The sequence below is a fragment of the Cryptomeria japonica genome, chromosome 2, assembly GCF_030272615.1.
Source record: "Cryptomeria japonica chromosome 2, Sugi_1.0, whole genome shotgun sequence".
Classification (NCBI taxonomy): Eukaryota; Viridiplantae; Streptophyta; class Pinopsida; order Cupressales; family Cupressaceae; genus Cryptomeria; species Cryptomeria japonica.
In genome coordinates, this window is record NC_081406.1 from 304,139,715 (window position 1) to 304,283,893 (window position 144,179).

Below are 144,179 nucleotides of genomic sequence, written 5' to 3' on the forward strand. Positions count from 1 at the left end.
CTTCAACTCCAAATGTCATTTATGATGGGATTTTTGTACAGTCATCTATTTCCCTTGCAGATGAAACAAAAGAGGAGGCTATTCTCAAATGGATTTTCAAAGAAGATAGTGAGAACAAAGAAGTGCAACACTATGAGATTTCCCCTGAACAATATGGTCCAGGCTATAAGATGATTCAACGTATGGGATATTCAGGTATCGGTCCTTTGGGCAAGTGTCAAGAAGGTATTGTTGAACCTATTTAGCTATAAACTAAGTCTACAAATGATAAAGCTGGACTTGGATACCATTTAGAGGAGTCATCAAATCAAAAACACACTTCTCATCATCAGTCTAAGTGGAGGAAAAAGATACTACCTTCAACATCACAGGAAGTAAATACTCAGCAAACTCAAGAAGAGTATGAAAATGAACAAGAAGAATTGGTAATCAAGAGAGAAGAAGTAGTTGGTAATCAAGTTCCAATTGTATTAGCAGTGACAATACAAGGAATAGAAATCCCAGAAGATATGAGAGAAGAAATTGAAAGAATTAAAGAGTTGTTTGCACCACTGAACATTCCGGTCACATACACAGGTAGAATGCAAATAGATAATTCAGAAATTGACTCGAATGAATATGAATGGGGTCCATATCCTCTCTCAGATACATCTACTAAAGAAACTCTTGAAGAACCTAGTTATATCATAGATGAAGCACAAGAGATAATAAGTTTGAAGCTGCAAAAGGAAATAGAGGAAATCAGACTAAAAAGACAAGAAGACTATGAACAACAACTGAAAGAAGAAAGAGCACAAGAAAATTCTTCACCTACTATATCTCCCTCTAATGAGATAGAGAAAATTAGGTATGGGACTACAAATGAAGAATTGGAGGCTATAGAAGCAAGGTTGGTCATTAGTCCAGAGGAAGCTGAATGGAAAAGATGATAAAGATTAACAGAGTCATCAAGGTTATGTCAATAGGTATGTCAAATACAAGTGATCATTGAACCAAATCACGAAGGAACTTGTAGCATCAAAGATGTAGATATTGATACTATACATACTTTCACTAAGTCACTTGAAGAAGAGTCAGAGACTTCATCTTATGACTCTGATCACTCTAAAATAAGATCTATTTATGACATTACCTATTCAACACCAAACTATGACCACTCTGTCATGAATGTTGAGATTTTGTCTGCTAACCCTGTTACTGTCAAAGCATGATATGTAGTCTAGTCCGAAGTAGAAGACAATTCTAGTGGTAGGTCTGTTGGGTTAGGTCCTCTAAATACTAACATAAACTTCGATAATCATGTTCTAACTCTTCTTGGTCGAGACACTTACGCAAGGTAGTCTTCTAGAACTTGACTTGTCGATCCGAGGTTGTGATGATAATATCGTGAATTCCCTTGAACCTGTTAAATCTTTATCACTAGTACATCCTGAGCTTATTGATTGTACTCTCCAAGATCAACCTTTGAATATACCTACATTTGCCAATGACTATACATTAGCTTGTTATCTTAATGCAGTTGAACCAATGGACTCTTCCACCGGTGAACAAAGTGAGAACATGACAGTAGCAAATGTCAAGCATCTTAGTCGCAAAAAATCAAAAAAATTTAAAAAAATTAAAAAAAAAAGCCTTGGTGAAAACCTGGTAAATAGGCACCTTGGTAAAAAAAAAAAAAGAATTGTGCCAAGCAAGAGAAAACTTGGTAAACAGGGGCCTCTTGTACTCAAGCACTCCATCTATCAACACAAAGCTAGCATTTATTCATTTTCATTCCCGCTTTCATGCATCTTTGCTTTTGCTTGTACATATCTTTTAGTTGCTTTTGTGACATCTGGTTCTTTTGGAACCCAAGCTTGAAACTAATCAATGTTCTAGTCTTAGGGTAATCAACTGATCAATTTATATGTCCTAAGTAATTCAACCAAGTCATCTTTCTGTCGGTAGTACCAAGTCATCCACTCTGAGTTAGTCACCTATCTCCTAACTACTAAAGAGTTTTATCAGTGAGTAAACAAGCAAAACAAGACTATTGAAAACAATCACTAAACTGTTTGAGATATGATTGAAATTTTTCTTTGTGTGTTATTTTTTAATTGGCTTTCGATCATTATTCCCTCTTAGTAACTTGAGGAAGTCTATCTTGACTAAGAGGAGCAAGGATTGGGGCATAATACTTTTCTTTTTTTTTTGCTTGTAAGAATGATTCCGATGATCTGGAAACATCTAATCAGCTGGGTGTCTGTGATAAGTGCCTTCACATCAAGGTGAAATCACCACACATACCTTGACTCTGCTTATTTGTATGCTACAAGGAGGTTGGAGTTATTTCTTTGTCTATTTTGAGGGAATTTCTTTAATGTGTAATATGGATGCATGCGTAATATGTCCAAGGATATAAATGAAAAAAGGGTCATTGCGAACAAGATAATTAATATTGCATATGAAAAGAAAGGAACTCTATTTTGTCTGTTGTATTTGTAAAAAGCTCAGTGGTGAAAAATTAAACATAACAAATCTAGTGACTAGGTTTAGGTTGCATTCATTCTAAATTTTATGCATTTTAATTGATTTCGGCATGATAACAATGATCTCTTTATCTTTTGAATGAGAGTTTGAAACAATCATCATTTCTCAACTAAGTGGTATCTTTTTCATCATCATTTCTCCAATTGAGTACTTGTGTATTAAGATGTTAGCTGCATACATGAGCATCTTATATAGATCCATGCATTTCATTAGATACTTATTTGTAATCATATTATTGCATGAAAAACAAACATTTATATTACTAGTTACTCATTTTCATCATTTATTGCATATGAAAAAGAAAAAGAAATAACATCCATATTCATATCCATTGCATACATCTATATTGAAAAGATATGCATACATATAGAACAAAGCATATAGAAAGACATATCATAATCAATCAACACAAGTACGATGAAATCAAATAAAGAGCTCGTATATCTCATCATAATCTCAGTGTCCAAGCGTACAAATGATATCAACTATCAAATACAATGTCTCATCAGAGCAAGAATCGTACAGGCTACAAAAATGGGGTATATAACAAAATCTAGGAGATATAACAAATCTAACTCTCTGCCTCTCCCTCATCGTTGGGTGGAGGATGTGGTGCCTACTGACCGATGTCCTGTCTAGGTGCCCTATCTCCCTCAAATCGAGCCATATACTAAGAATACAGGACAACCTATTGTGCTACTAGGACCGCTATACTATAAGTTATGACGTAATAAGCTACATGACTCGTCTGATGCAAAACCTCTCACTGAAGAGCATCTTGCTCTGCTCTCACCTCTGCAAGTTGTCGATTGCGCTCAGCTCTGATCTCAACAAGTTGTCAGTCTCACTCTGCAAGCTACGTTTTCGCCACTATCAACTGTGACTACAACCCTGTCAACCTAGTCCTCAAAGACCATACTACATCTGGTACTCCATGCTCTCTCCCAACATCCCCCTCTCTGCCTCCCTTCTCATCTCTTCGTTGCCTAACCTGCCTAGGAGCTACTCTCTCCTCCTCACCTCCAACCTCTGCTGCCCTATCACTACCAGCCTCAACCCCAACAGCTCCTAAGGATCTACCCTTCCCTCTCTGTCATTGTCTACCTCCCACTGGTACTACTAGCACCAGGATCACCTCTTGTCCGCCTAGGTACATCCGCTCTCTATCCCTATACCTTCCCTCATCCTTGTAGCTGACCTCGTACCTGTGCCTGTACTGGTGCATCATCCTCAATCTCCTCTATAAGAGGTGCATGCTCTCCCAGATCTGTAAATTGAGGGAATGGATATCTCGGAAACCAATATCTATATTAGGGAAATGCTCTCGAGTTTGCTACATCCTCTAGATAGGTTGTAAACCCGCTAACTCCTGCATGCTCAGCGCATATGACAGTCTTGGTGCCCATCCTCATCTCTCCTCCTCCCCATATCGAGCATAGGTTGTGAACTCCTAGGATATACTCTGTGGTCTCTTATGCTGCCTCATCACCCTAGATACTACAAATCGCTCAATGATAGACACTAATCTGCCAATGAGAGGTCAAGTCATGAACATTTCCTTCCTATGCGCTCTCCAATCATCCCATAGCTCTAGACCCCTATACAGTCTCCATACTACCGCAATCTAATCATCCAACTACCTCCTCCAGTAGTCAATCTTTCCCAAGTGGGGCTGTGTAACATAACCTGAATAATGACATACAATAGGCTAGTGGGCCTCCCGCAAATCATCTACAATAGGTCTACATACCGGGATGCGTTCCCATGCCCATATCTGTAAAACTAAAACACCTATTGCCATGATCTTCCCCTCCCGATACACAATCTTGTGCATCTCATAATACATATGAGCAAGTAAGCATGATCCCCACCTTAGTCTCATGGGATGAGTCAACAACCTCTCAAGCATTCTTCCCCAACCATATAAAAATCCTTATTGTCCTCTATCAGACATCACAAAACAACCAATCATACTTGCCAAAATGCAAGCCAGAGGGTACTGTGCGCCATATATGCTCATCAAATCATCCCATGTAATAGCGTGTTCAAGAATAGTCTCATCATGGAATATCCATCTCAATGCCAAAACACCTGGTCATTGAGTAGAATCATAATCAACCTTGTCTCTAGCGAACGAAATCCTCAAAATCTTGTATAGCTCCCTTGGCGTGATGGCCATCTCTCCAACCGGTAAATGAAAGGTGTTATCCTCAGAATGAAAATGATCGACTAAAGAAGTCAACATACCGTGATTCACATGGATATCAGGCATCTACAATAGGTATCTGAATCCACACAAACTGATATGCCCTCTCTCTGCGTTTGATAACTCGTGAACTAGCCTAATCATCAACGAAAATGTACACTGAAACTGAATATTCGGCAACCAAATCTCCAAAATCGAACATACAAATCATCAGCATGTGATCAAATTTCTGCTAAAAATGTGTTAAACATGCTCACGAATCCAAATATACAATATTCAAAATAAAAAATTGTTGTTCACTCTAAAAAATGCTTGTTGTTTTTTATACGAGTTTCCACAGACAAGCAGAAACTTGTACGAGAAAACATTACACCTCGCACGAGTAAACATTCTGATACTACAAACGATATCCTCTTGCACAACTAAATGGTTTTATAAGAACACTATCGTATGAAGCAAGGGTATACACCAAGCGAAAAACCCTACTTGCTTAAACGATAAAACAAAAAAGGACGAATACTCATACAAGAAATGGTCATGAACTGCATGATAAAACAATGACAACGACTTTAAATGAAATTAAACATGCAAAAATTCAATAAAAATTCAAAAATTAAGAAATACAAAAGCTAAAGATTGATCACTTATTGTTGGGTCGTAGTTCCGCGGTCGATTATGTCGTCTCTGATGCTCGAATCGATGCTCTTGAATCAAAATTGCCATTTTTTCTTTGCAGAAGGTTTTTCAAATTTTTAAACTTTGAGAGGTAACAATGAATTGACAATGACACATTGAACCCCTTATATAGCCCAACCCCTAATTTTTAAACTTGCTCTGATGGACATAAAAAACGTACCCTAAACTAAATCGACTATCCTAAGTCCATTTTCAGGATCAAAATCAAAATCTGATGTCAATTTTTGAATCATTTTACACTCACTTCAATTCTAGATCTCAATTTAATTCTCAAATCAACTCTGATTTTAATTCTTCAAACATCAATCTTCATGCTCAAATGACTATCATCTCTCAAAATTGCCTAAAATCGTTGTACCCTCGCTATCTTTCGATTTCGCTCCTGAGGGGCATACTCATTACATGTTTTCAGTGATTATCATCATCAAAAGTTGAGAAATTTTTTGAATCTTCATCTAAAGTCAAGTAAAATTCTTTTCAAACAAAGAAAATCAATTAAACCTTGTTACTAGGGGTATCTTAACTAAATCACATTGTATCAGGTTGAGATTATTCAATGTCAAATAAAGAAATCTCTAGGGGCATATCAATATTTGTCCTTATCTGAATCAAACTTCAAAATCAGTGTTCAGTTTCATCACATCAAATCAAGATGGATATTCTCTCTTGCTAGTCGATTCTTATTCTATCAAGTTCGGAATCGGTTTTATCTCTCGCTCAGTCGATTCTTGTTCAATCAAGTTCGGAATTGATTTTGTTTCTCTCGCTCAATCTAGTTCAATCAAGTTCTAGATCGATGCTCGTTTCTTGATCAATCAAGTTCAATAACGGTATCACGCTCTTTGTCGATTCTTGTTCAATCAGGGTTAAGATCGGTATCGCTTTAATCAAATCTATTCAGTTTCATCGCTTCAAATCAAGTTGAACATCTTGCTCTTCATCAATTTGTGATCCATCAAGTTCAGAACTGATATCTATTTGACATCAACTATTCTTTGAACCAACATGTTGCTCGCACATTAATTCAAAGAGGGACAAATGTAATACCCTAAAAATGGTCACCTAAACCATGGACCCCTAATCTTGACAACATCACCAAGGTCCTAACCAAAGGCAATTAAATCAACCTTAAGCACCTAATTATTTAATTCTTCAATCATTAATGTTACATGGCAAGTTAATCACTCTATATTAATTAAATATTTATTTAATTAATTAAATCATTCCAAGTAAATCATTTTGATCAATTATCTTATTTATTTAATTAAATATCCTAGCATATTTAATTAATAAATAAATTTGCCATTTAATCATTAAAAAAAAGGAATTAATTTACAAAAGGAGATTAATCACAAAAAAAAGAATTAATTTACAAAAAGAGATTTATCACAAATAGAGGAATTAATCTGCAAAAGAAAGAGTTAAATTGAAAACAAAAGAAAAGAATTAAATTGAGAGAAGAAATCAAACTTAAGATATTTCTTTTTCTAAAATTGAGATAACTTGGAAAATCAGAAAAGCAATTAAATTGAATTAATAATTTTCTCTAAAATTAAAACTAAAAGCTTTTGAAGAAAGAAGTTTGGTTGCATTGAAAAGGCTTTTTCTAAATAAAAATCTTAATATTCATTCATCTAGCTTGCATACATTTAGCTTATTCTTGTGCTCGTATAGATTAAATCCTTCATCTTGGTGTAGTCTAGTCACTGGTATTGCTTATATAAATCTGAGAGCAAGTCTATTCTATCTTTTAGAAGGCAATAGGTCAATTTGTTATGGTTTTTTATATTCATGATTATATCTATCTAACCATGCATGCAATGACTTAATTGAAGTGTTATGTATTATAGCTTATAGACTTATTCCACTTTTCACACACACACTACCAATTTGCTAGACTCCTTAGAGATGTCTTCATCAACCTTCACATTTACACTTTCAACGATCTTGTTTAGCATTTTGCTATAACACTGGTATGCCTTGCTCCTTGTAGAATATCCTAGAAATATGCTTTCATCTGCTCTACTATCAAATTTTCCAAGATTATCTACATCTCTCTAGATATAACACTTGCTTCCAAATACCTTGAAATATTTCACTATTGGAGTTCTACCATGCCATGGCTCATATGATGTCTTTCCATGTCTTTTCCAATATATAATTTTGTTAAGAGTGTAGACCGATGTGTAAATAGCTTCTCTCCAATAGAATTTTGGGAGTTTTGGTCCTTTGAGCATTATTCTGGCTACCTCTTGAATAGTTTGATTCATCCTTTCCATTACACCATTCTATTGTGGTGTCCTAGGGGTAGACAATTGTCTTCTTATACCATGTTTCTCACAAAAGTTGTTAAACTCATAAAAAATAAATTCTCCTCCTCCGTCAGACCTCCAACACTTAATTTTTTTGTCAACTTCATTTTATACTTTAGCCTTGAATATCTTGAATTTTTCTAATGCTTCTAACTTCTCTCTCAACCCATGATATTCTAGAATAATCATGAATCAACAACACAAAATACTTCTCACCTTGTATACTCCTTGTTCTGGTAGGACAGCATAGGTCTGTGTGCACTAAATCCAACAATCCAGTGGACAAATGCTCCTTTCCTCTATAAGTTCCTTTTGTCTTCTTTCCAACTTGACATTATTTGCAAATGTTGTTATCTGGTTTGGTTAGCCTAGAAAAATCTATCACTGCATTTGATGAACTAGTCTTCACCAAGTTGTCAAAGTTGATATGAAACATCCTTTGATGCCAAATCCAACTACTATTGATCTAAGATAACAAACAATTCTTTGTAGCTCCTTCTATAAAATACATATTTCGACCAATCCTTTTTCCTGTTGCAATAACAATTTTGGATCCCTTTCGGGTGTCACAACCATCATCTTGAAAAATAAAATAATAACCATTTTCACACATCTATTCAACACTTAAAGGATTATGATCTGCAAACCCTTCACATAGTAAACATTTTTAGTATTATGTTTTCCATCAAAAGAAATAGAACCAATTCCTACAAGTTGTGTTGTCTGATCATCTCTGAACCTAACAAAACCACTATCATACTTTTCAAGTTTTACAAACTCTTTAATCACCAGTCATATGATTTGAACATCCACTATCAATTATCCATTCATTTCCATCTCTTCTAACATGTAAGGCATTACCAACAGTCTTAGGAATATCAATCTTAGGTACATCTCTTTCTACCAAAAACAAACAATCACCATCCTCGTTATCTGATTCATCATTTGAAATACTAGCATCATCTTTGACATGATAGGCTCTCTTATTAAATTTCCCTTTACCTTCTCTAAACTTTTGTCTTGAACATTTTTTTGGACACCTAGTAGCAATATGACCAATCTTTCCACATCTAAAGTATTTAAGAGGTAACATACCTTTGTATTTGTCTTCAGTTTTCTCACAAAGTTTGCTTCCATCTCATCTAAACTATCATCTTCTGGATCTTCCTCTGAGGCTTTAAAGGCAAACTCAAATTTAGCTTTGTCTTTTCTAAACTTCCTTATCTCAAATGTTGATAAAGTGTCATAGAGCTACTCCCTAGTAAACTTCTTCTGATCATAGGTTTCTTCAATAGCAGATATATTGTCACTATAGCTTTCCGATAGGGACATCAAAATCTTCTCAACTATGTCTTCAGTCAAGGTACCACCAAGTTCTCTGATTTCATTTACTACATTATCAACTTTCTGAAAATATCTTGTTATATCTTGCCCTTCTTCCATTTTCAAGTTCTCATATCTACGCTTACCTGTTAGCTTCTTTGATAATTTAACTCTGTTATTTCCTTCATAGATATCTCTCAACTTTTCCGAAACTTCATAAGTAGTATTCAATGAAATAACTTTTGTCAATTCAGTCTTTGATAAAGCACTAAAGATAGCATACCTTGCCTTTTCATTCTCTTCATAAGTTTGAATCTCATTTGGAGTGGTAAGACACTTTTTCCACACTAACTCATTCAGATCATCCTCATATATATATTGTCTTCGAGAAACATAATATTCTAAGTCAGCCAAGATACAGATATAAAATAAGTCAACACTAAACATTCCAGTGGTGGGAAGGAATGAGAAGTAGACCATACCACAATACACATCATCAGTCAGGTCAACACATTACATCCATCACAACTTCTAGACCCAAATCAGGACTCACATGTTGCACCAATGCTGATACTCATCATCGAATTTCGGACCTAATATGAATCCAAAAATCATTACCAATATAACAAAAATAAGAATAGAACCAAGATACTCATGAATACAAACGATCAACACCATATCCAAATTTGGACCACCATCAACTCAATTAATCCACGCTGAATATCAACTAGAGCACATCTTTTGGAGCACCAAGGATCCCGAGAACACATCTACTGAATTACCAACACCAAAACTATGTCCTGACATTAATGACAACCATTATGTTGGCATCAATGACAACCAGCACAATCATCAATATCACATTTGCAACAAAACATGCTATTATGGACATTTCGCAAAGTTTCGACCCTTGATAAGATGAACATGGGTATGTTAGGATGAAAATTTTCCAATTGAACAAGGACTTAGAGCTTTGGATTGTCAAAAAGGAGCCATTAAGAAAGATTTCAATAGGTTGCATGAAACAATAGAGATTCATATCTAACGATTTTTGAAAGTGTTAAAGAATATGAAGAAATTGTTTGATATTGTGTCCTCTGCATTGGGCTACGAAGATGATGAGAAGTGTTTTTTAGAGTGGTAAAGTCAAATTAGATTTCTTGACTATGTGGATATAGATTGGAATGTTGTTTTGCAATAGTTGCAGGTAGTGCATGGTGGAGCTATTGCTTTGGTGCTTCAAGGTGCTTTATTTCTTTTGTTTTTACATTCTTCGTATGTATATGAGTCATTTTTCTCAGGGGGAGATCTTTGCATCCTTTATCTTTGATAGAAAAGGGGGAGATAAAGATGTATAAGATGATATATAGGATGAATTTTTTATAATCAATCTGGCAAGTCTTCTTTGGCAGGTGTTGCCATCAATGACAAAGGGGGAGATTGTTGCACATATGCCTTTATCTTTTCATTGATGTCAACCCCTTTTGTTTTGGAAGTAGTCTAGAATTCAGAAGTTTACCAAATGCAGTATTTTGGGTGAAGCGATGATATGGGTCTGCAAGTTGTGTATAGAATGCTTGTGTGATGTTCCAAAAGTACTTGATGTTTTGTTTACATTGTTAATGTTTACTAGAATGCTTTTTCATGTATTATTCATTGGTCTTGTTTTCTACTTTTGGTCTGGAGCCCTTATTTGGATTGGACTAATTCTAACAAGTTTCATATTTTGGGATCAGTTGTTCATTTGGGATCAGGAGCATGTATAGTTGATGTAGTCTTCCTATGGCTAACATGTTGTGATGTTTTTATTTCGGTTCGGTATATATAATGATTTATTGAAAGGAATACATATACGTGTGTGATAGCGATTTGATGATAAGGTGATTATGAATAAGAGTGTGGTAAGTCTATGAGAAGAGATTGTAGTGCAGAAGTTCCAGTGGATGAAGAAGCAAAATCTAGAAATTTATGTAGATCTGGATATCTCAGTAAGATTGGAGTTTTTGTGATTTAATAGTGACTGTAATCAACATTGTAATATGCTTCTATATGCAATTCCTTTTCTAATATCGTAATTATGTATCTTCCCTTGAGTGCAATTACCTTCAAGTTTGCAAGTCCCTTTTTGTATCTTGACCCATGAGCAATTAGCCTTGGTGTGCAAGTTTGGAGAAGTTAGCTCCCTTTTGTAATCATTTCATATATAGTGGATTATCTTGTGAGTTAACTCCCACCATGGATTTTCCCAGTTTGAGTTTTCAACGTATAAAATCTTTGGTGTTCCTACATAAATGGTTTATGATGTTCTTATTCATATGCTCATCTAAATTTATGTGTTATCTAGAATTTTTAATTCATGCTGATTCACCGCCCCCCCCCCACCTCTCAACATCTAGAGTGTGTTCAACAAAAGATCATCAACATAGTCCTCCATGGTAACACACATGATGTCATGAAATATTATTTTCATGGCTCTCTGATATGTGACACCTACATTTTTCAATCCAAAGGGCATGACTTTCCAACACAAGGTACCCCAAGGATATGTGAATGTTGTCTTGTGTTCAAGTGTTATCTTGATTTGATTGTATCTGAAGAATCCATCCATAAGTGAAAACATTGCATGGCTTGTTATAAGATCGATGATCAAATCAATCTTTGGTAATGAGAAGTCATCATTCAGATAGGCTTTGTTTATGTATTTGAAATCGGTACATATCCAACAATTGAGTTGTTGAACGAAAAAAACAGTCCTTAAAAGAAATGGCCAACTATACAATACACTAAAAATCTTTGGCACCATTATATTGGGTAGAAGCCATTAACTACGTGTGTTATATCCAAAACCAAGTCCCTCACAAATTTGTAGAGTGGGTAACTCCCTCTGAAGCTTGGACTAGTCAAAAACCCTCAGTTAAGCACTTTTGAGTGTTTGGTTCTCATGCGCGAGCCCACATTCTCCCAAAAGAATGCAGGGCCATGGATCTACAAAGTAAGCCTTGCATGTTTGTTGGATATATAGATGATGTCAAAGGCTACATGCTTCTTGGTCCTACAACTCATGAGTTGTTACTTGAGAAGAGTATTCATTTCGAGGAGAGTCATGCTAGCTCTTCTTCTACCACTTCTTCATCCACTATCACATTGGAGATATTACATGATCATGACGATAGTTCTTCAAAGGATCTTAATCTTTCTACTTTTGATGAGGAGTCTTTTTTCTCCACTTAAGATGACAACTTTGATGAGAAGTCTTCTTTCTCCAATTAAGATGGCAATAGTGATGATGAGGATTCGCATTCCTCCCACATTCATCATTTAGACGATGTTGATTCTCCTCTAAATTCTCTATTCTCGGGACCTCTTTGGTCTCATCAGACACTAGAAACAACAGGTGATTGGGTTGGTGATCCTTCAGATACTAGATGAACAAGGTCACACTTTCAACATGCTCCACATCTCTTTATTTCTTTAGCTTTTGATCCACGGTCCTTTCAGGAAGTTTTAGTTATCTTTAAGTGGGATGTAGCTATGCAAGAAGAGTTTAGTTCCTTGGAGAGGAACCACACTTGGGATCTAGTCCCTCTTCCTAATGGAATAAAACTTATTTGATAGAAGTGGATCTATCATATAAAATTTTCTTCATATGGGTTGGTTGCTAAAGGATTCTCTCAGGTTCTCGTGATTGACTACTCTAAGACTTATCTATTGTTGCTTCTGGATTTGATTTTGTTACTTTTTTTGCATCAACGTTTTGGATCACACTCTGTGATCAATCATCGAGATGAAAGAGAATGCTAGGATATGAAAGAAGTATAATTGAATTCCACTAGACTTTTGCACCAGACGCCAAAATGAATTCCATCTGACTTGTCCTTTCTATTGTTGCAACTCGCAGATGGTAAGTTCATCAAATGGGTGTAAAGAGTGCTTTTCTTCACGACAACCTTCAAGATGAGATATATATGGAGTAGCCATAGGGGTTCATTTAGGACCATTCACTTTTTTTTCATCTTCAGAAGTCTCTCCATGACCTCAAACAAGCTCCTGGAGCTTGGTATGCTAAGACATGCTCCTTCCTTTTGACAATTGGATTTACTCATTGCCATTCTAATTTGGATGTCTACATTTTGTAGTAGGATGACACTCTCACCTTTTTGGTTCTCTATGTTGATGACTTGATCATAGTGAGTCACTCATCCACCATTCAAGTAGTGAAACTGCCCTTCATGGTCATTTCTTGATGTCAAACTTGGGCTTTTTACACTACTTCTTAGGGATTGAGATCACTCAGTCTTCTTTAGGCATATTCCTTACACAACTTAAATACGCTCTTCATATGCTCTCTAGATTTCACATGGCTGACTATAAGTCTGATCCAACTCTATTTTTATTTAGGGTCAAACTTGAGGCTAGGTGTTCTTCACCTTTGGTGGATGGCACTTTATATCAACAACTTGTTGGTAGTCTAATATACTTGACTCACATGAGACTTGACATTTCATATATTGTAGGCATGGTCTCTCGATTCATGCAAGGACCCCATAAGCTACATTGGAAAGTAGCTAAGAGGATTCTTCACTACATTTAGGGTACTCACGGTTATGAGACTCACTATGCAACAAGCGTGGATTTTGACTTGGTGGGATACACAAATTCATATTGGGCAGTTGATTCTCATAATCACAAGTCTACTTAAGGATATTGCTTCTCTCTTGGTTCTAGTCCAGTTTGTTGGTTGAGCAAGAAGCTGTTTGCAATTTCTCTTTCATCAATAAAGGTTGAGTATCGAGGAGCAGTTAATGATACTACTAAGGCTATTTGGCTTCAGAACGTTCTCATTGAGTTCGACATTGCCTTTTAGAAGTCTACAATCATTTTTTTATGACAACTAGAGTGCCATACAAATATCTCACAATTTGGTCCATCACCAGAGGACCAAACACATTGAGATCCACATGCACTATATTTGGGAGTTGATTCATGAGAAGATCATTGATCTTAGGTATTGTCTAACGTTAGATCAGCTAGCAAACATCTTCAACAAACCCTTCATTGAGAACAATTTCCTTCATTTGCGAGCTTTGTTGGGGGTGTGGTAGGTGTCCACTTTGGAAGGGCTTCTTAGTCCCCCCTCCTCTTCTCTCTCTTTGCAGTAGGGGGTGGGTGGGGGTGAGGAGCGAGCGGTGATTTCTCTCTATTTATGAGAGGGGGGGGCGCTTCTTCTTCTCTTTGCAGAGGAATTCTTTGTACATGGGTACTTAATCTAGCCTCACTTGCCAAGATCCATCATCTTTTCACCCGCCTAAGCTATGTTTAAGGAGGGGTGTTAGTGTAGGTTTTTTATTTTCTAGTTGGTTATTTATTTTCCTATTCCTAGTTTTTTTCTACACTTTTAATTAAGCTTTCTTAGGATTAACAAAGTGAGTATTAGTGTGAGTGGGTGCAAGGTGTCGACATCTTCCATGGGAGTTACACTTGATTTTTTAGGCTATTGTGGTGGTCTCTTCCCATTGGCCATATTTACCACCTCTCCCCTCTCTCATTTCCTATATATACTCACTCCTAGCTAGTGTTTGTATTCCATTTTATTGCATTCTGCAAATTTTGCTCTTGCATTCTCTTAAGTACTGCTATTTTGCTTCTTCAGCATTTGTAGTTCTTTTTGGTAGGCTAACTTTGTGTTGTTATTTTGATCTTGTATCATTTACATTCATAGTTTTGTTTCTAATCATTTGCACTAGGTATTCTAGGTTATTCATCTTTTCAAATTCTCTCAATTCTCCCTTCCTCAATTAATATTCCTCTACCTTGGGCATAAATGTGATGCTATCGAACGTCCTTTTTGCCAATTCGAACATTTCGTTGGATAGGTTTGCCAAATCTAATCCATCGACGTTGGCCTTCATGTCCATTGTCACTTTTGACAACTTGTTTACCTCCATGTTTCTCTCGCAGTAGGTGTGGGAGATTTCAAAATTCTTCAAGATGGCCAACTTGAGCTGAGTACGTGGGAGAAGCTTATACAAATTCTAATTCACCTAGAATGACATTGAATTACATTTATTGTAATAAGAGAATCTCCTTTTAGGTGCAATTTCAAAAATCCAAGTCTATTACACAATTGAGTCTCAAACCAGACCACCAACAACTTTGCTTCATTGTTTGTTTCTGTTGGCAACTTCCTAGCTTCAGTTGCCAAAATATTGCCATCATGAACTCTGAGTATACATCCAACCTTGATTGGTCCAAGGTTGCCCGTAGCCACCCCATCAAAGTTAATTGTCAAGTATTGTCCATTGAACATTTGTGTGTAGGTTGAGCAATGAACCAACTTGTGAAGTCCCATAAATGAGAAATATATTTACTAATATTTAAACAAATATATAAATTGTTATATATTACCTCATCTATCAACTAGACAACAAACATCATAAAGACAAATATTGACTACTAGAGACTTATTTTTATTTAAATTTTTACATTTAATTATTAAAAGTAACCGTAACCCATTAACCTATAAAATATTTACATGTTTCTTAATTTCTCAATTTCAGGAAAGGCCAATAGGTAATATCTGACCACCTCACCAGCGAGAAGAATCCTCACTCATTCAGAAAAAAGGAAACCAAGGCGAGGAAGAGAGATAAACCAGCATCATCTTTCAAAACAATATCATTTATACTTCTGAAATAAATCAAGAAGGATTTCAAATACTCAAGGAAGAGGAGGCTCTCAGGCCTGATTTTTTGGGTTCCATCTTAGATTTGCAGCTGGATCACTCAATTGGGGTAAGTGGGCCGGCGATTGAATGGCTATAGGTCACAGTGTTGATCGCGGGGCTAAATTGTTGTGCAGAATGTCCTGCATTGTGCATGGTACATCACTGTCAGTATTGAAGAGGAGATACAGTAATATTCCCTTGGTTAATACAAGCGAAGCCAGGCTGGGTGTTTTCTGGGACGTACAGAGCTGTGGCGTTCCGGATGGACTTTCCGTTCGAGACGTTGCACTTAACATCACAAAATTTCTGCGTAAAGGTGGACATAATGAACCCATCACCACTTTCAGAGCCTATGAAGATGCAGCCTCTACTGTTATTCTCAATCTTCAGGAGCAATGGAACAGATTCAGTGTCATTGATGGAGATAATTCAGTTGAGGTATCAGTTGTGAAACCCCCTTGGATTGGCAAAGCGATTGTCACGGATATCTTTGGGTTTGCCCTTAACAATTCGCCCCCCTCCAAGATTCTTTTATGCTCTACGAAAACAGATGTTGCTGCTGCCATGCTGGAGTTCAAGAAACGAGGCTATGTTATTCTGCTTGGCCATCCCACTGCCAAAGTGGAAAAAAACCCAACCCTGTCTTTAGTTGGCGGACGATAGAGGTATGTGTCCCCATTTGTTGAAATGTTATTAATGTTTCCGACTTCCATTCTCGATAAGCTTGTTAAAGCTAGTAGAAGGACCTGTGATACAGAAAAATTGAAATCATTTACGTTAATGTTCACCCTGCAAGATTTGAAGTATTGAAAAGTTATTTGACATTACAGTTTGCTTCAGTTCAATTTTAAAATAATATATTTTTGTAGAAACCCTTCATTAATAGGAAAAACCCAATAAAAACCTGTAGCACACCTCAGGTCAAGGGGACAAATCTTCTATGGCTTAAAACTTAAATATATGAAAATCTATTTTGTAAAAGATTGGATGCGCAAAAACTTCGTGAAGCCTCGCGTTGCTGTTTTTTGAAATTTTAGAGTTTGTCATGTATTTTTCATTGCACGTCTACTTTATGCTCTTCGTTGACAAAACATGAGACACAATACCGTGCAGCCGAGTCTCAATTTCAACGTACAAACATATCAAGAAAGGCTTTGATTTGGTTGAACGGTATTCACTGTTTTTTGAGGCACTGTTTTCTGCATTTGCATTCTCACAGCATGAAGAACTCCAAGTATACTGTTAGAATTCTCTTCTCTGTAATACATCAATCTCTAAACATATGATAAGCTGTTACTGCAGCATTTTGGAATATGGCAGATCTGGCTCTGGGTTTTTGTTTTGATTAAATGAATGATTTCTTTGTAAACTGTTGCTGTGAGGACTTTCTTTGTTTAATAACTCCTCTTAAGTTTTTTGGGCAAACTCGTAATCCCAGTTTTTAGGTCTTAGAATTTCAAATGATACTTCTTGCTCGTTTTACTGTTGAGACTTTGATGGTCAACTGTTACTTGTAGAGACTTTGACTGTTGAATTACTTCTTTTGTGCAATTTTATAGTCCATTTAAGTTTGAATCTGATCAGTAATGTTATTGAAGATTTTGATTGTTTCTCATACGAGAATCTTTGGAGCTTAGTGTCAAGGCATACCTCATGAAAACAATGTTAGTCATCGTATTTATATGTAATAGGCTTAAGAAATGAAAGTTTCCATAGCAAAACATGTTGAATGGGAAGAGGAAGGGACATTGCAACCATTGGTATTAAAACATCGGATTCATTATACAAATATCCAGAGAGGAGGAAAAAGGACATTGGAGAGGTATTCCATGGCAAAAGTATCTGAGGAGGCATTATACAATAAATGTATAATGGGGATCTAATCTTGGAAAAGCTACACAATATTGTAGGAAGAGATAAGGACTACTACTACATTGAAGTTCAAACAAAATTGTAGGAAGAGATAAGAACTACTACGACATTGAAGTTCACTTTCATTTATCCTCTATCCACCTTGTACTTGAGAGTTAAATAATCAAGCGTCCTCAGACCACATTCCATGTTGGTTTTCACCAGATTGGGGTTTCCAAGGTAAACAATTATGTTGTGGGTTTTGTTTGAGTTTTCATGTGAGTTTATTTCATTATGTTGCCATGGTTAATTGCATTGAATGCATGGATAATTAAGGTCTGAGTTTCACTTTGAGCATAGCACTTGAAGTATAAGCTGTAAATTGAATCTTATTATTGCCAAAGATATGTAATACAGGTACACATTCTAATTCAGCAAGAAGAATATATGCAACAACTGCTAGTTGCATCTAATATCTTCCACAATAAGGCTTTATACATTGATTTAGTAGCTTTTCACCAAATCTTGACATGGTAACATCTTGTAGTTTCGTATGAGCATAATCCCATTAATTTTATGATCATATTGGTATCAAAGCAAGGTCTATGTCTTTATGGGGAGCAGCAACAAGTTCTTTTGGAAGTAAGGTGCATATGCTTTAGTTATACATTGGGATTTTTTGTGTATGGCAAGATTGTTTGCAAATTGCTTGACAAAATCTGGAGAATTTGTGGTTTGAAGAGTGCAGCCATGACCAAATCCTTGAAGAGGAAGCTTGAAGAGCTCCAAGATTGTCATTTGCAAGTGCAAGAGGAGAGCAAAGAACTAAGGAAGCTGGTTCAGCGCTGGAAGTTGAGAATGAAGCATTCCAAGGTAAAATATTTTCTCTTGAATCTACTTTTGTTAGTTTGAAAAGGGTATAGAACATTATCTGAATAAAATGATTGACACACTGAAAGTATAGCTTACTAAGATAGCTGAAATAGGGGTAAGAAATTCCAAGTTCTGGCAAGAAGTGCTTTAAAAAGTGGATATCAAGGAGGCAGATACAATAAGTGTTAAGAGAAGAAGAAGAGGTAGAATAGCTCTACTCCAAGGAACATTTCTACACGACAAGTTCGGGGTAAGAAATTCCAAGTTCTGGCAAGAAGTGCTTTAAAAAGTGGATATCAAGGAGGCAGATACAATAAGTGTTAAGAGAAGAAGAAGAGGTAGAATAGCTCTACTCCAAGGAACATTTCTACACGACAAGTTCCGTCAAAGAGTGAGGAAATCAAGTTCAGCATCTCACCACAGTACAAATTCTCCTTTTTAAAGTGTAATGAGTCCCTTGGGGAATTTGAGAAACACACTAAAGGAATTGGCTCTAAATTTGTGATGGACATAGGATATGAGAACAAAGGACTTGGCAAGGATGTCCAGGGAACCCTTACACTCTGCAAGTTGTGAAAATACCATCATTTGCTGGCCTAGGGTTTGATAATAGCAAGAATGAAGTTGGAGAATGCTCCCAAATAGTCGAGCAAAGGCAAATTTGTAAAGATAAAGACTCCAAACCACTTTCATATCAAATCTAGGCCACAGAAGGTAATATCACTGCTCACTCAAGATTTGTAAAGCACTAAATTCATTGCATTGTTTCCACAAAGAGTGGACAGCAAGCTCAAGAAGGAGAGGAGGATATGGCTTTACTTGAAGAAGGCAAAAAATCACTTTCAAAGAAAGGCCAGACTTTACCATATGGTCTTCAAGCAAAGAGGAAGTGGGGAGATATCATTCCAACTTCACAATTGGTAGTCCAAGAAAGGAACAAGTATTAAGGTACGAAGGAGAGGGATCTGCAACACAAGTCCTCTATCATTTCTATGTACTGTAGTAAGATTAATTATGGTGTGAGCATTTACAAGCAGAAGCAAACCATAGCTAAAGGTCCCAAGATCTTTATGAAAGATGGATAAAGAAGGAATTATTCTTCTAGCGAGCAAGAACAGAAAGGTCCACTAAATACACCCCAAGAAGGTGAGAAATCACTTAATTTGAGCAGGCTGTTAACCATTGCTGCCATACAAATCTAGTGGACATTGGGATAACAAGTGTTGGAAACTTCATTCACATCTTCACCGTAAGAATGGCCAGGTCAAGTGAGGTTAGCCTCAAGTTAGGAGAAAAGAGGAATAGCATCCAAGGACACAATGATAAAGAAGGAAGGGACATCTGTTGCATGTATCCTTACAACCATTGATATGTGGTAATAATAAGGGCATATCCTTTGATTCTGTTGTGACCAAATCACACATCGCCCCATTAAAGTGGGGACCCCTCTCTTTTGCTTTAGTAGTTGTAGAATAAAATGTCATAGTTTAGCATAGTATAGAGTAAGAGTCATTTTAAATAAAAAACTCTGAAAAATTTAAATTTTTTCAAAATTAAAAATTACAAAAATCCAAAAAAATTAAGAATTTCAAAAGTTCAAATTTTTTTTTCAAAAACTGAAAAATAATTTTTTTTGGCTTAGGCATGGGAAAAGTTGAGGCATTCTAGCTAAGAACCCCGTTCTTTGAACAGAAGCCTTGTCCTTTGAATGAAAGCCTTGTCCCTTGAACATGACCCTCATCCCTTGAACGGAAGCCTCATCCTTTGAACGAAAGCTTCGTCCCTTGAACATGAGCTTCGTCCTTTGAACGAGAGCTCTGTCCTTTGACCAAGAGGCTTGTCCTTTAAGTTTGATGCTGTTACTGACCGATTTTCATAAGCAAGTACAAGTTTGAATTGATGAGTAGAAGGTGGCTGTGCTTTGATCAACATGATGAGTGCCATTCAATGAACGTGGGAAATGAGGAACAAAGCACGTGCAATACTAGACAATCAATGATGTTGTCTCACGACTTAGAATTTTCCACGATGCAACTTTAAAATGCATTCAATGACAAATTTTAAAAACTCAAAGAGGATCACAATGTGAGTGCAAATAGCATTTGAAATGGTTTTAATTTCGAAGTCAAGTGATTGCAATACATTTAATGCTGACCTTTGTGAGATAATTGCAAGTGGACGGTTATTAGCAAAGTTTGATCCAATTCATGAGTGACTAAAAAACATTAAATGATTGGATCACATTTAATATATGATGCTCTGCGATTCAAATTCAATTGATCTATTTTAAAAAAAGCGTCATAATTTAATCAAATGGCATTAAATACAAGAACTTAGCGATTTAAAATATCAATAATGTCATTTAAATTTGGTGAATGGATATTTAATGAAGGTGGATGACTTGCTTATTATCCCGATTGAAATTCATTTAATGGAAATCGCTCAAGATGTGAAGGTCTATCGATTCATATAAGCTTCAAATTGATCACTATGTTTGATCAATTTGAAATTGACTTGCCTCTGTCTGCCCATGATCAAATTACCCACAGCGAATATATACATCAGCGATTTTGATTTTGATTTTGATATAGGCAAGTTTACCTTTGGACATCAGCAATTGGAATCTGATTAAGTGTGGGAGCGAATCCATATCAGACATCAGCGAGCCCATCTTAGACATCAGCGATTTCATCTCAGAAAGATAGCGATTTCATTCAAAGATGGTGATTTCATTCCAAGATGAGTTGATATTTTGCAACACGATCACCATCAATCAAGTAATTTGCACTCACCTTGTCTCCATAGCGATCAGATTTTGATTTCCAACAGCCAACTATACTCAGCAATACATGTTCAAGGAGGCTTCAGAGTATACAAGTCACACAGTGAATTCAACTTTGAAAGGCCACAATTCTGAGTTTTGATCAAAGGTTCATATTTCAACAGTCATTTTGGAAGGAGTGGCAATCACCATATAGCGAATTTGACCTCAAGTGGCCACGATTCCAAGTTTTGATTTGAGACTCAGAATTGTCACATTATTCATAGGGTGTGATCAAGTGTTCCCTTCTGAAGCGATTTTGTTCATTTCTGAAAGTGAAGTTGTCACTGGTAAATATCAGCGACATACAATGATTTTGTTTTGAATGTCAATCAGAGGTGACATTACCTATGGCTGATAATAATAGATTAAACTGATTTTGACAGTGACATATAGGGGTTGAAATCATCATAAGCCCAGTTGATCAGCAAAGCTTCGAAGAAATCAGTGTCTCCATACTGAAAGTTTGAATGTGATCAGCGAATCAGTCATTCTCTCTGAGATAGCATAACTGATCTGAGACAAGTTTCTTGTATTGTGAAGAATCGAACCTCATGATTAGGACTGATTTAGTTTTCATTATGAGGGTTTTATTGTCGTCACTTTGTTTTATTGGGGTGTTTTTGTTAAAAATGATCAGATTTACTATTAAGGGTTTTAGTTTAGCTTAAGTAATTGATCACTTATTTGCAGTCAACTATCATTACATGGAACTAACTTAGCCAACTCTTACAGGTGCAGGATGGCAGCAGTGAGGCTGTCTCTCATCAAGGAGGATTCCAAGAACATCATTGTGGAGTCCAAGATCACGTTGTATTGGGGCAATGTAGGCGATCCCAATCTAGGTCAGTGCAACATGAACAAGTTTCAAGGCCCTTTATACTCCACTTAACCATCAGATGTCTCCAAGATGATGATTGAGAGCGGTATCGTCAAGGCAGTAGGCTTCCCTTTAGCCGTACAGTGCTATGAACTCATTGTGGAGTGCGCTAAGCATTATGATCCAAATAGGAGGATGATCGTGGCACCTGATGGAAGAGAGCTCGCCTACCTTTCTGAGGATGCAATCAGTGAAGCTTTCCAAATACCTCAACTCAACCATATGATAACAAAGAGCAAGGATGCTGCCAAGGCAATATATGGGGATGATCCCTACCGATGCCAAGACATAATTAACAAGTATTGGATGGTGAAGAGTAGAGCTCGTCAATCCAAGCTTCCCAGCCGGCTTCACAGAATTGACTTCAAAGAGGAGTTTGGAGATTTGATCGCACTTCTTGGCCGAGTCTTTGGGATCCTGCAGGCATTTCAGTTTGAACATTGGATGTTCTACTTCATGGACATAGTGTCATTAGGAAAAGAAAGATTCCATTGGGCAAGGATCATTAGCAACAACATTGATGTGCAATTCAGAAGAATGGAGGGGACAAAAACATTCTGCATGGGATCATATATCATATACTCTCTCACTTGGGCATATGAGTATACAGGTTTGATGTACAGGGGACCAGTTGGTACAAGATCAAGACAATTGAGAGCATGCGAGGCTTATCCACAGTTACATTAACTTAACATGCTTCACTATAGAAGGGCAAATGATGCTTTCACTATGCACATCACAAGAACATTACAAGGTGGCATTCACAAGAGCCTATCTCCAAAAGCAAAAGAATTGATAGATAAATATGGTGCATGGTTCATTCAGTTTCCGAAGTTCACTTATATAAGAGTTCAAGGATGTTCTTGCCCACCGCTTATACTACCACGATATCCCATCGACAAGCTAATATTGCTTGAAATAGTAAGACAGATGATGACATACAACAAAGTCCAGAAAAACAAAACAAAGATGAAGATTTATTTTCCTATTTCATTGGGAAAGTCTTTAGAGGTATGCTCATCTCTTCAAGCAGCAGAGAATATAGGTGAAGAATTCAAGTCTTTCCTCGTCCAACCATACGTTTCTAGAGACAACTTTGATCCTTATGGCATCGTCAAAAAGACCAGTGGAAGGAAACACAAACATAAGCTACACCTAGAGGATCACTTCATGAACGTATCAGATTTGGGAATAAGGAAGAAGATGTGTTCCATGCTACCTGTTGATATATTATCAAAGCAATTAAGATATTCAATGTTCCTGATCAGACACAAGACAATGGCAAGAGTCTCCTACCGATATATGAGAAGGAAAAGAATAAGCAAGTGAAGGTCAACTAGAATGATATTGCAATCACAGATTTGAAGGAGCTGATGGAGCCTATCATTGCAAACACAAAATGATGGGCGGAGGCACAACTCCATATATTGAGTGATTGAGGCATTCGGGTGACATTTCAAAAGATGGAAAATCAGGAGTCATCTGATGAAGAAATGGAAAATGAGAGTCATAATGAGAGTGCAGTTCAATCATCTCATTCCAAGGGATCCTAGCAAAAAGATTTTAACGAGGAAGAACCCAAGAAGAAGATCAAATCAAGTCAGGCACCTCATCGTTCTTCTAGTACTTCATCTATACATCAAGAGGATGCAAATCAAGCAGTTGAAACAGGTATTGATCATGGAACGAGTAGCAAAGGAAAGCAACAAGTGGTCTATGACAGGGTAGCTTCACCCAAGCTAGTCAATGAAGATGATGAACAGGAAGTCACATTGCCTCCACGAGAGCAACAAGTGAAAGAGGTACAGATTGAAGAGGAGAGATCAGTTATACTTGCCTGGCTAAAAGAAAGATTGTCAAAGAAGGTGGTTGTAGAAGAAGAACAAGATCCATTCGATCTAGGTAGCTACCTAGATGCAAATCATGAACATGAGAAGAAGGCAGCCACTAGGATGTCCAAGATGACGAGAGATGAAGATGGATACAAGATCATACAGGTTGCCATTCCTAGAGTAGACAAGCTAGAGGAAGAGATTGCAGCAGAAGAGTTTGATTTGGAGACCATCAATCTAGGTCCTCCCACCATCGATCAAGCATTAGAGGATATGAATGATTCAGTGAAAACTGTCAATGACATGCTCAAGCAGGAAGTTGAGAAGAATAGCAAGTTAGAGAAAGAGATCAACATGTTAAGAGGCTACCTCCAACAACTCAAGGTTCCTTTAAGGCAACGTGATCCGTCAACTTCATCTCTACCTCCAGATACATTGACGATTTTGAAAAGATGAAGGCCTCAACACAATTATTGGATGCTTGGATCACCAAGACATTTAAAAAGGCAAAAGCATTCATAAGGGAGTTAGCAAGGATATCTGATAAGGCTATGATGATTCTTGAGAGGACTCAAAGACTCAAGGTAGCATATGATGATTCTGTCCACACAAGAGACTTCACCATCCCTATATTGCAAGTAATGAAGACTACATCGAGACAAACATTGATAAGTGAAGGGATATTGAAAGATGAGCAATTGCCTAATCTCTAGCCATGGGATAACTTGCTTCGCATGAGGAGACTCATATTTGAAGACATCAATCTTGGATGCACTCAAGTTGATCAAGCAATCACAACAATGCATGATAAGATTTTGGAGGTAGCTGAAATTGTTCTTGAGAAGAACAAGGATGAAGGAGTTGACATTGTTGTGGAAGATTTGATAGATAAAGTGAAGATTCTCTTCTTTGAACCAAATGGAATGCCTTCCGAGAGACAGTTGGACGCTATCCATTCATTCACCATACTTGCCAACAAGACTAAAGACTTTGGGCTGGATTGGGATAAGTCCTTCTCTACCAGCTTGGATGAAATCAATTACCCGGAAGCGCAATTGAAGAATCTACTTGTAGTTCCAATAACTGAGAGAGAATCTATGACATCCAGATTCATTGAATTTGCAAAAGGAGAAAAGGATAAGGGCAACAAGATTCTAGAAGAAAGTTTGTTATGATCCTACATGGCATCATTTTTTTCTATTGGAAGATTTTTCCTCTATTTTGTGCCAAATGGATGTCTTATCCCCATTGGCTAGCATTTAATGTTCTGCAATAAGTTAGGTATTTTGTAATAACAAACCCTAATTAGGGTTTAGGTGGCAAAATCTGGGCCCTTGATTCTAGTGTAATCTTGGCTATCCATTGTAAAAAGGAGCTCTATATAAGCTCAACTCATTTCATTTTGTATCTAGTTAGATTGAAGATTAGATTTGTTGTAGAAATTCAGCATTAGGAGATCAATCAAAAGACTTTGAAGAATTGTTGCTTGATGTTTCGGAAATTAATAAAATCATTGAAGTGTTGGTGACTTATTGAGTTTTGAAGCATTTGCTTGTTTCTTCATACCTTTTGTGGGAGCTTATATTCAAAAAAGACAAAAAAAATTACAATAGAATTTGCTTTTAAGTTTTAGATGAGTGAAAGATACATGTGCATGATTGAAAGTGAAGCTCCATTATCCATACTACTAGCGGTTTGTTGGTTGCAAACTTGCTTTGCATGGTCAACTGGAATTAATCAGCCAAAGCATAACTTTAATTACTATTTCATCATTGATATGCTTCATTTTGAATGTGTCTATGTTTGAGTTGGTGATTTGAAAATTATTGATCTACCCCTTAGAAGATTGCACTAGCATTGTGCAGATATTCACAAGATGTCAAAGCAAAACTTAATTGAGCTAACTTGAAATCACTCATTGTCTTACACTCTTAGTTTAGAATAGCTTCCCTAAACCCTGATCCTTTTTCACTTTTTTTAATCAACAATCAGTAGAGATAGGAAAAGGAGCAATATTGCAATATCATTTGAAGAACATCATAACCATTGAGATTGAAGCAAGAAAGTACGTAAGTCCCTTGTAGGTACAACAAATCACATCAATATCATTGAAGCTATCCAACACATTAAGACTTAACATTAGAGAACCTTGGAGTCATCTCAAGTGATCCTTTGCAAATCTTCAGCATTTGAGAGTCTTTTTATCAAGAGAGGCTAGAGTGCCTTTGGTATTTTATTCTGAGTGGTATAGTGCATCAAAACACCATCAATAGATTCTCAAATTGACTATTTACATAGATATCAAAGTAGAAATTTGTTAAGCATTTCAGTCATGTAAATGAGCTCTCACCTCTTGCTTGAAGAATGGTCAAGAAAGGAGGTGGAATAAGGGTCACTTTAATACAGTAAAACACTAAACTAGAAGCAACTCCAAGAGAGTAAAGAGCATCATAAAGAAGCACTTGTAGCATGTATTCATTCATCGTAACATGAAATTTGAGCATTTGGGCAGAAAGAAGACTTCATTAATGTCCAGAAGTCACAGGAGCAGAAACCCAAAGTCTTGGCTTTCTTTTGGAGATAGGATACATCATCAATAAGGACAAAAGTTAAAACACCACTCTAGGAATGGAGTAGCGTGTAAGTTCCTTTCATGAAACAACTTCATCCTTTTTTTATGGACTTAAGCAATTGATGATAGGGCAGCTGATTTGTGGTCATGTGGACATCATTGTTGGGACTTGTTGATGTGTTTTTTATGCACATGCGAACACAGAATAAAATACCTAAAGGTACCTTATCCTCTCTTGAATAAAGTCTCCGAATGCTGAAGATGTCGCGAAAAGGATCAATCGGGATGACTTCAAGGTTCTTTGTATGTAGGATCTCTACGTGTGGATAAGCTCTTTGTGGTATGATGTGATTTTGCTGGAATCACAAGGGGACTTACACTCAATGACCTGAACGTCTGATTTGCTTTGAATATTGCTGGAACACAGGATTTCACTGCCTTAGATTCGAAAAAAAAGGAAAAAAGGACGAGGGCGAGGAAAGGATCTAATCCTAACACTAAGAATGTAAGAGCAATGAATGATCTTTGATGAAATTCTAACTAAGTCTTGTTTTGACATCCTGGGACCATCTCCACAAGGTTAGTGCGATCTTTGAAGGAAAGTTTTATGATGTTCAAATCATCACTGCAGGCATAGACACCATCAGGCTGATGCATATCAATGAAGAAGTGATAACTAAAGTTAAGCTTAAGCTGAATGATTCCAATCGACTACACAAGGCAAGTCTGCAATCAACAACAGCTAATAGTATGGACATACGAATTTCACCATCAATCAAACACATTTCTTCCACTCATCTAATAACTTGAAATCAAATATAAGAAGTATAGAGACCATGCAAATTGTTGAATCGACCCATAAATTTCACCAGTTCTTCAATGAAGTTTTACAAGTCTTTTACAACAACACCTTGGCAACAATCTTTGCCTTCTCTCTCTACTCTACTCTAATTGCTATTCTATCAACTGACTAATTCACTATTCTAACTATTCACTCTCTACCTTCTAACTGCTTCCAACTACCTTTACAAAATGAAGAGTCGGGGCTTATATAGTGCCCACAATACAATTCGATGGCTCAAATGAATTTGAGATCAATGGCCAAGATTTAATAATGAAAACCCTAATTAGGGTTTGTTACAACCATTACATAACATTTAATGCTTGACCAATGATAAAATCACATCCTTAGGACACATGTCTTCTCTGGAAAATTCGACCAATGGATAGTTGGGGTAGGTACATCGAAGTTTGTGCCACCTTCCATGAGTTAGGTACATTGAGTCTGGACATGCTGAGGTGGACCAATCCGACTGGAGGAGTGATGACTGGGATGCCAACTCATCTGACACTTGGTTGATGCCAATTTGATGTTGCTGAGAAGCTAGCTTTAATTAACTCTTCTGAAACTATCTGCTTCTTGAACGAACCCTTGCTCTAACTTCTTTTGTTTTTGATGTGCAGGATGATAATGTACCTCGCCTTGGAATGCTGGATTGGAAGAAGTCATTTCTGATGATGCTTGACCGAAGAAGGCCGTCCTTGTCGATGCTAGACTGGAGGAGGTCGCCCTTATCCTTGCTTGATCTTCTTTGATGATACTGAGCTGGAGGAGATCATCTTTGTCCTGGACCGGATCTTCTTTGATGAGAACCTGCCGACTTGTAGATCCTCCGGGCTTTGGAGTTGCCATCTTGATACCTACACAACATTTCAAAATTAGTAATATATCTTGAAGTCTAGAAATTAAACTTAAAAGGAAGATTTAAGATTTTAATTAGGAAACTTCATGATAAATCTTGAGTTATCATTTCCTAATTAACCATGCAATACTTAGATTTTTCCAAAACAAATTTTTAAAAATCAAACCTTAAACAAGGGTGTCAAGATGATTTTGCCATACCTCCTCTTGAGTATTAAACTCTAAGAAATGATGCAAAAAATGGATTTTGCTAGGCAAAATTTAAATCAAAATTCTCCCTTGGATGAATTGCGCCTCCTCTAGCTTAGAAAAGAATAGTCTCCACCCTCTTTAACCTTCAACACTTAGAAGAAATTTGCTCCAAGCAAGCCAGATTTCGCTCCTCCAATTAGCCCTCCAATTTCGCACTTAAGGAAATGATTGAATGATTTGAAATGTGAAACAAAACCCCTCTCTTATAGAGCGCTCACCTTGATTCCTGTTGAGGCCGACTTGCCAAAAGGGAAATGAAAATGAAATAAAATCCCCCTCAAAAGAAGGCCGACTTGCTTGTAAAAGCAAATAAATGTATTTGAGCGCTCACCTTCATTTAAAATTTGAAAATTAATTTTAATGCCTCCAAAGTGGATTTTTGATTATTTCAAGGCCTAAAAATTTATTTATTTAATTAAAATGCCTTTAATTTAATGCGAATTTGATTTAGCCTTTCCAAAGGCCTCAAAGTTAGCAACTTGGTGAATTTTAAGGAATATCAACGCTCAATAATGTAAAAATGAAGGATATCACCAATTTCGCCCTGGACCTTTAGTGAAGGTCAGGAGCGATTTTTCAATCTTGCTCTTAATCCTTCATCTTTTGGATTCCAAATTGCTTCCAAGACATAAAATATCATCTCTTCTTCCTATCCACGCAAGATCTGGTCTCAATTCCTCAAACAAAGGAGAGGATCCTGAAAAATCGCCATGGGCCCTCTCTGAGGGTCCGTAGCGATTTTTTGATTTTAGGCTTGATTCTTCATCATTTTTCATTGAAACTTCATTCGTCATTAAGCAACATCCTTCCTTTATCCATCTCATCCAAACTTGCTTTGTTGTTGCAAGGTAAAATGAGGATTTTCAACAATATCACTATGGGCCCTCTCTGAGGGTCAGGAGCGATTTTTCATTTTTTGACCAAAATCATCAAGTTTCAAAGGCAAAATAATATTCATCATGTTCTTGAAGGTCTCTTCTCCTTGTCCTAACCTTGCCTTAGCACCATTTTAAAGAAAACATGCATTTTTTGAAAATCTCGCTCTGGACCTTCAGTGAGGGTCAGGAGCAACTTTTTGGTTTTAGGCAAATTTCTCCATCCTTTGGACTCCAAATCACCTCCAAGGCATAACACATCATGTTCTCCTCCTGTCCAAGCAAGATTTTATCTCAATTCTTCAAACCAAGGAGAGAAAACTGGAAAATCGCTATGGGCCCTCTCTGAGGGTCCGTAGCGATTTTTGTAATTGCCTTCAAAATTTTGATTCTCAACGATTTCTTTTCACTTCAAGGCTTTTCAAACATCGTTTCAAACCCATGCCTAGCCTTAGCCTTCCTCAAACTTGGATGAAAAATCCCCATTTTAGGTTTCTCACTGTGGGCCCTCTCTGAGGGTCCGGAGCGATTTTTCACTGTGGGCCTTCTCTGAGGGTCCGGAGCGATTTTTCGCTGTGGGCCTTCAATGAGGGTCAGGAGCGATTTTTTTCATTTTGGGTTGATTTCTTCTTGTGTTGATCCTCCAAATTATATTCAACGGATAGAACGTGCTTTCCTTCATCCCTTCCAATCATAAAATCACTTTGATCTTGTAAGAATAATGCATATTTGAAAATCTCGCTGTGGACCCTCTCTGAGGATCAGGAGCGATTTTTGCTACCTGGACCAAAATGTTTCACTTTTCATCTAAAAATCACTTTGCCAACGGAGATATCGTCTTGTTCTTTGCTATGAATAAAAATTCATGTCCAAGAAAGGTCCAAAAATGTGCACACAAAGAAAATCGTTGTGGGCCCTCTCTGAGGGTCAGGAGCGATTTTTCCTTTCCTGGGCAAAACTCCTTCAATTTATCATCTTTGATCAAGTCTAGATACCTCATTATGTTCATTCTATCCTTCATCATGCTGTTGACCTCTCAAATCGACCAAATAAGGCTAGCAATGATCCTTATAAGATTTCTTGCTGTGGGCCCTCTCTGAGGGTCAGGAGCGATTTTTCATTTTTCAACAAGGTCCTTCATCATTTCTAACCAAAACTTCTTCAGGTGGGTGGAGAAAGTCATTCATTTCCCCTTCATGATCAAAACTTGGTCTCTTTTCATTGCAAAAAGAAGGAAATCAAAATCTCGTTGTGGGCCCTCTCTGAGGGTTGGGAGCGATTTTTCGTTGTGGGCCCTCTCTGAGGGTCAGGAGCAATTTTTCATGTTTTGCTCAAATTTAGCATTTTTCAACCTCCAAAATCTCTTCAAGACATTTCAACTAGGCCCCCTCACTAACTTGCAAACTTAGCTTTGTCAAATTTTAGGGAAAAGGTGTGTTTTGGGTGTTTTTCGCTCTGGACCCTCAGCAAGGGTCAGGAGCGAGATTCGCTTTGGACCTCTAGCAAGGGTCAGGAGTGAAATTTGACTTTTTGAACTCTCTGTCAGGATAATTTTATGGAATATAACATTCAAGTATAAGTGACTTATACTTTAAGTTATATTCCATATATACTTTTAGGATGTTTGAGAGTGGTTTCAAACCTCCAGGAGTTATATTGCAAAATCTAGTTTTTGGAGGATTTTCAGTTTCTAGACTTAGTCAAATTTCAGGATCAGGACTTTCAGACTTAGCCAAATTTTAGGATCAGGACTTTCAGACTTAGCCAAATTTCAGGACCAGGACATTCTAGACTTCATCACTTATCAACTTGACCTCACTCAAGCAGAACCTGCTATCCAGGTGATCCCCTCAGTGACACTCAAAATGCAAAGGCTAACAGACAAAACCCTAAAAGACCTAAAAAAACAAACCCTAGAAAGCAAAAAGCAGGGGTCCCCATTTGCAATGGGGCGATGTGTGAAATGGTCACAATAGGACCATTAACAGTGAACGTTCGCTTTTCACAAACAAGGAAACTGGAGTGTTTTTCATTAGGAAGTTGTGAAGAACAATATAATTGTATTCTCCATGTATCTTGTGCCTTCTAAATCATGTCTTTGTAGGATGGACAAAACTCATCACCAAGGAAGTATGATCAATAATTTTAGGGAACATTTTGGTTATTTCTTACGTGAGCATCTTTGGGCCTTAGTACTCAAGGTGTTTCTCATTAAAAATATGCTAGAAATTGTATTTATATAATTGATACGAAATGAAAGTTTCCATAGCAGAACATGTAGAATGGGAAGAGAGAGACACCATGAGCTTTTGTATTACAACTTCCTATTCCTTACATATCTATATATTCAAAGAGAAACGAGCTCTACCAGCACATTGCAGTTCACGTTCATATCCCCTTTATCGACCTCCTACTTGGAGTCCTTTGAGACCACAGTTCATCCTAGTTTTATCACATTGGGGTTCCTAGGGTAAACAATTGTGTTGTAAGTTTTTGTGTGTGTTTTCACTTGAGCTTATTTCATTATATTGACATGCTTAATTGCATTGAATCTATGGATAATTAGGATTAGAGTAAGGGTTTGAGTAGTGGTTTGAGCATATTACTTGAAGTATAAGCTGTTACTTGAATCTAATGAATGCAATAGAATATAATCACATTCTAATTCTGCAAGAATAACATATGAAACAGAAACAACTGCTGTTACATCTACATCGGCATGGTAGTGTCTTTTGGGTTTATATGAGCATAATCTCCTAAATTTACATGATCAGAATCGGGCTCTTATTTCAAGATTTTTAGTTTTTATTTTCCTTTTAAGTTTGAGTTTACTGTGGAGGAAGACTCTCAGAAAAAGAGTTTATGAGTTTGGTCTAATCGCTCTCTTGATGTGCAGACCATAGTAGCATTCCATTTATGCAGCGTTGACACATGAGACAGAAAATGTAAATGGAATTCAATTACATGGGTTCAAAACAGGAAAAACTTAAAAACACTAAAATACTCAAAAACACAGAAAGAAAACAGAAATTGTTATTTCATGTCAAATATAGTTCATAGAAAGAGAAACAAAGTTCAAATTTCAAACGTAAGACATAATGACAATTACTCGCAAATTCTTGACAAATATCAAATTCTCATTCAAAGTATGGTGTACCCATTACAACTGAAGTCTTAAGAGTACAAAACAAAAGTTGAAAAGACAATTAGCCTTTAAGGCACCTAAACTACAGAATTTTAAGTGGAAGTCAATGCCCCATGTATTTTTATTCTCCTCTCTATGATTATGTTTACAATCATCAAAAGTCTCATTCAAGGTAGCCAAGTTATTTAATGTCTCCAATCAAACAATCTTAGGAAATATGCAAATCTCACAAAGTGTGCAAGCTGGAATGACGAGCAAGTGCCAAATGTAAATGTCAAATGCTCCTGAAATAAATGGTGATCAGCAATATGATAATCTTGCAATCTCTTATCAATTAAAATGCACAACCAGCACCCCACAAGCTGATATGATATTGAAAACCCTCAAATGCAAAACTACCAACTTTAACAGGGAATCTGAGTTTTTCATGTGCTGTTAGAAAGTCGAAACCCCTGTACAACTTCATTCAATCATAGATCTGATTATTATGACAGCTCAGAATAAATGGAACAAGATGAAACAATAAACCACTGAAATCACTTATAATATCAGCAATTAAAAAATATATGCAATCAGATACAAGTGCTGTTATAACAAGAGGGTTTGTATGAAACCCGAATGCCAATTCTGACTTCTTCAATACGCTGCTGCAGAGATGTGTCTGATGCAAACAGCATTATCACTTATTTACAGCCAATTATCAAAACTGAAACAATGTTATTCAAGACCCTCAATATTGCATGGGAACATCACTATCAATTACTCTGATTTGCCCCTTGCACTGCTGCTATTACTACTGAAATAGATATGCTATCAAACTCTATCACTGCTTGTGAATATAACATGCAATTGAATGAACTGATATCAAACCCTACCTCCATTGAATAATGATGAAGATAAACAGCAATGAAACAAAAACAGTACAATCTGGTAGACGACAAAGATGACTAGGCCAGTAACTGTAATCAATAATCTAATATTCAGGAAATACTCAGTACTCTTCTGCTAGCAACTCCATATATGTCTGATATCTAGGACTCTGTATGACCAGTGGCAAGGTAAGAAACCACTATACACAGCGGTAATTATCTTGATAATGATTTGGTTGCTGTCAACAGGTACAAAAACTTTCTGTTGAGGGTACAAGGGTCTTAGTATGACCACTCAGGAAAACCTTAATATGGCCGGTGGGAAAAAAATGTAGATGCTGTGCAGCAGCTATAATGGAAAATACCACTTATAGGTATAGAAATATATACATGTGTGTGTGTATTGTAGCAAATTTTAAGGACAACAATATTAATATTAAACACATAATGAATGGGTAAATACTGGAATTTCAGTAGTGCTACATATGTTTATATGGAAATATCAAATTTGTTATAAAAGGTGGCTGCGCCCCTAACTAAAATACAATTTTGAATGTAAAAAAACTGAAAGTTTCACATTAAACTGCAAACTTGAAACACACTTAAAATTAGCAAATTTAACCCTTTCACACTGTAGTGGCATTGTGGCAACCAAAAATAACCCTTCATCCATCTTCAATAAATCAGCACAATTGTGACCCCCAGATGGAATCACCTTTAATGGATAAGAGGTTTTCATCGTCAAATCCAAGAATGGGACAAAGAGAGTTTTTGTCCGCTGGATCTCCTAGATCAAGGGTTTTCGTCCTTGAATGTTTCAATCTCCTATTGGAAGAAATAACAAAATGACAAAATCAGATGATCTGCTTTGAACAATACTTTTTTTAATAGTTACCTTTTGGGGGCCCTGTTTGAATTTACTTATTAACTATAAGTATTTAAAAATATATCTTAATTACCAAAGCACTTTTTAAATTACATTTAATTTTTAAATATTACATAGGATTTATAATAATATTTAAGCTGCTCATTTGAAGATGAAGAGATTGGCCCACTTAAAATATTATTATATTTCCTTTATTTCATCCCTTACCCTATGGGATAAAGAATAGGCTATGGATTCTTGATTAATTCCTTTGTCCTTAAAAGGGGACACGACAAGATAATCAGTAAATTCATAGAGTTTTAGTAGTATTTAGAGTTTCTAACCTTGATTTTTGTTAAGTTAAAGGCAAATGCTGTGGTGGAGGAAAACCAAACCATTTTTTTTTTTGTTGTTGGCTTCAACAATTGTGTTTCTTAGAATGTATGTGTTTAAATACGTTCCAAGAATGCTTACAAGTAGAAGAACTACATGATTGGCTTAAAATATGCATTGCCATCCACCAAAGCAATTTGGTATTTTTGTCAAAGTAGTCACAACATTGCATTAGTCACAAAAGAAAAGTTCAATAATAAATCCATTACTAATTTTAATTTTCAATAAGCAAAAAGTTATAGATGACAAGTATTGTAAATCATTAATTTAAAATAATACTTGGTCTTACCATCTTCCTTGACTCTATGAAACATATGTTGGACACGAAGCTGTTTGCTTGTTACTATGGTGGCAGCTCCATATGTTGGCTGCTTGTTGATCTTGTGCATCAAGAGAAAATGTTGTAATGTACTTGAATAGCTCTTCCGACAACTCCTCATTTTCCTTATATAATACTCTACAAAAGCATGATGGATTCAAGTAAATATTCTACAACACAAAAGTGATAATGTATTTGGCAATCTCATCTAACATAAATAATCCCCCAAATTGACATGCTTCTACTCATCATTTTGCATTTTGAGCATATTACCTCCATGTCTCTATCCATGGACTTATAAAAGTAACCCCTTAGGGATTCTCCCCAACAACCAATCTCAACACCCTAATCAGAGGCTTTGAAATTTGCACAATATCATGTGCATCTATCCAAAATAAGCAATACAATACAAGGCATACAATGGTGATACCATTCATGTGTTTGTCAAAGCTACACTTAGTCCAGTTAGATGAAACAAACACATGTTTCAAGTTCATCTTTTGGGTGCATAAATTTTGCAATGTACGGAAGCGAATGGAAAACCGTATCACGTGAACTCTTTTTCCTCAATTAAGGATTTCATTATGTTCAACACCCTAGTGTGATTATATATATTTATTGAAAAATATCATCTTCTCTATTGTAGATTTAAATTATGGAAATTTGTCCATTTCACCTAGGGTTAACTCAAGACAATGTGTCAAACCTGAGCTCCAAAACAATGTAGTGTATTTCTTGATCAAAAGTTTGCCTATTGTAACATAATTCATTGCATTATTTGTGATGAAGTGCACTTCATATTGTAGCCTAGCCTCCATCACTAGCTTATACTCTATTAGATGCATCTATGGATTTGAGGATGGTGGGAGGTTCTGGCAAGGGTGGGTGGGAGGGTGATGGTAGTTGTTATACTTTGCAAAATGTGTTGAGGTTGCAAAGAGGGGCTCACTGTACTCATCATTGATCTCCTTTATCTTTCTTGCCCCTTCGGAAGCGGTTAGAGTGTGACAATGGATGGAAATGACCTGCCAACCTAGGGAACAAGTCCATCGCCACCTTCTAGTACCATTGGACAAAACAACCCACAACTTGAGTGTTGAAGTTGTTGACCCCCAACCGCAGTGCTCCTCTACAAGTTACTCCTTTCTAGCATCTTAGATGTTAAATGGAATTATTGATGGTGTTTTTAGGCACAATCGAACATAGAATAAAATACCAAAGTATTTTACCCCCTCTTGAACAAAATCACCTCAGATGCTAAATATTTGATCAACTAAGACGATTCCAAGGTTTCTACGATCAGTTCTTGACATGTGGGTAACTCAATGGCTGATGTGATTTGTTGTTTTCACTTGGGGACTCACACAATTGTTCTAAATGGTTCAAGGTTATCATGAATGGACATGGGTTTGCCAATGGTTTCGAATGATTTTGCAATTTGAGCTTGATCTATTCTAGCAAAGATTTTCAAATAAAAGGCAAAAAGGATGAGGGTTTAGAAATACTATTCGAAGAATATCTAACTGTAGCGTCCTAAAATTGCAACACTTGCAATTTCGACTGCATTTCGGTCTTCACGATGGCGACGCAACACGCAACCTGAATGGAGACCCCAAAACTTGCTCACGACACTGAAAATTGCATTTTTCATGCACCCTGGCCTGAACCTCCTTTGCACCCCGCTGTCCCGGTTTCCTAAGTGATATCGGGTCTTTTTTATTGCAATTTGGAAATATACTTCCCTGGTCGGCCTAAGGTCGGGAAAATCAGTCTATCAGCCCTAATTGACAAGTATATAAACTACATTTTCCTCTCTCATTCGATATGATGGAAAAAGGCGTGGAAACTATACTCAAGCATTCAAGCATTCAAGCATTCAAACAATTGATCATTTCAAGTCTCCATTCAAGGCTAAGTGTTGCATTCAAGTCAAGGATTCAACCATTGAAGAGGAGATCACTTATTACATGCTACATACTACAACATACAACATCTAAACCTTCGCACATAAGGATACAAACATCCTTAGAACAAGGTATTAGTACTTGTTTTACATTACAGTCATTTACATTTACAGCGCTTGCTCATTTCTTGGTTAATTCCAAAACCGGGGTTTGACCTAAAGGCAAACCCCTAATCCCTAACCCCCCCATCGTCTTCGCTTTTCTGTGTGTAGGTTGCAGGTACGCGGCTGAGATTGAAGATTTGGAATCCTTGTGTAGAGACGAGCAGATCCCCCTTCGTTTCGCGGATTTTTCGGAGGACCGTGGCGCCGGGCGCCATCGTCCCGACAACTTTTTCTCAAATTTGTAGGACAGCGCCGTATCGACATTTTACTGCTAATTCCAGGTCCGCAGCTTCATCCTATAACCTAAACTCAGTTTATAAGCGAATCTTTATGACTTTCTATGCATTCTTAGCTTAATTTCCTTAATCAATATTCTTTACAAAAGAGGGTAGCTTTGCTTTCCAAACCCTTGAAATTCATTTAGCATCCAATCTTACATTGTGTGGGATTGGATCTTATGAGTTTCAACCCCTCTTTTGAATGTAAAGTCTTCCCCCTAAGTGAAAACCCATCGAATCCTAGCGAACCTCCCTTCTCTCTCCTCGGAGTTGGAAGAGGGGAGACCAACTAGGGTTCGACAGCGATTTTCCGCTTTACACTACCCTAGAATGCAAGAGGTTATGAATGATTCAATGAAATTCAATTAGGCAAGGTTTCACCATCAAAGAACAATTCAACACAAGCTTAGTGCAATCATCTAAGGTAGATTTATAGATGTTCAAATTATAACCATCAAGGCAATGCATACCAATGGACGTGCAATAATTGAAGTTGAGTTTTATTCAAATTCCAGTTGACCACACAAGGCAAACTTACAATGAGCAAGAAGCTAGTGGTATGGATTATACAAATTGCATTCAAATGCATTCAACACTTCTTCCATCCAATCTAAAATACTTGAAACAAATTCTAATCTAAATTTGGAGGCAATGAGAACTACAAATGCATACAAAATCTAAACAAAACCACCAAACTTCAATGATTTGTATTCAAACTTGCAACATGTAGATGACAATTCTCAAAAATCTCTCTTACAAATGGGAGGCAAATGGGTTTATATAGTCTCAAAATGAAATTAGTGGCCAAGATTCAATCTATAATAAGGGTCAAGATCATGCCAACACTACCCTAATGTTGTCCTAATTAGGGCTTACATCAATAGGTGGAATAAAAAAAGGAGGTCCAATGGGATGACACCTAGTCATCAAGTAGGGAATCTTCTAGAAGATTTCGGCCTGCATCCCTCTCTCTAGTTGCATACTCAACAAATCTAGCCAAGACTGAGTTGAGTTCCTCCATTGTAACACCAGGTAGACCTTCATGTTGCAAATCAATCACATCCAAGGCATTTGAGCAAGCATCAAATATACCTTCCCAATCCAGCATAAGCTTCTACAAGTTGTTGATGTGATTGACGAGAGAAACCAAATCATCTAGTTGATTCTTCCTCAAAAATTCCAATTACTTGAAGCAAATAAACCTCATTTTCTCTTTCAATTCTTCCAAGTTCAAACTATTAGAAGCATGGACATCAAGTCCCAATATCTCTTCAATGGATGTAAGGATCTTGGATTGTATCTCTTGAACGGATCTCTCCATCTTTGTGCACTCTTGTTTTGCATGATCATACATAATCTTTCACATGGCCAAGGAACAATACCAACCATGGAAATCATAAACATTGCCTACTTGAACAACTCCCTCTTGAATCAATGTGGATAGAGGAATTCGCTTCAACACTCTTAGGCAAGGAATAGTCTTCTCCTACATTGGTTGGAAATCTTCCCAAACTCCTTCCAAGTACTGCATCCTGAATATAAGCATCGTCATCTTATCAAATGCTTGGACAAATTGAGCTAGGAAATCATTTGCTTGCTTCGAAACATCTTCAATCCATTTCCCAACCTCCTGATATGTATTCTTCATTGTCTCATGGTTGAAAGGGGATCCACGATCAATAGCAATAGGTGAGACAAAAGCATGATCTTCACACCTTAGGGAATTCATCCCTTCAATGAACTCTTTCAATCTTTTGTTCTCACACTCAAACATCTATGAAGCAGATTCTTATGTCCACATTGATCCAAGAGGAAGTTGTTTAGGAGGGCAATGTTTATGATTTCCATGGTTGGTATTGTTCCTTAGCCATGTGAAAGATAGTATATGATCATGCAAAGCAAGAATGAGTGGAGATGGAAGGATCCATTCAAGAGATATAATCCAAGATCCTTGGATCCATTGAAGAGATATTGGGACTAGATGTCCATGCTTCCAGCAATTTGAACTCGAAAGAATTGAAAGAGAAAATGAGGTTTATTTACTTCAAGCAGTTGGACTCTTTGAGGAAGAATCAGCGAGATGACTTGGAATCTTTTGTGAATCACATCAAACACTTGTAAAGGTTTATGCTGGATTGGGAGAGCATTTTTTATGCTTGCTCAAATGCCTTGGATGTGATTGATTTGCAACATGAAGGTCTACCCGGTGTTACGAAGGAAGAATTCAACTCAATCTTAGCTAGATTCATTGAGTATGCAACTAGAGAGAGGGATGTCGGCCAAAATATTCGAGAAGATTCCCTACTTGATAACTAGGTGTCATCCCATTGGACCTCCTTTTTTATTCCACCTTTTGATGTAACCCTAATTGGGGCAATAGTAGGGCAATGTTGGCATAATCTTGGCCCTAGATTCTAGATGAAATCTTGGCCATCCATTTCATTTTGATACTATATAAGCTTCATTCCTCTCATTTGTAAGAGATTTTTTAGAATTGTCATCTACATGCTGCAAGTTTGAATATAATCATTGAAGTTTGGTGATTTTGTTGAGATTTGAAGCATTTGTGGTTCTCATTTCCTCCAAATTTATATTAGAATTTGTTTTAAGTATTTTAGATTGGATGAAAGAAGTGTTTGAATGCATTTGAATGAAATTTGTTTAATCCATACCACTAGCTTCTTGTTGATTGTAAGTTTGTCTTGTGTGGTCAACTGGAATTTGAATCGAACTTAACTTCAATTATTGCTCGTCCATTGTTATGCATTGTCTCGATGGTATTGATGTTGATGGTAGTAATTTGAACTTCTATAAACTTACCTTAGATGATTGCACTAAGCTTGTGTTGAATTATTAATCATTTATTACCTCTTGCATTTTGTATTAGATGGGATTATATTAGAACTTTTAAACCCTCATCCTTTTGCATTTTATTTAAAATCTTTGTTAGAATAGATTGAGAGCTCAATTGCAAAATCATAAGTTATTTGAAATCATTGGCAAAACCATCTCCATTCATGATAAGTTTGGCATCATCAAGAACAATTGTGTAAGTCCCCAAGTGAAAACAACAATTCACATCAAGCCATTGAGTTACCCCCATGTCAAGAATTGACTGTAGAAACATTGGAATCGTCTTAGTGAATCAAATTATATAGCATTTGAGGTGATTTTGTTCAAGAGAGGGTAAAATACTTTGGTATTTTATTCTGTGTTCAATCGTGCGTAAAAAACACATCAACACGTAGGCTATAGTCGGGATAGAGGGAATTAATTAATTTAATTATTTAATATTATTCGTCAATAGTTTATTCTAAGGGTAAGATTATTTAATAAAGTTTATAAAGTGACTTTAATGGTTATTTAAGTAAGATTTTAATAAAGTCGCTTTATTATTTTCCTAAGCTTAAGTTTAAATTAAAAAGAGAGGGAAAACCTAAAAGTTTCTAGAAGCTTTTTCAGTGGTTATAAATCAGCAGTTTGGGCCTCATTTGAGATATGCTTGGTTATTTTCATTTATTGTTTTAAAGAGCTTCTTGGAGATTGAAACCCTTGGATGAAAACCCTAAGGGATTGCTAGTTTCGCTAGTGAAACTATCTGCCCTAGCCAGAGTTGGAGATATCATTCAAGTATTTCATAATGCATTCAAAGGTGATTTTCTCAAATTTTTAGTGTCTTTCAGAGACAAATTTGTAGGGAGTTTTGTTTATTCGCAAAAGATCTTAATATGGATGCCTTGCCTAAGGCACCATTTTGGAGTTTGGAAGATTATATTTTTGAAGATATTTTTGGATGTGGTGGTTGAATATTCTAGTCGCTTCTCTTCATAAGCTTGGCATGGACTATGATTGGTGTGTTTCTCTCTTCTCTTGGTGTGAACCTTCTCACATGCACGTGGGAGCTCTTAATCTTTGGCATGGCTACATATCTCATGGTGTGAAACATTAATTGGTGTCATGGTTTCCTTTTGCTTGGTGCAATACCATCTTGTCATGGCATGAACATCCTTCTTTGAGATGGGAGTGTAGGTTTATGGTGTGATGCCCTTCCTTATTGGTGTGACCCCTTTATTTTGGCGTGAAGTTGTTGTTTATTATGCAAGTCATTTACTTGAGCATTAGTCGCTCCTTCCTTGGTGTGTTAATATCTTTTCTTTGGCATGGAGTCTTCTCACGTAATATTAATTCTTAGCACCTTCAACACAAGCATTAATCATTTGCTCTAAATAGTTATCAAACATTTTTTGTGCAATCTCCTTCCATGTTGTTATTGTTGCAATAAGGTCAAGGATTTTCTTGTTTGTAATTTTTTATTCTTGAAGGTTATTTGTTGAATGGTATGTTATTTTCTGTCATGTTCCTATTTTAAAAGCATCGATGCCATCTTGCACATTGAACTTTACAAGCAAAAAAACATATATCAATCAGAAAATTAGTAGATTGGAATTAACTGGCACTCTAATACTTGACATTGTGGTTGAATAAAAATATTGGACAAATTTTAAAAGGGGGGATGTTACAGTGGTATCAGAGATGGGTTTCCTACTAGCATGTGTTTCTCATGAGTGAAGAGTGCAGAGAAGCTATCATAGAGAACAAAAGAAAATTGGGTGCCAGCCCCTATAGGTTTTGAAAGGAGGAATTGTTTCTGGTATACTTGGAATCCACTAGGATTCATCCTTGAGCAATGAAACAAGTAACTCAAATTCTATTGTATGTGGTGGTGAACAAAGAGAAGTAAATATTGTTAGCATTACATTATGTGTTGTCATTGATGTCAAATCCTTTGGTCCGGATTAAGCTCGGATGTGGTATGATGAGCAGGAGTGTTTGATTTAGGTATATTGTGCGCTTGGAGGTTTTCTGGTTTCACTGGATGAGTTTGGTATCCCGGAAGTTGTCTCCCAGTATTATCTTTGGGTCCGGATTGGTCTGAAGCTCAAGGCCTTGGACTAGACATTAAGGTTGTATAACATGCGAATGCATTTTGGGTCCGACTTTGGTATTGTATGTAGCATGTCGATATGTTCGATGAGGAATGGTGTGATATTGTCCACTTCTTATTCCTTACCACCACCAGAATGTTTAGTGGAGACCTATTTTAAATCTTTGTCTTAGCCAACATTGAGAAGTATGATTTCCAGAGATAGTATATATAGGAGTTTGATTTGATGAATTGACGTATAGCTTTTTGTGTTGATGACAAGTGAGATTGAAATAATCCAACAGTTTTTGATTAAGTAAAAACAAGTTTTAAAGGGACCAGAAACCCTATACAAGGCAGGTTTTAAAAGGACCTGCAACCTGAACCCAAAGATAAACTTGAAAGACCACTCAAAGAAACAGAACACAAAAGAGATTTGGCCCAGCCAATCAAAAGAAGGGGAACAACATTAACCCCCACCAAAAACCAACAAGCTGCAAAAAACCAACAGCCCTACCCCAACCAGGAAAGATCAAGAATTTGACCTACCCTTATGGGATCGAAGGGTCATATCAAAAGAGGACTAGGACAATTTATATTTTTTACTTTTAACAGTAATCCATCCCTCCTCAAGCCTAGCAGCAGCCTTTTGCCAAGAGAATGGGTCCAAAATAGAGGACCTCCCATCATCAGGAGGAGCAGAGCCAACATCCACAGAGGTAGAGACAACAACAGCAATCTGAGATGCGGGAGGGTCATCCATCGAAGAAGAAGATCCATCATTTTTCAAATGATCACTTGGGATGCCACCGCAGGCATTCACACATTCCTGAGGCATGACAACACCAGAAACAAGAGGTGTACCCTCAGTCTAAGGAACCTGTGCCACCACCTGGGAGAAGCTTTTCTTTTTAACAAAGTAGTGTTCAAAGGATGCACCTTTCCACCAAGAAGTGGATCTTTTTTTCTTTTTATATGTTTCACACCCTACAACAACATGTCTAGTCTGCAAGCACTTTCGACATCTAAAGGGGATACCTTCAAAGTCAAGTGGTTGGACCCAAGATCCCAAGGAAGATTCAATCTCTAACTCAGCTGGAAGCCCTTTAGAGATATCAATGTTAACCAAAATACAAGCATAAGTAGAATGATAAATTTGGTAAGATTCCTTATCAATCATTAGGAATTCACCTAAAGCCTCCCCCACTTCCTCTAGTAGAGAATCCGTCCAAAGATGGAGGGGAAGGTTGGGGAGCCTAACCCAAATAGGAATCTCATTAAATGAATCAGTAGATGGATTAAAGCTTGAGAACCAGGGTTTAACCATCAAAACATATTTGTCCTCCCAGCTGAAAGGATTAATCCCTAAGATTTTCGATATTTCCTCTGCAAATTCAAATTTAGCAATGAAAAAACCCTTGGCTGAGGGAAAAATGTTAACTGAACCTTTTATGATCGGTTCCCAGCTTTGGGAGATCCAACAATTGTGTGAGTATAGTGTTGTTGATTGTTACTAGAAGCAGTTCCCATAGTGCAGACTGTTTTCGTGGTGGACTATCTTTTATCTTTCTTTCTTCTTTGATAGTGAGCCTTTCAAGGTAGTGAGCCCACCAGCAGTGAGCACCTTGGTTGTGAGCCACCCTTTGTAAAAATCACCTTAATCAATGTTTATATATTGAGAATTAGCATTCTTCGTGGTTTTTCGCTTCTTGGTTTTTCCATATAAAATCTGGTGTTTCTTGTGTTTGTTCTGGTTCTTGCATGAGTTTTCAAGTTCTATTAATTCTGTTTATTATTTTGGATCTATGCATTAAGGTTAAAAAGAAAAATTTCTGGTGTTTCTTGTGTTTGTTCTAATTCTTGCATGCGTTTTCGAGTTCTGTTAATTTTGTTTATTATTCTGGGTTTGTGCATTAAGGTTAAAAAGAAAAAATTATTGTCAACTGATAAGCTTAACCGCTTGAGGTAGATCTTGATTTGATGGCACACAAGTTATCCATTTATATCTTCGATGGATCTAATTATAGCTTTTGGAAAGTAAACATGAGAGGATATTTAGTTTCTCTGGATTACAATACTTGGAAGGCTATAGAGACTAAGTATGTTCTATCGGCAAATGGTCTTAATACTCTAGATGAGATTCAAGCTTATGAAGAAAATGAAAAGGCAAGGTATGTTATCTTCAATGGATTATCAAAAACTGAATTGACTAAGGTTATCTCTTTGAATACTGCTCATGAGGTTTGGCAGAAACTGAAAGACATCTATGAAGGGAATGAGAGAGTCAAGCTGACAAATACGTTAACAACCAAGAGAAGATACGAAAACTTGAGGATGGAAGAAGTAGAAGATATCGTAAGCTATTTTGAGAAGGTTGATACCGCAATGAATGAGATCAAAGAAATCGGAGGCACCTTGAGTGATGAAGATGTGATTGACAAAATCTTGATGATATTATCGGTAAGCTACAGTGATAAGATCTCAATGATTGAAGAAACTTATGATCCAAAGAAATTCACAAGAGAACTATTTGGTACCCTGATTGCATTCGAAGTAAGGAAGTTTGGAAAGGACAAAGATAAGTCAAAGATAGCGTTCAAGGCATCTGAAGACAATCTGGATGATGAAGAGAGCACGGATGAGGTAGAAGCAAACTTTGTGAGAAAGTTGAAGAAAGGCACTAGCAAATACAAAGGTATGTTACCCTTTAAATATTTTAGATGTGGTAAGATTAGTCATATTGCGACTAGATGTCCAGAAAAAGGAAATAGACAGAAGTTTAAGGAAAATGAGGGAAAGTTCAATAAGAAGGCATGTTATGTTAAGGATGATACCGGTATTTCAGATGATGAATCAAACTATGAGAATGGTGATTGCTTTTTTTGGGTAGAAAAGGATGTTCCTAAGTTTGATATCTCTAAGACTATTGCTAATGCATTTCATGCTATTAGGGATAAAAATGAATGGTTAATTGACAATGGTTGTTCGAATCATATGACCGGTGATATAAGTAAATTCGTAAAACTTGAAAGATATGATAGAGGATCAGTTAGATTTGGAGATGATCAAACAACATAAATTGTTGGTATTGGTTCAATTACTCTTGATGGAAAACATAACAGACAATGTTTATTATTTGAAGGGTTTGTATCATAATCTCTTGAGTGTTGGACAGATGTGCGGAAATGGATACAATGTTGTTTTTCAGGACAATGGATGTGAGATCCGGAAGGAGTCTAGAATGGTTATTGCAGCTAGAAGAAGGACAAATGAAAATATGTACCAGTTGGAAGGAGCTACAAAACACTGCTTGATATCACAACTTGATGACAACTGGCTATGGCACCGAAGGATGTGTCATATCAATTTTGATAACTTCGTACAGATTAGTTTTGTAATGTCACCAAAATGAATTGGTGGGTGAATGAGAGATCGAGAGGAAAACTACCCTTTCCCTCCAAGGAGAGATGGGAGTTTCACTATGGATTTCCCTTCAAACACTTTTCACCTATTGCATTAGAAGAGGAGAGAAAAATTCACTAGATTCAACCTCTAAAGGAGAAGATAGAATTCTGAATGAAATGGGAATGATAAGTTGATCCCCTCTTCCTATTTGAAATGGAAATGAATTGATTGAATTATGTAGTGCAAAAGTGACAAAGAACTGATTATAACTTGAGATCAGAGTATGGGATGAAGTTGTGCACCTGGATCTGCCAGTAATATGTTGAGACCAAGTCGCCCTGCGAATTTGAGGAAAATTTGCCCTTACCGTGGCAAGAATTTACACGGTCCTCCAAAAAATCCGCGAAACGAAAAAAGTTTTTCCACATCTGCAAATGGAGCCCGGATTTGAAAGTACAGCCGCACACCTATAACCTACACACAGAAAAGAGAGGAAAATGGGTTGGGATTGGGGGTTTGCCTTCATGTCAAACCCTAGTTTTGGAATTAACCAAGTAATGAAAGAAAGTACTTGCAAATAGATGTAAATGAAAGACTGAAATGTAAATCACCTCAAGGGAGGTTGTGATAGCAATGTTGATAGAAATGCTTGTGTAGAATTGAATGTTGGAATCAATCTCCTCTTCAATGGTTGAATCCTTGACTTGAATGCAACACCTAGCCTTGAAGGGAGACTTGAGAATGCTCAATGCTGGAAAGGAATGCTTGAATGCTTGATCTCATGTAAACTTCCCACTCATCCGACTTATCTCACTTATTGAACTTATGCAAATGAGAGGGCAAATGCAACTTAAATACATTTCAATTAGGGTTAATGAAACTGATTTTCGTCACAGGTCAACATCGGGGAAGTTTTCCCGCTCACTGCATAACCTACAATGCATGCTTAGGAAAGGTCATGCCCCAAAATAGGGTAGGGACAGGGGTGCCACACCCCTGTCCTAGGGGGGACAAGGGTGCCATGCCCCTGTCCTGCCCCTTTCTCCAGGGCAAAGTGCAGACAAGGTGGTGCAAAGGCCAAGGAAGAAGCAAATTCCAAGGATTGAGTAGTCTCTGGTCTCCGATCAAGCTAGAAAATTCGATCTCACATGCGTGAGGACCTTAATGCGATCGAAAATTTCTAGGGTCGCAATTTTATGACACTACAAGTTCAAGGAGTGCAGCAAGAGACTTGTCCAGATTAACTAAACTAGAGAACAACATCTGCAAGGAATGTCAAATAGGAAACCAGACTAGAAGTACATTCAGAGGAAAGGATTACTCGTCCATCGGATTACTAGACTTGGTTCACACAGATCTTTGTGGTCCGACCCAAACAAGGAGCTGCAAGGTGAAAGGCATTTCATGTTACTAATTGGTGATTATTCTAGAATGACTTGGGTTGCATTTCTAAGAGAGAAATCTAAAGCATTAGAAAAGTTCAAGATATTCAAGGAAAAAGTTGAAAATGAAGTTGACAAGAAAATCAAGTGTTTAAGGTCTGACAGAGGAGGAGAATTCAACTTGGATGAGTTCAATGACTTTTGTGAGAAGCATGGCATCAAAAGACAGTTTGCTGCTCCCCAGATACCCCAGTGAAACAGTGTAGTTGAAAGAATGAACCACACTATACAAGAAGCAACCAAAACCATGATAAAAGGAGCAAACTTATCGGAAGTTTATTGGAAAGACGCAATTCATATAGCAGCATACACACTTAATAGAATTTTGTATCGCAGAAGGTATGGTAAGACATCTTATGAACTATGGTATGGCAAAACTCCAACAGTGAAATGTTTCAAAGTTTTTGGAAGCAAGTGCTATATCCAGAGAGATGAGGATAATCTTGGAAAGTTTGACAGCGGAGCAAATGAAGGTATATTCTTGGGTTATTTAACAAAGAGCAAAACATATCAATGTTTCAACAAAAGATTGAATAAGATTGTTGAAAGTACAAGTGTAAAAGTTGATGAGAATATTTCACATGATTTAGAGATTGCAGCATGATATGAATCAGATAAGTCCGAAGAAAAGGAAAAGAAAGAAGAAAGCAAGAGTAAAGAAAAGAATAATCAAGATGCTCTGACATCTGCATCCAAGACTTCAAGGTATGTCAGAAAGAATCACTTAGAAGAACAGATCATCAAAGATAAGAGTAAAGGAGTTATCACAAGAAGCAAAGCAACATAAGAACATGTCTTGTTGTGTTTGCTATCTGAAATTGAGCCAAATACAATAGAAGAAGCTTGTAATGATCAAAACTAGATGAAGGCAATGAAAGAGGAACTAGATCAGATTGAGAAAAACCAGACATTGGAATTAGTCAGTAGATCGGAAGACAAGAATGTGATTGGAACTAAATGGATATTCCGGAACAAGCTAGATGAAGATGGAAAGGTTGTAAGGTATAAGGCAAGGTTGGTTTGCAAAGGATACACTCAAATTGAAGGAATTGACTTTCATGAGACTTATGCCCCAGTTGCAAGAATGGAAGCAATCCGGATGTTCCTAGCGTTTGCAGCATTCAAGGACTTCAAAGTTTATTAGATGGATGTGAAATCGACATTTCTGAATGGAGAATTGAAAGAAGAGGTCTACATTGAACAACCAAAAGGATTCAAATTGAAGGATAATCCAAACATTGTTTGCAGATTGAAAAAGGCTCTGTATAGACTGAAACAAGCTCCTAGAGCTTGGTATGGGAAATTGGACAAGTACCTAATTGATCAAGGTTTTTAGAAGGGTTCAGCGGACAACAACTTGTACTTCAAGATAGGTTTAGGTAAAATTCTAATTGTGGTAGTATATGTTGATGATATAATCTTTGGAGGAAGTGAAGACATGTGCATAAGATTTTTTGTTGAGATGTAGAAAGAAATTGAAATGTCCATGATTGGTGAGTTAAATTTTTTTCTTAGATTGCAAGTTAATCAGAATGATAAAGGAATTTTCATTTCTCAATTTAAGTATGTCAAAGAATAGTTGAAGAAGTTTGGGTTGGATAATTTCAAAACGGTATGTACACCTATGACTACCGGATGCAAGTTAACCAAGGATGATAAATCACTTAAGGCAGATGCAAGTCGGTACAGGTCAATGATTGGAGGACTATTATATATGACTACTACCAGACTGGATATCATGTATGCAATATTTTTGGCAACAAGGTTTCAGCAAGAACCGAAAGAATCACATGTTGTGATAGTGAAAAGGATTTTCAGATATCTTAAAGGTACAAATGAATTTGGTTTGTGGTATCCGAGGAACTCAAATTTTACCGTCACAACTTATACTAATGCAAACTAGGTCGGAAGTGTGGATGATAGAAAAAGTACAAGTGAAGGAGCATTCTTTCTTGGCTCCCAGTTAGTTGCTTGGTCAAGTAAGAAGCAAGATTTTGTATCTTTATCTACGACAGAAGCAAAGTACATTGCAGCATCTTCTTGTTGCACTCAGATTTTATGGATGAAGCAGATTTTGAAGGACATTGGTGTAAAGTTTGATGATGCTATTCCAATCATGTGTGATAATACTAGTGCAATAAATATTTCAAAGGGCCTGGTACAACATTCCAAAACAAAGCATATATCTATCAGGTATCATTCTTGAGAGAAAAAGTTCTAGACAATGAGGTCAAACTTGAGTATGTACCTACAAAAGAGCAGATTGCAGACATATTTACTCAAGCATTATGCAAAGATACATTTGAGTATCTCTGGCAGAAGTTAGGGATATTACCCCCTACCAGTTTGAACTAATATGCATTTCAAATGTGCATTGGTCCATTGAGCAACATGTACATTCTTTTCTAAACTTATGTTGGCATGCTTCCTCTCAGGGGGAGCAAGAATGAGTTTTTCAAGGGGGTTTGTCCACCTTTGTCATTGTTGTCAAAGGGAGAGATGGTTGTGCATAATGATGATTTTTCATTTTTGATGTTGTTATTGATTGATGTTGTCATCAATGACAAAGGGGGAGATTGTTAGCATTACATTATGTGTTGTTATTGATGTCAAATCCTTTGGTCCAGATTAAGTCTAGATGTGGTATGATGAGTAGGAGTGTTTGATTTAGGTATATTGTGCGCTTGGAGGTTTCTTGGTTTCGCCAAATGAGTTTGGTATCTCGGAAGTTGTCTCTCAATATTACCTTTGGGTCCGGATTGGTCCAAAGCTCGAGGCCTTCGACCAAACGTTAAGTTTGTATAACGTACGGATGCATTTTGGGTCCGGTTTGGGTATTGTATGTAGCGTGTTGATATTTTCGATGAGGAACGATGTGATATGATCCACTTCTCATTCCTTACCACCACCAGAATGTTTAGTGGACACCTATTTTAGATCTCTATATTAGCCGACATTGGGAAGAATGATTTCCGGAGATAGTATATATAGGAGTTTGATCTGATGAATTGGCATATGGTTTTTTGTGTTGAAGACATGCGAGATTGAAAGAATCCAGTAGTTGTGTGAGTATAGTGTTGCAGATTGTTACTAGAAGTAGTTCTAGCAGTGCAGACTGTTGTTTTGTGGTGGATTCTCTTTATCTTTCTTTCTTCTTCAACAATAAACCTTTCAGGGCAGTGAGCCCACCGACAATGAACTACCCTTTTTAAAAATCACCTTAACCAGTGTTTATATATTGAGAATTAGCATTCTTTGTGGTTTTTCCCTTCTTGGAGTTTCCACGTAAAATCTGGTGTTTTTTGTGTCTATTTTGATTCTTGCACGAGTTTTCAAGTTTTGTTAATTCTATTTATTATTACGGATATGTGCATTAATGTTAAAAAGAAAAATTTATTGTCAACTAATTCACCCCCCCTCTCAGTTTCCCGGATATTCAACAAATATGGTAGACATGATGGCTCAAACTCTTACAAACAACAATAAAAATGGTAGAAAAAATGAAGGTAACAACTAACAATAGTCAGGGGGACAATTCAGTGAATAACATAACTGTAAATCAGTGAAACATAAAAGTTTCAAAGCAATTGCATGATTATTCACAATAAAATCAAATGTACATATAGCAATTACAAGCACGATGTTTCCCTAACGAAACAATTGTCAAAATTAGAAACAATCTAATTAACTAATATTACACCTAATTGGCCATTAAATAAAGGAATAATACTTATTCTAACACCCTCCCTTAGTGGTCAATCTGTCAACTACACCAAGCTACCTCTTGAATTTTACAAACTTATTCGAGCTCAAAGATTTGGTGAAGATGTCTGCAATTTGATCCTTAGTTGGAACATATTGCAACTAAATTGATTTGTCTTCAACAAGTCGTCTGATGAAATGACAATGAAGCTCGACATATTTGGTTCTTTCATGGAAGACCGGATTTTTGGCAAGTTTGAGCACCCCTTGATTGTCACAGTAGAGGGGTGAAGGCCTTGCTTGAGACATTTGCATGTCAGAAAGCATCCTTCGAAGCCAAACTATCTCACAAGATGCTTTAACAGTTCCTCGATACTTTGCTTCAATCAAGGAAAGAGCTACTGCCTATTGCTTCTTGCTGGTCCATGTGATTGCACTTATTCCCAAACTAAAGACATACATGTTGATGTGTTTTTATGCACTATGCAACACAGAACAAAATACCAAAGGCACTCTATCCTCTCTTGATTAAAATCTCCTCGAATGCTAAATTATATGATCAACCACGAGGACTCCAAGGTTTCTATAGTCAAGTCTTGACATATAGATAGCTCAATTGGTTGATGTTATTGTTGGTAATCCATGGGGTCTTACGTATATGTTCCTTAAGAGATGAACTTCTTGATTTCAAGGAATACTTTTCAAATGATATGCAATGTTGCTCTCTTACTTGCTAATGGATGATTAATTTAAAAAATGTAAAAGTTGAAAGGTTGAGGGATACTAAACTATGCCTAAGAATGCAAGGACAAAGGATGATGTTTGATGAAACTCTACTAGTCTTTTCTTTGACATACAAGAACAACTCCACAAAGGCTAATGCAATCTTTTAGGGAGATTAAATGATTTTCAAATTACTATCAACAAACATAGACACCATTACTTGAATGCATATCAATGATTGAATAGTAATTGAAGTTAAGTTTATATAAGAATTCAGTTGGCCACACAAAGCACTTAACAATCAGCTAAACACAAGTAGTATGAATATAAGAGTTTCATCATGAATCATACAGAGTGTGCTATCATTCAAATTAGATACTTAAAACAAAATTTAAAGCTTGAATTGAGAAGATGAAGAACCATGCAAATGCTCGAAGATATAGTATAAAATCACCACACTTCAATGTCTTTATATTAACCTGGCATCAAAATAGCAACAATTGTTCAAGTCTCTCTTCTTCTTTTACAAATGAAAAGTGGCAGCTTATATAAGCTCCAAAATAAAATAGAGGGCCAAGGTTGCCCTAAAATAAATGGCTAAGATTGAGACAACTAAACCCTAATTAGGGTTAGTTGTAACCAACCAAATAGTTCTTTGATATTTCATTGTAATCAACTATGTTACAACTTGTAACCTGCTTTTGATTGGAAATTAGAGTTTCAACTGCACTTTATATGAGTTTTATTCCAGAAATCAATAAAGATTTGTGTTGCTCTTGCGCATTTATTTGTCCTTGCATGGTGTTTATATTGTCATTTTGGAAATTCATTGTGATTTACTTTAATCCTTTGATATCTTGCACATGTATGCAATGTTAGACAAATATCCTTTGATTAGATCAGGGCATATGTTGTGTTAAATTTGTATGTTCAGTTAAGTGTCATTGTATGGTCATTTCCATCTTTCATGAAAGTTGAAGAATAAAAACCTTCATATGTATTGTTTATGACATCTTAGGAGGTGATGAGTTGTGAATGCAGTCAATTAGTGGAGTCTTTTATGATCAGTCATTTCAAAAATCAGAAAACAAAACATTTGGGTGCATCACCTCAAGTAGCAGTAGGTTCTCATTTCCAAAGCATTTCTTCTACCCTTTTCTTTGCCAAGAATTAGTAGTTTTAGGAGATTTCAAAGGGAACCAGCCCTCTCTAGAGGTCTACTTCCATTATCACAACCTGGAGGTAGTCCCACGTGTCACAAATTAGCTGAGTCTAGGCTTAGCTAGGGTGCAAACCTTAGTGATAACAGTCACAGAAGGTATAAGGGGTAGTAAAAGATAGGATGGGGAATGTGAAAGGTAGGAAGTGGGGGAATGGTGAATGGAAGATGGGCGTGGATGGACGAAAGGGAGAAGGGAGGAGAGAGAGGCATGAAGGATGTCGTGGATAAGGAAGGTGTGAAGGATATGGGATGGAGGGAAGGATGCAAGAAGGATCCCTTCTTGAATCTACACCATTTCACATGCTCCCCCTATCAACAATAGCCACCTACCAGCTCCCCTTGAGCAATAGCTACCATAAGTCCAAGGATAAAGATAAGGCTTGAATTACTCCCTAATGACAAATGCACCATCTATGCATCTAGTTAGAAAAATGGGAGGCAACAAAGCCTAACTTCTTCCTGAGATATTCAAATGCATCTTTTGAAAGTGCCTTTGTAAATATGTCAGCAACTTAGTCCTTTAAAGGTACATACTCCAATTTTAGTTCCTGGTCTACAACCTTGTTGGCAAAAATGGTGTCTCAACCTTGCATTTATGCGAGGTTACTATTTATAGTAAGTTTTCATTTGAGCATGAAATGGTGCGAAACTCTCCCTGAAGCTTCTGGTTGGCTAGATAAGCATTCCGGTAAAGTTGCGTCGCAAGGTCACAGTTAGTTTTGAAGATATTAAAGTTTTCATCTTGGAGGGGTGCAATAAAATGTTTAAACTTAATTTTGGGGACTTTAGAGGCTCCGAAATGCCCTGAAAAGTGGTCGTAACCGGCAAAGCGGGTTACAAGGTGATAGAGCACTTCGCGAGCTTTCCGGCGCTTCAAACGGTTCGTCAATCGGACACCCGGTTCTCAAGTTATGGCCTCCGGAAGTTTGTACTCCTGAAATAGGAAAAATAATTTGTATCGAATATATAAATGAGCTGTAAAAGGGAGCGACACGTGTTGATGTGTGCTTTAACATGTCATAGAAGGAAGATAAGGTCGGCTACACCTTATTGGGTGGTTTTAGCCCATGGTTTTGTAATACCGTTTGACGGTTTCTTGTATTGTATCTTCTATTTATGAGGTGTGAGAGATAGAGGTTGGGTGTAAGAGTCCTATGGTTATTGAGTTGCCTCTGAATCTCTGATTAGTGATACTCCTGCGAAGAGCTTGCTCTGCGAGTATTTTGTAATCTGTTTTTGATTGCTGAATAAAATATTGAGCTGCTTTTGGAGGGTGGGTTTTTTCTCCCGAAAGGGTTTTCCCCACGTAAATCATTGTGTTGTGGTATGAATGTTATTATATCTATTTCTATTTTCTATAACTGTTGTAACGATCTGAAAAAGTTTTGCATTACCCTCCTCTCAAGGTTAGTGTAGGAAGTTGTTTCCGCTACTTAACTTCCTTACAAACCTACTCTCTCAAAAAGTGATACTAGATAGATGTATTCTTGATTCTTGAATGCATCACCAAATTATTTGAAATGTAAATAGCACTGGTGTTACCACACAATATAGGAATGGGCTCATCATATATTGCCTTGACATCCTTCAAGGTTTGCTTCATCCACAACACTTGAGTGCAACAAGATGTTGCAACAATATATTTTGCTTATGTAGTTGATAGAGAGACTCAATCTTGCTTCTTGCTAAGCCATGAGACTATCTTGTTTCTCAAAAAGAAAGTCGTGTCACTTGTACTTCTTTTGTTATCAATGCAATCCTCCCAATCAACATCAGTGTATGCACTTACAGGAAAAGTCATTGTCCTTTTGATACCACAATCAATGGGCCAGAGTGACCTTCAAGTATCTGAAGATCCTCTTTACTCTTTTCACATAATGCTATCTTGGTTCAACCTAAAATCTTACAACCAAACACATTGCATGCATTATGTTTGGTCTAGATGTAGTTAAGTACGGTAATCCTCCTATCGTGGATCCATACAAAGTTTGATCTACCAAAGGTGACTCATCATTCTTGCTCAATTTGCAACCAGTTATCATGGGAATACTTATTGGTCTGCAGTCTTCTATGCCAAATTTCTTTAGCATCTCCTTGATATACTTAGCTTGAGAGATAAAGATTCCATCATTTAGCTGAGTAATTTGAAGTCCAAGGAAGAAAGATAATTCACCTAACATAGACATCTCAAATTCCTTTTGCGTTAACTCAACAATTTTTTTACTCGTTCCATCATCTCCACCAAAAATAATATCATCAACATATAAAACAACTATCAAACTTATTTCTTCATTGATTTTAATAGAAAGACTATTATTTGTTGAACCTTTCTTGAAGCCTTGCTGAAGTAGATACTTGTTGAATCTAGCATAATAAGCCCCATGAGATTGTTTAAGACCATACAAAGTTTTTCTAAATTTGCAAACCATGTTCGGATCTTCTGATAACTAAAAACCATCGAGTTGCTCTATGTAGACTTATTCTAGTTTTCCATTCAAGAAGGCAGATTTGACATCCATCAAATAAACTTTAAAGTTCTTGTGGGCAACAAGAGCAAGAAACATTTTGATTGCTTCCATCCTAGCCACTGAAGCAAATGTCTCCTCAAAATCAATTCCTTCTACTTGTGAATAGCCTTTGCAAACCAACCTTGCTTTATTTCTTACCACCTCTCCATCTTCATTCAATTTGTTTCAAAACACCCATTTTGTTCTTATCACATTTTTATCAGTAGGTCTAGGAACCATCTCCCATGTCTGATTTTTGTCAATCTGATTTAGCTCTTCTTCCATAGATTTTATACATCCTTCATCTTTGTTAGTATCAACAAAGGTCTTGGGCTCTATCTTTGACAGAAAAAAAAGATTCACCTACTCACTTGCTTTTGCAAGTCTTCTTCTAGGCTACACTCATTGATTCTTATCTTCGATAATCTAATCTTTTGAATGATTCTTCTAGACATACTTGGCTAGGGACTTAGGGACCCTTTCTAATGAAAGAAGGTTCATCTAATCCATAGTCCTCTAGTTCGTGTGCATATTGACTTATTTCTTCAACTACCCTTACATTTTCACTTTCAACCATCTTCCTTAGCCTTTTGTTGTAGCATCTATAAGCCTTGCTTCTATTTCAATAACCAAGGAAGATCCCTTCATTAGATCTTGAATCAAACTTGTCCAAGCCTTCTTCATCTCTCTTGATGTAACATTTGCTACCAAAAATTATGAAGTACATTACAGTAGTAGTTATTCCATTCCATAGCCCATAAGGGGTCTTAGTGTTGTTGACCCTTAGTTGCCCTTGGTTAAGAATATAGATTGCAGTCTAAATTACCTCTTTCCAATACATATCGGCATCCTTCAACATTGTCCTAGCCATTTCTTGGACAATTATATTCTTACTTTTTACTACCCCATTCTACTAAGGGGTTATAAAAGTAGACAATGTCTCGTAATTCCATGATCTTCACAAAACTTCTCAAACTCATTTGAAGTAAAGTCACCTCCTCTATCAGATCTTAAACATTTGATTTTATCATTCATTTCATTCTCAACCATAGACTTGAAAATATTAAATTTACCAAGAGCTTTTGATTTTTCTTTCAAAAATGCAACTCATGTCATTCTAGAGTAATCATCAATGAGCAACATAAAATACCTTTCAACTTGGAGACTTTGAGTCTTGGTAGGTATGCACAAGTCATTATGTCTCAACTCCAAGGGTCTTGTAAAGGAATACTACTTGTTCTTGAAATGTGTCCTTGTTTTCTTTCCCATCTGACATTCCTTACACAAGCTATTAACAGACTTGTAATATTTTCTTTCCCATCTGACATTCCTTACACAAGCATAACATCACAAAGTTGTCAAAGTTGATGAGCCCCATCCTCTTGTGCCACAACCGGCTATTACTATCCTGAGACAATAGACACCTTTTTCCATTGGCCTCTTTCAGGTGATAAACATTATCTTCAATCCTAGATCCTCTCCAACCAATCTTCTGGAGTTTGCCTCTTTGATTTCATAGCATTTGTGATAAAATGTGAGATTGTAAACTTTGCTACACATTTGATTGGCACTGAGTAAATTGTGCTTCAACCCTATGACATAGAGATCATCCTCTATTTTATTCCTTCCCTCAATAGTTATTGTTCCTTTTCCACAAATTTGTGTAGAGTCTTCATCTCCAAGTTTGATTGATCCACCATTCCACTTCTTGAGATTGATGAACTTCTTTCTGTCACCCTTCGTGATTGGAACAACCATTGTCAATCACCCAAGCATTGGCTTCTTCCTTTGCATGAAAAGAAATCCATGTTGCCATTGATTTTTCATTTCCCTTATTAGTTTGCAAGGTTTCGAACATCTTACATTCATCGACGTCATTGTTACTAACCTTCAAGGCCATGAAGAGGGTTTCATCATAGTCCTCGTCTTCTAAGAAGTAGTTGTTTTCCTTAGAGTAAAGACTTCTTTTAAACTTTTCTCTTTTGTTATTATCTTTTGAAATTCTAAAAGGATATTTAGAAGAAAAATGACCAATTATTCCACAATTGAAGCATTTGAAAGGTAACTTACCTTTGTGCCTGATAGTGCCCTTTTTCAACCTTATCACAAAGTTTTCTTCCTCCTCAGCAAATCCATCAATCTGATCAAATTCTTCGTCACCCACCTTCTTACTAACTTTGAAAGAAGCTTCTTTCTTCAAGGCATCTTTGTCAAACTCTCTCATTTCAAAAGTAGTGAGAGCACCATATAATTGATCCACAAGATAGTTATCTAAGTCTTTAGATTCCTCAATAGCGAATACCTTATGACTATATGATTTAGGGAGAGATCTAAGTACCTTTTTCACTATCTCATCTTCTTTCACTTCTCCACCAAGACCTCTAATGCGATTACATTCATACAGAGCATATAACTAGTAATATCTTCATCCTCTAACATCCTTGGGGTCACAAATTTTCTCTTAAGGTTTTGCATCTTGACTTGCTTCACTTTATTATATCCTTCATAAATGTTTCTAAGCTTTTCCTAGGCATCCTTAGCAAATTTGCAATTCATTACTTTTAAAAGTTCAAAATCAACAAGACCACTCAAAATAGAATTATTTGCCTTGGCATTGTAATCATACAACCTATTCTCAAACAAGTCAATTGGAGAGGTAGCAAGAGTAGTCTAACCATGCTTGAAAGAGTGTCAAACACCAAACCGTACAGAGGTCAAATAGGCTTCCATTCTCACTCTCCAAAAGGTGTAATTTGATCCATTGAACCTAGGTCTCTTGTAAGATTTATCTTGAGCCATCCAAGATCTTCCTCAAGTGGTTAATCTTCTTTAAAGGAACTTGACTCTAATAACAATTGTTGAACATATTAGATATTAAGAGGGGGGTGAACCAGTATCCCTAAAAACTCAAAACTTTTCTATACCAACTTTTAATTCAAATCCTTAAACTGACTAGCACCAATGAAAGATAAAGCAATCAACACAAGTGCACAGGAGAACACTAGATATGCGTGGAAAACCCCACAGGAGAAAAACCATGGTGAGAAGAGCTACTTGGAACTATTGTCCAAATCTAGCCTCACAGAATAAAATAGGTTTACAACTTTGTTTTAGGGCTACAATCCAAGGAAGCTACAACTCCTTGAAAATTACACACTTATAGAAGAGGCAACAACCTCAAAAAATAATGAATGATGGAAGTTTTTCTACCACAACACTTATATACCATCAATTGTCTTTGTCTCACTGCCTCTAGCCAACTTCTAGACTTGTATAAATGTAGATACCTTGAGCTCATTTGCCTCAAATATACTTAAAGCATTTTTGTGCACACTTGAAAATTGCTACAATTGCCACAAACCACACCCTCAATCCACACATTACAATTGATTTGATCTTTCATTTATATATCATCCACAAGCATCAACAACCTTCTGCAAGTCAGCCAAGTATGATGAAACGTGCACTATTCAAGAGGTTGGCCTGGAAATAGTATCAATGGAGAAAAAAGAACAATGGCAATCCAATCCAAAGATAGTCAAGACCTAATTCAATCTTAGAACACATATCCAAGCTTACAAAAACATCACAGTAGTGGCACACATACGTTAAAGTCAAGATGAAACGTGCATCCCCCAAGAAGGTTGGCCTCGAACATTTTCGTGGTGGAAGGGAAGTAAATGTGAACTGAGGCAAGAGATAGAGTAGACCCAAATCATCTTAGCACAACTCTTTATGTTGGCATGAACAATGATTCACAAGCACAAGTGTCCTAAGTTGGCCATACAACCACTTATCCTTCCAACCCATCCAATCCAATCATCAAACAATTTCAAAACAATTAGGAACACCAATGCAGAACGCATGACAACATCATATGTCTTCTAACATAACTTTTGTACCATTCTTTCTTTCTATCACATTCAATTGAGTTGGCTCAAGCAAGCAAATACAAGTACACTTCATGCCCAATAAGTGAGAAAACACAGTCTTGAGATAGAACATTGATAATCATACTTGTGGTACACATCAATAGTTGAAACTTGAATTGAGACATTGTAAAGACAACATAAGCATGTCCACCCAACCGTAGAAGCATACATATTAGAGCAAAGAAATGTGGAGCATTTCCCAAAAGTGTTTGACCTTCGACCAGACTATCTACATCAATTGAAGAGAAATGTGAAGCATTCTCCCACAGAGTCAACAGTACAACTACCTGCATTCTCATTATTTCAACAATATGCAGAGACCAAAATATCTACATAACATCAATTTCTTACATGGTAGCAATCTAGAGAGATAGAACAACAATTTTCAGCATGTTCACCATCATACTTCTAATCCTCATCTTAATGCTTCTAATCCCTATCTTAATGCTTCTAATTATCATCTTAATATGGCATCATGATTCCCACTCTTTGCTGACAACAAATATACACAATACCTTCTTAGTAGGCAAGGCATGACATCCAACCATGAACTTTAGAATCATCATTGTGCATCATCGACATACAAATGCAAGCAACAAAGACATCATACCACACTGAGGATTGACAACACAGTATGTTGACACCATATTTGTAATAATCTTCTACAACACTCCTTTCGTTATGTATTTGAATTTTTTACTAGCATCACATTCGGCTTCAAGGTCCTATAATATAATTTAGTACCTTGCAAGAAGGCGATTCAATAAGTGTATACATGTCCTTTGATACCACTAAGTTGTTCCATATTGCATCAGATAATACTTCATTTCTCTCAATCTTCACAAACACGTCTATCATACTAAAATATCCCAAATACATTGAAAATCTTTTATGAGATCATTATCTTGCTCTTGTTGCCATAAATAAAGTTTATATCTAATAAATTAGTTGTTAAGTTAGTTGGATGAAAAATTATTCTTGACTTTATAAAGCGAATACATTGGACATAATAAAATAACCGAAATATTATAATAATTTTTTTTCTTTAATTTTGTTTTCAATGTAATTTTTTTTCGCTCAACATTTGTTAGAGTAATGTGGAGAGGATACTATTGCATTTATTTAGTTCTATCTTTTAATTAGTTTATTCAATCATGACAGAGAATTAAAAAAATTAGATAAAAAATCTATAATCTATCTTTACTTTTTATTTTAAATGATTTAAAATGTCATTTATTTTTCTTCTTATGATTAGAGCACATAGAAAATTGAAATTTTTCAAAAAAAAAAAAACAATTTTATATATTTATTTCAAATAAGTCATTATGACATTCCATTAATAATAATAATAATATGTACCGTCTCCGTAATCAAAATCCACTTGTTTGGCTAATTTTCGTTCGCCGTTAAATATATTGGCAAAAATGACACCAGGGGCTCCTTTTTCATTCACGTGGTTCCATACTTTCCATTACTTTTCCTAATAAAAACCTTTGCCACGAAATTTTAAAATTGATATATAATTTAAATGCATTTATTTTAAAAAAAGAAATATATTAATTTAAAATCGTTTCATTTATTTAAAGAAATATTTAATTATAATTAAATTTTAATGTTAATTTTTTTTAAATATATATATTTAAGATATTTAAGTTCATTTATCTTATATTAATAATATAATTTGTTAAAATCTATGATTATAATGTATTTAAAATTTAAGATTATCAAATTAAAAGAAATTAAATTTAGAAATTTTAATATATTATTTTATATTTTTTTCCATTAAATTATATTAATATTTTTAATCTTTTACATAGTGTTTGGTTCAATGAGCACTGAAGGGAAACCAGTAAGAAATCCCTCCCCATATTATATTAATAAATAACTTAATATTTTATTTATTTAGCAATGTAAAGTTTTGGAAGTCTATAATAATAATGTAATGAAATTTTACACATTAAATCTAATAATTGTATATTATTTTATATGCTTTTGTTTTTAAAATTAGAAATTAGAAATAAAAAATAATTTAAAATTAATAATATGTCAAAAATCAATCTTTAAATATCAATTTTTTATTTATTTAGCAATGTAAAGTTTTGGAAGTCTATAATAATAATGTAATGAAATTTTACACATTAAATCTAATAATTGTATATTATTTTATATGCTTTTGTATTTTTTCTTTTGCTTTTGTTTTTAAAATTAGAAATTAGAAATAAAAAATAATTTAAAATTAATAATATGTCAAAAATCAATCTTTAAATATCAATTTTTAAAAGAATATAATTTCATATTTAAATATCAATTTTTAATGTATAATTTTTTATTTTTGGAGCAATGTTGACATTCTTTGCCCTTTAACTATATATTTGTAATTACTATAGTATATTTTTAATGTTTGTGAGCTAATATTGATCAAAAGTGTTGCAAACTTCCTTTAAATTGGTGAATTTGCAAACAAATGTATCTTCCAATTGAAAAAAGATCAAATGTTCAAATATCCATTTCACAACTTCCAAAAGTCAATAGAAAATAATCATGATCAAATACACATAAATCAAAGATCTTAAGACCATTCTCACACAAAATAGATCAATTGTGTGCATTAGTTGAAGTTCATGATAATTGAGATCCATCAACATCATTCTCTTTATCAATCTAGAGTTTGAAAAATTCATCAAACTAAATAACTAATCTTCCAACAATGAAAAAATATTCCAATCAACACCTAAGTCATGTATCCATCATCGATTCCAGAATAAAATGTTTGAAAATATCTTTCTCTTATTCACTCCATCTCTCCTTTATCCCTCTTTCTATCTCCCTCTCTATGTATATATCTACCTCTCTCTACTTCTCTCTATATATCAGCTCTTATATCTTTACTTTTCTACCTTTCCATCTCCCCTTTCTCATTATCTCCCTCTTTCTGTCTATTTCTCTATATCCCTCTTACCTTTCCTTTCTGAACATCTCTCTTCTATCAAAACTATTGACAAAAACATGATGCATTGCGTCCCTTGTTGACAAAAGCATCCAATTTTATTGGGAGTTAAAGATTCATTGTTGAGCATTAGATTTTAAATACTTGTGCAAATTTTATATTATTCATCACACCTGATGTTGCATTGAAATTGGTTTTTGATGTTGTACGTGGGAAGTGGCAGCAATAAACCGATGATGGAGGATGAAATAAAAGCATTGTCGGGACTCTTTTTTATGGTTATTGATACATTGCAAGACTCCGAAGAAAAAAACTACTCGTCTAATATCTTTATGTTAGAGTGGAAAATTGTGAAGGAACAAGCTTTTCCATGTCTTGAGTTGTATTTGGTGTTGTTTAAAAATCTACAATTTAAGATGGTTGCGGTTGTTGTATGAATTGGTGAGGAAGTGTATTGAAGAAAAATTGTTGTTTTTTAAGGCATAGATTTACTATTATTTTTTTGGGTGAATAATGCCTTGCTGGCCATGAATATTAATGTTGGGCATTATTAAATCATTTTTTATTAAAGAAAAACTTTGTTGGACGTCTAAAACTTTAGGATTTAGATCTAATTTTATTTGAGCTCATTATATTTGAAAGCCACGATTGTTGTGCAAGGAGTATGACAGCGAAGGTAGCATATTGAGAAGAGTTTGTTGTGTGAAGATATGCCATATAAATGCAAAGACAACTCCTGCGTTGAATGCATAGGTGATTTATGTTGGATACTGTGAAAAGAAGAAAAGATTGATTTTCATTTTAATGTTGATTAAAGTCACATTATGGAGATTGTATGCGATTGGTATATTCAGTGATGTGCGCTTTGGAGTGATAAGGTTTAGACTACAAAATGTTGTATAAAAGGGGCATCTTAGGATATTTTTAGATATTTTTGTAATGTTCAATTAAATATGTTACTATTTTTTCGCTTTTAGAATCGTCTATGATAGACTTGACAAAGCTTAAGGTTTAAATGTGTTTTTAGAATTTAAAGAATAACAATAGAGTTGGTGGTCGAAGGAAATGGCAGGAGGACATCAATCGTCTAAAACTAACTTCTTGCTTAGGGATGATTCATTGCAAGAGAAACATCTCTTCATCACTAGTCCTTTTAAGAGCAAGCTAGGGCATGTAGTGGTTTGTTGATTTATGGATAGTTGAATCCACAAACTTGGTGAGTTGTTAGTATGTGGTGAGTTGTTAGTATGTGGATAGTTGAATTCACAAACTGACAATGGATGATTGAGTGCCCAATTGGATAAAACATTTTGCCCAACATGAGGGGTTTGGATTGATGTTGATGCAAAGTTGCATAATCAAAAGATTTGCCGACAAGAAAAATTTGGATTGATGTTGATGTAGTGTTGGATAATCAAGACATTTGTCTAGACAAAAAAGTTTAGATTGATATTGATGAAATGTAGGATAATAAGACATTTACCTAGACTAAGAAGTTTAGGCTGATGATAATATATTTGATTTATTTAGCAATGTAAAATTTATATTCAATAAATTAGTTAAATTAATTAGTTGATTTGGATAATAAGACATTTGCCTAGACTAAGAAGTCTAGGCTGATGTTGATATATTTTATTCCTAATTTTTCTTTTTTCATAATGTAAACCTTAAGAGAGGTCGTTAGGAAATAAAGTTCATATTCAATAAATTAGTTAAATTAATTAGTTGATTGGGAATTATTCCTACAAGGATAAAATAATGACTTTATAAAGTCAATAGATTGGATGTAATAGAGTAACCGAAACATTATAATAAAATTCCTATTTAATTTTGTTTCCTAAATTAACTAACTTCGTATTGACAACAATATGCCAAATGTTACAACTAAATTATAACACTGCCAATTGCAATATAAATAGAACCTAATATAACACACCAAATGATCGCAAATTGAAAACAGTGATTAAATTTCATTAATACTTGTACAATAAAAATGTTGATCAGTGCTCAATGGTTATCAATTAAAATACAAATGTCAAAAACCACTTAACTAGAGTAGAGGGCCCTATGGTGGAGCACCCTAACTTTGTATCTCCCAAAATCTGCCTTAGATATTTCAAATTTCTTTCAATTTTGTACAATTGCTTACTTGTCAAGTCCCCTACTTAAAAAAATTGGTTTCAAGTTCACAGTCAAATGTGATGCAACATCACATACTTTTTTTACCAAGGTGTCCAAAATGGTCCCAAAAAGAAGTAAAACTCATAGTTGTGCACTAAGTCATGTTTATTGGTGTGCTGATGTGGCATCACATAATTGATTGTTTTTTAAAGTTTGCTGGAATCTTTTTGAGGATAAATATTGAAAGACATTTTTTTGCTTCACTATTGAACTAATTGTGCCCAACTACTGTCCCCACTATTGAACCCCGCTCTACTGTAGGGTCCTTTCACACCAATCCAGATGACAACTGCATACCATCATGTATCTACCTCTAGCCTTTCCTTTCACTCTATCTCAAAGACTAGCAATTTACATAACTATACAACCAAGGGGACATCTTTTATAGTTTAGTTCAATTAATGAGAGAAAAAACATTTTACATCAATACATTGCAGAAAACAGACGGACAAACTTTTACAGTTACAACAAATGCAATAGTTTCATATTTTGCCAATTAATATCCTACATATTTCATCATTGTTTTGGACCTCACATTAACAGTTGTACAAAAATAGTGCTGATAGTGTCACAGACAATAGAGACATCACTTATGACCACAAGTTGGGATGGATTTCCTCAATTATTTTCTGCTTAGGATTTGAGAAGAATTTCCAGGGACCCCGTTTTTCTGTCTACTCGTCTCCCATCCCCGCCAACAGGTAATCGTGGAGTATTGGTTTTAAGTCTTGTACTAATCAATTATTTAGGCAAGGCATTCATTGCCTTAAAATATGATTTGTTTCTTGAAAATATTCAATTCAGATAACTTTAAGATTATCTTTAATCTGCCTTCTCAATAAAATAATCGCTACACTGCATGAGAATAAAGTCAAAATTTTGAACCATTCACTTTTCAAAGAGCACAAGATAAAGATCCAACTGAAATTCCGAACAGTCAGCTTTCAGTAAGGTCTATATTCAACAGCTGTTTTTTCAACTGTCTTGCCTCAGAAGCCACATTGCATTGAATAACCAAAAGACTGAATGCAAAAAAGGATCTGTGTCCAATTCTTTCAAATCATAAATAAAAAACAACTTTCCAGACTACTTAATTCAAAAAATCCAAAAAATATTTAACTTCTTAAAAAATATGGGAAGAGACTTAAGTCAAAGCTGTCTTGGACTATTGCCCTTTGGTTTTACGTGTAATTGTTTTAACTTGCCAATAATTTTATTTGATGGGATGAAAATAAATAGTGTCTTGAATGCAAAATTAAGACACCTTTATATGAAGGAATAGTTATAACGATATCCTTGTTATAAGGAGCAAGCTTCAAGTTATTCACTTGTTTACTTGTAAAATAATATACCACACCAATTGAATAGTAGAAATTGAGATTACAATTCAAACAGGAAATAAAAGTCTAGCAAGCCCGGTGATGTCAATTCACTGCAAATCTTGAAAAGAGCTCTTCCTTTTTTCAGTTAAGCCGGCACAAACAGGAGAACCAAACACCAGCCCCTCTTAACTAACCTCTTTCACTTGCAAGTCCTAAGAAATTCTTGCATTAAATCCAGAACATTAAATTCAAGATAAAGCCATTGAGACAATCCCAATCCCATAAGCACTTCATCCAATTTTTATCTGAGCAGGCCCCTGAATGTAATGTGCATGTACTGCAAGTTGTAAATTTTTGTGTTGTCAACCAGCAGTAGAGATAATTATCCAATACCTTAAAGGCACCTTTAATCATCCAGATAATAATATGATCCTGCATTCTTCTGTTCCCTGTCCTTTGTTGAATCCAATTTATTTATGCGAGGCCTGTAGTTTGTTGGATCTCGTCTAAATGTAATATCCAGTTGCTGACAAGAAAAACAAAATCATTGTCACTAATAAAAGTTAAAATTGTGCACAAAAAAGAATGAAGTGATTTACATTTGTGTAGGTTACATTCCATAAATTATTGGTAGTCTGAAAAATAAGAACGCCAAACAAAGATTCAGGCACATGAAGCAAATAAGATGGGCCTAAAAGAGTGATCTTTAAATGTTTCAAGTAAGGCATTTACCGATAAAAACAAGTTCATTCCTGTCTGCAAACTCTGTGGAGCATTTGCAATACAATCTATAGAAGGTTGTCCCTCGTAAACTATAACCCTGTCTGCCAAATATGTGGCCATGATAAAATCATGCTCAACAACAAAAGCAGTTTTCTTCGCATGAAGAATAAATCTCTTTATAACCTTTGCTGCAACAATACGCTGCTCAGAATCCAAGTATGCACTTGGCTCATCAATAAGATAAATGTCTGCAGGCTGCAACATAACAGAGGAACTTGTAAAGATCCAGACATCAGAGCCCGTAAGTTTATATTGATCAGAAAGTAAATAACTGATTAAAGGACTAATAATAAAAGATGTTTGGTAACTTCAATGAACATCACAAAATTAATCAACACAAATAAATGATTTCAGGCAGCCTCGATTGTGCATTGATAAGTGTCAAACAAAAGAGACATAAAATGGCCATTTATTTCCTTCATTTTTGTGGACATTACCTAGAATCTTTAAAATATTTCTGTTTACACATTAACAAACATGCAGGAAGCCCAAAAAATTCGTAAGGGATCTCTGTTCAGCAATTCAAAAGAGATTTTCAAATCAGTTTCCAGATAGATTCGGGATCCCCCATGATATAGGGAACAGATTTTGAACATCCCATGTTGATTGAGCACAATTGGAGAGGCGGGCATTGGAGGAGAAGGATGCAGCAAGAGATTTGGGATTGGATGATATTGATGAGGCTGAGGAGTCATTGCCACCAGCATTTACATCCAAAATGGAGGTCAAGCCACAAACTCTAATGCCAAGCGACGTAGAGGAGCCACAACAAAATCCTAGGACTAGACCCTCTAGTTCCACCTCTCCCCTACTTTTCAGTAGAGCAATAGAAGATGTAAAATGTTTTAATATAAAATTTACTTTTAGTTTACAAAAGTAGTTAAATATTTTCATTTTGTTTCAGACTATCAGCCATCAGCATTCCACATGAGGATGCCATTTTGTACCTAATTTGCATTCAAATCAATCAAATATAACAGAATTCAACAAATGGATGTCAAAATAACATTCACATGAAAATTTGGAGGGAAAAATCTATATGATTCAACTTGAAGAATTCAAGGCAAAGTGAAAGACTCTACTATGTAAACTAAAAATGTTTTTGTATGGTCTAAAGTAGTCACAATGTATGTGGTATCAAATGTTTTGCACATATACATTAACTATGTTTTACAAGAAGTAATGTTGATTTATGTGTGTATTATAGACAGGCTGATGATCATGTTTTACTTATTGTTTTATATGCTGATCATTGGAAATGAGAAGACATTAATTAAGAAACTCAAGAACCAATTGTCTAAGAAGTTTGATATGAAGGAGTTAGGGGCTACAATGTTCTTACTTGGTATGGAGATTCACAAAAACAAAACAAACAAGAAGTGGTTGAACCAAAGGAAATATTTTATACCTATTTTGCAAACATTTGGAATATATGACAGTAAACTTGTAAGTATCCCTTTACTAGGTTGGCACTAACATAAGTTTGGAACAATGTTCTAATTATGTAGAGGATTTGCAGGACACTTACAATATGCTATATACAAGTGTCACGGGAAGCTGCATGTATGCAATAGTCTATATAAGCCCAAACATTGCCCAAGGAATAGGAGTTATAAGTAGGTTCATGTTAAATCTTGATAGAGAACACTATAATTGAGTAAAAAGAATTTCACGTACTTGAAAGGAAAATCAAATTACTATATGTTATCATAGTAATAATAATGCCGGTAAGGTGTTGAATGTATAGAGGTTTGTTGATTCTGACTGGAATAGAGATCTGGATAATCCAAGATCAACTAGCAGCTATGTGTTCACTCTATTTGTTGGAGCAATATGTTAGATGAGTAAATAAAAACAAACAGTTGCTTACCAACTACTAAAGCAATTCTATTGTTGTGATAATGCTTGCAAAGAAGCAATGTGGTTACAAGGACTTACAATGGTTTTGGTTTTAAAACTGTTAAACTGTGACAATTCGAATACAATTTGTCTAGCTAGAAATCCTGTTCGAAGGTTCAAATAGAGAAAATTGAAACCCAAGTGAATGTTGTTGATTCTTTGACAAACACTGTAAGCACAGCTAAGTTTTTCTCGTGCAAGGATGCAGTAAGCTTATCCCCTTCCTATTCATGACTTCTCTTCTCAATTTATATTTCGAACTGTCCGCAATAAATATCAAGTAAAAGAATATTGGAACTTTGGTGTGCTTTTCACCTGCCAAGAGTTCCAAGGTGTGAAAAGATATAGAATTGTTCAAGATTTTGTTAACAAGGTCAATCACATATTGGTAAAATGAGTTAAACGCCTAGGCAATAAGAATGTGGAGTTAAACATTGTGTTTTAGTATGGAGTTTTCTGGTTCAACATTGTTATGGTAGGAATTACAAGCCATTTGGTGATGCACTCACTACTGCTTTATGAACCGAGTGAATTTGTGGAGCATGCATGTTTATACAAGTGAATTTGTATCCACTTCTAAATTTTTATTTGAGCAAATAAATACCCAGACCATACCAACTAGATTTTAAGGCAAATTCTATGGGAAATAATTATATGAGATCTTTAACTTCAGTTTACCATGGACTTAACTCTTGTTTTTTGTTATTCCTGTTCAGTCAATTAGTGCACATGTACAAAAGTTTCAGATCATCTGTATAACTAGCAAATTTTGTTCTTTACAAACTCTTAAGCGTTTACAACTTTACAGTTTAAACTATTTCTATAAATATCTTTTAATTAGATGTTCATATTTTAGTGAGATTTTTACCTAACTGTTTATAATTATCAAGCCACCATTTAGTGATCATTTTCCATGAGTAGTCTTCTACCTATGGTATTTTAATTCATCTACAATAATGAGGAATCGCAAAGCAAGAAGGAATGCAACACACATAAACAACTAAAGCAGTAGCATTTGCTTGTATTAGGAAGGCAATGATTTTAAGAAAATTCAGCATTTTGGAGTTCTCATCCTCTAGCCTCTTACCCAATTGACAAAGGTTTTGGTGAAAAGATTATGCCTTATAAGTGTACCTTCACTCATATTTATAATAAAGTTGGATACTCCGTACCCAAACATATCCTGTTCCTTATAAAAAAGGATTGTATGAGTATAATCTACCAAGCTCATCAATAGAAAACAACAAAAGGGTTTTGATGATTCCATGCACCACTTTAAAGGGGTGAAGAATACATATCGATATACAATCAAATCAAATCTACAACCAACTGGGATGTCCTTCTAAACTCTTTAACACCTAAAGAACAAGCATACACCTCAATGAATGCAGCTCTTGTAGTTCCTCAAAGTTCTCCCTCAAAAAATAAAACAAAAATCAGAAAAATCTTCTGACAACACTACCATTAATTTCCTCCTTTAGGCATCATTTTAATATAACCCTTGCCAAGGAAGCTCAAGCAAGTAATCCCTGTAAAAAATTGAATAATTTGAGAGAGATTTCCTTTATATGGTGTTGAAAGCTACTAGATGTGTTATGAATGATATGAAAACTGGCATTGATCTGCATGGGTTATATTAAAATTATATAAGAAGCTCTAGACAACAACTGAATCGACCTTTAGCAAATTTAAATAAAACAATTTGTAAGGACAAAATGCATGTCTTAGTGGACAAGTTTGTATCCAATTCACTATTCTTCATAAATCTTACACACATTTTCTAAATCTCTTGCAAAGAGTATCAATCTCTATAACTTGATTTTGAACTTTGTAACATCTAAAAACTGTGCCTAGGAAAAATATTAGAAGCCACTGCTATTGAAGATAGACTTTACAAACACATATGATGGGCATGTTGTGACGTTTTCACGCATCGCCCCATTGCAAATGGGGACCCCCTACTTTTTAGGTCCTCTTGGTCTTTTGGTTGTGTTTCTCTGGGTCTTTTCACAGCAGTCTCTTCGGTCTCCCTAGTTTGCAAGTGTTCTGGGGTGAATTTGGCTAAATCTGAAACTCGTTTGATTAGGGTTTTTCCCTTCAGACTTAGATTTCAGGTCTTTTCCTTAGGGTTTTGGAAAAACTGCACGTTGCGTTGGAATCAAGAACCTTCAAGGAACCTACCATTAAAATTTGAGTGAACTGAGAAACTTTCTATTTTTAGAAAGTTCCTATTTTTTAGGGAATGTCACTGCCTCCCAGATTGTCTTTATTTTGCCAAAAATCAAACTTACTATTTTTAGCAATTTCTATTTTTAGTAAGTGTTATCCTGTCTTGTTTTGCCCTAATTTTGACATTTTGAAATACTTACTATTTTTAGTAAGCCCATTTTTGGCAGGTTTTTCACAGGCAAGGGTCCCAACACTAAAGACTTAGCATTCTTGAATACTTGTCTAAATCCAGAAAGTTTGAAAAAGCAAGCTACTGAACAAAAAATCCCATTTTTGGCAGGTTTTTCACAGGCAAGGGTACCGACACTAAAGACTTAGCATTCTTGAATACTTGTCTAAATCCAAAAAGTTTGAAAAAGCAAGCTACTGAACAAAAAATAGCTAAGTGTGGAATTCATTCCAGAAGTGGAAAGGCCTTCGTAAGGCACAAAAATCCACTTCAATTCCAAATGTGGCATCCCAAGTTTGGAAAAAGGCAAAATTGGCTAGGTCTGGCAAAAACCAAGTGAATCTTTACCTTGGCATTGTTAATTTTAGATCAGATTAATAGCAATAATCAGAAATAACACAATAAACACTCAGAACACAAGAGTACCCTAGGAAAACCTCCCTCTTGGAGGTGAAAAACCCAGCAACTAAATCTCTGCTTATATTTAGACAATATCAGTATGTGTCTTTACAACTTTGCTTCAACACTTGAAGCAAAGTGAACAACATAATATAACTTAAACCAACGACACAAACAGTAGTATGAAAAGCAGCATGAAAATCTGAACTATGACAAACTTAACTGCAAATATCCTTGACCAAGAATGATGCGCTAATCAGAGAAGACAATTCGCTGGTCAAGGAGCCAAGTTGCAGACCATGAAGATGATTCGCTACTCCCAGAATAAGTTCGCTGTCCCTGGAACAGAACTTGCTGCCTTGGGAAATGTATTCGCTGATCTGACAGTAGGTTCGTTGGCCTTAGAGATGGACTTGTTGATCAGAAGAAGTCATTCGCAGACCCAGTAAGTGATTCGCTGATGATATGATACAATTCACTATTCTGCTGAAGGTAGATGATCGCAGAACTAACTGAAAATGAGTGAATGAACATATGCTTGAAGCATGAATGAACTTTGCTAATATATGTCACTTTATCTACCTAATTCATCCTAGGTCGGCTCACAAGGATAACAATTAATAATAATATAATGCTCTAAACTTGGCACCCAATATAGGGTCAGCCCCATTACATTTACAAGTTACAATGTTCAATATAGGGTTAGCCCTATTCACAAGTTACATCGCCCATTATAGGGCCAGACCAAATTACAAGTTACATTGACTATTATAAGGTCGGCTCTATAATAATTACAAGTTACATTATGTGTTTGGGTCCAGCCCAATACAAGTAATACTTATATTTGGTCCGAACTAGCTATTATTTCAACAGGCATTAATTGGCTTCCAAAAGTAGGTGAGCACTAGAATGTGGTCATGGAGGATTTTTCCTCCACACCCAAAATTCCATGCCTATATGGTTTGGCGCTCATGTCAAGGATTGGGCACTAGATTGGGGTTTCCTCCATGACCAATTTTCCTCCTCCATGTCCTTTCAACGCCCAAGCATCAAGGAGAGCGCTAGAACTAGGTGGTGGAGGAATTTTCCTCCACACCACATTTTCCTGCATCATATGGATTTAGCACCCAAGTCAGGCAATTGGGTGCCAAACTGAGGCCAAGAGGATCTTGACCAGTTTTCTTGCATCATATGGTTTTCACCCCCAAGGTCAAGGCAAAGCATTGGAAAGGGGATGTCAAGGAATTCCATCCTCAAGCAAGAATTCCTACACAAGGTAATTTTCACACCCAAACATGTTGTGGAGCACCAGAAGTAGTAAAGGAAATAATTTTCCTTCCTGTTGACGTGGTTTTTGTACACAGCCAAACATAGAATAAAATACCCAAATGGTACCTTACCCTCTCTTGATTAAACCCTCTGAATGCTGAAGATATCGCGAAAAAGGATAAATCAGGATGACTTCAAGGTTCTTCGTTGTAGGATCTCTACATGTGGATAAGCACCAGTGGTCGTTGTATATGTTGTTTCTTCAAGGGGCCTTACGTACTTTCTAAGAAAGCTTGTCCGTATTACTCTCTTTTGACTTCAGGAACAGGATTTTCCTAACACTAATAGATTCTCAAAAAATAGCAAAAGATAAGGGTTTCAAGGGATGAATGCTAATCTAATCCTAAGAATGACTCAATGAAGGCTAGACTTGGTAAGATTCTACCAATTTCAGTATCGCCAAGAAATTACAACTCTACTGGAATTGATGCGATCTTCTAAGGTGATTCAAGTAATTTTCAAATCATCAAGGATATAGGTACTATCATAGAGATACATATCAATACTCCCAAAATGATTGAATTCTTAAGCAATCTCAATATTTCTAGTTGACCACGCAAGGCGTCCTTACAATCAGTAAGAAGCTAGTGGTTTGGAATGTGAATCTTCACCAAAGATCAAGCACAACACTTAGTCCTTCAAACTTAAACTCAAATACTACTTCAACTGAGAGTGATTCAAGAAGATAAACAATCATGAAGATAGCCACAAGTATTGCAATAAAACACCATAACTTCAATATTTTATTGATCTCAAAGCCAAATGGACAACAATTGTTCAAAATTCTTTCTTCACTACTCAATCTTGCTACACAATAACTTTTTCTCTAAGCTCTCTCTATTTCTCTCACTTCTAACTATTATCAAAATGAAAATGAGTGAGGGTATATATAGCATCCTCAAATACAATGAACGGCCCAGATCGAAAGAAGATCAATGGCTGAGATTTTGAAACCTAAACCCTAATTAGGGTTTGTTAAAAAAAAGGTCCCCATTTAGATGAACATTATTAAATGCATAGCCAAATATTTAATTGGCACAAATATCAAGGAAACATAGACCAATAGGAATTAAGCTGCCACATCATCCTATAACAACTTTTCATCTAAAATTTTGTTCCCTTTCCTATGCTCTTTTTTAGCATATCCAACGAATCTGGACACAATTCCCTCAATCTCAGCAATGGGAATCTCAAGAAGATTTTTCATTCGTTCTTCCAAGTGAAGGACTTGATCAAAAGCAGTGAGAAGAGTTGTCTCCCATCCAGGTTCAAGTTCTTTGATCTTCTCAATCAGGAACATGGTAGTGAATATCTAATCTCATTGCTCATCTATGATGACGTTCCCCTCTTTGCAAAAGATGACCTTGATTCTCTCCTCCAACTCTTGGATGTCCACATCTGTCTCAATCTTGATCCGCCTGCCAAGAATGGTACACAATACTTCAAACACCCTATCTTGAATTGGATGGATGATACCTTCAACTTGACTGCATTTGGTGTTGACGTCCTCAAAAAGGACCTCTTTCATCTGGAGCAGAGCTAACCACTGTAGGAGGTTCTGGGTTCCTCCATCCATTATCTTTTCTTGTGCCAGGATCCGTCTTGGTGTTTGCCTTATTACTTGTAGAACAGGAATGATAACATCTCTAGTGTGAGTGAAAGCGGCTACAGTTATCATTAGATTATGGATAACCTCAAGGACTTGGATAGCTCGATGAACTGTTTTCATCATTCTTGTTGCAAATTCAATGGCTACTGTGTGGGATTTATCAATCCAAGAGCTCATAAGCTGAACCAAGCTCTTGACCCTTTCTGCCTCGCCAATCGATTCAAGAGGGAGTTCTTATAAAGGAGATACTGCTGGATCCTGACGTCTCAAGCGCTGATTGAGATGACTAAAATAGCCTCTCCAAGCACCGATCTCTCTCTCAAGCTTCTTATTCTTTTCCATTTCTTCTTTAAGTTTGTCTTTAAGTGCTTCAAATGAATCGGTTGCCTCTTCCATCACTTGTTCGGTGGTAAGTGGACCAAGCTCAAATGTTTCTAAGTCATACTCATCTGCAAGAATCTCACCCTCATATTTGTCCACTACTGGCGTAGCTACTTGCAATTTCCTGGATCCTGTCTCATCTCGAATTACCTTGGATATTTTTGTGGCCTTCCTCTTTTCTATCACCTCTTGAGAACTCCCTATAAGGCTTTCTAAATCAAATACATCTTCCTCCTCTTCAACCACAACTACCCTTGTCAGTCTCTCTTTTAACCAATCCAGAATGGCAGATCTTGTTTCCTTTACCTGTATTTCTTTAAGCAGTGGTCCATCCTCTCGGAAAGGAGATGTCGCTTCATCATCATTCTTCTCTTCATGTAGCTCATTAGCATTAACTTGGGGAGATTGACTTGATGAATGTTGAGGTGTCTATCCCTTTTCTTGCTTGTCATTTTGTACCATGGATTCCATAGACTCATCAATTTCATATACCATCTTCTCCTGATCTGCCTTCTTTTCATGTCGAGAAGATGTGCTTGGTGGGTGATCGGGGTTTGCCTTTTGCCTCTTCCTAGTGGATTCCCTTTTCTCAGGTCTTTCTTTCCTCTTTGAGCCTTTGGAATGAGAAGTGTTCTCACTCACGCTTGCTTCGCCTTCCTCTAGTCTTGCCTCCAAAGTGAATGTCATTGATATATTCTGCTCTTTCAACTTCTGATGTTGTACATCCACCCATCTGTGAGTGCATGATAAAACAAGAGCCATCAAAGCTCTCAGGTCTAAAACCTCGGGCTCATTCCAATCTATTTTCACTTCCTTGTCCTCTTTCTCGTAAGATGACTGGAGGTATCTACCATTATCTTGGGCCTGATCAGCTACTCTATAAACTTTGCATTTCCTGATGAGATCTAAGGGTAGTCGGAAATGCATCTTTCTCTTAACCTCTAAATCACTTGGGAGCAGAGAAACGAGACTCGCCCGAAATCGCCCAAACTCGGCGAGTTCGAGTCCGAGTCAGGCCAAACGAGTCCCAGGGGCTCGGACTCAGACTCGGCCGAGTCTGGAGAGTAAACTCGCCAGACTCGCCGAGTTAGCGATTTTGGCTCAAAATCGCCAGACTCGGCGAGTCCTGAGCCCCAGACTCGGCTACTGGCTGGGTTAATAAAATGACAAAAAAAAAACATTTTAAAAAGTTCTTTTAAAAAGTAATAAGTTTTTTTGGAAGGGCGAAATTTGACATTTTGGTCTCTCCGTCAGGATTATTTTATGGAATATAACATTTAAGTATAAGAAAGAAGAAAGATACTTATACTTTAAGTTATATTCCATATATACTGTCAGGATGTTTGAGAGTGGTTTCGGGCCTCCAGGAGTTATATTGCAAAATCTAGTTTTTGGAGGATTCTTCAGTTTTCCAGACTTAGTCAAATTTCAAGATCAGGACATTCCAGACTTAGCCAAATTTCAGGGCATTTGAAGATCAAGATGACATTCCAGACTTTATCACTCACCAACTTGACCTAGCTTGGACCTTCAAGAATGATACTCACTCACCAAGCAAGACCCAATTAGCAACAAGAGCAAAACCAGGCCCTAAGGAAGACTCTCAAAGAAACCCTAATTCAGACTTGTAATAAGTTTTTATGGCCTCGCGGGGCGCTGCCCCTCGACCTCGCCCTGTATCGCGACAGGGAGTGCGCAAGGGGTGCTGCCCCTTGACCCCACCTTGGGGGCGCTGCCCCCAAACCCCCGTCGAAAAATATGGGGGAAACTGTGTCGATAGAAGTAGAGAAAATTTAACCTCCGAGTCTGACATTGATTGGATCGACCGGGTAGATATAGAGGTTGAGACTGTAGCCATGGCAGAGGAGGAGCGAAGAGCACGAGCACAAACAGGAGATTCAGAGGCAGATAGTGACACGGATGTTCCTGATGTTGGTGAGCATGGCATGGTGTCACGGGGAGCGGCTATGGCAGTCGAATCATCCAAGACCTACCTTAGACGCCTTCGCAGGGGGCTGGGGCCGGAGGGTGTAGGCTCCTCTGAGCCATAGACTTGTAGTTGTATTTACCTTTGGTATTTGTATGAAACATTTGATGATGATCATATGATGACATGGTTTTTTTATTCCATGAGTTTTGTAATATTGTATACATTTGACAATATTTATATATCTATGTTTGTTATTTTCTTCAGCTACAATTTGCGTTTATGCTTATGTGATTGATGTATACTTGTGTATGTAATCAAATGAGCCGAGTTTGATGATGTTATTGTGTCTTTAAGGTGTATTCAATAAAGGGTGTCTGAAACAAGTTTTAAATATTTAAAAATCTCTAAATTTCTTGAGTTTTTCACTATCCCGAGTCCAGCCAAGTCTGGAGCCGAGTCTGAGTCCGAGTCCCGAGTCCGAGTCCAAGTTGGCATTGCCGAGTCCGAGCCGAGTCCAAGTCCCGTTTCTTTGCTTGGGAGATTCATCCAAAAGTCTTCTACCTGAAACTCATGCTTGTACTTCCTGCCGACTGTCTCCTCCATATAACCATGAAGATCAAAATTCTCCCGCGAGGCAAAGAATGAGAATGAGTATAAAGATAATTCCTTCTCTGCATCCTCCGAGGTTTGAGTGTTAGGACACACCTCCACTGAATTCCCCAATATGATGGGCGCGGGAATTCCATTTCCATGCTTGTGTCTGGATGCCTTCGCATAAGCTGCCAACTGTCTAGTCACCTCAAATAGCACTATCCTGTCAGTTGGATATCTTGGCAACATGTAGGGAGGTGAAGGACACCCCTGAATTCTGATGTATGTGAACTTTTGAAATTGGATGAACCAAGCGCCATACTTCTTCACAAGGTCTTGTGCACCCAGAGATAGTCAATTGTGAATCCCACCTTGCAATATCCTAGTAATGTTCATCGTGAAGGTGTCATTGACTAACTTGTAGTCACTTCTAGGCGGATGATGCAGATGAACATAAGAATCACAAACTCTTATTTCTCCGGGTCCTCTTCCGATCACTCCTCTGTGAGGTAGCCCTGCATACTCGAAACTTCTGATTAAAGCATATATAACATATGAGCTCATGTGGAATGATTTGGTGGGTCTCAGCCTTCTTAACTGCACGTCCAAACAATTGCTAATGATTCTGGCCCAATGAAGCATTCCCTTCCCTTGGACTATTACTTGAACAAAGAAGAACATCCACTTTTCGAAGAAGGCGGCTTGAGGAGCCCCTGTAACTCTATTGAGCAAAGTTATCAAATCTCTATACTCCTCCTGGAAATCGATCCTATGTGGCGTATTGGGAATCTTGTTCAAGCGAGGCCAACTTTTGAGCAACCAACTCTTATTGATGAGATTCAGACACGTATCGAGATCATCTTCATAGATTGACCTGGCTCCTTCTAAGCTTTTGTAAATCATATCTTTATGGTCTGGAAGATGAAGAGCTTCGCTTATGGCTTCTTCTGAAAGGTAAGCTAGGATGTTCCCTTCCTTGGATACGATTGTCCTTGATTGTGAGTCATAATGGCGGGCACACTCAATCATTAGCTCATGACATTTGACGGCGGGAGGAAAACCTGCAGCCTTGATGATGCCACTTTCAATTATCCTCTTCGCAACAGGTGATGGCTTGCCAATGTAGGGGACCTCTCGAAACTTCTTCACGTTGAAGTTGCCTAAGTTGGTGTCTCCGATATTACTCCATTTGGACACGATCCTGGTCTCCAATTCGTCATTCTTCTAATCTTCTTTGATGATAGTTGGGTGACTAGTAGATACTCCGGCCTTTGGAGTCGCCATCTTGACACCTACACAACATTTCAAAATTAGTCCTTGAGCATTAAAGGGTAGAAAATAAGACTCAAAAGGAGGATTTAAGATATTAATTAGGAAATTTCATGATAAATCTAGAATCCTTCATTTCTCAATTAATAAATCAAAAATTCTTGAGTTTTAGACCCTTTCAAAAAAAATGCTATTAAAACAAGCCTTGACAAGGAATATCAAAACGAGTCCATACCTTCTCTTGAGTACTAAACTCTAAGACCTTTGAAAATGATTCAAGAAAAGTGGATTTTGCTAGGCAAGGTTTAAATCATAACCCTCTCTTGGATGAATTACGCCTCCCTTAGCCTCCAAAAGAGCTTCACCCCACTTAGCCTTCAACACCTAGCAAAATTTCGCCTCCAATCTGTTGGATTTCGCTCCTCAATTTGCCCTTCAATTTTGCACTTAGAAGGAATGAATGAATGATTTGAAATGTGAAGCAACACTCCTCCATTATATAGAGCGCTCACCCTACTCCCTTCAAGGCCAACTTGGCAAAAAAAGGGGTAAAAAATAAATAAAATCTCTAAAAAAGGGTGGCCGACTTGCCTATAAAGGCAAAACAATTCCCTTGAGCGCTCATTTTAAATTTTAAAAAATTAATTTTAATCCTCCAAGGTAAGATTTTGATTATTTCAAGGCTTAAAATTAATTTATTAAATGCAAAATGCTTTTAAATTAATGCGAATTTAAATTTAATTTTCCAAATGTCTCAAATTTAGCAATTTTGGTGATTTAGTGCAAACTGGAGAATATCAATTTTTTGATCAAGGTCTCAATGAAGCTTGCTAATGATTTCGCCCTGGACCCTCTCCAAGGGTCAGGAGCGATTTTCCAAATTTAGCCTTGAATATTTCATATCTTGACTCTAAAATCTCCTGGAGGGTGAATTCATATCCAGTTAAGGTCTTGCATTTCAAATTTTGGTATTCTGCATGAGGAATTTAGGTGGAAATGTGGATTTCGCCCTAGACCCTCTAGAAGGGTCAGGAGTGATTTTCTCATTTTAGGTTATAATCCACCTTAGCTTGATTGTTAAACTCTCAACGCAATTTCCAAGATCCATTTCCTTGCACCACTGAGTTACTTCATCAAAAATCTTGAAGGAAATAATGCTTTTAGAGGAATTTCGCCCTGGACCCTCTAGAAGGGTCAGGAGCGACTTTCATAATTTGGCTCAAAATTGACATTTTTCAAAGTTCAAAATCTCTTCAAGGCATCTCAAATAGGTCTTCTCACTAAATTCCAGACTTAGTTCTATCCAACTTAGGAGAAAAAGTGTGATTTTGGTGTTTTTCGCCCTCGACCCTCTCCAAGGGTCAGGAGCGACCTTTTCTCCTTAGGCTTACTCCTTCATCAACTTCTCTCGAATCTTTCATTCATCGCTAGGTAATGTCCTTCCTCATCCACTCATTCAAGCTTGTTTTGTTTTTGCAGGGCAAAGTGGAGGTTTTTCAAATTTTCGCCCTGGGCCTTCTGCAAGGGTTAGGAGCGACTTTTGAATTTTAAGCATATTCCTTCATTCTTTTGACTTCAAATCACCTCTAAGGCATAACACGTCACGTCCTTCTCCTATCCAAGGAAGATGTAGCAAGATTTTGTCTTAATTCTACAAAAAAAAGGAGAGAGCCTTGGAAGTTCGCTCTGGACCCTCTCCAAGGGTCGAGAGCGATTTTGATAATTGCCTTCAAAACTTTCATTCTCAACAATCCATCTTCATTTCAAGGCAATTCAAACATCATTTCAAACTCATGCCTAAGCTAAGCTTTGCTCAAACTTTGGAGGAAAAAATAGGTTTTAGAATTTTCGCCCTAGACCCTCAGGAAGGGTCAGGAGCGATTTTTCCCTTTTGGGCTTGGTTGCTTCTTGTTGGCCATCCAAATTATCTTCAAAGGGTAAAACATGCCTTTTCACATCCACTCCAACCATAAAAATCATTTTGACCTTGCAAGAAAAAGGTGTTTTTGAGAATTTCGCTTTGGACCTCCTAAGAGGGTCGAGAGCGAATTTTGCAATTTTGACCGAAATGTTTCACTTTTCACCATGAAACCTCTTTGCCAAGTAAGATTTCATCTTGTACTATGCTATGAATAGGATTTCATGTCCAAGAAAACTCAAAAAAATGCTCTTGAAAGGAATTTCACCCTAGACCTTTAGCAAGGGTCAGGAGCGAATTTGCCTTTCCTGGGCAAAACTCCTTCATTCCTTCATCTTCAAACAAGTTTGGGGGCTTCATCATGCTCATTTTGCCATTCGCTCATGTCTTAAACACCTCAATTTGACCAAATGAGGCCAAAGATGACTCTAATAGAAATTTTCGCCCTGGACCCTCAGCAAGGGTCAGGAGCGAATTTCTCCATTCATGCTTGTCTCATCATCACTTCAAGTTGATTTCTCCTTTCCAAGGAAAAAAACACTATTCCTCTCTCATCCATACCCAAGCTTGACTTGATTTTGCCAGGAAAACAGGTGATTGAAGTAATTTCGCCCTGGACCCTCTCCAAGGGTCAGGAGCGAAATTTAGGTTTTCAACAAAGTCCTTCATCTTTTCAAGTTGAAACTTTCTCAGGTGGGTAAAGGGAGTTGCTCATTTTCCAAAAACTTGATCTTCTTTCACTGCAAAATAAGGAAAATTCAAAATTTCGCCTTGGGCCCTCAGCAAGGGTCAGGAGCGAATTTTCCTTTGTTGCCCAAAATTCATCAATTTTCATGCTTTCAAACCTTCAATTGCATCAAGTGACGTCCAATCTTCCCTCCGGGAGACCCTGCACAAAACAAGTTAGCCAAAATTAGTGACAAATAAACTTAAACAAAATTTTCGCCCTGGACCTCCTGAGAGGGTCAGGAGCGAATTCTTCATTTCAGGCTAAACTACTGAAATTTTAAGTTTCAAACCACTTCACAAGGCAAAGCTAGGTCATTTTCAAGGCCAGGAACCAGTTAGCAAGTCCACTCAAAACAAGAAATTGTGTTTAGAATGAAGTTCGCCCTGGACCCTTAGCAAGGGTCAGGAGCGAATACCCTATTTCAGGCATCATCTTGCTTTCCAAAAATCGATCAAAACCTCTCCAGGCGAGAACACACAAATTCATCTCAAAAACTTAGTCAAAATTATTAAGGAAATCCAGTCTACAAAGAATTTCGCCCTGGACCTCCTGAGAGGGTCAAGAGCGAATTTGACATTTTCAGGCTTTTGATCCATTTCATTCCCTATTTAACTTAGCCTACTAGACTCACTTTCCTCAATGACCATGCTCAACTAACTCAAACCTGGAAACGAACAGGACTTTACCCCAAAACCTTCTCTCAATCAAGACCTAACCGGAGACCTATCTGAGTCCCCTGAAATGTATATTTCATTCTAACAATTTCAATTCTTCAGGGAGACAAACAATTTTCCAAAATTTGACTGGACTTAGCTTGAACGACACCAAAAAAGAACCCCTAAGGATTAGCCCTAATCCAGCTAGCTCAGACAGACCACTCACTCACCCAAAAACCCAAAAGCAGAGAGAAAGCAAAACAAAAAGCAAAAAAGAGAGGGTCCCCATTCTAATGGGGCGATGTGTGAAATGGTCACAACACTTCCAAAGGAGAATTCCTCCATAACATCAAAATTCCGCCCAAGGATGAACAAAAAATTGAATTCCAAGGCAAGGCGGAATTGATGCCCAAGGAGAAGAATGGAAAATCCCCTTGGGAAAAAATTCAAAAAAATCCTCTTTTAGGCATCATGACAATTCGTCCAAATTTCGAGGCGATGACAAAATTGGCCAAGGGAGAGAATTTTCTCTCACCTAGACCCCAAAACTCAAATTTGAAAAAATTCCTAAAAAATAAGAAACGTAGAAAATTGATCAAAAATATCCTTCAAGACAGGATAGAACTCAAAAACATGAAAAAAATCCTTCAAGGTAGAAAATTCTCTCTCCAGGACTTTCTCTCCAAAATTCTCTATAGGAAATGTGGAAAATTGATCAAAAATATCCTTCAGGACATGAACTCAAAAACACGAAAAAATTCCCTCAAGATAGAAAATTCTCTCCCGGACTTTCTGTCTCCAAAATTTCCACGCATCCAGAAATTCTTCAAAAACAAAAAGATTGTTCCAAGGCAAGAAAATCTTCCAAAGTATCTTTTGTAAACCCGAAATTGAAAGATTCTTGTAAAGGATGTATTGGCGACAAACAAGGAGAATATTCCGCATTAATGAAGCACAACCTAGAAAATTATAAGTGCCTATTATGGTGGAATCCATTTGCATGGTGAGAATCTTTTGACTACATGACGCAGTGGCACATATGGAATATTTGACCAAGTGGCGACTGGGTCAACCCATTCAGAAATAATGGAGTCATCATGTTTAGGAGATGGAGCATTTATGACACATTGGGCAAATTTGAAAGAAGCAGTGCATTTAATGCACAATGGATGCCATTTTTGGTAGGAATGTAATTAATTGATAATAGACATGATGGGTCATTAACCTTTATTCCCACCTTAATGCATCATGTGTGTGGAATCTTTTATTAGGTTAAACCCTGATTAGGGTTTGCATGTAATCAAGGCTGGAAGCTCATATAAGGGGGTGACCCCTTCATTTGTAAGGGAGGGAGATTTGTATGAAATTGTTGCGAAAAGTTTTTTGAGATAATAACAGTGAAACATTGTTCTTTGATGGTGTCGACTTAAGTTATTTTTCAAAACTTGCATGGTTTCACCTTCCCCACTTAGAGTAGAAGTAGAGTAGTGCTTTGATTTCAATGGATGATGTAATGGTGTTTGATAAATTTCCATGGTTCATTCTTTTTGCATCTTGTTGATTATAAGTTGCAGTGTAAAGTTAGTCCAAGCCACTAAATTTGTGCTAAGTTCGATTGTGGATAATCGGTTGAAATGTGCCATTTTGGGTATTCAAATGCACTTTCTCAATGTGAAAATCCCTCAAAATCCTTGGAAGATTGCACAGTTCTTGTAAAGTTGTAGTTAATCTTGGTGAAGCAGAACTTGGTTTATTTGGAATTCGTCCATTAGAACACTATCTATTGATATCACTGCCCTTAGAAGTAGATTTAGATCCTCCTAACCCTTTCCCCTTTAATTTCAGTTCATTCCAGTTTAGTTCGTTTCAAGCAGAAACATCACATAATTGCTATATCCGATGATGAACTTCCAGCCACAGCAAAGAAGTGAAAGAACAATCCAAAAGTAAGTCCCCTTGGATTACCAGCATATCACATCAAGCCAACTGAGTCACATCCATTGTGTAATCGAAACCTTGGAGTCAATTGTTTGAACTTATTGCAATCTTAGCATACTGATACAATTGAACTTTGTCAAGAGAGAGTAAAGTGACCATTGGGCAACTTTATTCTGTGTTAGATGATGTCATAAAAAACATGTCAACAGGGCCCACATTTTCCTTAACTCTAGAATATCCTCCAATGACAGGTAATTAGGCAATCATTTACGAAGTCTGTGGCTGCTCTTTTTTCACAAATATTCACAGCAATCAATCACAGCCTCTCAAAGGAAACTCGTCACTGAGATCCATTCAACAAGGATACCCCAGGCTTACTAGTATAGTATCTCTCAGCAACTGATCATTCAAATAACCAATCAGAAGATGCAAGATTTTAGAAGCAATCTCCTCCACACAGCGGGCAAGTTATCAACATGTGCTTGCCAATAGTTTGGCTCTGAGCTTACAACTGACTGAAGAGTCAGTGGAAGAAAAATTTCTTGGCAAAAGCCTTGAGAGCAATAATTAACAAAGAGGGAACAAAATTCAACATCATTAGCCAACCAAGGACAAACCACCTAACTAGCTAAATCATCATTAGAAGATTGAAACCCCAGGTGAGATTTTAGTTATTGGGGTATCCACTTGGGAACTGATGTTTCCGCAGCTGACCAATAAACTGATTCTTGTTTGAGTTCAAGAATTAAACATATGTTTAATTCAAGTTTTTTTTTCAGGCTTCTCATGATGGACCACATGTTTTATTAGCATGCTTCTTCCATTCCATAATACAGTTTAACAAACTTGAATTACTACTGAAACAGTTCCTTATTCTAAGACACAAAGCAGTAATATAGTGATGTGATCCACACACTGGGAGCTTTGCAATATACTCAGATAGTGGTAACATCAGAATACAGTAAGCTGCACTGCCAGAAAATAAATGATCTGAGCAATGAATATTAAACGTCCTAGAGCAGACTTAATCAACTCAGAGGATCAAAACAGCATCAAATGTAGATATAAAAAATTCCCTTCAACCTGTGTGATGTGCTTGTTGAGTTAAAAGCATTCAGGATCTATGGTTTAATGATTGATATTAATAGATTAGACAAGCATTGCAACTTTTTGTTGACCAATCCTATAACGAATCTGAAAGGCCTTGTAACAAATAAGGCCTAGCTGCAAGACTTGTCTGAACCTTTTCCTTGCATATTTAGCATTCACATGCAAGTCCACAAGGCTATCTCCCACGGCTGCCTACTTAAAAAGCGTACAAAGACTCTAGGACTCATTTAGAGAGATTGAAATTGAGTGTTAAATGCTGTCTTACCAAAAGGTGGCAAATTCAAGATTCTGCGTAGCCACAATTGCATAGGTGTTAAAAGTAATTGAAAGACGAGAGCTGAATTTGAGCAGACAGCATAGGGGTGGCTATTTCTAAAACAGGATTTATCAATCAAGGCTCAGGAGAACGAGAAATTCACACTTCACAGCTGTCTGTGCTATTTCCCAGGAGAAAAATCAAAAATGTAAATGCAAGTAGAAAGTGACCTGGCTGCATACCATTTGTCAGAATGGATCAGATAGAACATTTTGGAATGTATCGAAGTATAGAGTGGCAAGAATTTTTGTGGCCCCTCACAATCAAAATTGGGGCTACTAGAAGTAGTCATGGATGATCAGTTACTATAATACCAAATAGCATCCATGCATCTTACTGCAATCTGTTTCCCATCAATTACAAGATATAAATCAAATATCCATGGAATTAACTCTCATTTGAAATTACGAGAGAGTGACTAAATCTCTCAGTTTCACAAGTGTGTCTCTCAAAGAAACATAACTATTTACATTTTCTGTTTCAGATTTCAATACATGGTTTATAGAAGAAGAAAGAAAGAAAAAGACCTATAATTTAGAAATCACAACACATACCTTGCCAAGACATAAGCACAGGGCCACTCTCTGTAATTCTCCACCAGAAAGGTTTACAACTTCTTGATCCATTAGTTGCTCAATTTGAAGGGGCTTCATGACATCAGTATTAAACTGAGGGTGTGTGTATGAATCACGAATCTTTTGGTGCAATAAATGCCTCACAGTTGACTGAAACTTTGGGCTGATCTTCTGTGGTTTATATGACACATTAAATTCAGGTATCTCCACTTCTGAATTTTCTACTATATCTGGCTTCAACAACCCAGCCTGCCATAGAAGACAGATTAACAATTCAAAATATATATGATATACAAGATTCATAAACTCGAAAAATTACAGCTGATCCGCTCTTGAGATCAATTTATGTTTCCAGTTTCATGTCTGTAACCAAAATTAAGACAGCCACTAATATGCAATATGCATACCAGCATGCGTATGAAAGTAGTCTTTCCTGTTCCATTTTCTCCCAACATTACAACAATTTGAGAATCTGTAAATTCTCCCTCCTTTACACTAAGCTTGAAATTACCCTGAGTTTTTGACATACTTGGGTATCTGTACCGGGCATAGCTTTTTATTTCTTCTGCACTTTCTTGAGGTGTCTCTGCAACCTGAAAAGAATCAAATCTTCAATTATATGATTGCACAGAAAAGAGAAAAAAAGAATATTGTACTGATATGCATATTCAAAAATTCACCTTGAATGTCAGCGATTCATCTCGAAATCGAAGATTTTCTGTGGGAATAAAACCAGCCAAAAAGATATTGATGCCTTCTCTTACTGAAAATGGAAGTGTTACCACCCCATAAGCTCCAGGCTTTCCGTACAGGCAGCAAATAAAGTCCGATAAGTAATCAAGGACACTAAGGTCATGCTCAACAACAATAACATAGCTGAAAAATTCAGGACACCGAAGGATCAATAACTGTTATGGGTAAGTAAATAAGCAAGCTTGCAAAGATTTTTGGTTCAGGGATTAGAGTTAAACTTGACCTGTTAGGCCTAAGCAGAGACCGGACTACTTGAGCAGCTTTAAGCCGTTGCTTTACATCAAGATAACTCGAGGGCTCATCAAACATATATATTTCAGCATTTTGAATTGCAACTACTGCAATTGCAAACCGCTGCAATTCCCCTCCAGACAAATCACCAACATTCCGATCAATAACTTGATTCAAATCCAGATCGGCACAAAGCTCAGATTTCATATCTCTTTCATCCTTTTGGGAAAGCACTTGCCCCACATTCCCTTGTACTGCCTTTGGTATGTGATCAACATATTGAGGTTTAATTATTGCCTGCTCCAACAATGAGCCCATCAGTTAACTGTATCTGCAAATACTGCTTAAAACAACCAAATATGTATTCAATATTTATAAGTCACCCCAATGGTAGCAAAACATTAGTATTTATTACTTGTATTTTAACAACATCTGCAAATTTTATAGGTACAAAGAATGCAAGAATTTGTTTTAGTTAATAGCAAATTAAGAAAAAAGAAAATTTAACTCCCAAAAATATGCATCCTTGGGCTTAGCGGTTTACTACTCACAAGATTATAATATGGATCTTTCATCAGTCATATTCCTATCAGCTTGCACAGTGCATTTATTGCTAATCCTCCCTACTCTATTTGATGTGCAAGGCTTTGTACTATATCACAGGATACCAATAAAAAACTTAAGGTAATTGTTTTGAGTTTCTCTCCTGACATCAATATCATGTTCCTACTACAGTCAATAAGAATTAATGCAGAGCAAGAAAAGAGAGGGCCACCTTCAGATTATCTTCTAAAATGCGAGTGAAATAGTTTTGTAGCTCTGATCCTCGGAAATATGTAAGAATTTCCTGCCAGTCTGGAGGATTCTGCAGAGGCATACAAGACAAACCATAACAACCTTAGTTGTGACCGGTTCAAAATAAACATCTTGGTAGAATAAACAGTATCTACTTATAGTGACCAATTCCGGATCAAAAACCTTACATTGAACCTGCCAAGATTGGGCTTAAGTTTTCCAGCGAGGACTTTAAGTGCAGTAGACTTCCCAATACCATTTGTTCCAACAAGTCCCAAAACCTGTCCTGGTCGTGGCACAGGCAACCTGTATTACAATGGTTAGCACTAATCATATAATTATCAATTTGTAGTAACGGTCAAATATTCTACACTGCCAGATGTTACAGTTATGATCTTTTCTTGCTAACCTGTGGAGCTTGAATGTGTTTGGCCCATATCGATGTGTCGTGTCTTTATCTAGATCTTTTGGGAGGTTAATGATCTGGATAGCTTCAAATGGGCATTTCTGTAACAAATATGAAATAATTTGTATTAAAAAAAGTCATTGCTGCATTTTTCAGAACCTCCGTGGACCCTAACCTTCTTTACAAGAATATAATTACATGGTTGAGCTTCACATAAAACAGATCATACAATCTGAATAGCTTCAAATGGGCATTTTCTGTAGCAAATATGAAATAATTTGTTTTAAAATCAATTCATGCTGCATTTTCCAGATCCTCTCTAGGACCTAACCTTCGTCACAAGAACATGATTACAAAATTGAGCTTCATGTAAAACAGATTATGCAAAATAATCTGACCTTAACGCAGATACCACAACCAATGCACAACTCCTCTGATATAAAGGCTATTTTAGAGGCAGATGAAACCTCTATGCAGAGCTTTCCTGCAAGATACATGATTAAAAATCCTTCAGTAAGATTCACAAGATGACAGTAACTGAATCGTATAGCCAAGCTCCACAAGATACTAAATAAAAATTCTAATTTAACAGATATACCAATATCCATGTACTTCCACAAAATGAAGGATATTAAAAAACAGAGGACATTGATTCAAATATAATTTCAGATATAATTAAGAGTTAGCCATGAATGAAAAGGGATTAGAATTAGAGATATGACACCTTCCAAAAAATGATTTTTTGATGAAAATCAGTGTTTCTCAGAGATTTGTAAATGTAAGGACAAGGTTATGGGGATGGCAAAAAAATCTGGATTTTGGAGACAGCATGCAAACCAATATATAGAACCAAAATTTTTTTTTTTAAATACTAATAAAATTAGAAATACCTAAAACAACTAATAAAATTAAAAGAAGCCAAACATTAGAAACATGAACATGTAGGGAACCACATAGGTGTCTTGAGTCAAAACCAGTAGATGGATTCAATGAAAGATCTCTTCCTTGGGTGCCATACAGTAAATGTCGATCTGAAAAATATTCACTATTCATTTAATGATCTCTTTTTGTGGGTGGTCTCCCACACTTTCTATTGCGCCCAAGTGCAATATATCGCTCCAGTTGAGTGATACAGACATCCTCTTTGAGATCTCCAAATGAACCTGCCAGCCCAATTGCATTGACAATGCCAAAACCACATTTTGCAGACTCAGACTGGAGCATATTCAGCAAGACAAAAGTTTCTAACTCACAGAGTACTCTGCAAAACTCTTATCAACTTAAAAAACACAATTTTTTGAAAAAAACATAAATTTTATGCAAAATACAGCTACAAGATGTACCATATGAGTTTAGTTGGCATCCAAGGGCCACACTCCCAGTGGGTTACCTAGCAGAGGTCTAGGGATAGCACCCCCTTCGGGATGTAGGGCAAAAGCCCGTAGCAGACATCTAGGGAGCAGCACCCCTAGCACATTGCAATATAGGGTAGGTTCCAAGGGCGATGTCCCTGCCACAAAGCCCAAATGAAGACCTTCATGGCACTAATCATTTTCATAATTTTTTAAAAGCAAAAAAGAGTTTTTAGAGTGTTTAACCCACTTTTTTTTGCGATTTTGACACATTGCTAGCACAACAAGTCAGCCCGCCAGGCTCACCTAAGAAAACTTTGGCAAGTTAAACCTACAATTAATCGAGGAAATGAACAACTCAGCGTCAAATTCTGGCAAGTTATGAAAAGCATACAGAAAACACTGACAGGGAGGGGGGGTGAATCAGTGTTTAGTCTTTTTAATATATTCAGCACACACAAACATCATTGAACATAGAGAAATGAATATAGACAAAAAGCAAGAACCCAAGGTTTATCTTGTGGAAAACCCTTCCGGGTAAAAAAACACAGCAAAAGGACTTCTTAATTTTGAAAGATGGGCGCCAACCCAATTTACAGCAAGAACATAAATAGAGAGCACCAACTCCCTTCTCAGCCCCAACTGAGAACTACAGAGGTACCAACCCCACAGCAAAAGAGCACCAACTCAAACAAAAACACACACAAACAGGCTAAAGCACAAACTCCAGCAATGAGAACATATCTTTTGAAATACAGAATTGATAAGTTTTTCTCAGACTCGACACTTCAGGACTAACATGATGAGTCTCTTCTGTTAGACATTATAACTTCTTCATACATACACTCAGAGAGTTCTTGATTTTGTCGACTTTCACACAGTTGCCCAGAACCTGTATCAACCACTACTGTCACAGAAATCACACAGAGATGAAGATAATATCAATCGAACCAGTACAAGAATGACAGATTTCCAATACAAAATCTTCAGAATGGTTGAATACAATTTTTTGTAGAAAATCTCCCAACAGAACACACAGGTTTCCAAAAGAAAATAATGACAAGTGCACCAGCACCATACAAATCTCACACCACATTAATCTTCCAGCTCATACAATTACCACCCAGAACTGCTGTTGTATTCCCTCTTTCTGCTTCATAACCATGCCTGCTCTCCCACAGCACATAATATCATTGTAACTTCATTATCGTAAGATATTAACAGCCATACATTACAAAAACTCCATCCATACTTATTGAACTCAAGTACCACAAAGAAAATAACACCATCCCATTTCAGAAAAATGCAAGCTTAGCGCCACTCCACAAAAAAACGTAACACCACACCAAAACATAAGTATCATTACTTAAGATACCCACAAAAAAAAAACGGAAGTCAACACGATAGTGCTTTTGAGCAAATTCTGCCATTACTCCTCCAAACACGCACACCTCAGAAAATAAAATCTCTCTCAGCAGCACGAAGCTTCAACCCCCACAATATCTAATGATTTTGATTTATTTTGGCTGCCACTAAGTGACGGAAATTACCAAAAAGACATAACTCCCAGCTCCAAAACCTCTTACCCCGTGATAAAAAGGAGAGTTCAATTAATTCAGAAGTCATAACAATACGCAGCACAAAAACCCAAATTAGACCAAACTCATAAAAGATTCAATGCCTGCCTGAAAATTTTAAATTCTCCACGAACTTCCACGAACGACCCCTGCAGAAATAAATACCCACAAACTCCATAAAGAAATGAATAGTATACATGCTGAGCTCCCCACGATTTCTGAATATACATTATGCATCTTAATTGACCAAGCTGCCAACAGTCCTTATTAAGAAATATTAACACTCAACCGCGTATGCCAATAACGGTCGAAGGATATTCAAATAGTTGACACATAACTGATGATGTGTCACAAAAGAAAATGATGTGGCACAAGAAAGAATTCGACAGAAATAAAAGTTTTAACGTCCAGCCATGCTTGCAAAATATTCACAAAAAAACTTAAGGAAAAGTCTGGTCCCACCAAAATGATATGGCATAATAGGCTGAAGTGGCATAAAGCTGACTGAAATTGCTGACAATAGACAAGTGAGCATACAAGCAGCTCAAGCACAAATGACATCAATGACCAAAAAAATCCAAAAAGTTAAACCAACAATTACTCGAGGAAATGAAAAACTCACAAGTACTCAACAACTTCCTGAGTTTGCAATCTATGGGGCCCAAAACCATTTTAATAGTCTTGATCGTTGTGGTGGGGAAAAAAATTTCTTCATAGTCAAAGCCTTATTTCGAAGCAAAGCCCTTAGCCACAAGTCAGTATTTGTACTTGTCAATGCTATCACCATCTTTGTATTTGATTTTGAAGACCCATTTGCATCCAAAAGTTTTCTTCCCTACTAGAAGATCACCAAGTTCCAAGTGCTAGGCCTCATTGATGCTTGATATTTTGCATCCGTGCCATCTTTCCAAGGTTGTGACTCAAGAGCTTAACATCATTGTATTTACCTTTGCATCTTTCATGGTGGTATAACAACACTAAGGTATTTTATGCACAAGAGATGAGGATTGACGTGGAGATGGAGGTAGAAATTGTTCCACTAGAAACAAAACCTCTTCTCAAGATTCTTCTACACAATGAATATCCTCATGTTCAATCTCAATACATTTTGGTGTTTGGTGGCTTACAAATGCTAGTGAGAAAGATATACTACAACCTTTTTCCTTGTCAAAAATAATATCCCCAATGATGTTCAACTTCTTTGTAGCAAGAACCAAAAACCAATAGCCCTTCAACTCTAAACAATATCCAAGAATCATCCAACATTTTCCTTTGCACCTTAGGAATACGCATGAAAGCTTCAAACCCAAACACTCAACTGCGAAATGTGAAATGTGGGGCTTCTTCGCAATCCAAGGTTCAATAGGAATGTGATGTTATCAAGCACTTTCACGGGTGTCCAATTCAACAAGTACATAGTTGCATGAACTACTTCAACCTAGAATACATGAACTAGATATGTAGCCTTCAACATGCATCGCAAGATTTCCATAGTGGTCCAATTACGCCTCTTGACAACACCATTTTCTTGATGTGTATATGTTTTGGTCAATTATTGTTTGATTCCATGTTGCTGAAAGTAGTTAGAAAAATCCTTCCTAGTGAAGCCTCCCGCTTGATATAAGTAGATGACCTTGAGAATGACTAATCTTTCTATAAGGGTACAAAATTCTTTGAATTTTTCAATTGCTTGATCTTAGCTAGTCAAATAATAAACCTACATTTTCTATATCATCCTCAAAAAGCTGAAAATATTGGGCAGGACTATGATTAGGTGTAATTGATCCACACTAATCAATATGAGCCACATCTAGAGAACCAAAACCTCATGTTTCTACAACAAGAAAAGTAACTTGATGTTGTTTCCTAACAAGACAATTGGAACAAAGTACTTTTGCTTTCTCTGTGGAAGGAAGTCCTTACACCATGTCTCATTTACTCAATGCAAGAAGCTACGCCAAACTAAGATGATGAAATCTTTTCTCCCATGAAGTAGTAGATAATTTGTTTTTACTACAAGGGCCTTGTCTTTGAGGTAGACATCAACCAACTAAAACATTTTACTGACCCCTAATGCCCAACCAACAACTTCACCAATGTGAGTCTTGTTTTGAATGAGAGATAGTTTCTAACCATAATATTTATTGAGTTCAACTTTCAAGTCGTACTCTAGTAATTTCCTTACTAATATAAGGTTCTTTGGGAGCCCTAGAACATACAAAACCTATGTAAATTGACATTGGTGAGATGTGAGGAGTAAAGAAATATCTCCAATACATAGAAAGTATCATCACTGAGTGAAATTTTACCATATGAAATTGTTGGGATGAGGTTATAGAACCGCTTTTGTTCTCTTCTTATATATCTAGATGCACCAAAATCAACATACCAAACAAGACATCCAAAAGTGAAGACCTCAATATCTACAACATATAAAAATACTTCTTTGTTAGATGCACTATTGAAGTAACATCCCCATATTGCTTGTGCCTTTTTTGCCAAAAAAAAGAAAAAAAAACTTCTTCTTGTTCTCCTATGATTTGAAGAATACATAGAGAGGTTGATTTAAAAATGTTTTGCTCCAAAAAAAATGTTGATTTTACAATTGTGTGAATGAGAGGAAGTATCCTTCATGGAAGTTTTAATTTGTTTTTATGAGAATGTGTGTTGAGGGGGGTACCCTACATCAACATATATGCCCTACATACACCTACAGTGGACCATATCGCAAACCTAGATAGAAAACAAACCAAAACCGGGTCGAAGGCTTTTACTTTGTGAATCAATGCCATAGTTTTTAACAGTTAGCACAGGAATTTTGTACAAAACACTTTCTTCTTGATGTGGCATTGCAAGACATGAACTTTGTTGCTTAATGATCAACACAAGGATTTTGTGCACAAAACATTCATCCCAACATTCCAAGCCCAAAACCAATGCAACTTAAGCATTTAGTTCCTTTGGAATATGTATACCAGCCATAAAAAAGGAAATCAAGATTTAAATTTAAGTTAAAAACTTTTATCCCAAAGCATATATTCTCTATAGATCATGCCTAAACTATATTAACAAGCACTAGCAAAATTCTTCAATATATTGTAGATGGCATCTCAAACCTCAATGCACAATTTGCTGAAAAAATTAACCACATCTTACAACTAAACCACTGCTCAAATGTATGGGATTGCAGATAGCAAACCCTAATAGCTGGAATCCAAATTATCATATATATTTCCAAATTTATCATCCATCTTTCACATCAATTTTAATATCAAACACATAGCAAATGCACAATGATCTCTCCAATCTTATTCACTTGACAAAAAAAGATAGCTAACTCAAGTGACATAAAGCACACTTAAATATAGCTTAACTTATTCTCCTTTTATGGATGTGAGATATCCATTTGTTTTTTTTAATAATTAGCCATGTTTATTTTAATAATTGTTGGAGTTGATAGTAAACCCCACAACTCACAAGAATCACTTGCAGCCAAAATTCCTATCACATGATGAGAGTAAAATCCATTGATTATGTGCTATACAACCTTAAGAAGAATACCGATGCGATAAAAAACTACTCTCCAAAAGAGAGAAAATAAAATAAATGCACTAGTGAAATAAAGAAAGGAGAACTCGATAAAACCCCCCAGAAACAAGTTTTGTCACATAAGTACAATAGGTATCTCCCCAACATGACAGAATAAGATGATGTCAATCCAAAATCCTCTACAAACAATGATAATTAGCTCACAACAAGCTCCAAAGACAATGATAATTAGCTAACAATGATAATGTGGCTATCAGCAAAGAGATGAATGTCCTCAAAACACTCCTCTAAATCTGCAACATGAGACTCCACAAACAAGGATGATATGTCTGCTATATATGAATCCCAAGTAGTGTTTGGAAGACAATGAATAACCTACTACATTGAATCAATAAGGGCCATGGATGTGAAGGTACTAATCTAATTAGGGACAAGAAAAAATGGAGAGTGAGCATCAATATGAAAAGTTGGAACAAGGAGACAAGCCTTTGAACCATCAAAGCATGGATGACCTCTCATAAACTCAAGCTCCTCTAGAGTATCATCATCAAAGCGTTTGCAATCCACATCATCAAGGGGAATGACACGATCTGCAGCAAGATCCTCTAGAAATGTGGACCTCTCAAACTCTAGTCTATAGTGTGTGGAGACAATAAATGTTTGATACAGCACACATGGTGTCATTTCACCAAGACTCGTAATTATCCTTTTCCATGACTACCATAGAAGGATGAACTAGAAAAAACCCACAATACCTTCTCCTTAAATGATAAAATCAAAGACCAATGACCTCAATGCATGTAAAGCAGATCAAATGAAGTCATCTCATGCAAACAAAACATTTTGAGGTGCCAAGATGTCTAAATAACTGACGAGAATGTGAAATAACGTCATACTGAATAAAAAGTACCTAGGCCAAATTTTGGAAAATGTGCATTGGATAGATTTGAAAAGTGCTAAAATACTTTTCCAACACTGCAAGAATCACAAAAATTGGAGATACAAGCAAAAAGTTATTAGCTCAGAAGCAAAAATTGGTTATTTAAATTTGACAAGCAATAAATTGTACCAAAAAGAAGAAAAAAATGATGATGAGACTTGCACCATTGGAAAGTACATAGAACCAATTTTTTGACAATATCTCGTTTGCAAAATCTAACACCATATGCCCAAGTTATGGCCAAAAAAAAAAAAAATCTCCTCTAGTCAAGAATATGATTTGGAGGGGACCTTTTGTGACCTTTTTCACGCATTGCCCCATTGCAAATGGGGACCCCCTGTTTTTTTGCTTTTTAGGGTTTTGCTTTAGCGTTGCAACTGCTAATCACCTGTCTTTTTACAATGAGTTAGAGTTTTTGAGAAATCATCCTGACCCAAATAGAGAATTCATGGTCAGATCAGTGTCTGAACGTTGTCAAAGTGTTTAGAAGGTCTGAAGGACGGGGATTACAATTGCTTTAGGTCATTTCTAACAACTTTCTATTTTTAGAATTTTTTTGTTTTTTCTAAATTTAGAAAGATTTGTTTTTGGCACTTTGGGCACATTCCGGGAAGCAAGTTATTTGACTTGCTTTTTGCTTTTTTCTGCTTTTTTGAAAGTAGAATTAGGGTTTTGTTCCTCGGGGCATATCATCACTGCCCATGTCTTCAGAATTGAAAAATTATGTCTTCAAGTACAAAAAGCAAGGTGAAAACCCTAATTAGGGTTTTGGTCCAGATAAACATGGCATGGACATGGCATGAACACGGCTGATCAAATATAAAGGTGACAATGGAAGTAGGCGCATGGCTGTCCAGATGAAAAATTCGCTCAAATTGGAAGGCATGGAGTAAGAGGTTCCATCAAGCAAAGAGAAACATGGCCAAGCACATGCCAAGTCCGCCTTGGCAAGGATACATCCAAGTCTGCTCATGTCAAAACATCCTCAAGTCCGCTCAAGCAAAGGAGAATATGGCAGGACATTGACAAAGTCCGCCCAAGGTGTGGATGGTTTGCCAAACTTCTCCAAACCCAGCCCATGCACAAATAAAATTGGCAAGCAAACATCAAACTCCTACCTTCAGTTAAGTAGGATGGCAGAGGTTAAGATAACTCCGATCTGCAATTAAGTCAACAGCATAAAGCAAAACAAAACTTGTCCAAAGGCATATCAACTCCACCCTAGGTATAGGGAGATAAAGATGAAAGCATAAAATCATGTCGTGAAGCAAGAGTGGAATACAACAATCCAAGTTCGCACAAGGAGAAAAGCAAACATGTCCAAACACATGTGAACTCCGACCAGCACTTGAAAGCATGTCTAAGCATCCTTCAACTCTGCTTTGCCAAAAGACGAGCCAAGTCTGCCTTGGCATGAGACTATTCAACTCCGCCTTGAAGGTGAAGAGCACATGGCAAAGGAACCTCAAAGTCCACCTAGCCAAGGAAAGAGGTTGGCAAACAATTGGCAAACTCCTACCTTCAGTTAAGTAAGCATGGCAAGGGTTAAGCTAACCCCTACTCACAGTTAAGGAAGAAACAAAATAATATTCAAGTAGACAAAGTTGGAACAAGGTTGTCCAAGTCCGCCCTTGGAAAAGCAAGACAAGCATGCATAAGAGACTTGTCCAATAGTCTTCCAAGTCGGCCGAGGCACTTAAAAAGCATGGCACATCAAGCTCAACTTGATCAACTTGGAAGCATGTCCAAGCTTCTTCCAAGTCCACCTAAGACATGATGGAATAAAGCAAGCAGCCTCCAAACACATCCAAGAACATGTGAACTCTGCCCTCTTCTTGACATGTCAAGACACCTTTAAACTCTGCCCTAGCAAGATGAGAATACGGCTAAGACCAAGCAAAGTCTGCCCTCAAAGAGATAAAGGATAAAACACATCCAAGTGCAAGGCATATGCAAGATGGAGTCCGCCAAAAGCAAGAGGACATTGGCAAAGACAAAAGCATGGTTAAAATTGTCCAAGACAAGGCATAAAAGGATGGCAAGAAGGGAATTGTCTTAACATCCATAAAGTCCGCCCATGCTAGATGGAAGATGGCATGAGACTCTCCAAGTCCGCCATGTCTTGTCCACATCAAGGTCCACCATGAAGACAAGAGGTAAAGCACGTCCAAGGAAGTCAAGAGTCCGCCTAGGAGAAATTGAAGTTGGCAAAACATTGGCCAAGTCCGACTTGGCATAAAAGACTCCAAGTCTGCCATGAAGACAAGGTTGCAAAGAAGAAAAGCAATACGCATGGAAAGAAGTTAAGATGGACGTCCAAACATGTGCCTATCCAAAGTCCAAAGAAAAGATGAAATTTCCCAAGGCAAATTGATCAAACACAAGTTGGCAAGACGTATTACACAAAGTTTGCCAAGATGGATAGACACAGACATTCCAAGTTTGCTTAGGCATAAATGGAATATGTGAAGATGCCTGAGCAAGACATAAAAAAAATCTACCTATGGCTCAAGGTAAGACATGAAGATGATCAACTTGCTATGGCAAAGGAAGAAAATGGCCAGAGGAAAAACAAATATGACAAAATAAGCACATGAAATCAAGGGTCAATCAAACGAATGGCTTGGAAAATGAAGTTTGACACATGAAAAATGGCTGTGGAATTTCCCAAAAAAAAAAAAAAAAATCAGATTTTGACAAAGTGTTGGAGAAGAAATGGAAAGAAAGAAGAATAAAGAAGAAAAGTAAGGAGAAGATGAATAAAATCCTTGTCCAAGGGCGGTGTTTGTTCTACTCGACACAAGCCAAATCCAGAATTGAAGGCAAATCCACAGGCAAAGTGTGTCCGAGCATAGAAATGGTCAAAATCTTGGCTAGGTGCTGGAGGATCCACATGAACGTGTCACAAAATAAAATTGACTAGCCAAAATTTGGTTAAGTATGGGAAATACTTCACCAAAAAAGTTCCAATTTCCTTCATTGTGGCGAAGGCATAGGGGAATTCTTCTCCAAAATCCTAGGCACTTGAAAGAGTTTCCAGGCATCAAGAAAGAAAAGTCTTCAGACTTGGCAAAAAATATAGAAAGAAATTCCAAACTTCTTGGAGGATTTCATTTACAATCCAAGACCTATAGAAGCAATCAGGGCAACTTCTTGAAGAATTTCATCTCTTGAAAAGTCAAAGACAAGCTCCCAATCAAGATCAGATAGTGGCAAGCAGACTATTCCAAACAAATTTCCATACTTTGGCAATTTTTCGGCACAAATTGGAGAATTCAAGGAGTACATTCAACAATCAGATTGTTCCAAATCAACATGTCCAATTTCAATGAACCTAACTTGTCCAGAATCTTCTAGAAGGAACACTTCACAATACAACAACCTTCTATTTTATCATTGGTTTATATTTAGCAAGAAGGACAAGTGTTCTCAAATGAAATTTTCTCATTGGTCGAAGGGTAGTTAGTTGTAACAAACCCTAATTAGGGTTTTATTTTGTAATCTCGACCGTTGATTGAAAATCAATACTACCCATTGAATTGTAATTGGGGAGCCTATAAATTGAGCTCGCCCCTCATTTGTAAATCATGGAAGCATGTTGCAAAACATGTTGAGATAAGTAATTGTTGCTTATGATTGCCAAAGTAATAAGTAATACATTGTTCGAATTGATGGTGATTACTTCCCTTATATTGGAGTTTGCATGGTTCTTATCCCTCATCATAGTTTAGATTTTATTTCACGTTGTTAGATGAATGAAGGATTTGATAGTTTAGATTGGTGAAACTTTGCTCATACTTTCTTTGGATGGATGATTTTCATTCAATGTGTAAAGTTACCCTGAGCTTTGATGTGGATGCTTAACTTCTACTTTAAGTAATATTGTTCAATTGTTGGTATTATCCGTAAGTGTGAAAATCTTGAGCACAACCTTAGAAGATTGCACATGCTTTGCGTAGTTGTCCTAAGTGTGGCGAAACAAAGTGTTGTTATTGGTTTCACCCAGTCTTTACCGTCTCTTAAATTCTTAGGAATAGATTAGAATTTCTAAACTCTTATCTCCTTTTCAATTTTCCTGAAATCCATGATCCAAAACTCAAACGATAAATCTCCATTGTGAATTGAACGAGCCAAGCAAGTCCCCCTTGTATTTCAGCATACATAACCAAGGTAGCTATCCAACACAAAGTCGCCCGTTCGCACATATAGACCTTGGAGTCGCCTTGTGGTCTTGCTCACAATCTTGGCACAAGTAGTGATTTTGTTCAGGAGAGGATAGAGTACCCTTGGATATTTTATTCTAATGTTCAATAAATGATAAAACGCATACCAACAAGACCTACATGGTACTCACTTACATCAGCATGACATTAGTAGACAATATTTTGCACCCTATCGAAATATTCCTTTGTCAAAAAAAATCACGATCATGTTAAAAAGTTTTCCATCACCTAGAAAAGCCGAAAAATGCTAAAGTATGTAAAGGATGATTAAAATATTCTCTAATGTTGGAAAATGGCTGATATGTTCTATGAGTTGATGGAATATGTTGAACTACTGCCACATTGCCAGAAATTCAAGATTTAAACAAAATATTTGATGTTGCCACTACAGGAGTCAGAATAATTGTTGCGAAAGTTTGATTTGTCATCAACAATTTGTATGGGTGACTACCACAACCAGTGGCTTCGTCGCCGCCAACAATTAAAAAGACAAAAAAATCTTAGAAAACACAAAGCAATCCATCCACTCTGACGGCCACCAAATCCTACAATGCCATATATTTTTTATTTCCCTACAATTCTTTTAATTTTCTAACCACACCCTTTTTTCTTATTTAAAACCTAAAAAAAAAGAATATAGAAAAAAAGTTTGCACAAAACTTTTAATGGTGATTGAGTGTTCCATACGATGTCATACGACTCTACAAATCTATACGATTGTACAAATTGCTATGCATGAATTTTCATGCCCCCAATTTTTAGTGACAATTAATTTAATTGATTTTTATTAAGTTGTCAAAAAAATAAAAGAAATATTCAAAAGACGACTTAATATTAATAAATTTAATTAAATAATAAATATTATTATGTCACTTTATTAAATAAAGTTCTCCAAAATATGATTTAGATTCAAGTCAACCAAGTTGGCCTAATGTTCGACATGCTTCTTGGAGTTCTTTACAAGGAGGCTGGATAGAAGAAAGAAGGCATGCTTTTGGATTTGATAAAAATCTATGATTTCTGGAGACAAGAACCTTCAAAGTTCGATAGAAGGGCTAGATGAAAGCCTAGTTACTTATCGAGGGAGCTACCTTGGAGGTCAACATCTTTCTTAACACATCTCGAGGCACCCTGGAAATCACTGCAGCATAGAAAGAAATCGTATAAGCTGAGTCGGGGATATAGGAGTATTGAAGCATTGGTAAAGCTGAAAAGAAGTGGAGCATTCGCAGATCTGGTATTGGCCACCTGGAGGTCACGTGGTTTGTCTTTGCCCTTTGTTGGTGATAGGGCAAAGTCAGCGACAAAAACAACGAATTGGTTGTTTGGGAATTCACTCGACATAGCCCTTCATCGAGTTGGTGACTTTCAACGCCAACTATCATCCAGCACTTCCTGTCATGCCTGTCTCCAGCTTGCAAGTCTGTAATCATAAACTCTGTTATTCTGATATAAAGGCATTGGTTTTCATATTATTTGGTGTTAAGATGTGATTGAACTGTGTGAGGTTTGAATTTATTACATTTGGTTGAATCTGTTGTTCAATTCTGAGTTGGTATTATAGTTTTTTGGATAGCAAATAGAATAATTTTATTATATAGCAATCAAGGATATTTCAGTGGTATCAAAGCCTCTGATCCTGCTAGCCTGGGGAAGGTGAATGAGTGAGAGGAAGCTTCGATATCAGCAGCGTGAGAAAAAGAAAGGGGTCTCCATGGCTGATAAAGACGACATTGAATAAGCTTTCTTCAAGGGGTCTGAAGAGTTCCATGTAAGCATTTCAAAAACCATGAGAGAAATGGTGCAATTATTAAGGGATCTCAATCAGCGTCAAGATATTAATAGGCCTGCAAATTACAGAGGCGAGCATAGTAACAATAATGAGGAGAGATCTACTGCAGGAGGAAGAACATCAACAAAAACTAGGTCATTCAAGGCCAAGTTTTTTGTCAAAGGAAGATATGGTCAAAGGACAACTTGACCAAGCTAATGAGATGGACCAACTTCGTGTTGAATACAATGCTTTGGGTGCAGCAGTCCATGATGGCGTGACCTTCACTAAGTACTGTGGACTGAAAACAAAAGGACATAGGAGGAAAGGGTATGATGAAAGGAAGGACATTCAGCATCCTTTGGGGAAGATCACAATCCCCAATTTCGATGGAACAAGTAGTTCATCAACAAGGGCATGGTTACAAAAGTTGGATACATATTTCTCTTTGAATCCCATGCTTGAAGAGGAGGCTATTGAATTTGCTACCCTACATTTGGAGAGAGTAGCTCACGAATGGCGGTATCATGGAATGGTGACCCTGGGGCATGACTCTATTTCCACCATAGAGGAATAGCCAAAGGTTGATTGAGAGATTTGATAGAATAGATCTAGAAATTCATTTCAGAGACCTAGCACAGCTGAAACAAGAGGGCAAGATGGAGGATTATGTAGCAGAATTTCAAAGGCTTGTAGTGATGGTACCAGATGTAGCTAATTTTCACAGTAATGAAAATATGCTTTGAATAAATGAAGCAGTGATACCTTATCTTTACAAATCTTCATATGTTGGATAAAATCTTTGTATTTTGTCCGATTATGTTTCTGTTAAATCTTCTTTTCCATCCTTAGAACTTTCTGGTTAAAAGTTCTGCCGTTTCTACTTTCTGGTAAAAAGCATATCTTAAAAAGAATCAAATTACACTATAAGAGGGAGCTGTACCTCTAAAATACAGAGGAAAATTGCTAATTCAATAGCAATTTCTCCAACTGTTAGTTCCTTTTGTCTCTCCCATCTTGGGCATTCACGACTCAACTTCAAGTTATTTTTGGTAGACAAATCCATTAACTAACACCATATAATATTTTGACATGTCTACATGAGCATAGGATGCGAAATCTGCTGGTTTGAAGTCTCCAGCTGGTAAACTGAACGCTTAAACTGCTTATCCACGTTCTCTATTAGGCATTATATTCAGGTATCAGGACAAAAACAGGTTTCGAAAGACAGAAACAGGAGTAAATGGTAAGCGATTTCTCCTCAAATTCTATCTGTGAGAAAATTAGGCAGACGTATTTTAAACAAGCTGCTGATACTCTAATTAACTTCAAATCACAGTGATTTTAAAAAGCATTCAAATGGTGATGTTCATTAGAATGAGTGATTTAGCTTGCAAATGATAAGCAGCTTGAATAATTGAAACAAACAAAATGACACAAAATTCAAACCTAGAAACCCTGGTATGGAGAATACCAGTTCAAAGTAGAGATTTCGCAGCTTCCCCTAATTCCTTCATCAATAGGCCAATGAATAAATCTCTAAACACTACTACATATTACACTCCCTATATCTCCTATCTTCTTGATACTTTGGAAAGACAAAAACACTATAAAAACTGATACATTCATCAACTTACTCTTGTGAACCTCTCTCTCCCCTCCTTGGCCCATAGCTTCCTCTTATGCATTACTGGAAAGGTCCTTCAAGGACCAAAGAATTCCAATTGCCCAATGTTGAAAAGACACAATATTGGTTATTACCAAATTTTTATATTTGAAATAGAGAAAAGGTGAGATTACTTAGACAGCAGGACGAAAATGCCAAGCCACATACACAACAACCATGTCACATATGGCACCACTATTCCACTCGCAAAACAACCGTGCCAATAACATAACTGCTGCCTAACATATCTAACACCTTTTTCACCATACAAGAATGACCCTCTTGTTGATTCTTGCAAGTTCCTGGAATCAATATAATTTGATGTTCTTGCTGGATCCATATGGACCAATACACAAATAAAGGTTAACACTATATTAGTGGTGACATTTGAGGAAAAACTAATGGTATAGAAGATGCATCAGCAAACAACTTGAGATAAAAAAAAATGTGGAAAGCATGTAGTCAATAAATAACATTATTCGTAGACGTTCTAATTAAAGCAACCAAAGCATAAAAATGAAGAATTATGATTGGGATGTAAAAGTCCAAAATTGATGTTTTTTAAGGTTAGAGTAAGTTCCGTAGTGAAGTCAGAAAAGAGAGAAGCCTATTTCCATTATGGGCAAGTGAGATCTTTTGAACCTTAAAAGGATCTTTCAGTAATACAAAAGAGGAAGCACTGGGCTAAGTAATTAAAGAGAAGAGAAAGAGGAAATGTAGGAATAAGTTGATGAATGTATCAGTGTTAGAACTGTTATAGTCTTTTCAAGATATCATGAAGATGGGAGACATGGAGAGTATTATATTAGTCTTTTATTACTTTATTATATTTTATTGCATCTTATTAAAAGGTAAAAGTCAATAGTTAGTTTCCTAGTTGTTAGGATGTTAGCTAAAGTTAGCTAATTGTTAATTTGGTTTTAATTTTGAGGTTTTTTTCTTCTAATTTGCACTTTTCTCCCATTCAGTAACATTTTTTAGTGCAATTTTTTTTTGAAATGCCTAATTTTTTGAGAATAATGTAGATCCAGCATCAGATTTATATTATTGTGACTCATATATTGTGATTTTGCCCATCTTTATTGTTGAAATGTGATAAGTGATTGCCATTACTTCTAAATCATAATGGCATAGCCCCTAATTTGGCTGAAAAAGTTTTAGATCCAACTAGCTTCCAACACCACATCCGATAAACACATAGATTGAACTTTGTATACCCAAGAGTTGACTTCGTACCTAAATAACTTGTATCTATCATTTGGGAGGGTTGTTTGGAAATCACAGGTTTGTACACCTGAGCATCCATCTCTAAAAAATGGTGTTCTTGGACCAACAGATTCATAAAAGAGACAGTTGACTAGATCACAGATAAAGGAGGATTTGATATCGGCCCCCTGACTGATCTGGCCAGCTTGGTCAAGCATATGTTCTTGTTTTTTAGTTCCTTTTTGTTTCTTGCATCCAGTTGTATCCTACAGTTTAGCTTGTTTGCAGGCTCTGGCATTTTGCTTTAATATGTCTTTTTGTCTTGTTCCAGTTTATCTATATCTACCAAGTAAAACAGTTTCCAATTTCTGGCAGAGTACTCCTAAGAACTGTTGATGTTATAGCTAGGTCGGAATCCTTCTAGTGCCGACCTAGCACTTTTGGGTGGCTAATTGGCCTGTCGGCCTAAGCCACAATATCTTGCAAAGTTCAATGTATAACTTGTTATTAGGTCTAGCCCTAAATGGGCGTCATCATTTGTGAAATGTAATTATAACATGTAACTTGTATTAGGTCCGTAATTGGGCTAACCCTATGTGTGGGCGCCAAAATGAGATTCAATTATTAAATGCAAGGCCAACCTAAGGAGAAGAGACATAAAGTCTCATATATATGCGAGATCATTCTTGCATCAATAATACATTCATTCCGCAATCAATCTCATTCACACATCAGCGAACTACCTCTGTTATTGATCAGCAAATTACTTCAGCGAATCAGTTGTCTCGTGCAGCAAATTCATCCTAGATATTATCTAGAGCTGGCAAACTTCCTTTAGGGCTGGCGAATTCATCCACAAGGACAGCGAACTCCTCCTAGAGCTGTCAACTTCATCTACAAGGTCAGCGAACTTGTTCTAAGGGCTGCAAGATCAAGTGAATGGTCTACAATCAGATTATTGAATCATCTACAGCAAGCATACCTCAGATAAGTCTGCCCTAGTGTGTGCCCTAACTTGGATTATCATCTGCTGATTATATTATGCTTCAAGTGTTGAAGCAAAAGTTGTAAGACTTCTACTGATTTTGAGTTAATATAATCTGAGATCTTTGTTGCTGGGTTTTTCACCTCCAAGAGGGAGGTTTTCCCAAGGTACTATTGTGTTATGTGTGTTTATTGTTTCGTTTCTGCATATTGTTATCAGTCTGATCTATAAAGTTAACATGGTATTAGAGCGGGTTTGAAGCGATTGTGATCAGACTGTCTAATAGCAGCGAAGCACTCTTCACCTTCATCAAGCAATTTCCAGCATTGAAGATGGTGACCAGTTTAAAGGTTGAAGATAGACTTGACGGAGCTTTGAACTTCACCTCGTGGAAGGTTAGAGTTCTTATTGCACTTGAAGAGAACGATCTACTTCAGTTTGTAGAAGGAAAAGAGAAACTCCAATTCAAGAAGAATGCTATCAAAGCAAAGAAGATCCTAATTGACTCCGTGAAGGATCACCTTGTGCCTATCATTTCCAAGATGTCTTCAGCCAGAGATATGTTCAAGACCTTGGAAGGGATGTACAAGATCAACAACACAAGTAGAGCACTTGCATTGAGGCAGCAACTTCATCAAGTCAAGATGGCAAAGGGACAATCAGTCATATCCTTCTTCATGAAGATTGCAGAATTGAAAGATCAGCTTAGCGCCATTGGAGATGAAGTTGTGGACAAGGATCTTGTCATGCTAGCGTTGAATGGCCTTCTTCACTCTTGGGAGCCATTTATCCAAGGCATAAGCGGGAGATCCAAATTTCCCAAATTTGATCACCTTCATGCTGATTGTATTCAAGAAGAGTCAAGGTTGATATCAAGAGGAATTGAGCATAATCATTATGATGTGGAAAATCAAGTCCTTGCTACACACTTCTATGGAAAGAGGCAAAAGAAGAAAGAGGGATAGAGACAGAGATCCAGATCCTGTTCCGAAAAAGGACTTATCTTGCATTCAATGTTTTAGGTGTGACAAGTATGGCCGCATTGCTCGAAAGTGCAAATTTAGGTCTACTCCTCTAGCTTCTTTTGCGGAAGTTGACATAGGGACACCTCAGGAGGAGCCAAGGTCAAATGTCAACTCAGAAGGGTTCTTGTTCTAAAAGGAGGAAATGTCATTTCAACTTCAGAGGGAGCCACATCATCTTGAAGATTTTGTTAATGCATTCTTCTCTACGAGAGAAGTTTGAGGTGCAAGCCCTTGTTAATGCATTCTTCTCTGTGAGAGAAGTTTGAGGTGAAAGCCCTTGTTCCACCCTCTATGACTAGGTATGGTGGATGTCATGTTAGAGACTCCATGACTTGGTGCTTGTGTTTATTCAACCTCTAGGAGTAGCCATGGTGAACGTCATGATGAGATGATGACATCACGTTGAGGATTCCGTGATGGGCACTTGTGTTCATTTGTTTTTTTTCCATCCATTGGAGTAGCCATGATGGACCCACCCTCTGGGAGTAGCCATGGTGGATGTCACCATGTGACTCATATGTTGAGAAGGACTCCTCCCTAGATAAGAGGGAGTGTTGATGTTATAGCTAGGTCGAATTCCTTCTAGGGTCGACCTAGCACTTTTGGGTGGCTAATTGGCCTGTCGGACTTGGCCACAATATCTTGCAAAGTTCAATGTATAACTTGTTATTAGGTCTAGCCCTAAATGGGCGTCATCATTTGTGAAATGTAATTATAACATGTAACTTGTATTAGGTCCGGGCCCTATACAAGTAAATTGTAAATTGTAATTGGGCTAACCCTATGTGTGGGCGCCAAAATGAGATTCAATTATTAAATATAAGGCCGACCTAAGGAGAAGAGACATAAAGTCTCATATATATGCAAGATCATTCTTGCATCAATAATACATTCATTCAGCAATCAATCTCATTCATGCATCAGCGAACTACCTCTGCTATTAATCAGCGAATCAGTTGTCTTGTGCAATGAATTCGTCCTAGATATTATCTAGGGCTGGCAAACTTCCTTTAGGGCTGGTGAATTCATCAACAAGGACAGCAAACTCCTCCTAGGGCTGTCAACTTCATCTACAAGGTCAGAAAACTTGTTATAAGGGCTGCAAGATCAAGCAATTGGTCTACAATCAGATTATTGAATCATCTACAGCAAGCATACCTCAGATAAGTCTGCCCTAGTATGTGCCCTAACTTGGATTATCATCTGCTGATTATATTATGCTTCAAGTGTTGAGGCAAAAGTTGTAAGACTTCTACTGATTTTGAGTTAATATAATCTGAGATCTTTGTTGCTGGGTTTTTCACCTCTAAGAGGGAGGTTTTCCCAGGGTACTGTTGTGTTATGCGTGTTTATTGTTTCATTTCTGCATGTTGTTATCAGCCTGATCTATAAAGTTAACAAGAAATCTTGATTTTTATCCAAAAGATTAAAAAAAATTGAGTTTTTGAAAGTCTAAATTTGAGCTTTAATTTACAATAAAACTGTCAATAATAAAAAAATAAAGATAAGTTAAAAGTTCCAGCTCATAATCTATGGGGTAATCAATAAAGAATAATTTTGTATATCTATAATTTGTTATCACAGTTTTAGATTATGTTTATGCTTAAAGGACCATAAGCATTAATTTATACCTTGATGTTGATTGCTAGATTATAGTTATATGGCTAGTACTTGCGAATTAGGTAATATGTCATTCTAGTTGGCAAGATACAGTGTTGCGTAGTTATTCAACCCTTGCATCATATGCCCATCATACAAAGCATAAATGTGGTAGATGACAAAAATGCTAGAAAAAAAATTTATTTTTGGGAAACTGTCTTTATTGTTATAGGAGTCCACATTCTCCCATTCGTGAATATGACCAAACAATGTAGCAATTTAAGATTCAGGATCACTTAGAGACACGTTGCATATTTTAATAAGACTTTTCTTTCATGAAAAAAGAAAGACCGTTAACAACTGCAGAACTGATACTACATTGCCTTTTCCTTGAGAGATTGAAGAATGAACACTACAAGGTCTCCTCTCCCTTCAAGAGTAAATCAGCAACACTTAAAGAACAAAAAACAAAAAAAACATCTCCACATCCTCTTTTAAAACTTCAAACTCCCACAACGTAATAAATAGTTTGAGTTTTCAAAAAAAAATTGCGTGAAGAGAAAAAACTAAAAGAAATAAAACAAACATGACTATATTTGATCTCAATCATAACTCCCATCCATAGTAATATGACAGAGAATACTAATCAACAAAAATTTTGGATCCAGTGGAGCAACTTCTAGTTTATAAGCCATTGTTGAGCAAAGCTGGTCCACAAATATCAGGGTGAAGGCCAAAGATCACCACAATTATCCAATTAAATCAAAAGAACAAATGGATTAGATCCTTGTCAAATGGCACAACCTTAAGTTATAAAAGCATTGGAAGTTTTAAAATGAGCCCCAGTGGATCCCTAGAAAAAAAAGATGAAAATGTGTTAAATTTTAAGTAAACCAATACATCCACAAGTTGCAGTATTCGAAGAGGCTAGGTGCAACTCCAAAGTGATATAAGGAAAGAGTTATACCTGTGTCATTACATCTAAGCCAATACTTAATTTTTATTTTTTTCTGACAGACTAAAAATATAATTGAAACAAGCATCTGAAACCGATATAAATACTTAACTCCTATGAGCAATGCAATATTTAGGGTACTTGGGAACAACTTAGAAATTACTACTCGAAGCCAAACGGTGTAAACAATAATATTTTAAATTATTTTCCATTTTAGATAAAGCAACTAAATTGTTTAAAACATGAAGAAAACTAAAAGAAATCAGGTGCCCCTCTAATCTCAATTGGGGGAAGAGATACCTCGTTGTCATTACTCTATGCTAAAGGTTAATTTATGAATTACAAAACAATACCTTGTTGAATTATTTTTCTTTCTGGATAATGCAACTAGAATGTATTTGGGCATAAATTCAAAATATCTAAGCACCACAACTAAACTAGGTTTCTGATTAACACTTCATTGAATTAAAACAAGGGTCAAACAAGGAAGTAACCCTGTAAGAAAAGAATGAAACAAGGAAGCGAACCTGTTTTGACAACAGGGCAGCTCTTTTTACACTCCTGCCTGCATTTCTTGGGCTTGCAGCGGTCTGAGCTAACAATAGCAATCCTTGTAAGCCGATCTGCCATTTTGTCTGCTCAAACCCTCACTGTTTATCAAACATAGAACCTCAGTAAAGAATCATGCAATCTCCTTCAGCATGGTAATAATAACAAAGATTTCCTTGACAGCAATTCAATAAATTTTATTGAATTCTTACAGTAAGAAATCCTCTAGGACTTCGTTCGACAAAATAATATAAATGTACCCTTAAAAGTTGGCCGGCTAAATTTAAAAAATAAATGCATACCAATTCATATCATATGGTCTGTGTGTTTAATTACAAGACTATTAATTATTGTCCTTTTAAAGAACTCTTAGTTCACTATGCGAATGTAAGTTTCAAGGAAGGGTTTTTGGTTTTACCATTTGTGAGATCTCTTCAAGAGGGTCACACTTGGTGAAGTCAGTATATATATCCAGTAATTAATTTAAAGAATATGCATATGTATATAATTATACATTTATACTCCAATTTCTCACTTATATATTTCATCAATATTATACTAGTTGCACCAAAAGGAGGTACAATGGTTACACCAATAGTAAATTATACGTTAAATAATACATTGGAGAGTACTGATCAAAGAATAGAATAAAATAAAATATTTTAGTTAGCAATTTATTATATAGGATAATATATGGAAATAACTACATTGGATTTAAAATATTGATCTTAGATATATATATTTGTATGTGATTTTGGATTAAAAATTATAAATTCATAAATGTTTTACACACTAATAAAGATGACACGTGTTAATCTTATAAATTTCATATCCAATGTGATACAAGGCTAATGCTCTCCCATCTACCAATCCTTAATCATTTGAAGCATTTCTCAAGACCACTGTAGAAGGCAATTTGCTTTACATAATCGATGACAAAGCAAAACAGATTGTATCACAAGTTTTAATATTAACATCAAGCATAAAATTATGACACTTTTGTAGCTTTTTTATTACAAGCCAAAATCAATCATATATTTATATAAATTTTCTTAAGTCCCTTACACAAACAAAGATACAATATGTGATTGTTTCATTGGCTAACCTTTCAAGATTGTCACATACCACTAAAATATTAATGAAAGTGAGAAAACAACTTATCGTATTTCTTCTACAGATATTTATAATAAAAATAGGAAAAATTCCCACCCATAAAATTCTAATTTAGAAGTTCCAGATTATTAAGTTAAATTTTGCTGTGATTCAATTTCCTAACAATTTGAAAGCATAACAATCATGCTTTCATCTATAAACCAGTTTTTCTAGCCTGAAATCAATCCACCTTCGTGTTTCACAAAACCATTCATTCCAGCTAAGGGCATAGTAGCTTCTCCAAAGACCTCAAATATTCATAAAGCTAACCCAAAATTCTCCAGTTGGAATTCTTCTGGCTTAGATGCTCCATCAAAGGAATTGGTTATGGTGGTTTACCGATTCGGTACTTAACACATATATTTTAAGTACCATATTTCCTGTCAAATTCATTGAGGACTTGTACCTGGCCTTATTAGATGATGTATGGTAATCCTTATTAGTTTTGGCCTTAAGCAAACAACCTCGACGTATACTCTAGCTAATCCTATTCCGTTCTCATAACAGCGAACCAGAACACTTCTCAAAACTATTGGGCGGTTGTGAAAGTGAGAGGCTGGCAGCCGAAGACGCCCACTGGACTGGGCGTCCTGAGCTATCTTACCAATCCCTCAAAACAAAACTCCCCAACCGCACCATCCCCCACGAGGCCGCCATGGAACAACTACGCCTACAGAAAATCTCTGGTTAAGAGATTCGTGGTTCTCAAAGGATAAGAAGAGCTTCCACCGCTCTAGTCCCACGGGCGGCTGATCCATCTCAACACACAGAACAACATCAACGGATACACAAAGTGGGCGAACGTGCATCCTCGGACTACCTACTTGGCCGCCACGAAATACAAAATAGAGGGCGCCAATAACAGAATTGTTGTAGAATGAAATAAAACACAACCAAAAAATGATCCAACCGTACACGAAATCCCTCACAGAAAAACCCATTGAAACCATGGCAAGGGACTTACCTCAAGATTGTGCTTTCAACGATGCCGATAAGAAAAAATGAGCAGTTCGCAACCAAAATGTTACGAAACCCTACCAGAGCAGATTTTTTTTTAAAAATGTGTCCAACCAAATCTCCCTGCAGCTGATAGAGTAAGTTTAGAGAAAGTGCTAAACTTTGGTGAAGAATCTTAGAATAACCGACACTTGGTAAAGTTGTTTGATTTTAAATAATTCCATATTACTTTTAAGGGGCTCCTATAAGCATCCAAATCATATATATATATACTAGCACTTGCACCCAAAGGTGCAAGAGTTTCACCAATAGAAATTATATAAGTTAATATGTTCTAAAGTACAATTTATATGTCAATAGAAGATACACTAATTTAATTTACAATATCTTATATGTTTTTTCTATATACATTTTTCAATCTTATTAGCCTTATGATATGTCTTCAAGCTATCATTTTTATCTATGAATTGTACTTCATGCTTTTAATGGTCTATTTGTTTTGGTTAAGAACTTGGAACTTTTAAACCAAAATTATAATGGAGTTGCAATGATTACATCTATTGTAATTTATATAGAATGTTTGTTGGCATTGCACACTCTAATGGTAGTTAAAGGTGATTGAAGGTGTTGTCATTGATGTCAACCTTACAATCTTATGGCACCAGCAGATAGTTCACCGGCAGCGACAATAATGTTTATCAGCACCCTAGCCGACAGGATTTTAATTATTGTATTTTGTATTTAATTGTAATATCTTTTTGTAAGTCAACATAGCATATTGTAATAAGACTCATATATAAGTATGAGATCTTGTAGATCATTTTGGATATACATGATAGAGGATAGACATGATGGATATGTAGAGCAAATAGTAAGGCAGATTTTGTATAAGGGTTTATGGCTATTGTATGAGCTTAAACCAGTACTAAACCTAGCATAGTAGATGTTTTTTGTAGCAGTACATTATATTGGATTTTCATAATCCATTTTTGTAAATTAGTGTGACTTCCTTTTGTATTTGAGCAATGAGTTCTAGGTAGTTGGCCTTCCTGCATGTGTAGACACATTATTGTAAGTAACATCCATTCATTGGCCAATGAGTGAATATTGTGGGTCACAAATCCCACTGAGGTTTTTCCCACACCGAGTTTCCTTGCCGAAAATCTTGTGTTATGGTGTGCTTTCTATGTTGTCTTTATTGTTCATATTTATTGCATTAATTCTTGTTCATCCCCCCCTCTCAGTATCTTTGGGACTATCATCAATCCTAACAATTGGTATCGGAGCTTGGTCCTCTATTTTCAAAAGCCTAACAGCTTGAGGGAGATTCTGACATCGGTACAGATGGAAAACTTGAGAAAGCAATTAGAAACAGTTCTTGCAGACTTTGATGCAGAAAAGTTGAAGAATATCAAACTTGAAGATGATCTGAGGACTGCACGGGAATTCATTCAAGGACTTCAATAAAATCTCACTATTGCTAGAAACAAAAGAAGAGAACTTCATGAGAAGATGCAGAATGATGATGATGAAAAGGAAACTCTTAATGACCTTGTGAACAAGTTGAGGCAAGAAAACAATTTTATGAGGAATGAGATGCAAGATATGACTATGAGGTTTTGTAAAGACATTGAAGACGGAAAGAAGAATGAAGATGACTTGACTAGGAGACTCGATGATGTTGGAAATGAAAATACAAGACTCGATCATGAAAATGATATGTTGAAGACAGATTTGATGCACATACAAAATGACAAAACTGAACTTATGAGACAGAAGGGAATCTTGGAAAATGAGTTTGCTACTACAAATCAGCACAAAGAGAAATTCAAGAAAAGTTCAAAAGAACTTGATAACATGCTAAAAAATCAGAAACCTAATGGAGACATTAATGGACTTGGATTTGAAGTTGGTGAAAGCTCTGGTACTACAAATAATCATGATCGCAGTAAACCGGTAAGACAACCTAATGCTTACAAATTTAATGGGAAATGCTTTAACTGTAACAAGTATGGTCATAGAGAAAATTAGTGTAGATCTAGAAACTATCAGAACATTAATGCACCCACCAGTCAATGTTCCAAATGCAACAAAATTGGTCATAATTCATAAAACTGCATAATGAATGTGAGATGTTATGTTTGTGGAAGATTTGGACACTTATCTAATCAATGCAGAACACATACTGGCTTAAGATATGGAAAGGTTATTCAGAAGAACAATGTGACTTGTTATGCTTGTAACAAGATTGGACATATTGCAAAATTTTGTAGAAGTAAGGCATCACCAACAAATAATAAAGGACCCAGTTTGAAAGGCAAATAGAAGGCAGATGAGGTAAAGCAAGAATTTTCAAAACAATGGATTAGAAAGAGAGATCAAAATGTTGATGAGACTATTCCTTCATCGGTAGAACAAAGTATTACTCCACCGGCAAGAGATTCTTCATCCAACTGAACTAAAACCTTTTGGGGGTATGGCAACAAGTTGAAAATCATGCAAGTTTACCCTCGGTTGATGGTAAGAAGATGAACTTCTTCTTTATCAACAGATGTGTTAAGTTTCACTTAACTGACAAGCATTTATTGTGGTTGTTGAAGGAAAAGACATTATAAATCGGTGTTTTTCCCTCTTTTTCATTCACCGAGCATTCAAATTTCTTAAGAGCACAAAAAACCCGAGCGAAGGCATCCTTAGCGAGAAGTGAAGCAAGATCTTTCAAGCATCCAAACCTATCAGGTAGATCAAGGTATTTATCAATGGCTTCCTCCTCTAGTCCAAAATTCATTGCAAACCCTACTGTTATAGAAGTGGTTAAACGCCCTAGGCCAGTTTTCAAAATTATCCCCAAGGTAGCGAAATAAGATGATACCCTAGGAGCATTTTCAAAAATCCCTAAAGGAGTTGCATATGCAGAAGACCCTGGAATTTACATACATTGCCACATTGAGGAATTAGGTTATGAGGAAATCATGAAAATGTACAAAAATGTTATATGTGATGATAGTGGAGTCGTGAAACTCGAACATAAGGTTATTGAGACCCTAGGTTTTGTGGAAATCCTTGACATCCCAGAATTTCCTAAGGAAGTTGTGAGGATTGTGCTTAATAAAGCTCATGGTGAATTCTTTTGGCTTGACTCCATTCATAAAATCACTAAGGAAGCGGTTAGGGTAGTGACTAGCTTACCATCCACTGGTAGCAGGCCAGATAAAACTAAGAAAGTTTCAAATAACACAGTGATGACTTTAACAGGTGCAACTTATGACAACAGATCCCAAAGAGTTAATGATGTAAAGGATGAGAACGTTAGATTCATTAGCATGATATTAGGATACAAAACCACACATGCTAACCAACTGAACTCAATTTCTAGTCTATGTATTAAAAGTGCATATGATATGGTTAACAGTGATGCTAAGATAGATGTATGCGAGTGGTTGAAAGATGAGTTGATTAACAATCTGAAGAAAATAAAAGGAGATAAGAAAGGCACTTTTCATTTTGGCAATCTTCTTGTATGCTTAATGCCATATCTTACAAAAGAGGTTCCCGGTATAGGCAAGAAAAACTTTGGTTATGACATACCGATACGGAAACAATTGTTAGATATATTCACCGGTATGGGGACATACAAGGACAATAAAATAACAGAGTATTTCCAAGGCTTTAAGGCAAAAATGAAAACAAGGGAGAGATTACCACAAAGCATTGTAGACAAGTATCATAAAGAAATTTGTTTTGTGAACAAGAAAGATGAGATGTGGATGGAGGCAGTTCTTCCTAGAACTGTTTGGGTAACAGAAATGGGAGATGAGGCTTATGTGAACATAATTGAAACTTATGTCAAAGCCCTACTTGAAGCCCCTAGAGAACCGGAAGAAAAAGTTTTTGGTAATGCTGAGACTATAGAGAGTGGTGTACAAACATTGAAACAGAGGGAGAGAAGAGAGAAATACATCAGAAGTGCAACCAAGCGGGTCAAATAGATAAAGGAAAACATAATGAATATCACTGGTATCAAGGATAGCGACTTAAAAAGGTTACAACTGGAAGCTCATCTCTCACCGGTTGGAACTTCATCAAATAGTGAAATCCCCGCAAAATTTAAAAGAGTAAATGAGAAGAGAAAACCTTCACCGGTACCCTCTCCTACACCTAAGAAGGCAAGAAAGAAACAACAGGCAATGAGGCCACCAGCTAAGAAGCTGACACCTAGAAAGAAAAAGGAAAAACAGGTCATTCCTCCACTTGACAACCTACTAAATAAGATAACAGATGATGGAAATTTATCTAATGTAAGCAAATTGTATGATACATTTACCAATGAGGAGAAAGAAAGTGTTGAAAACAGCATTATCTTACATCTTGATATTTATAAGAAAGTTTTAATAGAGGTTGTAGATGATTTGCCTAGTGATCTATATAGGCGGTTGGATGCTAAAAGGTTAGCTATTATGGAACTTGACGAGAAAATAAAGATTGAGAAATTGCAAGTTGTACATCCAGTGAAATCAGTTGAAGAAATTGATGAATTGATCAGCGAAGCTAACAGAACAATCTTTGCTAGCAGAAACCGGCATGTAAGTCTAATGGTCAGCAAGGTTAATGAAATCTCAGAAGAGACAACAGATAAATGAGACATGTTCTTTGTTGAGAAAGAGGAACGAGAAGAATTAAAAAGACCTAAAACCTTCAAGGTATAGCAAAAGGATAGAGACAAGGGAAAAGGCGAGGTAGGTGGACTACCTAATATAAAGTGACAGATAATCTACCACCACCTTCAGTTACTCCACCAGTACTGGCTGATAATCAACCGGCTTCTGAGAATGTGGAAACACCACATGAGGACACAAACCCTGAGTCTAAAATCTTATATACTATGAACATAGATAGTCAGGAGGTAAATATTGTAGTTGACAAAGAAAACACTGAGGAAAAGAAAAATGATGTTGCTACTGAGCAACCGACTGACAATGTTGAGGTTGGATCACATGGAGAACATGTTGAGGTTGAGACACAAGTTAAACATGCGGAGCATTTAGTGGAACACATTGAGATTGGGGTTAGTGAAATGGTTACTGACAATATTGTTAATGAAAGCACTAAAAAACCAACAGAGACAGAGATACTGGCTGCTGAGAATACAGAGAAACCAATTGAGATACCAATAGTAGACAATGCAGAGGTACAGACAGAGAAACCGGCAGTGGATACCACTGAAAACCCATCAGAAAAACCAATAGTTAACACTATGAAATAGGGAGAGACACAAGCAGGGAAACGGGTACACACAGAGATAGTGCCACCGACATCTACTAAGAAGCCTAAACCTTTGCTAATAGAAATGCAGACACAAACTGACCCTCCAGAGCTCGAGACAAGCAAAGTAATTGCTCCTACCAGCAGCACTAAAATTGTTAAGGTAATTGGACAGTCATCCAGTACTTCTATGAAAAATTTCAGACCCACAAATGTGACTGAAGTACTCTTAGATTCTATTAAGAAAATTATTGATTGTAATGCATTGTCTTATAAGGCTATAGACGAGACAATACCCATTCTTAAAATGATTACACCCAAGTGCAATGTAGATAATAAGGATTCTTTGAGTCAGTTAGACACATTGTCTAAATACATAACTGACAATATACTAACTATAGACCAAACAAATGAAGAGATATTTAAGGAGAAAATGGACAAGGAAAAAGAGAATTTCTTTGGAGAAACAATAAAGAAGTGCACGAAACATATTGATACCCTTTTACTGGCACTGAATAAAACAATTTTGAAGTTCAAGGAACTGTACAAAGACACTTGTAAGACAAATATTCTGATAGTGGATATTGATAAGGAAATCAGCAAAGTGCAAAAGGAAATTGATGACATAGCTGACAATATCATTGGTTCATTTAAACCAATATCAGTTATTGAGCAAGAAATTGCTGGATTTGAGGAGAAGTTGGAAAAGTTAGAGAAGGATAAGGAAATAATAAAAGGAAAAGCAAAAGAGCTTAAGTGTCGACTCAGTCCAAAGTTAGACAACCTCATCTCTCTAAGGAAAGACATCTATGAGGCACTTATTCAAGGACAGAAGACACCAGAAGAGCAAATACATCATCTCATCGATACTATTCAGAGAACAGAGGTAGCATTGAAGGATAGCAACGGGTTTACTCAGAGTTTGAACTTGGTATTAGCAAACCTATTCCAGATTGTAACCAACCGGTTACAAGGTTCTAGCTGAAAACTGCACTCATTTGACATATTTTTGACAACCTTTGTCATGGATGTCAAAGGGGGAGTAGTAGAATTGAGAAAAATAACTTGCAGAAGAGATCATCTGCTCAAGGGGAGCACACAATTTTGGTAAGATTTTTGGACTTCAATTTTGGAACAGATTTTTGAATTTTTCTCATGAGTGTTGCCATCAATGCCAAAGGGGGAGATTGTTGGCATTACGCGCTCTAATGGTAATTGAAGGTGATTGAAGGTGTTGTCGTTGATGGCAACCTTGCAATCTTATGGCACCGACACCAATAGATTCTACACTGGCAAATAGTTCACCGACAGAGACAATAATGTTTACCGACACCCTAGCCGACAAGATTTTAATTATTGTATTTTGTATTTAATTATAATATCTTTTTGTAAGCCGACATGGCATATTGTAATAAGACTCATATATAAGTATGAGATCTTGTAGATCATTTTAGATATACATGATAGAGGATAGATATGATGGATATGTAGAGCGAATAGTAAGGCAGATTTTGTATAAGGGTTTATGGTTATTGTATGAGCTTAAACTGATACTGAACCTGGCATAGCAAATGTTTTTTTGTAGTAGTACATTATATTGGATTTTCATAATCCATTTTTGTAAGTCAGTGAGACTTCCTTTTGTATTTGACTAGTGAGCTCTAGGCAGTTGGCCTTCCTGCATGCGTAGGCACATTATTGTAAGTAATATCCATTAATTGGCCAGTGAGTGAATATTGTGGGTCACAAATCCCACCGAGGTTTTTCCCACACCGGGTTTCCTCGCCAAAAATCTTGTGTTATGGTGTGCTTTTTATGTTGTCTGTATTGTTCATATTTACTGCATTAATTCTTGTTTACCGGTACATTATTTTGGAATGTAAAATACTTAATAAGGTCAGAAAATCTGTTAACTGGTTAGATACTAATTCACACCCCCCCCCCCCCCCCCCCCGACTCTCAGTATCTTTGGGACTATCATCAATCCTAACAATGTCTTATAAATAATAAAGTAGTGTTTGGTCAATAGATTACCCATGAAATTTTATAAAAGATCTTTAAAAATGTTTATTGACATGCTAATATGAGATAATGGCTCAAAATTAAAGAACTCTACTTGAAAAAGTATATTGGACACAGGTGGAGCATAACTGTCATCTATCATCCAAATTAAATCATTAATAAGTAATTGTTCTTTCTTTTATGGCTACATGTTTGATTTTTTCTTGGGTTCAACCAAAGGGGTGGTTGTTTTCCTAATGAAGTGGTAGGTTCTTTTCAAGTACCAAAAAGCATTTAATTGAATCTAAGGACATAGCACTTCTACACATTCATCTTAGTCTTTTTTGAGTGGTGAATCCCTTGAAATTTGTTTGCACGAATGAGTAGCAAACTCAATGGAGTTTGTTTTCACCTTTTCAAAAATTGAATCTGCATCATGCCATTAGCAATTGAGCATAGAAAAAATATATCAAGTAGGGAATGAAAATATTATGGAAACATTGGACTAACAATGATGAAGACATATTCATTGCATTTGATAAATCGTTTATTTCTACTTCTATATAGTACAAAACCATACGCATGCAACAACAAAATAGGTATCCATAAACCAAGAACCAACAAAAGAAATGCAAATAGCCAACCTCACTCATAGTAAAAGCTCTATTCAACACCTTTATGATGGTGATCAATTCACAATATCAACATTAAATTCCAATGAAACAGAATAAGAAAAATATCTAATTGTTCTTAACAACACAACACTATTACATGGAAATTGTTTATTCAACCATTTTCGTTAAAAATATGTAGTTCTAACTACTTAAACATTTTTAAGCTTGGAACTATATTTTATAGTTGTGGCTAGAAGAATTAATCAAAATTCACAATTTAGGCAAATGTTATTGTTCCATGGCAAAAAATAATACAATATGGATCAATATGTTTGATTTTTTTTATCATGTACATTTGAGATTTGATGTTTGTCTTTGGTATTGAATAAGAAAGTATTAAAATAGTATAAAATTTGTCATATGCAAAAATGTCATAAAAAAATGTAAATGTGTATGCATAAGAGCTAAGTAGGCACCAAATTTAAAATTTAAAATTTTGTCAAGGGACCTTCAAGTTACATGAATAAGTTTGTTATTGGTGCTCTCAAATACGTGTGGTTATAAAGAAATGTGAATTTTCTATTTTTGTTGTACAATTTGAGAAATTTATCTAAAAGTTGAAAAATGGTTGATATATGTTTCAAAGCATGGTGAATGAGATGGCTTAACATATAGACATTTGTTTGTATGTAACTCTAGCTCTTTAATATGTGACAAGGAAGCACAAAGAACACATGCACTCGACAACATTTTTATATAGCTAATCAACAAGGTTAAATGCATTAGATAAAGTTAGCATAAGACATTAGCTTAATAATGAGGAACATATTGAGTATTTATTTTAGTTGTTTGACAATGATATCAACAAATTACTTTATAAACATTGAGATTCTTCATACCTATTATTCTTAGATATATGTGATAGATATGGTAAAAAATTATATATTGAATAATTTCTCATATGAGAAGATGTGATTTTTTTATATAGTTTTATTCTTTATGTTCCAATAATATACATGAATGTGGCCTGTTTTTTTAGTATGAAGGTCAATTTTATTTATGAAATTAAATAATGACGAGAAGTTGGATTTGAACATATACATCTTTGTACTAATCATAATTATTGCAGCTTCATAATATTAACATTAATCTGTGTTAAACATGAAACATAAAATTTGACCATATTTTATTAACATTGTCTTAGGTTATTTCGAACTGCTAGCATGCATCCACAACTGTAGTTTCAACATCACATTCATGTTATGCATTGACCAATACATCATGCCACATACAAATCATTTTGCCTCAACATCTTGAATGTGTCAATTCTCTTACCCAACCTTCGACCCTACCTTGAGTTCACGTGTTTGAAGCTAATTGTTAGTGGATGCATGAATCCTAGAGGATACTTAAGTTATTTGGACCATGATATCTCTTATATTTGAACTCGTCAATAGAATGCACTCAAGTTGTTAACTCGACTCCTTTTGTGTTTTATATTTCTTTTGTACATGGAAATTTAAGTTGACATGGGATCCATAAAAAAGGGATGGGCACATGCTTGTTCACTTTTATTTTTTATAAGGTTTATTTGTTACAACTTGATTCAATTAGTTCGTATTTCTGCCATAATGAAGCATAGGTGGATGCTTTATGAATGTGGTGCCAAAAACAAGATTTTTCTCACATTTCTAAACATGAATTTTAGTCTTTCAAAAAATAGCTGATTTGTTTATGTATATGTGAACTATGTATGATTTTGGTAAAATTATTAAGCTTGATTGAATTATAATTTAGAGACAAATGCATATTGTAAGCCAACTAAATCTGCAAATATTTAAAAGTATTCAATATTGTTTATTTATAAGGAGTGCAACCTCTATATTCCTATGAACCATAGCTTGTAGAATGGTCTACTAATGTTAGTGAGTATTTATATTGTGGTGACAGTCAAATAATTTTTATTATTATAAGAGTTGGTTGATCAACATTTTTTAATGGTAACTTATTTTTTATCTGTATTTTATAATGTGTGTGATGTAGTCCTTTAGGCAAGGGCACATCACAACGGAAGTAAGAGCTAGACAATATAGAAAATGATGTGGTTAACATAGACCAAAGAAACCTTTCGATTGTGAAAAAAAACTTTACACCTTCATACATATATCATAGATAAAAATATATCTAAAACAAATAGATAGATTTTAACTAACGATCCAAAAAAAATCTCTCATACAAAGCAATAGCTACTAAAATTAACACAGTAGAACCATTTATTAGGAACACTAACCCTATAATCTATGTTTTTATGCATCATTTAAACAAAAATGAAAATTTTCATAATTGAATTAAAAGTTCACCTTTAAAATATGTTGGAAAGAGGTGAGAAAATTCAATGCAAACTAAATTTATAGACAACATTGATGAGAAGTATTTGCGATCACAATAAATCAGGATGTAAGCTTTTCCTCCAACAGTTGTGATCTGGTGAGCCATCTTTTGATTAAATGTAACCAAATACATGAATTTCAGGATCATTTCTTTATTGTCCTTTTGTTTCTTCATCCTTCTCATGTACAAAATCAAATTTGTGACAGTCACTCCCATTTGATTTAGTTTCTTCTCCTTTTCTATATCATGGATTCTCACGCCTAGTCTTGCATCGAAGTATTGTTTGGTACTTGCCCCAAAAAAAATTATTAACCCCAAATCTTGGTGAGAATAAAACATTTTTTAATGGATACGAGTAGCTGAAGAAATAATGTTGTAAATTGCAATGTAGGTGTTGGCATTTGGCATTATAACAGACAATGGGAGATTGTTGGCATTTCAATAAGGATATTGAGAAGGTTGTTGATGATTATGGATATAACTGATTAAGGATGTTTACTGTCTTGATATTATTATTTTGTCATTGATGTCAAGAAATTGATTTTCTAATTCAATATGACGTTGCCATATCTTGAGAAGTATGATTTGAAGAGTATAAAGATGTCTGTAAAAGACACAGAAAGAATATGATGAATAAGGGGATGAATAAGGTATTCAATGGGCAACTATTACCGAGTCAGACAGTGATGAGATCATGATGTTTAGATTGTTTTAACATCATACATATGTTGTAAATTGTAAGGATAATACTATATTATGTTACTGAGCAAAGAACCTAGTCGGTAAACCCTAAGGAACCTAGTCAGTAAACCCTAAGGTTATCGCTATCGGTTAATGAAGGCAAAATGTCTACCGAGTGAAGTTTAGTATTTACCAAGTTGTTACCGAGTTGTAACCGAGCTGTAACAAAATACATTAAATTGTTACGTGCGTTATTTAATGAAGGAAGCTGATGAGTTGGAATTGATTAAATGATTGGTATGTTGTGCATGAAGTTTGTTAATGAATCTATGGCAAAGGAAAATCGGCACGAAGATCTACAACTTAGATTGAACCGCAATACCCTAGCACAAGTTCCAAGAAATGTATGCAAGTTCCAAGGTAGGGTAAAACGTTTTCAAATCGAAGGATACATTGAACCTGGTCAAAGTTTGAAGATCTGATGGCTATGATTGATCATGGGAAATGTGATCAACGAGATTAAGCAGTTGGCGAATTGTTTATAAATAGGGAACTATTGATAAACAATGTATGCGGGCAAATGTATGCACAGGGATGCTACATAGTGATTACCGAGCACAGAAGCGTGAAGACCTGTTTGAATAACAAAGAATAGAAGCTTAATAGATGGACAAGATTAGTTCTATGTCTAGATTGTATTGAGCAAATAAGAATCTGCTTTAGCATTTTAGATGTGAAGTTGCAGATAGATTTTTATTACTGTTATTTTGTAAAAGTGATAGAAAATCTCTTAACCGAGTGGACTTAACAGTCTTATTTGTAAAACCCTCTAGCAAGGTGACATTCTGATTGAGTGTTTGAAATCCTTTAACAAGGTCACTTCTAACAAGGTGAAGATCCTAACAGATATGAGGGAAATCCCTTAATCGGGTCACATCTAGCAATGTGTTTGTAATGTTTAACAGGATTTGCTTTTAACCGAGCATACTCTAGAAAAGTATATTTCTTAGTGGGTCCGAAATCCCACATTGGTTTTTCCCTATTTGGGTTTCCACGTTAAATCTGGTGTTATGAGGTTTATGATGTTTATATACTTTTGAGTTTGCATGTTTAGTAATTTTGGTTATATTATTGAAGTATATGTTACTGAGGTTGAATCTGATGTTTTTATGGAAGATTAAGTTTGTATGATTCACCCCCCGCCCTTCCCCTGCTCCCCCCTCCCCCCTCTCATCTTGTTGGCTATTGAATCTATACTTACATTAAGTATTAGAACTATTAGTAGGGGCTTCAATTCATTTCCAACCAAGATACAAAAACTTTTCCTCAGCTTACATTTGTTGATATTCAAGGAAGTGGGAGGGAAACAACTAATTCCTTCCAACTACTAATTTAGACAGTATTCATTTTGATGCCCTCCTAAATGGCACAAGGTTAGCAAATGATGAATAACACAAAAGACACGAAACCGTTAGTGTTAGTCAATCAAAAACTAATCTAAAAAAGCATACCAAGAGAGACACTAAAAACATGCAAGCATATTTAACTATCAAAGCAAACATGATGAGGCATCTCCAAATACCTCCTAACATGCTCTTAGTTTCTTTCTCCCTTGTTCCTCTCCTCTCCAAGTTCCAAAATAGTGTAGCTCTCAGTAGCTTTTTGCACTATGGATGCTTATGGAGGATTGAGATTGTAGTATTATGCTTCAAATATGAAATGAAAAGCTAATACTATGCTATTGATGCTAAAATGATATATTTTAACCAAAATGACAAGATATTAGATTACTATACTAAATGCTCTCTTAAAATGCCTATAGCTTAACTGCATACAAGTTTTCAGGATCTGGATTATGAAGAAATGGGCTCTATTTATAGGAAAAATGGAGCAATGGATGGCTGAGATTGAGCAATCTCAACAAGGGTCAGGATTGAATGATTTCAAATCTATGTGAGGGCTTTCAACCCAATCCCAGGATGACAAGTGTCAATGTGAGATAGGTTGAGAGGAGAGGGAATAAGCATTTAATGCTTGACATGACCTTGGGAGTTAAAGTCAAGGTTGGTTGAATGAATAAACTCTTATTTCCAAGAATAAAGCTTTTATCCAAAGGATAAACTCTTGTGCAAATGTGAAATGGATGAATATGGTCAAAACAATAAATGTTTGGGGAGACATGTTTGAAATAACCGTAAATGGTTATGTAAGAGCCATAAATGGTCATGTAAGAGCCATTGGTGGTCTTGGAAGACTTTGGGGGTTAATTTGTTGAACACACAAAGCATTAAATGCTTTTCAAAGACTTTGGAGTCTTTGAGAAGTGACTTCATTTTGCTTAGGAATGTGACAATAATTAGTGGATGGATTAGGCTAATTAGGAAGGGGTTAGAAGAATCTAGAAGGGGATTAGATTTGCAAGTGGATTTGGTGGGTGAGGGAAAATAGGATTTTATTAAAATAAAAATTCATTTATTTCAATAAATGTGTGCAAGTTGCATTTGTAGGAAAATGCAAGTGGGGGGGGGGGATAAATGATTTAAATAAATGTTTGATTTAATTTATTTAAAAGAGGAATAGGGGATTTAATTAAATAAATAGATTTTATTTATTTAATTGATTGGAATTTGATTTTAATGAATTAATTAAAATAAATTAAATAATTTATTTAATTAATAGAAGAATGTTTGGGGATGAATTAATTAAATATTAATTTAATTAACTGATGGCTAGTGGATTTTTAATCAAATAAATAGCAAATATTCATTCAATTAAAATGGACAGATTTGTGTGACTACATTTGCCCCTCTTTGAGATGGTGCGGTTTATCGCGTCGTTTCAAAGAAAGAAAAAACTGGTGTGAAGAAATGCCCCATAAAATGTAAATTTAATAGGTGGTATGCCCCCTCGAGAGATGGGCCAAGAAATTTTGAAAAATCGGGCGATCTCTCGAAAAAGAATGAAAATTGGCAGGGTGGTAAAAGAGAAGAAGTTAGCCACATGGATGAAAAATAGAAGAAAACGGGGGAAAAATGGAGAAATGGGGGGCTCGGGAAGTTCACGGGGACCATAGCGATGAGCGGGGGGAAGTTACGATGACGGCGAAGGGTATAAATGGGGTGAAAGGGGTGAAAACAGGATCATTTGTGACTGCGACCATTTGAAAACCAGAGCTCTGATAGGGACATTTGGAGGAGCGAGTAGCAGCCAGGATGCCGATTCCGATCACTGAGCATAGATTCGAGCGAGTGCGATGGTTCCAGCGCCCAGACGACTATGGACCAACGGTACGCAAATTTGAAATTTTAATTTTAATGCATTTTTGCTAGGTTTTTAGCTGAGTCCAAGTCAAGTCGGAGCAAGAGCGCTGGAACTACGGTTTTAGTGCTTTGCTCCATGAATTAGCGCCATTGTGTCGCAATGGCGCTATTGCCCCATTGTTTGAGCGCTTTTGGCTTGTTGTAGCGCTATTGTATGCAAGTTTGGGCGCTATTGATTAAGTAGCGATATTGAGAGCTTAATTGGGCACTATTGATTTCAAGTAGCGCTACTATGTAGTTGTTTTAGTGCGTTTGTAGTTGTAGTGCTATTGTATAGCTGATTAAGCGCTTTTGTTAGGGTTGTAGAGCTATTGTTTGGAAACTAGCGCGTTTGTTGGTATAATAGCGCTTTTGCCTTGGGATAAAGGGATGCCCCAGTTTGAATGAAGAAAATCTCGTGATGCCAATGATTGATGGAGGGCGAGGTGAAGTGGGAGTTGTTTTGAACCATAGCAGTCTGTTGAGACATAGGTCATTTGTTAGGATAAATACCCGTTGAAGTCTAGGTGGCCATGATTGCTTACCTGTTGAGACTCGAAGATATTTGATCAAAGTATCTGATGATAGTCTAGGTTTAAACTTAAGAAAGTTTGAAAACAAAACAACTGATGGTGATTGATGAATGTCCATGCGCAGGAGGAGCTACACGTGTTGCAATTACGTGAGCACCATCCCGTGACACAGGAGTTACGGGATCGATTGACACAGGTTGAGATAGACTGTATTGCTGCGACTGGTTTATACGAGGTGATGCACATGCCCGTGATTCGTATGAATCATGGTCTGATTACAGCACTAGCAGAGCGGTGGCACAGTGAGACGTGCACCTTCCATTTGGCACAGGGGGAGATGACTGTGACTCTAGAGGATGTGTGGCGCATCCTATGGATTCCAATTCGAGGGGAGCTGGTTACATACGATAGATCCTGGGGGACTCTGTCGGTACAGAGGATTTTTGATGAGGACGTGTATATTGACGATGACTCGATCGCGTGGGAGGATATAGCGGCACTATATGAGCCTCTTCCAGCAGTTTTATTAGGGATTGTGGGAGGTCTTTTGTGTCCAGACAAGCGGTCACATGGTTTGGCGGTAGGATGGGGACAGGTTATCGAGATGATGATGACCGAGGGGACCTGATTTGCATGGGGGTCGTGTGTGCTGGCGCACATGTATCAGGAGCTCCATGAGGTAGTGTACCGGGGGAGAGGTTCCTTAGCAGTGGGCATGACGCTGCTACATATTTGGGCTTGGGAGCACCTACCAGTGACTCGACCAGTGAGTCTTAGATTCTGTGCGGTGGATCAGTCGTACATGTTTATGTACAGTGGCATGATGAGTCAACCCCACTTGGGGAAGTTAGAGTGGTGGCGGCGAGCGTTGGATGACCTGGATGCAGTGATATGGTGGCCATACTTGGAGTGTGAGCCATGGGATGATGATGCAGAGGCACTGCCGTATGTTTTTATGACTCGATTCCTCATTGGGAGGACCCGATTCCTCATTGGGAGGACCCGATTCCTCATTGGGAGGACCGCATACCATGTGGAGAGACAGGTGCCCGGGAGAGTGATGAGGCAGTTCGGACGGCAGCAGGGACTGCCTAGTGGATCTAGAGAGTATGCGCGGGTGATTCGAGAGAGGTATGCATGGGGTCCAGTGCTACCTTATGATCAGGTATTGGCAGAGTTTCGGACACTGCAGGCAAGGCCATGGGACATACGATCGAGGGTCGTTGATGTAGGGGTGACAGATGAGTACACGCAGTACCGGATAGCGCACCTGATCCCACGGATATCGGATCCAGCAGAGCTGATCCCAACTTTTGAGGATGAGAGGGGATGGAGACGGAGGAGAGGAGGAGGTCGAGGAGGAGGAGTAGGAGGTGGAGGTGGAGGAGGTGGAGGAGGAGGAGGATGAGGTGGGTTGGGGTTGCAGAGGCAACGAAGAGGGAGAGGTGGACTACCTCTACAGATATCACAGGGACTACCTCTACAGGGACCATTGATACAGAGGGGAGTTCAACTGAGTGGGAGGGGGATGGAGAGAGAGATCTCGATGGACAGAGGGGTGGGGCCTACTAGAGAGGGTGATACAGGTGAGGCAGCGATGGACAGAGGGGAGGGACCTACTGGAGAGGGTGATACAGGTGAGGCGGCGATGGACACCGAGGAGGTGAGGCGGTGATGGACACCGAGGAGGAGGAGGAGGTGGGTTGGGGTTGCAGAGGCAACGAAGAGGGAGAGGTGGACTACCTCTACAGATATCACAGGGACTACCTCTACAGGGACCATTGATACAGAGGGGAGTTCAACTGAGTGGGAGGGGGATGGAGAGAGAGATTCCGATGGACAGAGGGGTGGGGCCTACTGGAGAGGGTGATACAGGTGAGGCAGCGATGGACAGAGGGGAGGGACCTACTGGAGAGGGTGATACAGGTGAGGCGGCGATGGACACCGAGGAGGGAGCTACTGGAGATCTGCGGGATCATATGATAGTTCATTTGCAGACCTTGATAGAGGATTTGGAGGCGGAGGTGGCAGCTAGGGATGTGCAGCTATTTGCATGGGAGTCAGAGCTAACGGTGGTGCTGCGGGAGAGAGATATTGCAGTGGAGAGATTGGCAGAGCTGCAGGAGAGAGTCTGGGTTGGAGTAGGGGCACAGGGTCCTACAGGGGAGGTTATGAGGGAGATGCGACGGGCACAGGTAGAGATAGACTACTGGCGGGGTTTATATGAGTAGGTTGTGCCAGTTAGCCAGCGAGCTCTTAGCTATTCGCAGATGCAACAGGTTAGATCAGAGCGATCGCAGAGGGCGCAGAGCAGTGGGGGTGTGATGGGTCCTCTATGGCAAGAGAGATCAGGGGATGCAGGTGGGAGTGGGGGTTCGATGAGGCCTCCACAGAGAGATGGAGCAGGGGGTGCAGGCACTAGTGGTGGAGTAGGTGGAGGTGTTGGGACAGCATTAGGCCAGAGCGGCATTTGAGAGAGCATTCATGCATACATGTATTTATATCATTGTTTATTTTTGGGACTATATCTTGGATGGCTTTTGGTAGCCGATTTTGTAGACTTCATTGTACTCTGATATATGAGATGAGATATATGAGGAGATCCCATATTTTGATGATATGCAGTTGATTATGTATGGATGTTGATGCAGGATGATGAGTTTATTGTTTAGATAGATATGTGTATATGTATGCATTTGATGAGATGTTTCCTTTTATGCATGTTTTTATGATGATTTATGATGTGGGATACTGACATATGAATGCAGGTTTATATATGATTTGTTTTGATTTTTGATGTAATGCTTTATGTAGGTAATGCTATGATGATGATGTATGCTTATGCTTGATTCATGAACAGGATTTTGGTGTTTCCTATTGCGATATAATGATGAGATGATTTATGTGATGATGTTAATGCAATGGTTGAATGAATGGTGTTTATGGATGAATATGCATCTAGAGGTTTGTTAAATGAATGCAAAATGTAAAGTACAAATGTTTATATGATAATGCCTAAATGAATGCATATGTATAATGGATATATATAATGGTATGAACCAATGTTTGGAAAACAAATGGATTGATGATTCTAAATGCTTAAATATGACTTTTAAGGAAAAATGATAATGTGATGATAATGTGATGATTCTATAACTCATGGTTTGTTTAATAACTGCACCTTAATGCAAAAAAGAGGATAATGAATGCAATGTGAAATGAATCCTAAAATAAGCATAATAGGATACTTAGTTAATGGATGAATGAATGCAATGTGAAATGAATCCTAAAATTTTAATAAATGAATGCACTTTTTCACTATAAATAAATGTATGCAATATTAAATGATAAAGGATGATAAAATAATGATGGATAATTGACACTATATGAATGCCTAGTAAAGGATTTAATATAATCAAAGTCAATTTAATCCCACTAATGAATCTACTTATTTATGATTGATGCAATGATACAAATGATTAATAAAAACCAAATGTCAAGAAAAAGAACTATATGAAATGTTAAGTTTTAAAAATGACATGAATGTTTCTTAATGCAAGATGCAACTAAAATGTAATGATGATATGACCATGAGGAATACAAGGTATTGTAAGACTTTGCATGATGCATTGATGATGTATCAGAGTACTTGGTCGTGATTGTATCCAAGACCAGCTTAATTTTCACATTTTGCATATAAATCCTATATATGAATGAGTGAATGGATGGGTGATATGCAATGGAATGCAATATATAACCAGATGAGATGAAGTGATGATCCATAGTGCTCTATTTTCATCATTGAGCTTTAAAATGTTGGAAGAGAATACAAGCATCTTGACATAATGATTCAAGATGACCTGAGTATTCCTTTCATGGATTTTATATAGCAAGTTAATACAAACGACTTGATATAAGGGTCAAGTCGACCAGAGTATTGCTTGCGGAATAGACAAGGATTATCTCCGTTCATGCATGACTTGGATTGTCCTCCTTGATCTTAGGCTGATCATATCCTGAGACAAGTGCATACCATACTAAGAAATAAAAACCTTCATCCAATTTGGAGGAAGAGGAACCAAAGAATGAGCATTGTACCTGCAAACAAACAGTATATACATAAAGAATAAAGAATAAGGATCCTTGGTAATGGTTCATGTGCATATGGTCGAGATATACGTTGTAGTCAGCAAGCCGTAATGATCTATGACTGTAGTTTGCATAAGATCACGTAGCTTGGTGAACTTCCCACGTAGATACCATTAGTACATGCCCCAAAACTTCATCGAAAAAAATGCGCAAATGATACAAAACAATGTTGAAAGATCCCAATACAGATAAACAAACGATTGTACTCACAAATCAACCAAGTATTTGATAGCTTATCATAATTTTCTTGTTAAAGAAAACGTCACTTTTGTCTTTGTTTTGGCAAGGAAGGATGCATCCTTGTTTTAAAGACAGTTTGGATTGTTGATGTTGATTGTTTTGGTCGATTGATAAGTGGTCATTGTGTGAGTATTGCGTCAATGTTGGTTTTGTATCTATTGGGATGAATATGTACAAGGTGTTGCCATGTTTTTGTTTTGATTTTCGATGGTTTTTCGATGTTTTGGGATTTTTGTAGAACAGTTTTGAATGTTTTTGGATTTTGGTGAGACATTTTTGAATGTTTTTGGATTTTTGATAATTTGCTTGAATGAAGAACTTAATGAATCATAAGACAATGTAGAACCCACTTCCATCAATAGGTTAAGGGCATTGCCCCCAGTTTAGACATGACTATGAAAAAGCGGGATTGCCAGACGCATGGAGTATTTTCTTAATTGCAGATGAATAACAAGCCATGGTTTCGGATGGATGGATGTGTGTATGAATGTGATCGCAACGAGCTTGAAAGATACTGGAGCCATAGCCTTTACCAGTGACGCCTGTTTGCCAGGTTTTCACCATCGCACTTACCCAAGGTGCCACCGGAGTGGTTGTTCACCGTTTGGATGTATGATTTTTCTTTACTTTTTTTTGAATGTTTTTGTATTTCTTCAGGACATTTTCTGAATGTTGTTGGTATTTTCTGATATGTAGGGGAGCTTGATGCTCTGTTCAGCTTAGGTATAAAACTGTTTGAGGTGCATGCTGTTGATTGGATCTGCGAGCGGTTCTCCTTCTGATGTAGCCAACTGATATGCCCCAGACCCGAACACAGCAGTGACAACATATGGGCCCAGCCAGTTTGATTCAAACTTGCCCTGATGTTCTCTATTTGGTTGATTGCGAGGATTCTCTCGTAGAACAAGATCACCTACCTCAAATGTACGAGGTCTAACTCGGTGATTGTAGCTTCTGCTCATGCGCTGCTAATAGACTTTGAGATGATTGTATGTAGCTTGTCACTTCTCATCAAGTAACTCTAAGTCCTAAAGGCGTGAGACTCTGTATGCTTCATCATCAATGAGATTGTGCAAGGAAACCCGTAAGGATGGTATCTCGACCTCAATAGGTAAGATAGCTTCAGCACCATAGACCAATGAATAAGGAGTTGCACCTGTAGGGGTTCGAATGCTAGTTCGATACGCCCATAGCGCTGGATTCAATTGAACATGCCAATCACGACCGACATCATTGACTATCTTCTTTAGGATCCTCAATATGTTTTTATTGGATGATTCGGCCTGACCATTGCCTTGTGGGTAATAGGGAGTGGAAAAGCGGTGTTGGATATGAAATTTCTCACAAAGTTCGCGGACATCCTGATTTTTGAAAGGAAGATCGTTATCTGTGATGATGGACATGGGCACACCATACCAGCAGATGATGTAATTAAGGATGAATGAGGCGATCTGCTTGCCAGTGACTTGGGTAAGTGGAACAACTTCAATCCACTTTGTGAAATATTCAGTGGCGGTAATAATGAATTTATGGCCGTTAGATGAAGATGGATGAATCTTACCCACAAGGTCAAGGCCCCATTGACAAAAAGGCCATGGTGTCGTGATTGGTTGCAGTTCCTAAGCTGGTGCATGTATCAGGTCACCGTGAACTTGACATTTCTTGCATTTTCTGACAAAGTAGTAGGAATCCTTTTCCATAGATGGCCAATAGTATCCATTGCGCAGGAGTTTCTTGGCTAGTGACGGACCACTCGAGTGAGTCCCGCAAATTCCTTCGTGGACTTCTTCCAAAGCCTTTGTTATCTCACCTTGTTCCAAACATCGAAGGAGAGTACCATCAAGACTGCGTCGATATAGGGTTTCGGCAATAATGGTATATCGAGCAGTTTGGTGAATAAAGGTTTTACGTTGGTTATTCGATTGGTTGGGAGGAAGGGTGTGATCGTGGAGATAGGTGTAGAATTCACCGTACCATGGGGATTTGGAACCGACAAGGTGACATATCATTTTGGATTCAGGGATATCACAAGTGGGAATCCAAAGCTGTTCTACCAAGAACTCGTAGCGTGTTGAATTTTGTGGAAGATCTAGTAGAGATGCGATGGTAGCCATAGCGTCAGCAGCTCGATTTTGATCTCTTGGTATTTGCTCAAAAGTGATAGTAGTAAATGATGTCTTTAGAGTGTCCACCATTTGCTTATATGGCATGAGTTTATCATCTTTGGTCTGATATTCATCTGTTGCTTGTCGAATGACTAGTTGGGAATCGCCATATACTTGTAGTTCTTGTAATTTCCATTGTACGGCTAACCTGAGTCCTGTGATCAAGGCCTCATATTCTGCTATGTTGTTTGTGCATGGAAATGTGAGCCTGTAAGACTTCGGGATGCTATCACCCTGAGGTGTGATAAACAGAATGCCTGCCCCCGAGCCATGTCTAGTGTATGAACCATCAAAATATAGTTTCCATGGTTGTACTGTAGTGATCATGAACATCTCTTCATCTGGAAAATTGGAAATGAGAGGATGATCGCCTATGAGTGGTGCATCGGCCAACTGATCTGCAACAACTTGACCTTTGATAGCTTTACGGTCCACATACTCGATGTCAAATTCACTTAGAATCATCACCCATTCAGCCAAGCGACCTCTCAATGCTGCTTTGTTGAGTAAATACTTGAGTGGATCAATCTTTGCAATGAGTTGTACCTTGTGTGTTAACAGATAGTGCCTTAGTTTAGTGGCTGCTAGGATTACTGCTAAGCAAGCTCACTCAATAGGTGTGTAATTGAGTTCATAGCCTACTAGTGTGCAAGAGATGTAGTAAACAACACACTCTTTTCTGTTTGCATTATCTTGTGCCAGTAGTACACCCAATGTTGTACTTGTTGTTGAGATATAGAGTAACAATGGTCTACTTGGATCTGGTGGCATCAGCAATGGTGGATTCATGAGATAGTCTTTAAGCGTCTGAAATGCTTGCTGGCATCTAGCATCCCACTAAAAGCGGATGTTCTTGTGTAGCAGGTGTGTGAAGGGGTGACACTTATTAGCCAATTGTGCAATGAATCTTCGGATGGATTGAAGTCGCCCTTGTAATGTCCTTAGCTGACTGATATTCTTTGGAGGTAGCATGTCCATGATTGCTTTAACCTTTGCTGGGTCGACCTCAATACCTTTGCTTGAGACAATGTATCCTAGAAGCTTCCGGGAGGTCACTCCAAAGACACATTTCTTTGGGTTGAGTCGAACATGGTATTGTTCCAGTCTATCAAAGATTTTATCTAAGATGTGGAGATGCCCTTCTCTGGTGAGTGATTTTGCTAGTAAGTCATCAACATAATCTTCCATCATAGTATGCATCATGTCATGGAAGATGGTGGTCATTTCTCTTTGATAGGTTGCTCCTGCATTCTTTAGACCGAAGGGCATTACATTCTAGCAATATGTGCCCCATGGACATGTGAAGGCTGTCTTATGTTGGTCCTCTGGTGCGATCTTTATTTGATTGTATCCTGAAAAGCCATCCATGAGTGAAAGCATGGCATGTCCTGCTGTCAGATCCACTATGATGTCGATATTTGGTAGGGGGAAGTCATCCTTAGGACATGCCTTATTTAGATCTTTGAAGTTTGTACAAATGCGGATGCCCCCTTTTGGTTTGCCGACAGGCACAATATTGGAGATCCATTATGCATAATCAATTGGCCTAATGAAACCAACATCTAGGAGTTTCTTGAGTTCTATTTTGACTAGCACTGCAATCTGGGGATGCATCTTACGAAGCTTCTGCTTGACAGGTTTGGCTCCTTCTGCTACAGTGAGGTGATGCATGACTAAATCCGGATCAAGCCCAAGCATGTTTGCATATGACCATGCAAAGTTGATCTGACGCTTTTGAAAGAACTCTATAAACTTAGGCTGTTCCTCTGGAGTGAGAAGAGATGCCAGATGTATGATATGAGGATTTTCAGGAGTCCCCACATTGTATTCTTTGGTTTCCTCGATGAGAATCGTTGATCATTCCTATTGTGTACTAGCAGGGAGAATGTCAAACCCTTCATCCTCAGGTGCCTTAGAGAGGTTTTCACCGTTGGATACGCTCTTTCTTTTTACTTTTGTTGGATCAAACAGTGCCACAGTGTGGTTTTCACTAGAAGATCCATGTTTTATTGTTATATTTTTGCAGCTGAAAGGTTTGGCATCCGCCCCAAAGTATGCTGCGCTATTTAGTTATATGGCGAATCCAGCTTTGTGATCCTCGCTTGGTAGGTTATCCTTTATTTCCAAAAAGTCAACGATAGCCTCATCATTTTGGAAGAGGTCAAGACATGGAGGATTTGATTGGTTCCATTCGATGAGTTCAGGATGGATAATGAGCATTACTTCATCGATTAGGTTAAGTTCGTTAGAGGTATCGGTGAGGGTTAAGACAGTGTGGTGAAGGTCGTTGATGGTACTCTCCTTGTCAGAATCAGGCATAGGATGAGACGTAGGGTCTGTGGAAGATGTTTCCAGCTCAGGAACCCAAGTGGTCTTTATCTGTGCTTCTCCGTAAATAGGGATGTCTTTGCGTGGTGGAGGTGGTGATGTGTCTTCCTCATCTAAAGTGTTAAGCTATACAGAATCAAATTCCCACTCATGTGAGTCAGTCTTTGAGTCACTTTCCAGCATCCGATTACTATACCATACTAGGATATCTTTGGAGTTAAATACCGCAGGTGTGATTGGTTTATGTACCTTTGTAGTGATCGGTGTTGCAAGAAATTTGATGGGGCGCAAGGAATCTGATCCAAGAAGTATCGACAGTGTTAACTCAGTGGTTTCTGCTGGAACTGCTGGTGCCATAGATGCTGCTGCGGGTTCTGATACAATTGTTGCTGTTAATGGTACTATTGATGTGATGGCTGCTGCGGATGGGATTACTGGTTCAATTGGTGGGATGTTTGGTATTGTAGATGGTTGTGTTGGGGTTGTGAGCCTCAATGGGGCAGTTGGGATGGTGCTTGATGTTGCTCTGATAATAAAAGGTGTCTTCTTTGCAGTAGGCTGATATAGTGGTTTGCTGGGTTTTCCTTTGAATTTGAGCTTAGGAAAGATCTCTTTCTCAAAGCCTAGGCCTGTATTACCTTTGGGTTTTAATTCTGACAGAAGAGGTTCATGTCGTCCTTGTTTGCAACATCCCAAAGCACTTTGACCATCATACCCCATTCGTTGCATAATGAGGAGACCTTTGCCATATTGATCCGTAGGAAGTTTAACTTGTGGTAGATCAGTGGTGATGGGATCTTTATAGATCCATTATGCTAGGTCCTCATCTTGTGTTTCTTCCTCTTGACTCTTTCCAAGGACGAAAGGCGTCAAAGCACATGCTAGCGTGATCAGTGGTTGCTGGAGTAACTACTGTGGTTTACCATGTGTTCGAGGAGAAGTGGGCATTTGTCCCACACAAAAGAGTTGACTCAAGTTGTATTCCCCAGGACCTTCCTCTACTATCTTCATCTTAAGCTTTTCTTGCTTTGGTATAGTGGTGTTTGAACTGGCAAGAGAAGCGGGACTTATATATGATGTGGAGGAAATGGCTTCTCTATTATTAGGAACAGTAATCTCTGGTCGATGGCTGATATTATGGCAAAACACAAAGGGATTTGCATCGCCCAGGATTGTGATCTCTACACCATTATGTGGGAACTTGATACATTGATGATAGGTAGATGGAACGGCTTGCATGGCATGTATCCAAGTTGGTCCTAACAATAGATTATATGGTAGAGGAAGGTCCAGAACCTGACAAATGATGTGTATTACCACTGGGCCCACTCGGATTGGTAGTACCACAACTCCTTTGGATGAACGCTCTGCATCGTCATAGGCTTTGATTGTGATCTTTTTATGAGGATCCACTGATTCTACCACATATCCCAATGTTGTGACCAACTGTAGTGTACAAATGTTCAGTCCTGCTCCATTATCAATCAAGACTCGCTTGATCCTATGCTAGTTGATAAAGCATTCAATATGTAGCGAAGCGTTATGAAGTTGCTGGAAGGAAGAGTTGTCACTTTCGAAAAAAGTGAGACAAGGTGATGACTTTAGACTTCCAACCATGGCTTGAAATTGGTCTGTATTCAGGTTTGCAGGGACTGACGCCTCTTAGAGTGCTTGATCCAAGATTGTTTTATGAGATGGCGATAGGCGCAATAGCTCTAAAATGGATATAAGTGCAGGCGTTTTGTCTAATTGTTCCACAAGATTGTACTGCTTTGGGATGGAGGTGGTGCTGTGTGGAGCTGCCTTTATGGTGACCTTGCCACGACATGTAACAACATTGCAATTTGAGTTGGGATTTTTGAAGGTTATAGTTGCAACTTGTTCATTGGCATCATACAGATGATTTACAGTGTAATTATACGCAGCCTGTGTATAATCAGTGGTATTAGTGCCTCGCCTGGAAGTGGAAGGACCCCTTTGATCTTGTGATGGAAGTGGATTTTTTAATATCAGATGATCATTATTGGTTGTTTTTTGATCATGTCCTTCAATTTCAATTTCTCCTCGATCAATAAGATCCTGAATGAGATCTTTCAATCGATGATAATTACTTGTCTCGTGTCCTCTTCCTTGGTGGAATTCACAGTGTTCAGTATCTCGCCACCATGCCGGTTTGACCTGAGGCTCATAGTTTGATAGTTTAGGTAGAGTGACCAAATTTTTGAGAAATGAGTTGTCGCAATATTGTTTCGATGGGTTCCCCTAAGGGAGTGTATGTGTGTTTTTGTTTTTGCTGATGAGGTCTTGGTTCATCGTGAGATGTGATGCGACCTTGATTGGAAGGAACATTTGTGTTATTCTATGGTGGAGGATTTTGTCCTGCAAATTGAACCACAGGTTGTGCATTTTGGATAGTCCGGGCATCCACAACCCCATCGTTGACAATATTCTTGTTTTTGTTCCAGAAGCTTGGTTTATCACTATTGAAGCGTGGGCGAGGACCATCTTTTGGTTCATTATAGATTTTGATGAGTCCTTTCTTGATGAAGGCTCATTCACATTTTAAACCCTTGGTGATCATATCATTAAAGGAGTCTGTGTCTTTGACATCCAGGTGAAATTCCATTTCTTCGTTTAAGTTGGAAATGAATATTTCCACTAGTTCTCGTTCAGGTAACTGAAGAGAATGTCTGCTAGACATTTGGCGCCATCGTTGCAGGAATACTGAGAATAGTTCACCTGGTTTTTGTTTAGTGTTGCATAGATCAGCCATGGTGATGTCACGTTCAATGTTATGAGAGTAATGAGCTAGGAACTTCTGGATGAGTTCCTCAAATGTTCTAATGCCACCTGGTAGTCGGGAAAACCATGATGTGGTTGTTCCTCCCAAGCTTTGGGGAAAAAGGTGCATTAGGTATGTGTCTTCATATGCCACTTCAAGACAAGCAGAATGAAATTCTCTGACATGATCATGGGGATCTCCCTTTCCTCTATATTTTTCAAATTTTGGTGTTTCGAACCCACGTGGAAAGGGTGGCATATAAAGATTCCTATCAAAAGGATAGGGACAGATATCGTTAAGTGAGAATTGATTGGTCTTAACACCACTATGAAGTTGTTGGGCGAGATTCTCGACTTGTTGCCGCAACATCTCTATTTCATTTGGAGGAGGAGGTGGTGGGTTACCTCGAGGAATGTTATATCTGATGGGATCTCTACCCCTTTCCTCTTCATGGCGACTTTGTCTTTTTGATGCCTGTCTTAATTGGGCAAGATCAAAGTCAGAGGGGAGTTTTGCTCCTTCTTGAGCGAGTTTTAAGAAGTGAGCATCTGCATTGCTCCTGAGTATTTCGTCAAACAGTGTGTTAAAGAGAGGGTTATGCTGAGCCCTTTCTATTGTTGCAGGAGTAGGAGTGCTTGGGTTTTCGTCATTTGCATTTCCTCCAAGTGCTTCTTGAAATTCATTGAGATTTTCCTCTTCTTCTTCTTCTATTTCTATTTCTCGTTGCCGCGACTGTGATCGGGTTTGAGCCATTTTGCTTGCAAGTTTTGTTTAAAGTTGATTGAAGATGATGATGAGTTTGTTTAATGTAATGAGATTTGATGGTTGGTGATTTGTATTGTATGTAGATCTCTAGCACTTTAAGGTAGATGTAACCGAAATTCCTTCTTTGAATTGTTTGCTTGTTTGATAAGTTTTGGATGTGATAAGGTGTAGAGAAATCTGAGATGTGTTATAGATTCAACTACCTAGTAATGAGAGGATTCACTCATGAACTAGTTTTAACCTACGTAGATGTGTCTCTTAGGATGAGCTTATCCTAGACGTAGAGACAATCTAAAAAGTGATGTGAAGTGTTTGATTCAAGCAATATCTAAAAAGGAATCTTGGGACAAGAACCTCTTAATGTTTTGAGAGTTGGAATGGATTGATGATGATGAAGTGATAATGAGTGAGATAATGGATGAAAATGTTTTCAACTTCAATAAAAACTTTGTGTTACAAATGGGACAAACTCTACCTCTTCCCTTTCGAGTGTTGGTGGTATTTCTCAAGCTGTGTTGTATGTGATACAGACATTTGGGAAGAAGTTGGGATTAATCTTTCCTCCTTGATTTTTGTGATAACTCAGAGCTCTATATTGCATAAAAGCTCTTCGGTTCAATGATTCGGAATCAAATTCGTTTGTTTTGCCTTGAAGGTAGAGACGCATGCGATGTAGAAAGACTCTATGTGAGACAAAGATTTGTCTATTTATATAGAAGAATTTCCTCTTTTTGATCAAAGCCTTTGAGCTTAATGGTCTTCTTTTCAAGTTGATATTCTGATGACGCTTCTTCTTTTGCAAGATGTGAATAATGGTCATAAAATTTTGACTCTTTTGTTGTTTGTACCTTGTTTTTGATGTGTTTGGTTGGATGAATACTTTGTTTTTGGAAGTGATTTTCTGATTTTTTTCTTTGACAAGAAAACAAAGCAAGCACACAAACACAAGAATGTTGCCTAAAAGGCACAAATGAGTATGGGTCTAGATCAACCCAATCCTTGGACTTGTATATGACCCTTCCTTTAGATGTATTTTAAGGTGTATTTCCAAAGCCTGAAGTCGGCTCAATTGGCACTTGGTCTTTAAAACGAACCCACTTCAAACACTTTTTATCCCTAAGGTCAAATGGCCAGTTGTGATAAATTTAGCCCACATCTTGATATTTCTTCGACTTTGGTACTACATACCTTATGAATCTCGTCATGGCAGGTAAGGATGTGATATACTAAGTCTTGCACGAGCATAACAAATAGATGATCCCTATGATGGGGGAGTCACCACTTTTATCAGGTCACAAGTGACTTTTCAAAAAGCTATGTTTCTACTTAAGGAAATATGTATGGTGAGTATCTTGGGAGCAAAACCATATATGCTCTTGCACTAAATTATATCTCAAATATCCTCAATCAATAGAATAGGTGGGCTACTACTTAAAGGTGTTTAGTCACGTTCGATGTTTTTGGACATAAGTTCATTCTGCAGTGACTCACTTAAGAGCCTTGTAACTGGTGGTGGGGCCCATTTGTCCTTTCGACCAGTTACACTGTAGGAACAACTATACCCAAGGCTACAGCTTTCGCTCTCACCTGATTTCTATAGTGGCTTGAAGGATTTACCGCTCGAGGTCGTTCCCAAGAGTATCGATCCCTTGGTAGGCCTCTCTTAAAAATATAAAATGTTGAGTGTTACTAACACTTTTCTCTTGCACCTAGGACCACGAAAGCCAAGGGAGAAGATAGCGTGTGTTAGAGGTAGGACCACTTGACTGACTTTTTGCACAAGTGTGCCAAGCACAAAAGACACTTGTTCTTTTTAATCCATCATTTTCAAAATGTGGTCTAACTATTTGGAGATGTTGCTCCAACAGCCATGGTGTTCTTTTTTTTAACTTTCAAAGGCAATGTGTTTTGTAATCTAGAATTTGGAAATCCTTGTCAACTTAATGAAATACATGTTTGCTTGAAGTAAAATTGCTTGCAAAATTGAGACAAGTTGATTGTTCTTTTTATTTGCCCAAAAATTGAAGTGTGGTTTGTGATTTTTAAATTTGATGCAATAAAAACAAATTTGTGTGTTGATTTTAAGCACCAAAATAAAGATCAATCCTAACTTGCAATGGAACTAAATGTTTGTTTTCAAGTGTTTTAAAAGCACCAAAGGAAAATTTGTGAGTTTTTAGTGGTGAGTTTTAAACCTACACAAACCAAAATTTTGTTAGTAAAATCTATGTCCAATGGGTGGGCTTCCACAAGCCTAAGATTTTCAATTTTTCAATTACAAGGTGAGATTTACAACATTCTGTTGCAATAGCGCTAGTCTGTGTTTAAACAGAAGCGCTATTTCACACAGAAGCGCTGAAAGAAGGATAAATCCCGAGAGGCAAAAGCGCTGAAAGAATTTCAATAGCACCAAAAGAACAGCAAAAGCACCAAAACAAATACAAAAGTGCTGAAAGTTTAACAATAGTGCTATTTTAGTGACAATAGCGCTAAAAGAAAAAGTGTCGGTAGCGCTAGAATGTGTTCAATAGCACCAAAACGCAACCTGTGTGACAAATTCAACAATCAAACATGTTAGTTTGCAAAAACAATGGTATTTTTTTGGGTGTTCGATTCACATTGGGTTTCACCAAATGATGACCTCCTAAATGGCACAAGGTTAGCAAATGATGAATAACACAAAAGACACGAAACCGTTAGTGTTAGTCAATCAAAAACTAATCTAAAAAGGCATACCAAGAGAGACACTAAAAACATGCAAGCATATTTAACTATCAAAGCAAACATGATGAGGCATCTCCAAATACCTCCTAACATGCTCTTAGTTTCTTTCTCCCTTGTTCCTCTCCTCTCCAAGTTCCAAAATAGTGTAGCTCTCAGCAGCTTTTTTCACTATGGATGCTTATGGAGGATTGAGATTGTATTATTGTGCTTCAAATATGAAATGAAAAGCTAATACTATGCTATTGATGCTAAAATGATATATTTTAACCAAAATGACAAGATATTAGATTACTATACTAAATGCTCTCTTAAAATGCCTATAGCTTAAATGCATACAAGTTTTCAAGATCTAGATTATGAAGAAATGGGCTCTATTTATAGGAAAAATGGAGCAATGGATGGCTGAGATTGAGCAATCTCAACAAGGGTCGGGATTGAATGATTTCAAATCCATGTGAGGGCTTTCAACCCAATCCCAGGATGACAAGTGTCAATGTGAGATAGGTTGAGAGGAGAGGGAATAAACATTTAATGCTTGACATGACCTTGGGAGTTAAAGTCAAGGTTGGTTGAATGAATAAACTCTTATTTCCAAGAATAAAGCTTTTATCCAATGGATAAACTCTTGTGCAAATGTGAAATGGATGAATATGGTCAAAACAATAAATGTTTGGGGAGACAAGTTTGAAATAACCATAAATGGTTATGTAAGAGCCATAAATGGTCATGTAAGAGCCATTGGTGGTCTTGGAAGACTTTGGGGGTTAATTTGTTGAACACACAAAGCATTAAATGCTTTTCAAAGACTTTGGAGTCTTTGAGAAGTGACTTCATTTTGCTTAGGAATGTGACAATAATTAGTGGATGGATTAGGCTAATTAGGAAGGGGTTAGAAGAATCTAGAAGGGGATTAGATTTGCAAGTGGATTTGGTGGGTAAGGGAAAATAGGATTTTATTAAAATAAAAATTTATTTATTTCAATAAATGTGTGCAAGTTGCACTTGTAGGAAAATGCAAGTTGGGGGGGGGGATAAATGATTTAAATAAATGTTTGATTTAATTTATTTAAAAGAGGAATAGGGGATTTAATTAAATAAATAGATTTTATTTATTTAATTGATTGGAATTTGATTTTAATGAATTAATTAAAATAAATTAAATAATTTATTTAATTAATAGAAGAATGTTTGGGGATGAATTAATTAAATATTAATTTAATTAACTAATGGCTAGTGGATTTTTAATCAAATAAATAGCAAATATTCATTTAATTAAAATGGACAGATTTGTGTGACTACACATTTGATAGCATATGATTAGGTAGATTTGATTTAAGCTTTGATTTTTATTTTGACTATCGAGATATGCATATGATAGTTCAAGGCAATACCCTCTAGTCAGAGGCTTATGTTGGCTTTCAAGCTGTATATAAAAAAAAAAATGGCTGCAGAGCAGAGCCTAGAGGTGTATGCCAATTTCAATGAAGAGTAGGAACAATGGATGAATGCACTTAATTTCCCGTAGGATAATGGACTAGTGAGAAAGAGTTTACATGTGGCTAGATTTTGGGTGTATGGGTGGGCCTCACCAGCTCACCTGGAAACGTCTAGAAACAACACATATGTGTGATTACCATCTGAGACCTCTGTAAATGATCATCCATGGATTCTTGCTATTGATACACCATACTTTTTCCATGTTCTTGATAGATACTGCAACTCATGGGTACTATTCTGCTTTGGAGCAAAGGAATTATGGACTATTTTGTGATGATCTTATCCGAGAGGCTAACAATGGATTGTTGAGGAAGGTCCATTGAGGAAGTTGAATTCACTGTATGGACTTTTCAATGGTTCTTTTTTGAAACCGCCCATTGTCTTCATGACACTTTGTCAAACAATTGCCTTTTATATCAACACTTAGGACATGTCCCCATGTTGTTGCTTAGCTTATTTTGGCTAGCAACAACTCCTCAACTTTTTAAGGAGAAATTTGTGGAGCAGGTGGCCCCATGGATAGTCAAATGGCTGCTTATTTTTATGCAATCTTCTTAAATTATTTTGTAAATGAAATTATTGATAATATTTTTTACAAATAAAATTCATAAGCAAAATTTTAGGCAAGTAAATAGGAGAGCAAAAAAAAATGGTGAAGCCATGTGTCTTTTTTTTCAATAAGCAGCCACTGCTTATTTCTAGCCCCCCCTTTTTTTCAAAGCTTATTTTCATTTTTTAAGCATTTACTATTCCACTTAAAATAGTGAAAGATTCCAATTTGTCCTTTTCCCTTAATTATAATTTTATATGGGAACACTCTAGCTGCTTAAATTTAAGCAGAAAATGCTCATAAGCAGTCGCATGGGGACATGGGGTTACCTTTGAGGTCTTTTGTCAAATACTTTGTGTGGCTGGTTTGTAGCTAACCATGACTTTGGGTATTCAAGAAACTCCATTTCCTTAATACCACCTTTATTTAATAAAAATTTATGGTCAATAAGAACTACTACCTTGATAATTGTTCCAAATTAATCCATCTGTTAAGTGACTAATTCTAGCAACCTAATCCAAGTCGCTCTTTGGTGTCTCCCTGGCTCCAACCATCTATGTGCCTTTCTTTGAGAACGACAAGCTTTTGCACATGCCTACCCCAAAAATTTAACCTTAAGTTTTAGTTATAAATATCATTGTTTTAGAATGAAATAAAACACATCAATGAATATGCTACATAAAGATTTTGAAAAATGCACTCATTGGAACCATAGCAAGTGACTTACCTCAAGATTCTGCACAAATTGTATTTGCTGCCAATGATGCCAATGAGAAACAATTGAGCAACTTTTGGTGTAAAAATATGCAGATGAACCAAACGCTATTAAAGCAGTGATTACGAACCACACATAAAGCATAAATCAAATCCTCCTATAGCTGTCATAATCTTTTTATAATAGTCATAAAGAAAATATTAAAAAGATCGGATTGAGCTGGAGAAAAGATTTGATTTGATCATTTAATACAATTTCGATTCGATTCG

The 144,179-nt window shown here is 36.8% G+C and overlaps 2 protein-coding genes across 3 annotated transcripts; one reads left to right on the forward strand and one right to left on the reverse strand.

Moving 5' to 3' along the window:
- Window positions 1–15,607: 15,607 nt before the first annotated feature.
- On the forward strand, window positions 15,608–62,797 carry LOC131075377 (uncharacterized). Of its 2 annotated transcripts, none has more exons than XM_058012214.2 (2): window positions 15,608–16,455; window positions 62,407–62,797. In XM_058012214.2, exon 1 carries the CDS (start codon window positions 15,878–15,880, stop codon window positions 16,451–16,453), a length of 576 nt encoding a protein of 191 aa, XP_057868197.2. In that variant the 5' UTR covers window positions 15,608–15,877; the 3' UTR covers window positions 16,454–16,455; window positions 62,407–62,797. The 2 variants fall into 2 exon arrangements, with proteins under 2 accessions (XP_057868197.2, XP_057868196.2); XM_058012213.2 differs by having other exon boundaries at window positions 62,413–62,796.
- Window positions 62,798–65,561: 2,764 nt separating this feature from the next.
- LOC131075376 (ABC transporter E family member 2) lies at window positions 65,562–111,390 on the reverse strand. Its single transcript, XM_058012212.2, has 12 exons — window positions 111,222–111,390; window positions 109,084–109,206; window positions 88,107–88,192; window positions 87,712–87,809; window positions 87,491–87,608; window positions 87,283–87,372; window positions 86,500–86,804; window positions 86,204–86,399; window positions 85,931–86,116; window positions 85,503–85,772; window positions 66,425–66,670; window positions 65,562–66,218 (listed from the first exon to the last, which is right to left on the reverse strand). Exons 2-12 carry the CDS (start codon window positions 109,184–109,186, stop codon window positions 66,099–66,101), a joined length of 1,818 nt encoding a protein of 605 aa, XP_057868195.1. The 5' UTR covers window positions 109,187–109,206; window positions 111,222–111,390; the 3' UTR covers window positions 65,562–66,098.
- Window positions 111,391–144,179: the final 32,789 nt, after the last annotated feature.

What these genes read in the sequence shown, in the direction of transcription:
- LOC131075377 (XM_058012214.2), top strand. Translation starts at nt 15,878, where the DNA reads ATGGCTATAGGTCACAGTGTTGATCGCGGGGCTAAATTGTTGTGCAGA.
- LOC131075376 (XM_058012212.2), bottom strand. Translation starts at nt 109,186, where the DNA reads ATGGCAGATCGGCTTACAAGGATTGCTATTGTTAGCTCAGACCGCTGC. An exon ending in AACACATTCAAGCTCCACAG is followed by an intron (nt 87,609 to 87,711) that starts GTTAGCAAGAAA and finishes ATTGTAATACAG; the next exon opens with GTTGCCTGTGCCACGACCAG. An exon ending in ATGAATCGCTGACATTCAAG is followed by an intron (nt 86,117 to 86,203) that starts GTGAATTTTTGA and finishes GATTCTTTTCAG; the next exon opens with GTTGCAGAGACACCTCAAGA.